Source organism: Mangifera indica, chromosome 6, assembly GCF_011075055.1.
Source record: "Mangifera indica cultivar Alphonso chromosome 6, CATAS_Mindica_2.1, whole genome shotgun sequence".
NCBI classification, from domain to species: domain Eukaryota; kingdom Viridiplantae; phylum Streptophyta; class Magnoliopsida; order Sapindales; family Anacardiaceae; genus Mangifera; species Mangifera indica.
This window is the reverse complement of record NC_058142.1, coordinates 16,039,059-16,141,094: the sequence shown is the minus strand read 5'-3', so window position 1 is coordinate 16,141,094 and position 102,036 is coordinate 16,039,059. Positions and strand designations below refer to the sequence as shown.

The 102,036-nt window shown below is 32.3% G+C and overlaps 6 protein-coding genes across 12 annotated transcripts; 1 reads left to right on the top strand and 5 right to left on the bottom strand.

The window, feature by feature from the left end:
* Positions 1–18,263: 18,263 nt before the first annotated feature.
* Positions 18,264–20,644, top strand: LOC123219126 (LOB domain-containing protein 4-like). Its single transcript, XM_044640877.1, has 2 exons — positions 18,264–18,689; positions 19,768–20,644. The coding sequence occupies exons 1-2, from the start codon at positions 18,513–18,515 to the stop codon at positions 20,119–20,121; spliced, it is 531 nt and encodes a 176-aa protein (XP_044496812.1). The 5' UTR covers positions 18,264–18,512; the 3' UTR covers positions 20,122–20,644.
* Positions 20,645–25,313: 4,669 nt separating this feature from the next.
* On the bottom strand, positions 25,314–30,090 carry LOC123219125 (photosystem I reaction center subunit III, chloroplastic-like). Its single transcript, XM_044640876.1, has 2 exons — positions 29,177–30,090; positions 25,314–25,558 (listed from the first exon to the last, which is right to left on the bottom strand). The coding sequence occupies exon 1, from the start codon at positions 29,857–29,859 to the stop codon at positions 29,194–29,196; it is 666 nt and encodes a 221-aa protein (XP_044496811.1). The 5' UTR covers positions 29,860–30,090; the 3' UTR covers positions 25,314–25,558; positions 29,177–29,193.
* Positions 30,091–33,283: 3,193 nt separating this feature from the next.
* LOC123218668 (cyclin-T1-5-like) lies at positions 33,284–50,788 on the bottom strand. 2 transcript variants are annotated; one of them, XM_044640197.1, is made up of 8 exons: positions 50,629–50,788; positions 49,417–49,718; positions 37,499–37,580; positions 35,941–36,078; positions 35,225–35,400; positions 34,991–35,142; positions 33,574–34,606; positions 33,284–33,470 (listed from the first exon to the last, which is right to left on the bottom strand). In XM_044640197.1, exons 2-8 carry the CDS (start codon positions 49,647–49,649, stop codon positions 33,458–33,460), a joined length of 1,827 nt encoding a protein of 608 aa, XP_044496132.1. In that variant the 5' UTR covers positions 49,650–49,718; positions 50,629–50,788; the 3' UTR covers positions 33,284–33,457. The 2 variants fall into 2 exon arrangements, with proteins under 2 accessions (XP_044496132.1, XP_044496133.1); XM_044640198.1 differs by lacking the exons at positions 37,499–37,580; positions 50,629–50,788 and having other exon boundaries at positions 49,417–49,697.
* Positions 50,789–53,829: 3,041 nt separating this feature from the next.
* On the bottom strand, positions 53,830–64,623 carry LOC123218781 (vacuolar sorting protein 3). Of its 5 annotated transcripts, XM_044640406.1 has the most exons (14): positions 63,402–64,616; positions 62,856–63,131; positions 62,412–62,608; positions 61,976–62,117; positions 60,910–61,182; positions 59,748–59,820; positions 59,112–59,160; positions 57,683–57,971; positions 57,387–57,442; positions 57,207–57,275; positions 56,964–57,075; positions 56,136–56,225; positions 54,643–54,813; positions 53,830–54,198 (listed from the first exon to the last, which is right to left on the bottom strand). In XM_044640406.1, the coding sequence occupies exons 1-14, from the start codon at positions 64,458–64,460 to the stop codon at positions 54,106–54,108; spliced, it is 2,949 nt and encodes a 982-aa protein (XP_044496341.1). In that variant the 5' UTR covers positions 64,461–64,616; the 3' UTR covers positions 53,830–54,105. The 5 variants fall into 5 exon arrangements, 3 of the variants coding, with proteins under 3 accessions (XP_044496341.1, XP_044496342.1, XP_044496343.1); XM_044640407.1 differs by lacking the exon at positions 53,830–54,198 and having other exon boundaries at positions 54,678–54,813; positions 56,136–56,212; positions 63,402–64,621; XR_006502739.1 differs by lacking the exons at positions 53,830–54,198; positions 54,643–54,813 and having other exon boundaries at positions 56,208–56,225; positions 57,203–57,275; positions 63,402–64,622.
* An 8,495-nt stretch (positions 64,624–73,118) lies between these two features.
* LOC123219093 (peroxisome biogenesis protein 1) lies at positions 73,119–83,838 on the bottom strand. Of its 2 annotated transcripts, XM_044640828.1 has the most exons (17): positions 83,551–83,838; positions 82,754–82,927; positions 82,467–82,566; positions 81,427–81,918; positions 80,102–80,842; positions 79,466–79,557; positions 78,790–78,863; positions 78,365–78,587; positions 77,791–77,884; positions 77,481–77,635; positions 76,484–76,714; positions 75,636–75,836; positions 74,573–74,698; positions 74,436–74,497; positions 74,121–74,238; positions 73,610–73,891; positions 73,119–73,477 (listed from the first exon to the last, which is right to left on the bottom strand). In XM_044640828.1, exons 1-17 carry the CDS (start codon positions 83,746–83,748, stop codon positions 73,436–73,438), a joined length of 3,405 nt encoding a protein of 1,134 aa, XP_044496763.1. In that variant the 5' UTR covers positions 83,749–83,838; the 3' UTR covers positions 73,119–73,435. The 2 variants fall into 2 exon arrangements, with proteins under 2 accessions (XP_044496763.1, XP_044496764.1); XM_044640829.1 differs by lacking the exon at positions 83,551–83,838 and having other exon boundaries at positions 82,471–82,566; positions 82,754–82,776.
* A 4,434-nt stretch (positions 83,839–88,272) lies between these two features.
* LOC123219715 (probable disease resistance protein At4g27220) lies at positions 88,273–91,971 on the bottom strand. Its single transcript, XM_044641703.1, has 3 exons — positions 89,254–91,971; positions 88,951–89,160; positions 88,273–88,869 (listed from the first exon to the last, which is right to left on the bottom strand). The coding sequence occupies exons 1-3, from the start codon at positions 91,969–91,971 to the stop codon at positions 88,273–88,275; spliced, it is 3,525 nt and encodes a 1,174-aa protein (XP_044497638.1).
* Between the last annotated feature and the right edge of the window lie 10,065 nt (positions 91,972–102,036).

Below are 102,036 nucleotides of genomic sequence, written 5' to 3'. Positions count from 1 at the left end.
ATTGGAAAGTCTAAAGTCACATAAATTTTACACCAAAAGTTCATATTTTTCGATTTGAGATCCAATTCCCATTTCTCACGCTTGGGATGGTACATATTGCTTTTACATTAACACGTGTTTTGGTTCAAATTTGAGATTTAAGAATTGCTCTAAATTGTGTACATGTTTCTTTTTTTTTTTTTGGTAAGTATGTGCACATTTTTCTTGCTTTGCTGGAAAGATTAGTCAATTGCTGGCATCCAATATCAGCTACAAGATAAGCTGTGAATGTTGCTGCTGAGAAAGAATCTTTTTCAGCCCATGCCATCTATGAAAAAAGGGGAAATTGCACTGGTCAAAGTTAGAAACCTGCTGAAGATGGGCTAAGTGGACCAAACTAGAGAGAGACTTATTGTTTCTTTCATGTGAAGGACATCAAATATACTCCACCTTCGGATGGATTCAATTAGAGCCAATCCAAGCCTGAGACCAGTTTGAACTTGGATCAAAACCCAAATATTTATTTCAAACTTTAATTTGATCTAATTTGAGTTGGTAAATAGTATCACCGGAGAGTCGTTGGCACGATAAACAATGTGATCAGCGGAATTAATAGTCACCAAATGAAAAAATAAGTCAATCTCAAACCAAATTGCTAAATTAGAGTTCCAACTCGAAAACAATTCGTTCAAGCCTAGCAATAGATTTGATCCGAGCAAGCCCTAGCTCTAGTTTTGTTTGGTGCATGGCTTGATGAAGTGAAATCTCATAATGGGCTCATGGGATCCTTTGGGGGACAAAATCAGAGGTGGTGATGAAGTCAATGACTTTGATCTTAATTTTCAGAGTCATATGCTGCACTCTTTCTTTTCTTCCCTACTTGTGACAAGGCCATGATTTTTATTTGTAGGCCATGCTTTCTTGTTTGTTTGTACCTACCAATTTCATGGCATAAAGCTTCATGAGGGCCCTCATGTTCTACAAAGACCTCCGAAGAGGTATCATGTTCTAGCACCTTTACACATTTTAATGATATTAACATTTTTCAAGATGTACATATCTTATTATTCATATATTTATCTATAAAATTTCATTTCTGACATACGAATGACGTGATATATCTTTCAGTGATTTGTGCAATGAAGAGTGCTAGCTTAGATTTTGATATATCTCATTTTATGCAAACTAGTGCTGTAATTAAGCCGAGCTAAATCAAATAGCATTTAGTTTAGGTTAAACTTGATCATATCAAGGCAAACTCGAGTTTGAACTTCATGAGTTAGGAAGTTTTAAGTTCAAGCTTAAGTTAAAGACAAAAATGGTTGATTCGAGTTCAGTTAAAAAAATTATATTTAAATCTTATAACTTAAATATTCATAAATTATCTCATATTTAATGTCAATAAATAATATTTTAGAGGTGTAAATACAAGATTTATAATTTTTAGAAGTTTATTGATATTTTACTCTAATCAAGTCATAAGTTTGTGAGCTTACTAAGCTGACCAACAATGAGCTTGAGTTTGTTGAGTTAGAAAGTTCTCAGCTTAAGCTCGAGTTGGAGACAGACACGATTAACTTAATTTTGGTTCAAAAAATTATATTAAAATTTCATAATTATAATATTTATCAATTACTCTCTAAGTAAAATTAAAGGGTGAGATTTTAAAGGTATAAATGAAAGATTTAAAATTTTTATAAGTTTATTGATATTTTATTCTAGTTAAATTGTAAATTAAAAACTTATTGAGCCAACCAACAATAAGCTCAAACTTGACGTGATAGCCAATCTGAGTTTCATAAACTCTAGTTTAAGCTTAAATTGACATAAGCCAAGCTATAGTTGTAGCTTGGCTGGAGTACACCTCAAATGCAAACTCATTTGTCTTTCTACCCAATAAAATTACACTTTTGACCAAGACAAAAGACAATACATGAAAGAAAGAGAGATAAAACAATCTATTTCTTCTACAAGAAAGAGTCCACCAAGCAATAGAAATCTCTCCAAAGTCAAACTCATCATGCCATTGTTAATTTAGTCCTTCCATGCCTTGTAACCTCCAAAGCAAGACCATAATTTTAAAGTCTTATTCATAAAGTATTATTAAGGCCCCTAAGAAATGATTAAAGATATCCCACCTTTAATTTTTTTTCTTCACCAAATATTCTTAGAATTGCACGTGCACCACGACGATCCATTACATTGACCATTTTACCCTCATAAATATCACGTATAAATCATTTTCATACAATTTTGACACGACATATGTACCACACGATCCACGACAATGACCATTTAACCTTGAAAAATGTTACGTACGAATTATTTTTTCTATTATAATAATTCTATGTGAATAGAGATTGAAAAAAAAAGGTTGACCAATGAGAAGATAATGTTTTTGAAGAATTTTATTGGGTTATTTTCAAATAAGGATTTGGTGTTATGTGATGGCAAAAACAAAGAGCTTGTCGACAATGAGTTAATAGGTAAGTCTACAAAAACATGCAGGAGAATCTTATCCAATCTTTATCAAGTTTAAGATTTATAACATAATGTCGGATTAAATAATAAAATAATTAAGCCCTTTGCTTTGCACATAATCACTTTTAATTAGTACATAATGGACAGTGGACCTACAAGATTTGCTTAAGTATCAAGGCAAGCACTTACTATCCCCCAAAGAAATGATGTTAACTTCCAATAAAATTTATTCCTAAACATTGGTTTTTTAGGCACTTCCACTAATCAAACTTTCAATTTTAAAAATAGCCTTAATTATAGAACAACACTATTAACGTATAATTTTAAATACCCAATTGAGTATTAAAATGATATTTTTTTATGTGATTGAATGTTATTCTATCATTAATTAAACGTCATTCAATTATATAATAACTTAATAATTAAGCACCCAATTGGTACTCAAAATTGGGTATACATAATTTTTTTTAAATTATGCAATCATTTTTTATTTTTACTATTTGCCATATGGGTTTTAGCTTTGGGTTATTATCTATTACCTCCCCTAATGTTTTAAGGAAATATGCAAGACCCTAGAACTATGAGAAATCATTTTCTACATCCTCTAAATTTTCATAAAATCATCACTTACCTTATCTAACCACGTTAATTTTGGAGGTTTTTATTTTACCCCATTGAGAGATGAAGAACTATTAAAATGTCCTAAGGTTTTGCAAAAGTGTTCAGATACCCCTTAAAAATGACTTGTCATCAAGCCACAATTTTTTCAAGTTGACAAAAATATAAGATTTTCAGAGTTTACACACACACACACACTCTTTTTTGTAAAACTTTTGAGGAGTTTGATATTTTCCTTTTTTTGAAGGGGTGAGTGAAACCACTTTAATTTTGATCATTAGATTTCACAGTTAAAGGAAGACAAGTGATGGTTGTACAAAATTTGAGGGAAGATATTGATGAAATTACGGTAGTTGAATTTCCTATTGTATTATGTATAAAAACCCTAATTTTTTGTATACTTAATTGTATTGTAGTATACGTTTTTTAATTAAAATAAAAATAAACTAATAAAATTTCAATTGCCATGTTATCATTGTAAAAATATTAAACACCCTTAAAGTTTAAATTTTTTTTAAAAACAGCCCTACTACATCATCACTAATTTAAAAAAGGTTTATCGGTTACTGATTAACACCAATACGTATTGTATTATATCAAATTTTGATATAATTAAAACATATTATTTTTTATCCGTATCATATCGTATTGATGATACATACAATCATAGATGAAATCTTATATCTTAGGGTATTGTTGATGTGTTTGAATTGAAGAGACGTAAAAGATATTTAACTCTTTATTAACATTTTATTTGAAGTCATTATCATCATATTATTATAACTTATTTTTCCATTTTTAATTTTTTTTTTAATCATGTCAATTGTCAAGATCTAGGCAGGATCTTGCAAATGTAACCAACAGAGAATCTTGATGACAATACTTCACCATTTTATAGTGAACAAAGATAATATAAGGGGATTGTGAATGGATTGCTTTTTTATTGTATTTTTGCATTTTTTAAATATATTTTTATTTATTTCCCCATGAATTGACCTTTCTTTTATGAATGCACCAAATTAAATTGACCAATTAATGTCTCTTGTATGTTGTTTTTTACTTATATGATTAACTTTTGGTAGATCTTTACTTGGATTTACTATCATCATTAGTGTTTAATTTGTTTTAATTAATTACATATTAAGTCAATTTCATTGTATCATGATAACCCAATTGCAAGTAGCAAATTTAACCAGTAAAAATTTGTTTAAGCACACATATATAGCAAAGATAACTGCCCAAATCTTCCATTTGACGTATGGTTGAACTACCTAGCAAAAAGGGGAGTATTGTATAATAATTTATTTGTCTTTCCCCTTTGGAGCAGAGCTCGACTTCCAAATTGATAAACTCTAGGGAGATTAATCCAACATTTTATCATTAGAGTTTCCACTCCTTTAGAATCAGACCCAAATATTTTAAACATGCCATTTAGCCCAAAAAAAGTTTGAAAACTCAGAAATTAGTCCTAAAATTTTTTTGGAAACCCTAGTTGCTAGTGTCATTTATTCACTACTACCACAACCTCATTGTTATTAGCCTCCAAATAGTCTCTTCCATAAAGATATGAGTTGTCGTTGACTACAACTTCAATCAATTGGGTCATTGATTACTCGATTGACTAAAAGCTAACATCAATGATAGTTGTGGAAATATTCTAATCGAGGAAGAAGATAAAGAGGTTGAAATAAAATGGAGCAGAGACATAAAGGAAGAATTGGAAAGGAGTGAAATCGTTAACGACTTGAAACTAGGAAGAGAGGAAGAGGTGAAGAGGTGAAGGTACAAGGAAAAAAAAGCGATTTATTATAAAATTTGCATATTTATTTATGTTAATTTGGGGTCATATAATAATTATGAAAAATAAACTAGTTAGATAAAATAGTAATTTCATTTTTTAATGTTGTTTTAAGTTTTGATTCATTAACAAATTTTGATTTTGGATAATAACGTGTCATTTGTCATATAATAATATAAAGTGTTTTTAAGTCAAATCTCAATAGAAATAATATATACAATAGAAGCCGTGCTAAAAAAGCTCATGATTTAGGCATAGATTCAAAAAAATAAAATTTTTGGTAATTCTAAACGTAATGGACTTTCAAAATTAAATTTCTTTCAAATCAAAATGGAAAGGGTTTTGTGTGAACATATAGATTTGATTTTTTTATATTTTCAAAATAAAGAAAGATAGAATCTAGATGATCAATTAAGTAGACATCATCTATCTTCTGTCTAATCAATAAATATTTATTTTTTAATTTTTTATAAATAAAGATAGATTCGAATAGAACTAATTTGAACATAAATAAGCTAAATTTGAGAGTTTATCAACAATCTATCTCTTTGACGTTATTATTTATGAATTCGAGTTCAAGTTATTACTGATTTAGACTTGATTTGAAGCTACCCTGCTCATAACTATCCTTTACTCAAAACCTCATAGTGAAAAGATTCAAGGTTTATAAACTTACTAAACTCATGTTCGTTTAACTGTGGAATGTGACATTGATGATTAGTTGAATACTTAAACACCTAAAAGAACGAAAAACAAAGGGAAATTAAATAGAGCTGAGTGGTACAGGAGTCGTTGAGAATTACGATAAATTAACATGATATGTTCATTTGAAAAAATAAAATAAAATAAAAATTAGGTCAAGAATCGGATAATTTAGAGGCCAAACTTTTTGACCTGAAATTTTCAATCGTTTAGTTCAAATAAACAACTACTTCTTCCAAGATTTCAAAGTTTGACACCATATGCCAATCTAATCTTTTTTTTCACACACACATATATATCATATGAAACTCACGTATAAAATAACAGCAGAATTTACATAAAAAGTCCAAAACGAAAAACACTATAGACAATACATGGAGAAATTTCATTAAAACTATGAGAAAATTACAAGATGAAAGTGAGAAAAAAAATTCTCTCTGAACTAAAAATTGCTGAAACCCTAGATTCCCAAAAAAAAAAAAAAACTACGATTTACCGGTTCACATCACAAATTTATGTTAATAAACAGTAACACACTATAACTAACAGTAATTGGGTTACATGATCAATGGTATACAGTACTAAAATGAATAGTAATCGATTGGCTTATTCAAAAAGGTCCATATATACCATGGGAGTTCGAGATCTATGACAGGCTACGAGATTCTAAATTTGGATAATCCTTGATAGAACATATATATATGTGTGTGTGTGTGTGTGTGTGTGTGTGTGTATGTATTGTGTTTTTTCGTATTAAGAGTTAATGATTCAATCTAGGAATTTCTTTTGAATATTTAAGTTGAATTAATTGTAACAATAGACTAATGATGTTGAAAGTTAAAGGACTTATAAAGATGAAAACATAATAAATGAGAAACCATATCAAAATCTATGCATGCGAAGAGTATATAATTGTCTAAGTCCAACCTTGTTGGAATATCATTTTTGTGACATAACATGGCTACTATAATAATTTTTCTTGCATTGATGGAGAGTTTTCACACTAAAATTTATCTGGCAATAATTTGGCTCGTATATTATGTTAGCTTGCAATAACAAGTAAGATTATTTGTATTAACAATCAGTACTAATTTGTATATTAATAATGACATGTTACCATATAATCGAGTGTTATTATATTTCTAACTTATTCAAAATTACTCAACCATATAATGACATGTTATCTTTACACAAATTAATTAGTGGTCATGCACATACTTTCATTGATAACAATTTGGGTTGAATCAAGATTTTATTGTCTTTTTTTTTTGTTTTTTTGAATATTTTCAGGTTCTATTCTAAGTCATTTAGCCTTTTAGAGTTTAACCATAAAAAGAAAAACTTACTTTTAGTTTAGATTTCTCATAGGTATATACCTTCTTATTGTGTAGATAATCAAAGCATTGGCATATACATTCTTATTACCTAGATAATTAAAGATTCTAGTCAGATTTTTTTTTTAAATAGCAATTTTTTTTTATAATGAGATAAATTTAGATGAACAAACAAATTTGTAAGATCATCGCACTTATTGTAGAAAACTAATTTAAATAAATTTAGGGTTATCAAAATATCTAATATGTTATTTTTACTAAAATTATAGAGTTCTTGAAATTTGTTTGAATGTGACAATTAAGCGTATTCCCCTTAAAATTTATTTAGTAATAACTTTTAATAAATAAAATTATTGCATTAGGTTTTAGAAGAGATCTTAGTCAATATATAATAGGTTTTTTGAACCTCCCATCAGAGGTTCAAGCAACCATAATGCCTACAATGGATTTTCCACTTTAATCATAAAACCTAGGAAGCGTATTAGACAAAATCACATTAATCTCTTCCGTAAATTTTTATTGGATTATTCAATTATCCATTTTTATTGAATCAAATCATTATTAATGTTAGTTTACATAAGATAATTTTCTAACGTATTAAAAATAATTATAAACTTATAATTTTTTTCCGCTAGTTACGCAAGATTTGACATTATTTTATATCATTCATTTGAAAAAAAAAAAGTTTCAAAATACTATGATACAACCTAATTTGTTTCACACCATAACTTTAAACCCATGAAAACATGCCAAAACTTGTATCATCATTGGGTATGAAGGACTTTTTTACAATCTTATATTAGAACTTTTTTCTTAAAAAAAAAAAAAAGTCTTGAATCCTCTTCACTCATGCTACCATATTGAGGAGGGTCAGAGTCTAAACATAACACCCAATATTTTATAAATAATTAGTCTTAGAGGAAGGTGTCTTTGGGACAAAAAGTTGCAGAAATTCCACCTTGTTGGGTCCCTTTGGTTTGAATTTTTATGCCTTGTGTATAGTTTCAATTAATTTGAAATTCTTGTTGCATCCCACCTTTTCTTTTCTTTTTCTTTTTTACCAACCGAAAGAGATTCATTTCCTTTTCTCTCCAACCGCCTAAAAGTATTCATATTCATATATAATCTATGGTGGAAAGAAAAAGTCATGGCATTATCAATCTATCATGTCAATAGTTGATGATCCACAAACTATATATTAACCTTTTTTTTTTTAAGGAGTTATTCGAATTAAAAAAATGCTTGATTCAATAGGTGAATTTTAAAATAGAACCGTGGTGGTACTGGAGTTAATCTTGTATCTCTATTCACTCATAGTGAAATTTTCTTCGCTATTTATTCATGGTTATTTCCCTGTATTGGGTTGTCCATGTAAATATTTGTGTTCCTGTATTAAGCATTTATGTATTTCACTGTTTATTTTTCTTGGATTTCATTTATGATTTTTTTCTCATTTTTCATTATAATCGACTTATTTTACTATTTTAAGATTCTTTTTTTTTTTATATATATTATTAAACGATCATATAAATGATGCAAAAACGTCTATAACTTGAAATTTCTTATCAGAATCTTGGCATCACCAAAAAAGCTAAGTGGGAAATTTCTGCTCATGAAAATTATTTGGTTTTGACTATAAATACCTAATTAAGTTACCCCTAATTAATGTAAAGGTGGATTTGATTCAAACTCAAAATGATTTCATAATACCTAGTTCAAGCTAGTATATAATGTCATTACAGGATTGTTCATAAGGTATAAAGTGACATTGCATGGATGAATAGTGTAATCAACAAAATATATGTCACTGAATAGATAAATAGAGCCAATCTCATGTTGAGTTATTAGGCTAGAGTTCTAGTTCGAGATCAATTTGTTCAAATCGGATGATAGATTTCAGCTCGAATCAAATCCACCCATAGGTTTATTTGAAAATATATAATGATTGTTTCACCTAATTTTCCTGCCTATTAGATTCTTGTTGGTTTCTTTATGGGCAGCAAAAAATGTAGTTTCATTTACCCGCTTAACTCATTGTGTTCTTGATTGTTGGTGAAGTCAAATTTTTACATGTGGCTTTGAAATTTTGAAGATAATTCTAAATAAATAAAAATATTCTCTCTCTCTCCTTTTTTTTTTTTTAATTTATAATGTGTGATTGTGTTCTCAATCATAATTTTGTTAGATTCTTATTGACTTTAGGTTGCATATGCAGGAACTCGGTAGCTTATATATATTCACAAAAAGCAATGTTATGTATATCCAATTTTGAATATCTAATTAAATATCCAAGTGATATGTTATTAGGTGATTGAACTCCATCAAATAAGGTATTTCCTTGTAAAAAATGCATCGATGGAAATAGTAGAATTGATGGGAAGACTTGCAGCAAAAAAATTCAACTGGTAGTTAAATTATCTTAGCATAAAGTGGAGCTCTAATCAATGTTGTTGAAACACATTCATTGACAAACTGCAGTAGACCCCATACTTGACTGAAATTATAATAATTGGTTCCATTATCTCTAACACCCTCATCTTCCCAATTTCTAAAACCTCATTATGAATTAGTTTTGCCATTGGGGCCATATTAATTAGCTCTTTTTTTTTTTTTGTTCCAATTAATTTTCTTCTTTTATTTTTCTTCCACTTCATCCTTACTTTTGATGTTTTGGAAGATGAAGGAAAAAAGATTATCAGAAAATTACTTTAACTGACTTGATATCCAAGAGGCATGAATATGAAAGACCAAATAAAGATGAGAGGTTAGAATTAATGGAACAAGAATAAGTTTCAATTTTTTGGTTCATTTTAAACACACCAGAGAATAAGTAAAATTAATAAAACAAACAGTAAAAAGAAAAAATGTGCGTGATTTATCTATTAATCCTTGTTCATCCCAAATAAAGTTATCTCCATATAAGATAATATTATTTTAATATCTCCTCACATTTCTTGTCAGAATAAATATATTTATTAATGAATTATTAAATCACTCATACAAAAGAATAATGTATTTATATACAAAGGCTTTTATCCTTGACAGAAACATTATTAGGATTCTTAATCTTAAAAAAAACTCTACTTGTATTGTTATTCTTAAAAGAAATCTTAAAATAGATTTTTATAAGTTAAACGTAAACCGCTTACAAAACCAAGGGTCCAACCCTCCATCCACTCACCAACGAGTGAGACCCTTGCTTATTGCTCGAGTGATGAAAACCCCATATACGTCACCCCTTATAGTCAAAGTTATTGTCAATTCTAACATATTTCCAAGCTTAACATGTTTACAAAGTTGTAAGAATTATTTCAACCCTTTCAATTAACTTTGCATAATTATAATGCTAAACTTTTGAAAAACATGTCTATAACGTTGGCATCTTTGAATTTTAAAATTTTAAAAATGTGTTAAGAAAAAGTTTTTCGCTTATTTGTATTTTAACTAAATTTTGTAAGGGAGGTCAATGGAATTAATTTTTATCTAAATGATCAATTTTCAATTAGATATTGACGAGGTAATTAAATTTTTTGTCATACATTAAATTCTTTGTAAGAAAATTACTTCTATTATAAATCCCTGGTAGCTATTTCTTCTCTTTAAAAAAAAAAAGTCTGAATTTAAGAATTTAATAATATATATGCATGAGCAATATTTCCTACAAATTAATATTCTGATCAAGAAAAAAAAAAAACACACCTTAATATATAAATTTGGTCATACAAATGATGTTCTAAATGGGGTATATTCGAATTGAGTTAACTAGAACTTGATTACTAGTTTGGTTTGTTTGAGCTAAAAAAAACAGATATGGGTTGAACTTGAGTTTAAGTTATCATTTATGTGATGTTATAGAGTTTGAACTTAAGGCATAGAGGTGTTTGGCTTGACAGGGTTGCAAGCTCACAACTCTCGCCAGATATGCTCCTGAAGCTGAGCTTGAACCTTACTCTACTCACAATTTCTTTAGCCAAGTCGAGCTCCAGCAGGTCAAAACTTGAAACTTGACTAGCCTCAGATCTACTCCTAGTTCTAAAGCATGTGTTTCATCCAAATAAATTTCAAAGAACAAACCACGTTCTACAAGACATGAAGATAAGAATTGACTATGACTATAAAAGGTCACATGCTCTTGTACAAATAACAGTGTCTATTCCAAAATGTAACATGTTACAAACAAGGAAAACGTTAGGGACACGACAATGAGTTGTCTTACATGAATCGAATCTATAAACAAAACAAAATTCGAATGTCATAAAAGGTGCAATTCAATCCCATCATTCCTACGCAGAAAAAATTTGGTCTTCGGCTTATAACTTACCAAGGTAGTAGACAGGGATAAGACAACTACTAAGGGCTCAGTTTAGAGGTGAATCCGATCCAAATTAGTTCAAATTGAATCTACAGCTCGATTCAAAAGAGTTGATTTCGAACTGAAGTCTTAATTTTATAGTTTAGCTTAACCTCAGTTTGTTTATCCATCCAATAATATTGATTACCACTCTAATGATACTATTTACATCATCAACAGCCCTCTAAAAATATTGTTTGCCAGTTTAATCTCAAGTCAACCATTATATTTTCAATCCAACCTCAAACTCTCCCACCCCTAGCTTAGTAGAGGCGCATGCCCAAGTTGAACAAGAAAATTTTGTTAATCCCCTTGTAAACTTATTTGAAAAATCTAAAAACCCTTTATTTTATTTCATGAGAGCAGTCAAACTCGTTACAAACGCCCATTTTTTAAATGTTTTCTCTTTATTATTCTCCCAAACGCACGTTATATTTTAACTTCACTCTTCTATTTCATGATCAAATATAGAGGACATTAGCAAAACAACAAATATAATTTATAATCTTTCAATATTCTTTATTTTTTCCCATTGAAACAAAATTCTCACTCTGTCGGTGGTGACAAAAAACATAAGACTAGCAGATGAATCATTTACATAATTTGACATTATAATTCATGGAAAATTACTGTGGTAAAATTATGTGTATTCAGTTTTGAATACTCAGATCATATGTCATAATGTGATTGAATAATTTGAATTAAAAATAAAATAACATTTAATTTTATGATGATACATTTTTTAAATACTTAATTAAATGCTTAAAACGGAAATATATAACATCTCCAAATTTTTGTGTGAACAAGTTAGTTATAATAGTTGAAGAAATTATTATAGCTATGAGCGTTGTCGATGGAGATATTATAAAGAGAAGCACCGTAATGAGTGAAGAAAATATTCATTGAATTAGGTTCAGCTTTCTTAATCTGCCTGACTGTTTGCTCAATATATGATCACTACATATATATATATATATATATATATATATATATATATATATATATATATAATGTTGACAAATTAATGATATATATAATATAAATATATAATGTTCCTGATGCTGACATTTGCACGTTCTTCTTATTCTTCTTCTTGCTTAGTCCCACAAATCTTTAGGCCGTGGGCATGCATGTTTGTTTGTCATCTAATTCAAATCGACATGTTTTCATTTGTAATGAAATATTTTGCTTTACTCATCTTTAATTATTTATTTGTTAGCCTATCCTTTTCTTTAATTATTTGTTCATCTTTAAAAATTGTTTACGGTTATCACCTTTTATTTTAAGGTCATTTATAATCATGCCCTAGTGGTTTATTACAATATATATATATATATATATATATATATATATATATATATATATATATATATATATATATATATATATATAAAAGCCTTATTTTTATGATGGTCAAATTATTTTCTTTTTCAAATTATATATAGTAATTTTAAACTAGACTTGGCCCAAGTTCATATACAAAATTTTGTATTTTTCTACCGACTTGAATTAGAAAAGAGACAATATTTTAAGAAGTGATCTTATCAATTTTGCTTTCATATATATATATATATATACAGGCCAAAAAACTTATTCTCACCCAAGGTTTATTAAAAGTCCAAACTGGTATCCACTAAGTACGAAAAATTCTAACTCCCACCTATAAACGGTTAAAATTAATAGATTAAATTAACTCTTAAGGTAAAATCGTTATTTAATTATAATATATTAAAATAATGAAACTTTTTTCTCATTTTTTCCTTTGATTTATAAAACTAATAATTTTTCTTATAATTAAACTTTAAAAAATCACATTTTGGCCTCTTAGGTTTTCATTTTCAACCAAAATTCTCCAACACTAGAATCCGACCGCCATCTCTTTTTTTTTAACTGCCGACTGTCATCCTTCCGATAGAATCTCTCTCTCTCTTCCAACATCACAATGAAAACATTGTCTTCGTCATCAATGACGACATGTCGATGATGAAGACTTGTGAATAATCGATACATTATAAATTCCTTAATTATCTCAAGCATTGAAAATATTAATCTAACGGTTTATAACAATGAATACTAATTTCGGTATAATTTAATTAAAATTTTGTGTTTTAATTATTAGATAACCCTAGCTTACTCCATATCTTATAAAAATCAGGATGTCTGCATAATTATATATGTGTGGATTACAGAAGAAGACTTGTGAAGAATCCCACTTCCCAGCCATGAAAAGGATATTACTAAAATCTAACAAAATCATTAAAAACTAATCATATGTTAACACTTATTTCAAATCCATCTTTCAGGTATATGATTATAGTAATGATTTTGGTTAATGCAATCATAATTTAATATCATGTTCTTCCATAGAACGAGAGAATTCAAACAGATTATTTTTTATATTGGCAAAAAGTCAATGAAATCAAACACTATATATTTCCATTGCAAAACCCATAATATTAATTATTTTTCCAATAATATTTCACATATAATGGGTACAAATGAATTAACTTGTTATTTATAATTGAATAATTTTAAATTATAAATAAAATAAAAAATTTGATCATCTAATCACATGATAATATATCAGTTTGTTTGTGTTCATTTTTATCTATAAATTTATTGACAAATTAAAGATTTGAAGGACATGTTTGAGTTGAAGTCATGATATGGATGACATCTATACTGGAATTGATTTTGTCTGTTGATGATTATGGTGGTTAATGGGTCCAAATTAAACCACTTACTTTTCTTTATTATTTATTAATTAAATTAATTAATAAAAATTCTAAAGAGGGTTATAAAGAAATAGTAAATTGAGAAGTTGCTAAGTATTATTGTTGATGGGGTTAATGGGTTACTCACTGAGCATACATAATATTGTAGCTTAGAAGTCAAGGCAGGAACAATATGAAGAAGAGGATGGCCATAGAATTATTAAGTAATTGCATGAGGGTTGAGGCCTTTTTATTTTTTCATATTTTTGGTTGACCTTCACATTGTGACACCCCCTGTATATATATTTTATTGAGAGCAATGTCATGTATACCTAGTTTGGATTACTCAATTAAATATTTAGATAATATGTTATCATATGATCAAATATTAAACATGATGACATTTCATCCAAATACATAATTAAATATTCAAAATTTGGTGCACATACTTTTATTATTTTATCAATGAGTCTAAGTCTCCATTAATTTATAAGTCTTAATTCCCTTCAATTAATTAATAAATGTCTAAGTGAAATCAATCTCAACCTTTTACATTACCATGTAGGCACCATTTGGTCTTGCTATATATACTGATGTCTCTATGACACATACATATTTATGGTTTATGTAGTTGTTAACTTCGTATGAGCTTTTAAGTTTATCTCTAATTTTACGACACTCTCTCTTTCTTTACATTCACTTTAACATAACTTTTATATGCAAACCCTAGTTGATAGATACTTGACACTTGTATTTGTTAATCGTATGTCCACAACAAGATTCGTATCCGTATTACAATAGGTTGCTTCAATCCATAGATTTTATATGTTCTTTGACTAGACAAACAAGCGGGGCAAAGTCTTTACCGCTACATTTACTCAAATATATTCGGAAAGGTTTATACATTAGCTTAATCCCTCCACTGCCACCACAATTCTCTTTGAATATTTATCTTTCAAATCTACACTTCCTAAACTTAGATAATTCCTTACAAAATTTGAGTCACCACCGTACAACACTTTTGTTTTGTTTTTATTTTTTTTAAATAATAATTTCGGTTGTGTCTAGTTTTGACCTTAAAAGACCATCAAACACATAGTTAATCATACATGACTGGTCAAAATTATATATCACAAAGGCCAAACGACTATTTCCCACCCAAACTATGCTGAATTCTCAAAGTTCCCCCCATTAACTATGAAAATACCGTTTACCCACCCATGACAGGTTAAATTTAACGGAACTCTAACCTCTGAAAATTTAATCTCATTTCTCCCCCCAAAAGTTTAAAAACTAACTTTTCTCTCCTAAGCCAAGTTTGAAAAGATCACATTCCCCCCCTAGGGTTTAGTTTCCAAACCCCTTCACTTTCTCCGACGCCATCGTCGGCCGTCTCTCCCTCCTGACCGTTTCTCTTCCACCGATGACCCTCCTCAACTCCACCCCAACCCATCCGGAGTCGAGAGATGTCGTCTGGGAAGAGAAATCGTCTTCCCAGATGACGAAGACGAGATTGATCGATCTCATCTTCGTTGTCTGGGAAGACGATCGTCTTCCTAGATGAAGACGAGATCGATCGATCTCATCTTCGTCATCTGGGAAGAGAAATCGTCTTCCCAGATGACGAAGACGAGATTGATCGATCTCATCTTCGTTGTCTGGAAAGACGATTTCTCTTCCCATACGACTTCTCTCGACGCCGAATAGGTTGGGGTGGAGTTGAGAAGGGTCGTCGGTGGAAGAGAAACGATCGGGAGGGAGAGACGGCTGACGATGGCGTCAGAGAAAGTGAAGGGGTTTGAAAACTAAACCCTAGGGGGGGAATGTGATCTTTTCAAACTTGGCTTAGGAGAGAAAAGTTAGTTTTTAAACTTTTGGGGGGGGAAATGAAATCATATTTAAGTTTATTTTTAATATTAAATATAAAATAACGATTTTACCCTCACTACCGTTAATTTTAACTGCTGATGGGTGGATAAACAGTATTTCCATAGTTAATGGAGGGAACTTTGAGAATTTAGCATAATTTATGTGGGAAATAGTCATTTGGCCTATCACAAACTCTCTTAAATTTCAAAACTCCACTTTAAAAGGTCGTGTTAACGAGATTCTCAATTCTTAACATCTATATAACTCTCAATTCTCAAATTCAATTGATTTCCATGAGTAAATGCTGACAATAATGATACATGCACTTGGTTTTGAGTACTAAGCATCATGTGATTAAAGTTACTTTATCCTCGTAGCAATGTTATGTGTACATATTTTTTAATACACAAATAAATACACACGATATGTTATCATGTGATTGAATATTACTTGAGTAATTTTGAATTAATGATATAATAATATTCAATTACATAATAACACATCATATGTATACTCATTTTTGTACTCTAAAGTATATACATATAGTTTTATTGTTATCGTTAATTCAAAATTACTTAATTACATAATGATACATTATCTAAATACTTAATTAAATATTTAAAATTAAATGCACATAGATTCATTGAAACGCTAAAGTAAAATATTCAATATCCACTTAATTGCATGTACACCTTAGTGTCATTCATAACCACTACTTTTGCAAATATTTCCAACCAAATTTCTAAAAGTACTCATCTATACCTCTAACTTTCTATCAAAGACTGCATGCAATTTACTTTTATCTCTTTATCTTTTAGCTTTAGCTTTAAAGTCCTCAAATTCTAGTAATGTATATTCCCAATTTCAGTTTTTTATTTGTCCATACATTCACACCAATTTTGATATGGAATCCAAAATTCGTGCACCACATGAAGAACCAATAGATTCAATTCTTCCAAGAGCGTGGAGCACAACAAATGGGAGACTTTTTGTACACACATTAAATCCATAATTTCTCTAATTCCAACAATTGGGTAAATATCATCTAGATCCTAAAATTTATCTTTTCTATATACATCCTCCCTGACTATTTTAAAATTTTGATTACTTCTATAAACTCAACCAAAAGATTGAACAAAATTGTAGGCCTTTCTGTTATAAAACCCAAAGAAAAACAAACAACAAAGTGCATAAATATTTAACATAGGAACCTAAGTATTACTTGGAAATCCAATACAGGAAAAAGCATGGGCAGACACAGAAAAAAAAATTCACTATCGGCCTAATCCTTCAGTCATCACCACAAATCTTTTTAAAATTTCATCTTTTGAAATCAATTCTTCCTGAATTAGAGTAAGGCCTTACAGGATTCGAGTCACTACTATATAACACCTTAAAAGTGTTATCAGTCTTTAACATTTGATATATACTGACATTATTCTAAATAAATTTTTCCCTTGTTCTATTAAATTAAACAATGAAACCCTGAAACAAAACTAAAAACAAAGGTAAATTGTTATTTCCCTTTATTCGAGTGGGCACAATGTTAAATTGTGATCTTGGGTGGGGATGGGGAAATTAGTACTCTGACGAAGTTACTAGATGAAGTAGTTATGTGTTAATTCATGCTTCATATCCTTGCATGCATCATATTTTATAACACCATTCAGGTAGTAATGGACCCACCAAATGAAACATCATGAACCTTCTTTAATTGACATAACCCAACAAAATCATGCCTTTATATTATGTGTATTATACTATATAATGGCATGCATTCATCCACATGTATATTATATTAATAATCACTTAGAAATAGAATAAATTATCCACAGCTCCAAAAAAAATAAAATAAATAATCAACCCAAATGTGTGTATTTTGACAAGAATCGTATATTGGAATTGACAACTATTTCATCTATAAGATAGTATGTATACAATTGTTTGATTATCTGATCATTAGAAGGGAACTCCGCTTTTTGGTGAGGGGGGAGGAGGAGGGCACAGTGCTCTTAGGTTCATAAATAATTTAGGTTTAATCCTTGAGGTTTTGTTTTAGGATTTCTCTTAGGTAAGATTTTTATTAAAGACAAAAATTATAATATATAAATATATTATTCTCTTGTATAAGTAAGATAATAATTTATTAGTAAATATATTCATTATAATAATTAAGGTGATAAGATATTAAAATAATATTGACTCTATTATATATACTTATATTTTAGATAAATTAAGATAAATCACACATTCTTTTTTTAACTATTTATATTTTCTTGAGTGTAAATATTTGTTTTATTGATTCCGCATGTCTCAAAATTTAAAAAACCTGATTTCATTGGTGGGATCCACCTCAAAATTACTCTTTTCCTTATAAAATCAACTCCACCTCTCGCCTTCAACCCCTCCATCTTCTCATGTGATTTCCTTATCAGTTTTTCTCTCTATAGCAATACTTTATCATTTCTTGCTTCCTCTTTCTTCCCCTCTTCTCTAGCTCTCTCTTTTTGATTTTTTGTCTTTGAGCTATAATAACCTTTTGTCCTTTTTAACCAAGTGCCCTACAAATTAAGGGCAAGTTGTATGTTCACGACTGGGGTTTTGGGGTTACTGTGTTTCTGTTTGTATCTTTGTGCCCTAAAGTTACACAATCGGAAGCAAAGAGCATGAAGGAGAGTGGAAGAAAGCAAGGAGCACCTTCACCATGTGCAGCATGCAAGCTGTTAAGGAGAAGGTGTGCTCAAAATTGTCTTTTCGCTCCTTATTTTCCTGCAGATGAGCCCCAGAAATTTGCCAATGTGCACAAGGTTTTTGGTGCCAGCAATGTCAACAAGATGCTCCAGGTTCATTCCTATTCAACTTGCATTTTTCTTAATTATTCTCAAAGTTCTCTTCCAGTGCTTCCCTTCTTCATGTTATAGGTAAATTCTGAGTCAAATTGACGGATCCAAATCAACTTATTCATGTGATTTTGTGTATGAATTCATCCATATTTCTGGGTCTATATGAACAAAAAAAACAATGTGTAAAGAGAAAGACAGAGAGAGGGAGAGAGTTGACTTGACAAAATTATGAAGAGGCACACAAGTAACCTAGCTTTTGTTTTTACCCCTACTGATTATTTGTGCTTCTAAAGTCTTATTATTAATTCCTAAAAATTGGTTGTGTTATAAGAGCAATGTTATGTATATCCAATTTTCAATATCTAATTAGGTAGACAGATAATATATTATTATATGAGTAAATGTTATTTTATTTTTAGTTTAAAATCACTTAATCATATGATAATATATAATCTAAATACTCAATTAAAAACTAAAAAATAGATACATATAATTTTATTAATGTTAGAATATAGGTAAATGGGATGCCTAGGAAGAGAGTTAACTAGAATTTTGTACCGTTAATAAGTGAAATTACCTTAATAGCCCTAAATTTCATACAAATAATGCTAGTAAAACACAGTTTGCTGTGAAAGGAAAAGGGATGGACATGGGATTACTCAACGAAAGGGACATTAATGGTCTAAACCTAATGAAAGCATCAAAAACAATTATGTAAACGGAAAGCATAGAATATTTAACAAATAGAGCCACAATGATGGAGACATACATGGACCAAAGAAAAATCCAAATTAGAAGTTGGGTAACATGTGGACCTTAAAAAGCAAAAGTAAAACAAGATTTAGATTGTTGAGTCACGTAAAGATGTTATATGAATCCAATATTAAGTATCAAATTGAGTATTTAAATGATGTATTATCATATAATTATATGTTATTTTATATTTATTTAATAAAATTAGTCAATCAAATAATGACATTTTGTCTGAATATTTAATTGAGTATTCAAACCTAAATATATATAATTTTATTATGAATCAAAACCTTTTTTTATGTTCTTTTTTATCGTGAAACTTCAGGAATTGCCTGAGCATCAAAGGGGAGATGCAGTGAGTAGCATGGTGTATGAAGCAAATGCAAGAGTGAGAGATCCGGTATATGGATGCGTTGGGGCAATTTCATCACTTCAACAGCAAATTGATGCACTTCAAACCCAACTGGCGCTGGCTCAAGCTGAGGTGGTTCACCTCCGAGTTAGGCAAAATGTATCCTTTTCAAACCATGGCTACGACCCGGCTAGCCCTAGCAACAGCACTGGCTCGCCCTCCTCCAAGCTCATGTCTTCTCACCACCACCATCAACCCAAGCCTCTCTATGACATGGATATGGTGGTGGGACAATCTCATTATGATGAGTCAATGTGGACATGCTAGCTCAACATGCCACTGCTACTATATATTATTAATTATATATACCAATATATATCCATTTTCTGATGTGAACTTTTGTGCTTTTATTATTATAATGAAAGTACAGACGTCAGGATATGAGAAAAATTATATATTTAGGTAAATTTTGAGTAATGTTTAAGTTTCCTTCTATATTTCTAAGTCTTATTATTATGTGTAATGTTATGTGTGCTCAGTTTTAAGTATTCAATTGGGTAATTAGATAATGTATCACCATGTGATTAGGTATTATTTTATCTTTAACTCAAAATCATCAAATCACATGTTAACATGTCATCTAAATGCCCAATTATATATTCAAAACTGAATACACATAATTTTACTAGATCATCATACATCGGTAGAGCTAGCTAGTTGTGGCGTAGTAACTTCGCAGTTGTGTTGGTGAAAAGCTTTTAGCTACTTTGGTTTGGAGAAAGATCTTCTCAGTAACTATACTATGTAAATTATAACTTCATATTTATATATAGTGAGTTATGTTGTTATATTACTGATTTGGCAATGTTACCACCAAAAGCAATTGCATAAAATTGGTTTCAATTAGAATTGCAACCAAGTTAAATTGGATAGGGTTGGGTTTGAGCTCAACTCAACTAAGTATATTCCAAGCTCAAGATGACTCAAGTTTGGTTCGTACTCGACTCAAAAATTACAATTAAACCTTGTAACTTGTATATTTATTAATTATCTTAATATTCAAAGTAACAAAATAAAATTTTAAGGTAGATGCAAGATTTAAACTTTTAAAGATTTATTGATATTATAATCAAATTGAGCCACAAGAGCAAAGTAATATACTCAAGCTTCTAGTGGCTTGGCTCGTTTACTACCCTAGTTTCAATCAATCTTTTGGACTACAGATTGGCATGGAATTTATGACTTGGTATACCAAACATATAAAAGTTGTCAAATATTCTTGATCAATAAAATTATCTATACCTATTTTAAGTACATAAATAGATACACACTTTATATTTGTTATCATGTGATTAAATGATTTTAATTTAAAAATAAAATAATAACCAATCACGAGATGACATGTATAAGTATGTACCTATTTGTATATTCAAAATAGGTACGCATAGTAGTACTCATTTTCTATTTTGTTTATTTTTTATAGTAAAAATACATTTAAAAGAAAAAATTCGGTGAAATGACTCACGTTAAAATCATCGTGATAAAGATGCTTGTAGGAGAAAATGGCTTTACTAACAAGAACACTACATCAACCAACATCTAAATTAGATTTTCTTTGATTTACTCATAATTTTTCCAATCCCTTTAGTGGGTAAGCCTTGTTTTCTTCTAATGAGTCAAAATATGGAAATTCTACATGTTATAAATATTCAACAAATACATAAAATATGTTCAAATTCTTGAAGGTGAAAGGGGTGAAATTGAAATTAATTAGAATAAATTATATTAAGGGGTGTTGCAAAGTCATGCTCAAACTTTGACAAGAAAAAAAAGGTTTTTCTCATGCTCTCGTTATCCAAGTTAGCCTTTGTTGAACATTTTGCAGAGGGAATGTTTTAAAATAATAATCAATTATGGACCATTAATTCTTAATTAATGATTATTTATTTGTTAATAAAATCGACTTCAATAGATGATCAATGTGCTGATTAAGATGAACATGAGATGAGCCGTAAAAACGTGTCGAGTGAATCACGTTTTCCCTTCCAAGGTTTGGTCTTGGAACACTTTTCCATTTTTAATTAGCATAAATAAAAATTTATGACTTAATATCAAATTTGGTTTAAAAAAGTAATGGTGTAAAGGAAAATATTAATTTCACCATCAATTAATTTAAAAATAGAAATAAAAAACACATATCTTACATATCAGAATCAAACATTTTAAGTATAACAATTTAATCCTTATAAAGTTTAAAAACTTCAAAAAAATCTATAGAATTTTAAATTCTTATATATTTTGAAAGTACAATTTGGAGGCAATATTTAGTAATTTGACATTTAAACCTCTAAATTGTTGCATTATGTTCAATATTTTACGGGTGTAACCATCATTTTTAAAACTATTGAGGGGCATATCAAAATTTTAAAATTTTCAATAACACCTCAAAAGTTTTAATGAATTTCCAAAAAACCCTAAAAATTTTAATAACACCCCTAATATTTTAAAATTTTAAATGTACCTCAAATATATAATCATACATTATTGACATCCATTTCAATAAAAATAAATTAGGAAGAAGATGATGAAGATAAAAGGTAATGAAAATGCGCAGACTCTTATATAATTTGAAAATAAGTGAGTTCTTAAATAAATCAACCTTTGAAATATTTTCAAACCCCCATGTATTTTGAAAATACTATTAAGAACCAATAGTTTGTAATATGACATTTATACTACTTATTTATTGCATTCTATCTAATTTTTGAACATATTAAAATTTCAAAAACACCAAACTTTTTTCAAATTTCCAAAACCTCCTAAAAATGTTCATTAACACCTTTTATATTTTCAAATATTATAGTATGTCCTCAAATATACGATTATAAATTATTGACACCCCTATCTATTGGAAGAGAAGAAGAATGACAGAGGGTAAAAGGATATGGAAATAAGTGAGATCTTATATCATTTGGATATTTAAAGGGTTATTTTTAATTTTGTTAATTTGGGGCTATATGATGATTTTGAAAAATGCAATAGTAGGGATACATGCAAATTTCACTACCAACTAAGGATGGAAAAGTGTTTTAAGACCAAACCTTATGTGACAAAATGTAATTCACTCAAACATGTCAAATTATCTAAATTTGCCATTTATCTTGTTGAAATCGAAATCAGGAACCTCTCAATTGAAAATTAATGTATTAGTTCTCGAATGGATATAAGTGGGGGTCTATTTGATTTTGGTTGAGCTTGAATTGGGCCAATTCTATCTACCAAAAAATTAGTTTGAGATCGATGAGTTGAGGCTTTAACTCAACTCAAAAACAATATTACTTTGGATTTGATTTAAACTGACATGAACTTATATGTTTGGATCAGCTCAAACTCGGTTTGTTTTCTAAAAACAAATCCAATCTTTGACTTAAACTTGACTTATGTGGTCTAAGTTTAAATTTGAACTCGAATAACTCAAATCGTATCTACTCTTAAGGTTAAATTCTTAATTTATCTGATGTAATGGTTGTGGATTAGTCACTAAACCTAGGGTTTTACTTGTTTGGTGTGAATTATTCAACTTCAAAGAAACAATTCAATTCAAGTAAGGTTTTCTCGTCGCTAAAAAAAAAAATTGATAAATGATAGAGATGGAAAATAATCTCAAGGATGATATGTTAAGGAATTCGCAGAACGTCTAAACTACCAAAAGTTGTTCTTGTTGTTTCTAGGTAAAAGGACTTTTACCCACATGTAGAGTCTGGCCAACATATAGGAGATAGATCTAGTCAATGATCACATGGTTAGTCCCTATTTTAGTGTTGCTCGTGCATTTGAAGGCCAAGTTTGACCACACAACCAATAGAAAGCTATTGTAAAAATTAATTATATGCATTATTCATTTCGATTTAATTTATTTTTTTTAAGGCTTACAGGTGGGCAAACTTTAATTAGGTAATGACTTACATTTTAATCAAAAAGTTTTACGGCAAATGTTAAATCATCATGAAAAGATAGATTGTTACTAATACTTGAAATGAACACACGTGGGAGACCGTAATTTACCTAATGACAAAGAATGGAAAAAGAAAAAGGAAAAATGATGAACTTGTCTGAACTCAAAGATTTGCAAATTTGATTTTTTTCAAGAATTTCATCCTTAATTTTAGGGTTTGCATATGCCAATTAACCTATCTGGGCAAGTCTGAAACATTTCGAATGATTAAAATTTAATGTAAAATAATACTATACTTACTAACTTCTCTTACTAATTTATCTATATAAATTAATATGTTTCAATATATATTTTTGTAATCATTAGAGCTTATGAGAGTTAGGTCAAATTTTGGTTTAAAAGTTGGAGAATGGGTGCATGGGATTCTAAATGTAAAGTCCACCTTTATAAAAATTAACCTATCACCATAAAATATAAGTCCACAATTTAGACTTGTTTGCTCAAGAATTTTTTATTAATGGTTTACACTTACCCCACATGGTATGGTAGGACTAAAACCCTAACAACCCAATGAATCAATAATAGCTCGTTGTTTTCTCATTTCAACCAATAGATCTAATTATTTGAACCGAAATGGTCCCAAATTAATCAAATCAATAGTATTGAGTTGTGCTTTAACTAATAGGTCACATGGATTCAATATTATGTTGACATTACGATAATGTTATATGATTTAAACTTATTTTAACATTTTAATTGTATCATATTAGTATTACCGGTTGGGCCCATCAACTCACGAACTAACCCTTTAATTGAGTTTACATCCAATCTCGTGTATGAAATCATTGATTGATTTAATGTTACTCATTCGATTTAATTGTGACACATTGAGAAATTTACATTGAGAGAGAGACAGACTCCTTTGCATTTTTGCCGCCTCTCTTCCTTGTCTGTCTTTCAGTGCTATTAACAAACAGATGATGACAGCAGCTCAGATGGAGAGAGGTGACTGGAGACGAAGGGAAGAAGGGCAATAGACGGCTACTATATAGGGAGGGGGGGGGGGGGGGGGGGGGGGGGGGGGTTGGTGGGGGTGTGTTGGAGGAGAGGGGGATATGAAAGTTTCAAAAAGTTAGGAGGGCAACTGCAAAAGAGAAACTTGAAAAATATGAAACCCTAAGGAAGGGGGAAGAGCCTTTTCTCAAATTTGAAAAACATGAGACTAGGGGGCGAATCGTCAATAAAGCTAAGACAGAAAAAATGAATGAAATTTTAATTATTTTATTAAATGATAATTTTACCTTTCTAACTAATAATAGATGCTAATAAAAATTAAATAATAGATAGATATTTAGATTTTTTAAATTTAATAAGTAAAAATTTTGGATTATGCTAAATCTTGGGTGGAAATAAGTCCTTTGGCCTATCCTTTTTCTATGACCAAAGTTATGTTTTAGATGGGTATTTAGAAATTAGGCAAGTAACTGTGAAAGTGACACAAACTTGGGACTTCATCGAGCCTAGGGTCGAAAAATGTAATTTACTCTTAACCATAGAGTTGAACTTAAATGCTAAAATAGATCTAGGATTGCCGATTGATTATGTTCATATTTCACATATAAAAATTGGATGGTAAAGAGGATGCTTCTGATTTTGAAGACCAGCATTACATGCATGCATACATACATACATACATATATTCATACATACACACATACAACTAAGTTTACAAAATAAATACTGAAAATTTAGCACTAATCAATCAAATTCATTTTCTAATCTCCTCCTTTTCATATTCTCCATCACTATCTGCATGCCAAAAACAAAACATTATTGGATTAAATTCAATCAACATTTTAATCAAATTTGACAGCGCATTAATAATAATTGCAAAGAATAATAATAATATATTTAGGTATTATTTTATCTCAAAATCGAAATAATTCAATCACATGATAAAATAATATTGATAAAATAAACGTAATATAGTGAAATCCATCAGGGTCATTCAAGATTAAAATAGAAAAAAAATGATTTTATAATTTATTTTATCTCTACTTCAAAATTACTCAATTATATAATAACATTTCAAAATTATTTAATCACATAATGATATGTTAATTTGCTTACACCCGTTAATTATATAAGACCAAGCTCAACCCGAGACAAGAACAATTAACTTGAACTTTACTAAAAAAATTCTTTTAATCCATGTAACTTCCAAAAATATACACCCTTAAACCCTTCAATTTTTATATTTATCAATTATATTGTATTTAAAAGTAAGACTCGGTTGTATGAATGTAAGATTTGTAACTTTTAAAAGTTTATTAATATTTTATTCAAGAGCTTACCGAATCATCCAAGAACAAACTCGAGTTTAAACTCAATCCAATAATAATCAAGTTAAACTTGTCTTAACACGAATTGATACACAGTGCAGCCAAACTCGATTAAACTGCTACTTAGTGGTACTCAACCTTTTGTACATGAATAATTATTAAATTCTAAAACATAGACACATATGTTGGCTATGTAATTTACTGAGGTCATGAGCCTGAGCTTTGTCCATAAATATTCCATTTTAGAAGTAACCCCTCATTTTTATAGTAATTAAAAACACTTATAAGAAAGCGTTTAATTTAGGTAATGTTTTATTACTAAAATTAAAAGATTAATTTGATAATAAATTACTTATTGGATATAAATAATTACTATATTTGGTTAAAGGTAATAAAAGAATACTAATAAATTAATTTACTTAAATTCTCCTAGGTATAATTATTCTAAAATATTTTTATATTATTTGTTATATTAATTGAAAGACCAAAGAACTGTTTCACCCCCAAGTTTAAGTGTTATCCCAAAGTCACATTAATGAAGTTTAAGAAACCCAAAATCTCACTCATCAGTTAAAAATCACAGTTATGATTAAGGGCAAAATAGTCATTCAATAAAAAACTTTAAAAATCTAAGGTTTTGTTACGTTTTCCCCCTTTAGCTTGAAAATCTCATAATTCAGCCCCCACTTAAAGTTTGAAAAATCAAAATTTTCCCCCTAAGGTTTGCAAATCATGGTCGGAGTTGTCGGAGATGATCGTCTCCGGTGGTGTTGGCTCTCCATCCGAGGTCAACTCTCTCTGCCTATCACTTCCCAGCCACTGGCGTAGGCTATTTCCTCCGACGAAAACGAAATCGTCTTTGTCAGAGTGTCTTTGTTTGGGACAAAGAAGATTTTGTCTTCGTCGGAGACAAAGATGACTGTCAGTGGTCTCAGAGGGCCATATCGTCTTCATCTAAGATCTCTAACAGTCGTCTTTGTTTCCAATGAAGACGAAATCGTCTTCGTCCAAGACGAAGATAATCCAACGAAGACGATTTTCGTCGAAGGATATAGCTTATATCAGTGGCTAGAAAGTAATCAATAGGGAGAGTTGAGTCCTAAAGACACCACCAAAGACAACCATCTCTGACGACTCTGACCATGATTTGCAAACCCTAGGAGGAAAATTTTGATTTTTCAAACTTCAAATAGGAGGGAATTATGAGATTTTCAAGCTGAGGGGGACCAAAGTAATAAAACTTTAGTTTTTTGTTAAAAAACGGTTTTACCCTTAACCTTAACTGAGATTTTTAATGGATATGAAGGATTTTAAGTTTTTCAAACCTCATAAGCGTGTCTTTGCGATAACACTTAAACTTGGGTGGGAAATAGTCTTTTGGCTTAATTAAAAATAAGATTTTGTGGGAAAAGGACTATTTCCCACCCAAATTTTAGCCCAATTTCAAAGTTACACCCACAGAAGATGAAAAACTCAAACTCTCACTTATAACCAAACTACCATTAAAATTTTCAATTAGAGACAGGGGTAAAATCGTTATTTTACCTATAAACTTTAAAACTTCAAAATTTTATCATTTCCCCCTTCCAGATTTTAAAAACTAACATTTCAATCTATCGTCAAAATTTGAAAAGTTTAGATTTCACCCCTAGGGTTTGCTTCCTTCTCTAGCCACCACCGACGGTCGATGTTTTCCACCGATCTCTCTTCTCCAACTACAAAGAACAACGAAGGACGAACCTTCGTCACCCAGATTTGGACAATGAAATGTCGTCCAAATCTGGAAGAATAGATGAAGGACGACGTTTTGTCTTCCTTCGTCATCGTGTCTGGACGACGCTTTGGGTTGTGCGACGAAAAGAAATCTCTTTGTTGCACCGTCGTCGTCGCACCGAGAAAAGGAAGAGGTCGGAGACGACACCGGGAGATGAAGTTGAAGAATGGGAGTGAAACTGTCCTTTTTGAAAGTTTTGGGAGGCGATTGAGTTTTAAAAAATATGGAAACCCTAGGTTTGGAGGTAAAAATGTTACTTTTCAAAGTTTAAAAACTTTGATGATATATTAGTTTCTAAAACGTTGGGGGAGGAAAAATTAATGAACTTTATAACTTTTCATATAAACAGTAAAATGACTATTTTACCCCTCCCTTTAATAGAAAAAATTAACAAAAGTTTGGTCATGGGTAGGAGTTTAGGCTATTCATCTTCCATGGGTATGACTTTGAAATTGGCTAAAATTTGGATGGGAAATAGTACTTTTCCCTATTTTTGTCTTTAAAAATTTATAAATAAAAATATAATTATAATAAAATCAAAATTAACTTGGTGATCTTTTAATACCTAAGGTGAAAGTGATAATCCGATTACCACCAACATTACCTGTCACATCAATATTAGTAATAAAAAATATTATAATCTTTTATTATTGACAAACTAAACAAGATACTCTAAGTAATAAAATATAGATTACTAATATAATCTTTATAGAATGGAACCAAACGATCTCTAATAGTACATAAGCCATCACTGGCAAGCACCCTTGGCACTTAGGGTTGGATCTAAACTGAACTGATTTGGGCTCAAAAGTCAATTTAGTTCGATTTGACTCTATTCGAACTCATTTAATTCAAATTTGAACTAAGTTCAAGTTAAGAGGTTCAGCTCATTTTGAAACTGAGTTCAAGTTAGGAGGTTCAACGCTTTTTGAAATCGAACTGAAATTGAGCTAAAGTGAGTTTCATTTGGTTTGACTCACAAGCTGAATAAAATCTTCGATTTTGTTCAAATTTGACTTGTGATTTAATTCGAATTATATTAAGTAATAGTTCAATAATATCATTTTGTCAATGAGTCATGAATTCGAACAAAAAAACTAAGTCATATATCAAAACCATGAATTGAAACTAAAAATATGCGTCAAACTCAAACTAAACCATTTTAATTTGAACTGAACTCAAACCACCTTTATTGTTAGTTCGATGAACTCGAACCAAACTCAAATCGAATTATTATTTATTCGAATTGAATTTAAACAAAAAAGTGGTCGAACTCAGCTAGATTTTGTACCCACCCCTACTGGCACTAACCTGAAGAGGCGATTGGATTAGACGTCCTTGACAACAAGGTCACCATTAACGAGCTCTCTCCAAGCAGCAACCGGCCAAATGAAACCTCTGAAGAGCAACCGAGAAGCCAACGGAACGTCGATAATAATCTCCTTCATCGCCGGCTTCTTCTCATCCCTGATGGCAATCAAGTAGCTTCGTCCAACCCACCCGATCCAGCCGGCAATGTACAGGAACAAAATCCCCGGTGTAATGAACTCGCCCCAGTGTCTCTGATCGCCGCTCACAATCAAATGGGGCAAACCATCCGACCCGCAAAGCAACCCCTGTTTGCCGTAGTTATCGAATCTCCGCTTCGTCTTCTCCACCGTCGCTTTGATGGCCAAAGCTGGCGCACTGTCTGGTGCATAGAGTTTCAACGAGGATTCAAGCTTCTTTATCTGTTGCTTCTCACGTTTCGCAAACTGTTTCGACTCCTTGCACGGGGTAAGCCCGGAAATGTCAGCGACAGCCGGGAGCGGGGCGGAAAGGAGGATGGAGGAGAGCGCCAACGCGGCAGAGAAGGCCTGAAGCGGCGGAGGAGAGGGTTTCTGATCAGGAGTTGGAGCGGCAGAGCATGAGATCATGGGTTTTAAACATTTTTGACAATTAAGCCTCGGTTTCAACAAGGGTTTGGAGAGATTTGTGGGAATGGTGAGAGACATTTTCTGGAGGTTTTTTTAAATTAATTTCTGGGTTATTTCAAAGGGAGAATTTCGAAGAAGAAGATACGGGTTTAGAGATTGAGAGGGACTGTGTGGAGGGAAGGTTATTAGATTCTGAGAACGGGAGATTAGTGGTGGGAGGATGGATAAGGTGAGAAAGAAAGAAGATGATGAGGTGGCAAGAGGTGATTGGATGAGAGAGTGTTTGGTTGTGGGTGAGAGATTTTCTCTCTATCTTGTCAGGGGAAAATTTTGGATAAGAGATGTAATTACTTGGGCCAATGTGATCGATTTTGATATCTTCTGTGATGTGTTGGGGACCTCCATGTGTCAAATTTGGTAGGTTTTCTCAATGTTTTCAAACATGAACCAAGTGTTAGTGATAGGACTAAATCCGAACTAAGCGGACTTAGGGTTGTAAATTTATTCGGTTTGAATTTATTTAGATTTAATTTGAATTAAAAAAGTTAACTTACTTTTAAAATTAAGTCAAACTTAAGTTAGAAAAAGTTTGGTTTGATCTGGGTTAAGTAAATAGCTCAAATAGATTCAAATTTCACTTATGGTTTGATTCGAATCTTGTAAAACAATTATTAAAATAAATTGTTTTGTTTATTATTGGATACAATAATATTATTTTATTAATGAACCACAGACTCAATCTAAGTTATAAATTCGAATTGAGTTTTAAATTTCAAACTTAAAAATTGGATCAAACTCTAACCATTATTAATTTTGACATTTTTTATTCGAATTAAACTTGACTTAGAAAATATTTTAGCTTGGCTCGGTTCATGTCAAAGCTTAGTGATTCATACACTCACTCATAATTAATATAAAAAAATAAAAAATGAATATAATTCATGAAAAATATTAAATTGTGCTTATCTTCTTTGATTGCTAAATTAAAAAATAAATAATTAAGTGTGTAATTATTTCATGTTTATATATAAAAATAAATAATTTGTTATCATTTGATTAAGTAATTTAAATTTTGCTCAAACACATCAACTTTTATGAATAAATTAATTATAAAAAGTGCAAAAAACTTATTCCCACCCAAGGTTTGATGTTTTTTTTAATTCCAACCATGTAACTATTAAAAACTTAAAGGCGTGCCCATCAAAGGTTAACTCCCACCTTTTTTGTTAGTAAAAAGGGCATTTTAGTAAAATTTGTTCTTTTTAACCTTTGCAACAAATATGGTCACTATGCAAAAAACCATCCAAGCAAAGAGAAGTCCAAGTCAGTCCACAAGACTTTCAACAAATTATACGACCCAACCCGGAACTAGAAGGTCATGATGTTGAGTCCCTTTATTCGAAAATGGATGAGCAAACGTTAAGAACGACCTTCATTATCAACAGATTTTCGGATAGGTCATAATCTGATAAAGACTCAGAATCCTACTTTAAACCAAAATACTCGGATGTCTTGATAGAAATTCAATCGTTATTTAATTTCATTCAAATCAACGGTTATGGATCAACTGAGATAGTTTCAGTTACTCCATTGTTGCCTCAAACATTCGCCATATTTCAAGGTCTTTCCTTCTCGTTCTTTTATCTTTTTTTTTTTTTGTTTCATCAACAACCTAATTGTAGGATATAAACCATTTTGTGGTTTTTTTTCTTTTTTAAGTTCTATTGCTTGTTTGGTTTTGATGTGTAACAAAGAAGAAGCTTTAGTTGAATTTTTTTATGTTCTCTTGTTTGTTTGGTTTAGAGCAATTATAATAAAATAAAATCTTTATTGGATTTGTTTGTTTTTAGTTGTAATGAAGAAGAAGAAACTTTCTTTGATTTGTTTGACTTTGCGTTAAATAAATAAAGAAGTTTTGTTAGCATTGTTTGGTTTTGAGCCATAATAAAGAAGAAGCCTGAGTTGGATCTGTCTAAAATCTATTACATGCTTGGTTTTGAGCTGTTACAAAGAAGAGACTTGGTTGGATTTTTTTTCTTGTTGCCTACAAAGTCCACAAAGTGTTTGATAAGATAGGGCTGCTTAATTGTCAATCCAATCATCAATTAAGGATTCTCAAGAAAAATAAAATATTTTATTAAAATCATTTTGTTAAATAGTATTTTGATATTTTATTGGATATAGGGTAAAATAATTATTTCAATCATAGACTAATAAAAAAATATTAAAAATAATTATTAATAAAATTTTATAATAATTAATAAGTAAGAATTTAGAAAATATGAAAGCTTTCAGTGGGAATAAGTCCTTTGCCCTTAAATATTTTTGGGTTGATATTTTATATTTGTCTTTGACTTTTTATTCCAATATTTTTCATTATTAAAAATAAAAGTTATACGGTGTATATTAATTTGTAATTAGGGATGGATGCAACTTGAATTGAATCAGAATCTTTAATGGAGCTCACCTCACCAATAAAGCTTAGTAACGACATCATTGTACCAAAGTTCATCTCATCAAAAAGTCTTAATCTTCATTTTTAATGATTCTTTTGAATTCAAACGATTCTTTTTTATTTATAATGATTCTTCTTTATCGGAAATTTTTCTTTTTTTTTTAACGATATTATTAATCAATCAAATGAGTCAAATTCAATCTTGAATTGATTGTTATAGACTCAAACCAATCTCAAATAGAGTCTTAATTTGGATTAACTCGATTTGAATCCACACTAATTATAGTTAAACATCAGTCCCCCGTATATCAATTCATTAGACAATTTAATCACAATAATATGAGTCCACCAAATAGCTCCCTAACTCTCTAGGTTCCATGTACAATAAAATTATATACACTTTATAATGAATACCAATTTGAAATTAATGACGTGTAATCATTCAATTCATTATTATTTTATACTTAATTTAAAATCATCCAATTATATAATAATACACTATCATTAACTCTCAAATTAATAGTCATTATAATTATACATAACATCAATCTTTTATATTAAAGGCATGATTATACTTGTGGAGATTATATGAATTAATCGATACACTCATATATGTGAGTTAGGGTACAGAGTATATCCACAATTAACATCATAAACATTCGAGTGATTTGATACGAAATTGAGAAATACTTAATATACTAATAATAATACAAACATGGAAAAAACACCCATCACATAAGCAATCTCATATTTGTTAGATGGAGAAACCCAAAACACAATTATCAAAACCATTACACTGTACCGAAAAAGTTAAAGTTTTATAAACATAATAGAGACTCGAACCTAGATTTTCAATATGAAAATTCTAATATTTTACAAGTTTTACTAACCCTGGGTCAAAAAAGATGTTGTTATATATATAACACTTGGTTCATTTACAATTAATATTCAACATACTTGAACTAAAATCCATCAACAAGCCTATTTTCCAACACATACAAAATATAGCATATGATTAAATAGAATATGGTTCTGGGTTTCACTGAATTAAAAAAATAGATCTACTTTCTCAGGGCTCTTTCATTATAAGAGAGATTGAAGCATCCTCATTTCTCAACATGTTTTACAATAGAACTATGAGCCATTACAGGCAATCCCAAAATCAAACTAATTGTAATACAATCAGCAAAAGTTTCAGTATCCAAAGATCAGACTGACCGCTTAATTTATCGCACTGTTCAAAGATATAGATCATAGTATGGTCAGTCATCATTATCAGAAGAATATAATGGCCATGATGTAAAAGCTAATTCCAGATATCATTTTTTGAATTTTACCTCAAATGATTCTCTTGCGGATACTTTCTGTATTCTCTATCTGCATAATTAGAGCGGCTCATCTTGTGTCCATCCTCTACATTATTGTGGTTGTAGCTTGACGTGTACTCATAGCGCTTCTTTCCTTCTGATGACCTATCTACTGGGCTCCCGGCTTTTCTCTTTCGAACATTCAACATTGGGGAAGTATCATCAATCATTTCCCCTTCTTCAGCATTCTCAGTTTCAGACCCCCTTGATGACTGTCCTTTTGAGCCAAAATTAGTGTCAACTCCAGTTTCCACAGGCTCCTTACCATGATCTGAATTTTCATGTGATTTTGACCAGCTTTGCCTATGCTCCCGCTTGATTTTCTCATCCTCAACTGCCAATTCAACACCATCTTCCAGCTCCCTCTCGATAAGATCATCCTCATCCATAAAATCTTTTTTTCTTGTTGTTTCACTGCGAGACTTTCTTCTTTTTTCTAGTGCTGCCTTCACCTTATCTTTGTCAATCATCTTAATAGCTTCTTTGGGAGATTGGCTCACAGGACCTTCCTGAATATCCACATTTCGACCAACAACACTGCTAGATTTACATGATGCACCATCATCTCTCCACTCCCCTGCATCTGCAACATCATTCCTTCCAACAGTCCATCCTTGGTCTTCACCTATGCGTTCAGTCCCAGATTTAGATTTGGTTTGAACTTCTCTCGTGTTATCCTTGTGAGAAAATTCCTCAGGATGCTGATTATCTTTAGTTTCTGCATCCACCTTATGGTCAGTAATAACACTACCCATCTCCCCACTTCCATCATCGTTATTTTGGTTACTTTGAGATGTTCTTGGTGCCACTCCATGGTTTTCTAGATGCAAGTGTTCACTAACAGGACGGGTTGACAGTTGCTTTGAAGCCTGCTCCTCACTTAGTGCTGTAGTTTTTGGGGCCCGATGAGTTGACCCTGGGCCAGCACTTCCTTCCACTTCACTACCCTGAGATTGAGGCACTCTGTTTTGCTCATACAGTTCCAGCATTTGATTGCTAACCTCTGCAAATTGTGATAATTCAAAACATTATCCAAACTGGCATAAAGTTAAGGACACAAAAGGGCAGCCCAGACATAACAGTCAGCATCCATGGCACATCATTAAGCATAAAAAACTGTGGCTGATAAAACTTTTGATGGACAATTGTATTATATACATTATCATAGTCTATTTCACAGAAATAATCTCCTTACCTAGTTTTTGACAAGTTATGGATAAAGAAGGATAACTACAAACATATAACTGGGATAAACTTTAAAATCTCATGGGGTCAAATGCTGAAAGCGAATAACCATAAGCAGCATTAGTGCCATGAAGCTGTTTGATGTCTGCCCCATTGAGTCATTAATATTTACTATATAAAAAAATTAAAGGCGGAAACCAACCCTCCAATTGGCGTGGGGTGACATCAAATTCTTGCCACCAGACCTTCTCGCCATCAGATGGAAGCTTCACTTTGAGGAACTTGGCAGCAAGGAAAATGGCACCTGCTGCAATATGATGAGGCTTAAATTGCAGGCAGAGCGAGGTCCTCAGCCTGCAAGCCGCTTTCCAGTTTGTGAAAACAAGAAAAGGAAGCTAAATACTAAAAACTAAAGAAAACAGCTTTTTAAGCATACCCATCATTTACAAAGTTCCATGCAACTTGCGCAAGAGCATTCTGTGCGACCTTGAATTTCTTTATTGCTTCAACCAGGGGTTTATATGGATGATGAACATTAAGGTCAAAACCCAGAGTGGCAAGTACCACTCTCTCACCAAGTAAAATAAGCTCTTTTTGTTGCTCATATACTTCCTGTAAATTGAATGTGAATAAATGAATATGCTACAAGAATTATAATTACACATTAAACTAACAAGAAAGAAAACCAAGAAATCAAACTATATAAACAAAAGTAAGAGGGAGATGATTTACCAATGATACCACTGTTGGTGATAAAAAAGTGGATTCTCAGCAAGAATATGTAATCATGAGGAAGATGAAAAACTTCTTATAAAAATAAAGACACTTGCCATAACACTCAATAGAGTATAGTTTCTGCGAAGTTCGTAAGACCCTCAAGAGCACACTCAAAGGTTTAAGATACTTTTTAATAAAAAGGAAAAGAAAAGCAGAAAAATTCATTGTACATGCAGACAGCCACTAAGGGGTACCAACTAATGGTGGCTAGATATCAAAGCCTTGAATTATGTTCTGTTTGGGACAAGTGAAGAAGCCAAAGGGAATTTGGTGTACAGGAGAGAGAAGACAATGAGGCAAATGACAGCAATACTCATAATAAACATCAGAATAGGAAAATAAAGATATGTAGGTGAAAGCAGCATGGTAGAACACCTTCTGTTGTCTAATCCTCTGAGGTGCAGTGGAGTCCTTTTTGTGTATAATCTCATAAGAAACAATAATAACATCCTTAAGCGGACGAGGAGTCTCCTCAACTTTTCCAGCAAGAAACATACACACAGTTGCAATGGTCTGCATGATAGATAAATGAAGTTAGGCCCTAGAATTGATCAACATCAAAATTAATCCAATCCAAACTTATCTGTATTCAACCACTACACTATTTTTCTGTCTCTGAAATGAAAACTAGAACTATTTCAAAATACGTCCTTTGGGCACTCTACCAAGCATAATTAAATCTCCATATCGTTTAATTGACTTAAACATCAAATATTTATTAGAGATGTGCTCACAAAAACCACTTCCACACTCATTTGAGATACTCAGGCCATATAAGCAATACATGTCTCCTTTTTAGCATGTGTGAGCGGGAAGAACTGAAAAAATAAAGGATAAATAAGTAAAGGCTACCAAACTTAATACTTTATCTTAACTTAGCCCTGCACTCCAGTCATTTTACAACATTACAGTAGTCAAAACCCAGTCATATCCACATCAAAAACTGTTTGTGTTCCAATAATTTTTAAAGCAACTCAAACGAAGCCAAAAAATAAGATCATTTCATTGACCAAAAGGTTGGTGTTGAAAATCCTAAGGTCAATTTTTTAAAATATTGATAGTCTAAAGCTTATCTCATCATAGTGGCTCTTTCTACATCATATATAACTGCTGAAATCTTTTCTCTAAAATAAATTACCCATCAGGTTTTTACAATAACCACCATATGTAGAGGCAAAGGAAAGAGATATGGTTAATATTAGTTTGAGATGAAAATCTCAATAAAACAACAAAGATAATCAAGTTCACCTGGTTTTAAAGTGAAAACAGATCACGAAAATTTAAAAAAAAAAAAAATTAGAGCTTTAAAGCATCCCAACACACCATTAAAACGGCAATGAGTAAACAATTATGCTCCAAAACAGTTGTTAATGAAACATGCTTATGTCCACAAATCATAAATGAGACATTAGGTGATAGTATATAAACCAAGGGCAAAAATAATAATTTAGCCACTATAGTGCAACACAACCTTCGGACTACACATACAAAAGTGCAATTCTGAACAAATACATCACATGTAGTATTAAATTACAAGTAAAATAATTGAACATGTTAACCAAGTATTTTGAGAAATTTAGAATAACATGTAATTACTTGAAAACAATTACTTAAAAAAAAGCATATTCATACAACTTTCAACAATGTGCATGCTATTATAAATCTTGCCAACAAGCAAATCCCAAACCCAGATGAATATGGAAAGTATTATACAATTTTTTCTTGCACTCTTATTTGGCTTAAACTTCTCATACCCTAAATTCTACACTAACCTCAAACGAATACAATACTTCTAAAGGCATTATCAACAACTCATACAAAACTACAATTATATAATATTGAACAATAACTATTGCCGAACAAATTAAGAATTCAGATCTGGTAAAAGACAAGGCACTATGGATTAAAAAAAAAAAAAAAGAGCATATCTCACCCTTCTATCATTCTTTGAATGCGACTGACGAATGAAGAATCGGTGACAAAAGATTATTGCTGTAGCTATAGTTACCTGGGGACTGCAACAATTACTAATTCAGTCAATCATTTTAAATTTATTCAAATCTAAAGTCATTCCATTCCAAGCTTCAAACGAGAGAAATTAACAAAACTTTACTAGTGAGCAAATATGTATATACATGTATTTTTGTGTGCATTGCAATATTTCTCCTATAAGTTTAAAATGAAATGTCAAAGGAGAAAAAAGTTTCAGTATACCACAATTTTTTTTGTAAGACAAATTGGTAGTGCACTGGTAAGGATGAGAAAGTGAATAAAATCTATAGAAACGAAATCAAATATAAAATGTAGTGCTGTTCCTCATGTTTGCAGATTACTGATAGTTCACAGCAAGTAATCTACAACTTTGTGACTCATTCAATTAAGGATCAAAATTGGAGTAAAAAATTGTGATTAAAAGATAGGGCTCCTGAAATACATGAATAAGTCTCCCATTACAGTGTCTTGGAAAAATGTCAGAATTGACACCTATGATTTTTTACCTCTAGAACAATCTAACAGCACACAATTAAGAAAGAGAAATGGTCTTCTAATTTAATAAGAAATGATAGCACACACTGGATACCCAACGTGCAACAAAACAATCTATTGTTTGTAAAACATGCAGCAAGATAACATGCAACTAGTAAGACAGCATAACCTACAACACGACAAGCATCAAGTAAGCTTCTCTCACAATATGCTCACGCAAAGGATCACCCCCACTACCAAAGCAATTTTTAACAGCACCACCATTGTTGTTGGTGATGCTCCCACCTTCATTGCCAAACCCCACCAAAACACCATTGGACCCATCTAGACAACATCGGAACAGCTTGCAAACAATTTCCAGTGAAAGCCACTACCTCATCATACTTGTTCGGTTACCACAAGTAACAAAACAATGGGCTTCCTGCAGCAGCCCATACTTACTGCACACCATATAGGTTAAGTATCTACACATTATACACATCATATCTCACCAGACACCCACTCTTGCTTTCATTGCAACATCAAATGCAACAAGTGTGGACAACTGTGCAATGGCCTACTTTGCTATACATACTACAACTGTAGGCTGCTGTCTGCTATGACTTGCACTCGATATTCTTCAAAGATTCTTCCAGTGATGCTTGGGTAGGCAGTATTCTGATGGGACCAGTGTCCTCTCGTTTTTCTCATCCTTGTTTTTCCTTATCTTTCAAGTATCTCATGTCATGTGTCAATTAAAAAATTCAATAGTTCAGATAAATTTTAAAAAGTTATAATTTATACACTTTTTGACTCTTAAAAAAAATTTTCTACTAAAATCACTTTCAATCTAAATAACTTGTGCATGGTAAGAGTAAACAAATTTAAGTGTAAATAAAATGGTTGTATAAGTTTATATTTTTCAAAATTTAATTTGAACTATTTGATCTTTTATTTGACACATGTCATGCAATGCTTGAAAGGAAAAAAGAAACAAGGATCAAAAAACCAAGAGAATCCTTATCCATTCTGATGGAGTTCAACAATGGTGACAAATACAACATCATTAGCAACAATGGCGATGCCAACAAAAGTAGTGATTCTAATGGTGACTCTTGTCTGTAGTAAGGATATTTTGATAAAAGACGTTAGTCCTATCCTGGTACAAGATGTGCAGGTTATTAGGGGTCAGCAAGCTATCTGTATGGAACCGGAACCATTAGATACTTGGTTGTTAATTCCAGTTGCAAACTGGAACCAGCCAACCCCTGAGTAGGTTTCGGTCTCTATTTCTCCTAGAACTCCTTAAGCTACTGGAAGAAAAGTGGAGAATTCCGCACAAGGAAAAAAACAAGGTAGTTCCAAAAAATAAAACCCAACAAAGAAAAGAAGATGGTGGAAGAGAAACTAAGCCTCTCTAGAACAGAGTCTGACCCATCTAGAATGCAAGATATACAACCCCTTGTATGAAAGATTCTCTCAACAATTTGACATGTGTTACTAAAATAAACTTTGGTAAAGTTTACATCAAGAAATGAATCGTTATGGTCCACTCTTTTGTGATAAAAGCTGAATTCAATAAAGGCTCATTGTACCTGTACCAATAACAGTACCCTTACCATTACTGCTACTTGGACTTTTGTATGCAGATAACACATTCACAGAATGAGATTTTGACACTTGAACAATCAATGTGAAAACTACATTCCTGGTAGTGATCTTGTTAGGTCCCAAATATATGTCTTTTGCAAGAAGAAAGCCCAAAGGAATGAAACACTTGGCAGCAGCAAAATTGACACACATGGCGGCTTGGGACTGGAACAAATGGCAGACTCACAATTGCCAAGACCACCAAAAGTGACAAGGAAATGTGGCACAACAGATAGCAGCAGCAAGCTTGTTGTGGAGGATAAAAAGGAGAGGACAGCAGCAGAAGGGAGCATGAAAATTTCAGCAGAAAGTGAGGGGGTTTGAGGGAGAGTGCAGGCCTCTAGAAAGCTTGCATATTTGCTATCTTTTCTAGTTTATGTAATAGGAATTTTGTGAGACATTTTCAATTTCCAGAAACACAATCCAACTTGTATTGAAACTGATATTGTTTGTTTACATAGATAATCAATACAAGATTATAGTTACGGAATCTTTCCTTATTCTCTAAACTACCCTATTGACTTTGGATTGCATTGGTCGTTGTGAGACTGTTAGTTGTTGCTGTTGAAATATTTGCTTGGCTGGAGATTGTACTGTTGTTACTGGACTGCTGAGAAACTGCAGGTGGAGGGTGCTTGATTGGCAGAAGAAGCCAAGAGAGATCTTGCTATGAGAAGTGTAGTCCAGGCACCTATCAGATCGCAAGTGGTGCCTTCGAGCTTGTCCATGTGAGTGACACCGTAGCCACAAAAGATAACATCAGTTCCATCTTTGGCTCAGAGACTGGAGGTGAAATGAAAGTTTGAAGAAGCAGAAAAGAACAGAGGATTCAAAAGCTCTGTTGGAGCGGCTGTGAATAACATATTGTTGTTGTGTTAGTGTTGTGTTTGTGTTTTGTTTGTTTTTGGTTGTTTTTTAAGAGATAGAATGATAGAAAGAGGAAAAAAATGATTCGAAGTAAAGGAAATGGTGATATATGGTGATAGGAAGGGAAAATAATAGACGTGGCTTAAGATGGGGTGGGCTAATAATAGGACACGTGGACAACAAAGATTGACAGGTTCAGATGGGCGTATGGTCAGTTAGAGGTTGTGATCTAGAAAGTTGAGAAAATTGTGATTCAAATTGATATATTTGTTTAATTAAGAGATGGCACCAAGAAAGTGAGTACCCAGAACGGGAATCAACAGGGGAGGTTCCAAGTAAGAACCTATCTATACAAGTTTGGGTTTCAGTTCTTACTTTTTCAGTAAGGTACCCACACTTGCTCACCCTTAGCTTATGTGGTCCATCTAGTTGCACAATAGGTGTTGCTACACACTAGGCAACCAGTGGGGGATATTTGTTGCACGCTAGGCAGATTTGTTTGACGCACCCGAGACAGCCTATACGGGTTGTTTTGTTGCACACTTTGCATATGTCTTGTTGCATTTAAGCATTAAAACATTCGAAATCATCTTTAAAAACAGCTATATACTACCAGAAATGACATTCTAAATCATACAGATAATTATACAAGGCAAATCAGCCTCAAATGAGGCATGACAGGAATTTACCATGCAAACCAATTAAGAATACAACTCAACTATTAATATTCTCATAGATTCATAAATGATAATGCATTGCTTATATGAGTTTATAAGGGGAAAATGAAACCTAATTAACTTTATGGAGAGCCAACATCTACTCTTTGTTAGTTCTTAAAAGAAAAATGTTTGTGTTAGGAACCAGAAACTCTAAGCTCTCAAACAACCCAACTTAAACAAATGAAATGGATATGAAATCTTTGTATTAAAAGATATCAAAAATTACAAAGAACATAAAACTGAAAACACTATCCTACTGGATTTTGAGATGCTTCCTTTCTGATTTTCCTAGCTGCCTCCTTCCTTCCACAACTCCTTTTTATAATTGTCTATTGCATAACTAGTCTCGCATGTCTTCCATGCTTCCCCATTTTTCTTCTCCCTTCCCCACTCTTTTCTTGCCCATGTCATCATAACTGCTGCCCACTTCCTCAAACACCCTTATCCCATATTTTTCTCAACCACCTAGTCCATGACGCCATGCCCATCATGTGCCCACTGGACTCTCCCTTTCTTGCTGGAAACATAAACCTTATCTCTAACAGTACGCTTGTTGGTCCAAACGTAATCTTTACCAAAATACTGTTCTTTCTTTTAATAAATTTCTAGTACCAACTAGGCTGCCCAAAAAAATTCCAAACAATAGAACATGCAAACACCAGTCATAATATCATTGTTTGGATAACAATGAATAATTCAAAAGCACAAACATGACACAAACCATGGAATAGGTTCTACATAAGAAATATATAAATAAATCAAGAACAACACATTAATTCATAAATCAGCATGTACTTCACAATAGCTCAATTAAAATCTACTGGGTTGACTATAACAAAATAAATGCCATATGGCTCTCTCCAGAGATACATACTTCATTCAGATTAAAGGCACCGAAATTCCCTCACTATCTAAAATCTTACTCGTTTCAGATATATTTGTGATATTTTTAATACATAAATCAGAAGCTCATTGTTTCTCTCAAAATTTCATAGAGCAGAGACATCAGTACATTCCCTATTTACACATAAATGGCCTGGTCCAGATAAAAAGAATAAACAGATCAACTTTAACAGAAAACCAACCCATTATTAGTTTCTGTCCACAAGAAGTATTGATTCTAAATCAAGGAAGGCAATAAGGAAAGAAAAGCCACGTATTCTGATTTGACCAGTTTGTTGCTAAGAGATAACAAGTGTTGAAAAAGGGAAAAACAGATACTACTAGTTTGGCATTCTTATAGGAACTGTGCCATAAAGATTTTACATTCACAAAATCCTTTTTCTTTTTTATCTGAATTGGTAAAAACCTGGAGTTCTGCATCCTAGAAACTCGTTAAAAAATTGTGAACTGGTGTTTCATAAAACTAATTGCATTCCAGAAGCTAAGAGCTGCACAGTTCAGCCATTCAAGAAGTACAGCAACATTGTAGCTTTTATTTATTTCTTCTACTTGTGAGAAATTCACACAAAGAACACTGACAGCTTTATGGGCTTAAGACAAATGATTTCAGATCTAAAAAATAAGAAATAAGAAGCTGATTGGGTCAGACATCACATTATTGGTTCCCCACATTGCATTCAGAAGAGGACTAGTTAGTTTGAGTTGAAAACAGGGCCAGATTTTGTTGGTTCCTTTCTAAGGATCATACTCTAATTACTGTTCAGAACATGAAATAAAAGTATTTTCCCTTATTATTATTATTTTACTTTAAGCTCCTTTTTTTAGTAACAAAATATAAACATCACATGAGATGACAAGAAGACAAAGTTTTGGAACAGATGCCCACAAGCAAACAAAAACCATGGGAAAACCATTCTTTACAACTGCAGCAAGTAGTTGTTCCTCCCCTGAACCAAAAGATGAGATAAAAATAAACCACAAACTATGCAAAAAGCTAAACCAAAACTCCTTCCCACAGAAATGAAAAAGAGTAATTAGAACTTTAGCCAGTAGATTTAAACCATCGGCCTGGTACTTTGTAGATCTTGAGATTTTTCTAATGTGCAATATACTTGTCAAGAATAGGCCAGCCATCTTAATTGTCTCTACACTTATCAAATTCTACTCTAGGCTACAACAGAAATGCATGACTTCATCTTGTATAATTCCACAGTCCTTAGTTTAAAGTTCAACTGCCCAGTAATGAGTACTACAAGCATAGTTGTTTTGGCACCTTAGTAATGCTATTTTGTGGAATAATTCTAGGATTTTGTTACCTGAGTTCAAATTTGGTGTGATCTCACTTATTTTGTTTCCTTTTCTTTAGGTGATTTATTTTAGTTAGCATATATTTTAAATATATTAGAATATATTTCAAATATATTATTTCCTATATTTACAATATATTCTAAATATATGTTTTCCTATAGTGTAATATAGTATATTAATTATTTTAATTTTTGTTACTTTATTTAGGATTTAGAACATATATAAATTATGTACCACTGAGATAATTGTAAATAAGAGAGAAATATAATTCTATTCGTAATTCTTTTTCATGGTATTAGAGTCAAATATCTGAAAAACCGATCCAATGGCTACCATCACCCAACCTTCTTCCTCCAATATCACTCTTGTTCTTGAAACTACCACTCTCTCGAACCCTAGTAGTTTTGATGTCTCTGTTCCTCCCATCACTGGTCACAAACTTTTGGGCCCAAACTATGTTCAATGGTTTTAATCAGTTTTGATGTATGTGCAAGGGAAAAGGAAAGAAAACTACATCACTAGAGTTACAATCACACTGCCAAAGAAGGACCCCAAATTCAAAGCCTAGAATGCTGAGAACAACATGGTGGTGTCATGGTTAATCAATTCCATGACGGTGTAAATTGGCGAAAATTTTATGTTCTACAACACGACTAAAAAGATTTGGGATGCAACCAAGGAAACTTTTATCGACAAAGAAAATATGACGGAATTACTTGGGATAGAAAGCAACCTCAATGATCTTTGTCAAAAAGACCTCAATGTCACCCAATACTTCAACCTGCTTTATCGTCAATGACAACAACTAGATCAGTTTAAGGTTATGACTCGGAAAGTCCTAATGATAGCCTAAATTACAAGAGTATCATCAAGAAGAAATAAGTATTCAAGTTTCCAATGGGGTTAAATCCAATCCTCGATGAAGTTCGTAGTCGTATACTGGGGACAAAGCCTCTGTCATCACTCTGAGAAGCCTTTTCTAATGTTCGTCATGAAGAGAGTAAGAGGAAGCTAATGCTTGGAGGGCAAACAAGCGAGTCTTTAGTCATGGTAGCCCAAGGAAATGCAACAAATTCCAATGAAAACCAACCCCAAAAAAGGAGACCTAGGTGTGACCACTGCTAAAAGTTAGGGCACACAAAAGACATGTTGGAGATTGAACGAGAAGCCGCCATATTATAAACCACGTGGACAGAAGGATTATCAAAGCAGTGGAAAAACTACCTCTGTCCCTACAGATGAAGATTCTTCATCTACTAAGCCTAGCCCCTTCAGTAAGGAACAACTTGATGCCCTCCAAAAGTTGCTGACTCAAACCATCCAATCTCATTCCCAAAAACTATTAGACACTATTATTGGAACATGTTCAATTGCCCAGAAAAACAACTTTACAATTACCTCGAAAGTTTATAAAACTATACCAGAATTTTGGATTGTTGACTCAAATGCATCAAATCATATAATTGGGAATGCAAGATTGTTGAAAGATTTTATTTCATATACTTACAATTATTTCGTAAAGATTGTTGATAGTTCTCTTTCAAAAATGATAGGATTTGGTTCAGTCTCTCTCTCAAAGGACATGACACTAAAATCAGTGTTATTGGTCCCAAATCTAGACTGTAATTTGTTGTTTATCAGCCAACTTACCAATGACTTGAATTGCATCACTAAATTTACTTCTCAAAATTGTGTGTTTCAAGACTTGGATTCAAGGAAGACGATTTGCAATGCTAAGATGTCTACAGGTCTCTACCTCCCGAAAGGTGAAGGACATTTGAAGGGGCAACATCAATCTACCAAGCGTGTATCAAAAAGTCTTGTGTCATCTTCAATGTCTTCTCGAAATAAAGGTAGTGTAATTATGTTATGGAACTATCAATTAGGTTATCCAAGCTTTCAATATCTTGCAAAATTGTTCCCATCTTTATTTTTGAAAAAAAATCTCAATTTCTTTCATTGTGAGATTTGTCAATTGCCAAAACATGTTCGAAATTCATATCAAAATATTCCAGACAAATCATCTCGTCTTTTTACACTTATTCATAGTGACGTGTCGGGTCCCTCTAAAATAAAAAATATCACAGGTTCTAGGTGGTTTGTTCTTTTTATTGATGATCATACTCGAGTCAGATGGCTATTTCTTATGAGGGAGAAATCCGAAGTGGGAAAATTTTTTCAAAATTTCAACAACATGGTCAATATCCAATTTAATAACAAAATTCAAATCTTTCAAACTAATAATACCAAAGAATATTTTTCTTGTCACCTAGAAAAATATCTCCTTGATCAAGGAATTGTTCATCAAAATTCTTATATTGAAACCCCACAGCAAAATGGAGTCTCAGAAAGGAAAAACAGACACCTGTTGGAAGTAGTTAGATCTCTTATGTTCACCTCCAATATTCCAAAATATTTTTGGGGGAAGTCGTCCTTACATCTACATATCTCACCTCATCTCCACCATTCCCTTGAAGGTATTCGGTTGTTCAACCTTTGTTCACATAAATCAACCCCACCAAAGCAAATTAGACCCAAAATCCAAAAAATGTATCTTCCTTGGGTATTCTCCTACACAAAAAGGGTATAAGTGTAATTCTCTTCAAAAACGTCGACTTTTTGTTTCAATGAATGTTACCTTCATAGAAAATCAACCATTTTACCCAAAATCTAATATTCAAGGGGAGAGTGAGTCAATTGAAGAATATCATATTTAAGATAAAAATGACTTCACCACATTTGAATTTGATCCCTACACAAGTTCCTTAGTCCCTTCAACACCTTCTTCTCCTTCTCCTATTGTTGCACCAGAAAATGTACCTCCAATTTCAAATTCTCCAACTTCTTAGGATAAGTCAGAGACAGGTACAAATCCTTTGTAAAACCTTGACTCAGAACCGAACCTCGAAGCTCATGAAATACTAGGTAACTATGATGTTATTTTTGACCAAAGTATTATTGAGTTACTAGATGATCTTGGGTGGCCTATTGCTTTTCGAAAGGGTGTTCACTCATGCACCCATCACCCTATTTCACGTTTTGTCTCCTATGAAGGCTTGTCTCCAGCATTTAAGGCATTCACACTCGCGCTTGTCTCCACTGAGATATCCAATAATATCCATGAAGCTTTGAAACAACTAAAAGTGGAAAGTAGCAGTGGAAGAGGAAATTAGAGCACTTGAGAAAAATGGGACTAAGGAAGTGACTACCTTACCAAACAAGGAAACTGTGGGGTGCAAATGGATTTTCACCATTAAGCAAATGTTGACAGCAGTATAGAGAGATACAAGGCTAGATTAGTTGCTCAAGATTTTACTTAGTCCTATGGGATTGATTATCAAGAGACTTTTGCCGCTGTTGCAAAGCTCAACACAATCAGAACTCTTCTTTCTGTGGTTGTTAATCTCAATTGGCCTTGTACCAATTAGATGTCAAGAATGCATTCCTCAACGGTGATCATGAGGAAAAGGTCTAAATGGACACGCCCCTTAGACTTGAAAGGTCAGGAAAAGTACGTAAGCTCAAGAAGTCACTCTATGGACTAAAGCAATCTCTTAGAGCATGGTTTGATAGATTTTCAAAAGTCATGAAGAAGTTCAGATACACTCAATGACAGACAGATCATACTTTGTTTCTTAAAGAATCCTATGAAGGTAAAAAGGCTATTTTGATTATGTACGTTGATAACACTATTATGACAAGTAACTATCAGGAAGAAATTATCAAACTGAAGGAAATATTGGCTATGGAATTTGAGATAAAGTACTTGGGATTTCTCAAATATTTTCTAGGAATGGAAGTTGTTAGGTCAAGTAAAGGTATTTGTGTTTCTCAACATAAATACATTTTAGACTTGTTGAAGGATATAGGAATGTTTGGTTGCAAACCTAATGAGACACCTACGGACTCTACGAAGAAATTGGGAGTTAGTGAAGATAGTCCTCCAGTTGATAAAGGAAGATATCAACAACTTGTGAGAAAATTGATCTATTTTTCTCACAATCGACTAGATATAGTTTTCTCTGTTAATGTTGTGAGTCATATTATGAACAATCTGAGAGAAGATCATCTTAAAGTAGTGTATTGCATACTCAGATATCTCAAGATGACACCAAGAAAGAGACTTTTCGTTAAGAAGTCAGAGAGCAAAGAAATTAGTATATACATCAACGCTGATTCGGTTAGATCTCCCATTGATAAAAGGTCAACAAGTGGATATTGCCCCTATGTTTGGGGTAACTTAATGACTTGGTGAAGTAAGAAGCAATCGGTAGTAGCAAGGAGTAGTGCATAAGCTAAATTTAGAGCTATGACACTAAGCATTTGTGAGGTTAGGTGGCTAAATTGGTTACTCTCAGAATTGAAACTATCGTGTGGAAACTCCATGAGTGTTCTTTACGATAACCAAGCAGCATTAAACATTGCTAGCAATCTTGTACATCATGATCATACCAAACATATCGAGATAGACCGTCATTTCATCAAGGAGAAGATTGAGTCAAATTTGATCACTTTGTCCTACACACCGACACGCCATCAGATTGTTAACATCATGACAAAGCCACTGTCCTGTATCAACTTCAAAGAATTAAGTTCCAAGTTGGGTTTAAACAACATCTATAACCCAACTTAAGGGGCAGTGTGGAATAATTCCAGGATTCTGTTATCTAGAGTTCAAATTTGGTGTGATCTCACTTATTTTGTTTCCTTTTCTTGAGGTGATTTATTTTAGTTAGCATATATTTTCAAATATATTTGAATATATTTCAAATATATTATTTCCTATGTTAGAATATATTCTAAATATATGTTTTCCTATTGTGTAATATTGCCTATTAATTATTTTGATTTTTGTTACTTTATTTAGGATTTAAAACATGTATAAATTATGTACCATTGAAATAATTGTAAATAAGAGAGAAATACAATTCTATTCATAAATTTTTTCATATTTCAAGTAGTTTTCACAAAGAATTTTTCGATTGGCTACCTATATTTTAGAAAGCAAACAGCCAACACAAAGTTCCTTAGAAATTACAAACGGCACAGCACCTTTGAAGAAACTTATAAAAGGATTTAAAGATACTACTCAATGTACTAAAGACACTTCATTATATACAAAATTCTCAATTTGAATCAAATAAATAACTTCATATAGTAATTCCACATTTAGAACACAACATTTCTAGTATTTAACTAATGAATCAAAATATTAAATGGTGATATTTTCATAAAAATAATCCATATTTCCAGTTGTCCCAACTTAGTGAACCACTAGTTTCTCCCAACACCAAACAATAGTATCTTAAATGTGTGATACACAAAACAACCAACAAAACTAATAACTAAACATCTTTTGGCATCAAATAAGACCTAAACTTGAATATTTCTAACACCAGGAATGGTCAAAGCAATTCTGTTGATCAGCATAGTTAACACACTAAAATCTTGTTACAAAATAAAAAATAAAATAGAGCACCAAATATGCCAAACACTCAATAACTTTACTGTTTTGAGAGAGAATCCACATAGAACAAAACCTCTATATTCTAAGTGACGAAGCTGCTAATGACCACAAAAAGAGCTATATTAAAGAACCAAATCAGCAGCAGGAAAACACTACTCATGAAAATGTACACAAATAATAAAAGCAAAAAGTTCATTAAAACTACAATTCCATAATGCAACCACATCAAGTTCTGACCTAGGATATAACATATGATATCTAGCAATTGAAACTAACATGTAATGCTTGATCATCACATAAACACATATAGGTACATAAAAATAAAAAAAATACAACCCACAAATTCAACCAGTTGTGACCACTGTAATTGAGTAGATGGTAATAACAAAGACAGCTAACTAAATTCAATGCAACCAATGAAAAATTGCACAAGAATAACCAAAAAAAATGATTTTTTAGTCGTGAACTTACACTCTCAGCCTCATGCCCAAATCCTGCAAAAATGTACAATATGATTTGCGTAGATAGGTCTCCTTCTTCAAATCAATTCCATCTCTTCTTGATGGAGAACTTTCTTCTATTTCCTTCCTCAAAAAATACCAATGAGCCCCACTTTCTTCTGGCTTTTCTTGAGAATTTCTACTCGATGGACCACTCTCAGATGTTCCATGATGTGAAGACTCCCCAGGTAACATCCCTGCCATATGTATCTACCAAAACCAAAGATAGCCCAATCCTGTATCAGGTCATCACCAGCACAGGGTGGTATTACGCTGCTCAAAAATACAATCAACAAAAAAATTCAGCCTCGTACAAGAAATAACTAACAAGAATCTATATCAACAACTGAACAGATCATTTAAACGGTGTAATTCAAAAAAAGACATTTATAAGGACAGAATAATCAAGCTGAAAGTTTAGCTTAAAGTAACATTGTCCGTGCAACTATTTATGAGAATTTGTAACAAAAACATTTTTGCAGCAAAATACAGCCAACAACTACTCATTCTTACCATTCTCACATTGTTAACTAATCTAATATTGTAACACAGTAAGACCCAGAATTCATATACCCAACCCAAGAGAAAATAATTAATACATAAGCCACTAGTGACAAAAGGTCCATACAATTAAAACCCAACATTAACATTTCCCCATAAATCTTAAACATAAAACACCTTTCTTCTCCTATATTACCAAGCTTAAAAGTTCATTGGTAGGCAGTATAAATAGCAGCCATCACAATCCTTCAAATTTCCCTAAGGCAACCGTTTTAAAACTCCAAATTAACTTTGCCAAGCCAACCGTGCCCTAATTTCCCTCCCCGAGTTCAAAACACAAATCCATCAAATTCACCCTCTTTTATTCAACCAGAAATTAACACTTTTAATTTAAAAACTCCGAAACAAGCTTACTAACACTTACTCAAAATCACTCAAACACTACCCCAAAAAAAATAGTATTTTTAAATATATTCACAAGAACAATTAATAAATAATTAATAAACTGTCAAAATTAATAAATAAAAGCGAAGTAAGTTCATTCAAAGCTTACATCTAGAAGTTGTGAAGAGGACATAGCCGAAAATTGAGAGGAATTTTAATGATTTTACGAGCGCGATCGGAAAAACAAAACTGCGAAAAGAGCAAGAAAATCGTTTAGAGAGAGGGACTAGTGACGTACCTTCGAAGCGGCGGCGGCGGTGACGGCGAGTAGGATCTCTGAAGACTGAAGACTGCAGAAAGCGCTTCAGGGCTTCTCACGAAGAGAGAGAGATGGATCGCTGCTCGAGATTCAAGAGGGAGAGAAAAAGAGAGAAAGATCGTCCGCGGAAATGTTAACCTTGCTAAGAAACGGTGTCGTTTCAGTGTGCAAGTGAGATTTTTTTTTAATTTTATTTATTATTTTTTTCAATTTTGCTTTTCTATTTTAAAAAATGCCAATCACTATTTCCCACCTAAGGTTTAGTCTATACTCAAAATATATTCATAATATTTTAAAAATCTAAATAACTATTTATAAACTAACTTTTGTTAAAAATAAAAGAAAAATTATGATTTTACCATTAAACTTTAAAATCTAAAATATTTATATTACTTTCCCTTCTTAATTTAGAAAACTAATAATTCTCCTATGATTAAATTTTGAAACATTGCATTTCTCTTATTAAAGTTTTTTCTTCTATCTCCAGCTACTAGATGTCATTTACGCTATTGACTGACCTTCCCACCATTTTATTCTCTCATCGTCGATGTTCCCACTAGACTAATTTCGTTGAACAAAGACAAACCTTCTTTGTCAAATGAAAATGATCTAGTGGAAAAATCGATAATGAGAGAAAAAATGATAAAAAGACCAGTTGATGGCAAAAAACGACATTCAATCGTCAAAGATGAAAAAAAAAAAACCTAGGGAAAAATGCAACTTTTTAAAGTTTTATTATTAAAAAAAATTTGTTAGTTTTCTAAAATGAGAGGAGAAAATGATATAAATTTTTAGGGTTTAGTGATAAAATAATAATTTTACTTTTATCTCTAATAAAAATTAGCTTATTGGTGAATATTTGGAAATAAAATAATAATCAAAATATTATTTTATTCTCTCATCGTCGATGTTTCCACTAGACTAATTTCGTTGAACAAAGACAAACCTTCTTTGTCAAATGAAATTGATTTGGTGGGAAAATCGATGATGAGAGAAGAAGATGATGAAAAGACTAGTTGATGGCAAAAAACGACATTCAATCGTTGAAAATGAAAAAAAAACCTAGGAGAAAATGTAACTTTTTAAAGTTTTATTATTAAAAAAAATTTGTTAGTTTTCTAAAATGAGAGGAGAAAATGATATAAATTTTTAGGGTTTAGTGATAAAATAATAATTTTACCTTTATCTCTAATAGAAATTAACTTATAGGTGAATATTTGAGTTTTTGAAAAGTCATGGGTGTGTTTAAATAGTTGGCTAAAACTTAGGTGGGAAATAGTGCTTTGGCCTTTAGAAAATTAATTAAAATGACAAAATTAACCAACCGTTTTCGATTTTATATACATTTTTTTTCAAATTTTTTGTTCTCACGCCATCACTCCAATTTCAACATCATTATTTCGAAATTAAGGTAAAAAATTTGTAATATTTAGGTATGTATACAAATTTCAACTGAAATTTTGGTTACATTAAGGTATTTATGTATTTAATTATGAAATTTTTAGTTAATTTAGTCACAAAATCATATATTACAATTTTCGGAGTAATCAAAATATTCGATTTTATTATTGTATTGATTTGGTATAGAAGACAATAGATATAGATAGATGATAATAGGATTAAATATGTTAGAGCTAAAGAGAAAATGATAAAATACATTACGAACACAATGTTCGAAGGATTTATTTAATTAATGAGCAAATATCTCTATCTTGATCATATGCAAAACTATATTGAGATAAACAAAGAATAAAAATATAAAAATATTTTATGTAATCAATCTAGATTCATAGTCTAATACCCATCGATATAACGTCTGATTTAATAGATGTTACATCAATATATTATCATGTTTTAAATAAATTATTTTTTTTTTCGTATTTTACACTTTACACCCAAATTATATTAACTCGAAAACTTAATTACAAATTTAAAATGTCATAATTCAAATATCAAAGCATCACTAAATTCTTTAAATATAACTCTATTTCTTACGTCCATCTATAAAACATCTTTAAAACGGTCAATTTTTAAGTTAATACAATTTGAATGCAAAGTGTTAAAAAATTAATTAATTAATAATTTGTGTATAATGTAACAATATATTGATGTGACATCTATCATATCAATGGATACTGGATTATATATCCAAACTGGATATATATAATATTTTAAATAAAAAAATATCAATAGTAAAAAGCTAATCAAGATTATAGATAATAAAAATATTAATTATCTTATTAGCCTTTTCTTAAAAGTGAAAAGAATACATCCCAAATGATACGACAGTACCTTGCCCCAAGCATTTATATCTTGGAAGGCCAAAGGACTATTTCCCACCTAAGGTATGCTACAATCTCAAGTTTTTACTCTTTATCTTTGATAATATCAAATACCTACCCATAAATAGTTAAAATTAACAGTGGTAAAAGTAAAATCATTATTTTATCTATAATATTAAAAATAAAATAAAATATAATCTCTTTTTACCCCTCTAAATTTTAAAAACTAAAAGTTTTTTATAACCTAAGTTTTAAAAAATGACAGTTTCACCCTAGGGTTTCATTTTAAAATCTCCGGCGTCATCTTCGACGATCTCTCCCTCTTGAAGCATCTTCTCCTTCTGACGGTCTCTTTCCTCCCATTTGGATACCTGATTGACGTTGACGAAGTTCTTCATCTTCCACGGTTTCTCCGACGTCAATCGAGCGTCCAAATGAGAGAAAAGAGACCGCCCAAAGAAGAGGATACTTCGAGAGAGAAAAACCGTCGACAATGAAACCGAAGATGTCATCGGAGATTTCAAAACAAAACCCTAGAGTGAAACTACCATTTTTTAAAATTTAGATTAAGAGAAATTTTTAGTTTTTAAAGTTTAAGAAGACAAAAAGAGATAAAATTTCAAGGGATAAAATTCTGTTAATTTTAATTACTCATGGATGAATATTTGGTATTACCAAAGATAAAGGGTAGAAACTTAAGTTTACGGCAAACCTTGGGTGGGAAATAGTCCTTTGGCCATCTTGGAACCTCCAATATTGACATTCAACATCTATAAAAGGTCGGTGATAGTGGGTGTATTGTTTTTCTGTTTAATCCCTGAAATGGCGTTAAAAATAATTAAAGCAATTATTTGCCTTTGTATACCCCAAAACTTTAATTAATTACAGAAACACCTCATTTCTTAAACAATTTATTTGGGAACCCATGCTTATACATTGTGTACATCAAACCGTTTCACTGTAATTTTATCCTTCTATTGGCTACTGAATAGAGAGTACCTGGAGGTGTAAGCATTGAACAGAACTAAAATACACACAACATTTAAACATTTGCAACTTCAATTTGCTGAAATCCTTCTCCAATCTGTGACGGTTGAGACCGCAGCTTGAAACTAAGGATCCATGGACAGGAAATGTTGCCTTTTATCTGTAAGTTTTGAGTTTTTCCTCTACATCATCGTGTCACAAGCCAACCGGGTTTGATTAAAACATCTTGCTTAAAGTCGCGACCAGTGACAGAAGTTGATTCACCTTGTCGCCGGAAACACTGCATAGAGTTGCAACCCAGTTTCAAATAATCAAGAATTCAACAAAACTATATCCTTTTTTTTTTTTTCCAGTTTTCTGCTATGAATAATCTTGACTACCAGGCCTTCAGCTAAAAGATTGTTGCCAAGGTGACTCGTGACATTCCGGAAAGCAGCAAAACTGGTTTAAAGACCTTGCCACTCCAGAGTTCATAAAACAATTAATTTTTATTCTCATAATCAGTAAAACCTCATACAGTTGTTACCGTGCAATGCTTCAAAGCAAGAATATCAGAATCTTGCAGCTATTGCAGTTTCAATATAAAAATTTAAGATCTGAAAAATATATATTTTCTCCATGCCCTATGAGTGACTTGTCAGAAACAACCTAAGCTTTTCCTACTAACACAAACTTGGTAACAACGAGATTCAAAAGAAAAAGATATTGGAACAGAACTGCCAACCTTATAACACACGATAGTATCGTCGGGATACATTGCAAATAGTTTAGTTCCAAGGCGGGCATGACAAGAATCACAAAGGCTCTCATCATTGATTTGAACATGCCGTGATCTTTCCTCTAATCTTGCTAACCTTGCATCAATGTCCACAGCTCGGGATAGATTATGCACAATCTGGAAAAAGTAATCAAAATGTAGTTCATTTTATAGGCACTACAACAGGGAAAAGTCACATAATTTGGTAAAGGCTGCAACTTGATGAAGTAGAAGATATTGCTTTGGCATCAAATAAAACCTACACATGTGCCACTAAAACAAACCCCTTAAAAAAATGCAAAATCATCAAAACAAAGGGCTTATGGATTTTAGGGTGTGTTATTTTATGTTTTTTAATAATGAAAATAAAAAAATGAAAATGCATTCAGCATATTCGTATGAAAACAACTTTTAAAACCATGAAAGATGTAAACACATTAGACATGTTTGTCTAAAGACATTGTATTTTTAAAATAAACAATCATTTAAATATATTACAAGACAAAAAAACAAAAAATGAACAAAAATTTTTGTACATTACGAAATAACAAAAAGCGAAAACAAAATATATGGCTGTAATTTTTCTTACTATCAAATAATAAGAAGAAAATGCAATTTTTCTTTCAAACTTTGAACTGAAATTTCTCTCTTGTAGTTTCTTCATTTAATTACCATCTCAGATTCAACTCACAATTAAATTAAATTCTATCTTCATTTTTTTTCGTAAAAACTTCAAAAAATTAAATTAAGGGGTTTTATCTCAACCCTACAAGGTTTCATCAAATACTAAATCTCCCCTTGATAATTTGGAATTAAAATCAATCCCCCTACCGTTAGTGGCCATTACTGTGTAGTTAGAATTTAAAATATCATGATTTAATGAATATTATCTAATGGCCTCTCTGTCGTTTATTTAAAACTAAAAACTTAATGGTGGAGGGATTTATGTTATTACTGTAATACAATAAATTTTTGTTATTTAATTATTAATTGTTTTGAATTGATATTTTATCTTAAAAGTATATTTTTCCCAAATAAGCACGCTGAACATGTTTTCATTTTATGTGCTTTTAAATATTGTTTTCTGACTAACACGATGAAGGGTTTCTTATTTCTTGCAATTTCCAATCCTTTTCAATATTTTCACAAAAAAAAAAAAAACCTGAAAACAAGAACATGAAATTCATTAAAGAGCACTCTTTTATCATGTGCCCTTTTTTATGTGAGCAGAGAATACAAAAATGTAAAATAAAATGATCCAGCACAGTTGAGATCACAAGAGACAAAAGGTTTAATCCATATTACAACAGGAAATTTTATATTTCAAGATGTAAAACAAGAACTAAGCAGGGCGCAATTTCTAGCAAGAAAAACCTTTAATTTAGAGGGGAACAGAAGATGCATCAGTGAAGAAGTTTGCTTCAGAAGGTTCGCTCTTATTTAAGGTAAGAAACACTTACTTGTCCTTGCCGATGATGGTGAAGTCGAGCCCTCAACATTCTCAGTATTGTATCTGATGCAAGTTGAAGGGGCATATCTGGGGACAATGTCTGCAACATAAAATCTCAGATAACCTAGGAAAAATACAGGAGGAAACAAAAGCAGAATAATGCAGAAAAAAAATCAACTCCCCATCCCTGCAGAAAACAGGGTCGTGGCCATTCAAATATTAGAATTTTGACATTGTATCTGTCTGAAGAATATCTCCTAAGAATAAAACTACATGTACAAACATTTCTTATTGATCCATACAAGTTGGCATTACAATATGTAAATGAAAAATGAGTGATATGATTGTTTATTTTTACTTTTTCTATTACTTCAAAACCACCCAATTACACGCTACTAGGTCAATTGTACGGATAAGTTAGTTAAAAATATTTGTAAATGTAGTTTTGCTCATCTCTTAAAGTTCTCATTTCTATAAAATTATGACCCATAATATTAAAAATTATGTTATAATACCCTATATCACAGATGTCAAAAATATTATCTTCTATGAAAATATGAAGACGCTAGGAGATTCAGTCCACTATATTTTACCAAAATAAAAGTATTAATGTAAATCATGATAAGCTGTCAATAGATTATTTCCAAAAATTTATTATAAGAATTTCATAATTCACTTCACTTTTAAAGAAAGGAGATGCACAAGTTTTAAGATCAATTCGAAAATATTTAATGTATGCCTCTACCAGTCAAAGATAGAAAACTATTTAAATATTATTTTATTGTTATCATTACATCTTGCCCACTAACATCAGAGGAGGATGTGGGGTAATATATACCTCTAAAACTTGCAAAGGATCCAGTGATTCTCCATGATTGTGCAATAGGCGAACAGCAGCCTTGAACATAGGCTCCTTACCATCTTGTGGATCTAAATACATATCAAGTAGCCTGAGATTATAAAAACATGATATGTCAAAGCCTGAGAGTAGAGGTATATTAAAAAGCATCACATTAACGGGTAAAAAAATAAGGGAGCAATGAAAAGAAAGATGAAGCAAAGAGAGAATGCAGAAACCAACTGCATATAGGCATCTGGTCTTCCAATCTCTGCACAATATTGTTCTGCAGCTTCACTGTCCTCCAACTTCCTGAAAATCCATAGGATCATTTGTAAATATTAAAAATAAAAGCTGTCCCTTAGCTATTACAGCGCTGACCACTTTCTACCTTTAGTATTCTACAAATGACAAGAAGCTTACAGGGCCAAAATTTGGAGGACCAACGTCTCTTGACCTAGTTTTCTGTACAAAATAGCCTGTAAAACAAAGTCCAGAAATTTAATCAGCAGTGAGTTAAATGTGAAAACTATCTATTGAGAATAAATGTTACTAGAATCGACAACAGAGACAAAGTAAATTCATTCCCATCCATCTTGGGCCTTGGGAATAAGTACACAGTCAACATATTTATCTAACCATACTCAAATGGGCAAAAAATCCAAGACAGTACGAGGAAAAAAATTCATGGATCTTTATTCCACTGATAAGAGAAAAACCTTTTCCAGCCATAACTCTGATCCTTCAATTAATTCAAGAACCTCTTCAGGATCATACAAGTCTGAAGACTGTAAAAATATTTGCAATCTTTCTCGTACAGGGTTTTGAAAGATGGAATCCCTCCCAAAATCAGAACATTTTGCTTCTTCCAGCCTTGCAGTTGCACGGTTTTCTAAGCTAATTTCTGCTTCAAATGTTTCAATAGCTGACTTTGCAAGTGACAGAGCATATAGTGTATGGAAATGAGTATCATTAGAGTCTTGATCTTCAATCAACCATTGCAGATACCTGCACAAACAAGGAATCTAAGTGCAAGATCCACGTGGTGGCATAATCTGAGGAGAAAATACACACACACATACATAACAAAAGCATAAAGAACTAACACAAACAAAGAAAGGCACTACATGAAAGAAGAGAAAAGATATTACAAATCTTATGATAACAATTCTAGTTCCCTATCGAAAGATAACAAATTAGGCAAAAAATTTTCACAGTAAGCTACATATGTAGTGGCTCAGTTTACAACCCAATATCTAAGCAATATATATACACATATCTCAGACAAAAAGTTTACCCATGTGAATAACTAAAACCATGAAAATTAAACAATAACCGTCAGACTATTAATGAAATAGTTTAAGAGGAGACTCCTTTGCCTCTTAATTGATACCCAATAATTGAAGAAGTAGGGAAGTACAACACCAAAACTAATTGTAAAAATGAACTTTCAATTGTTTATATAGTACAGAAAAAACAGACATGAAACAAAACCGAAGATCCAGATACATTAAATGGGGAAACAACATAAACCGATCAGTCAGCCACCTGTGATATGTGTCTAATTTTGCATAAGAAAAAGAAACTTCATTGGAGAGAAGGAAGAATTACAAGGGAGTGGACTGGCAACTCCAACAAAGAAAATAAAGTCTTAAATTTATCATATGCATGAAGAAAATATGTAAGCATGCACATTATAATGGCTCTCAATAAGCCCTATAAAATCCACTACTTTTTAAGTGAAGAGGCCCAAGCTTCCACACCAGCTCTATTCTTCAGGCTGGCAATGTGAATGCATGACAAGAGTTAAAATTGCAATTTAAAAGTTTCTCAACACAAAATCATTCCTATCTCTTTCTAAGTTTATATCCAACAGATGCTGAGAATAATATTTGAAAAGGAAGAAGCCAAAGGATTTATAAACTCTAAAAAGTTGACTCTGAATTTTGACCTGAAGTCTGCAGATGGCAGTTCGCTAAATCAACAAAACAGTTCTGATTGCATCCGTAAAGGCTAGCTAAAGAATGTAAAGAACTCCATGGAGACATTCGTGTACAAATTCCCTTGTTTTTCCAATTAAAGGAAAAGTCTATGACTTCATTGAAGGACATTGCTACTTTTATGCATATAAAACTTCATTGTACATACCTTTGTAGGATTTCAACCTTCTTCGAATCAATTGCAGCAATCACTTCATCTGCAGTAAGAAGCTAAAGAATAAATTTGTGATCACCATGTGAGCACAATGCACAGAAAATAAAATTCACACATGACATAAGTACTAGCCTCAGTGTCATGTAAATACGAACAAAACCATGTTATTTCAAAAGTTATGGGTTCTTAACATACAAATTAAAAGATAGAAAGTAATCTTCAGCTTTGAAACTGGTTCAATAAGATTCAATGACACAATGAAAATTATTTTATGCAAAAATGTGTCCAGGTCATTGAAATTTCTATTTTAACTAAAACAACTCCTCATATCAATAATGTGATCAAAATTTTAAATCAGAATCTGCAGTCCCCATTGATGCTTAATTTTACACATCATGTCACAAATTGGCATATAAAAGGTTTTTTCACTTTGCTAAAAGAAACATTTTTTAAGTCACTTGAAAAACTAATAAAAAAGGATAAAAATGTTATGTCACAGGCAATATAGTGTGCTACACCATATAAAACAGAAACCCAGAAGTAATCCAATGTGTCACAAAACTAAAGTAAATAGGAAAACAAATGCAAAGAGTCCATAAGACCGGGCATTCTATATGAGATGAGACCTACCAGGAGAAAGTTGAGTCGCTCTTTTCTCTGATGTCAAAACTTTAACAGCCAGAACCGGGTTTATATCTGCAATCTAGTAGATATCACCAATGTATTAATAACCAAACCGTTAATATCTAATCCCTCCTTCCCAGAGTGTTTATTTACCTTTCCATTTTAAGCTTTCCCAAAATATTGTGAGGTAGGAAGAATAGGCTATGTTTATTGTAGTAGTTTCTTCAACTTACATTAGGGAATTGATTTGTCAATGTTATCTTACAGTTTAATTTTGTCTTGAATTTCTTTAGATTTATATAATACTAGATTAGACAAAGATTTCTACTTCATAAGCCTATAAATGAAGGCTTCTATTATTATTTCACATGGTTTTTGATTGTTTATTAGATGAGTATTGGTTTTCTCTTTACAGGCTATCTTATTTTCTTAGTTCTTCTAAGCCTTCTTAATTTATCCCCTTTCCTGCTTCTCATTGATTCCATACTTCTCTCAATGTCTCTATTTCCTATCTCTTTTCTATATCTACTCTGATAAAGAAACAGAAGAAGAAAAAAAGAAAAAAGATAAGCAATATAGAAATAAAGAAAATATAGAAAATTGAGAGAATAAAGAAGGGTATAATCAAAGGACAACAACCAAGAAAGGGTTTAAATCAAGAAGGATTGAAAAAGGGAAAAACTAAGAGAGAAATAAATATTCCATAAGGACCAAATTAATACTTAAATATTAAATGATCTAGTTTGTCCACACTAACAATAGAAGTCTACGTTTTGGGGCTTATGAAATGGAATTCTAATAGTGATTAGATACATGATAAAATCTGAAACAACTCTAAGATAACTTTAGAAATAAATCCCGAAGATAAAAAAGAAACTACTAAAATAACCTTAAACATATCCTATTCTTTCTACATCAATTTGTATGCATAAAACATATTTATTAACCTCAAAAATTTTCTCTCTAATTTTTGTTCTTTTTCCTTTTTTAGCCAGCTTGATATATAAGGGAAGAAATGGAACTCAGGCATTCAAAGTCTACATCAATAGAATATATAAGTTCACACAAAATGTGAGAATCCCAAAGGTGGAACAAAAATTTGAAATTAAGAAAGTAATATCTAAAAATTCTATTTGAAAGAAAATTTTCAACAAGAACTAGCACATACCCAACCAAGATGTTGCAAAATTAAATCCTCATCAGATGACTCCTCAAGGATCTTTGTAGCCTCCGTTGCAGCAATCTCCCTACCAGATATTACATCTGTACTTCCATTAGGCAAGTCATTCTCAACAGCAGGGTCCTTCCATAAGCCAGATGAATAATTTCTAGCTAAGATGCGCCAAATAGCAAGAGCCTTTGAGCTAACCCCTTTACTTGCATAGAGGAAGGCAAGAGTGCGAAGATGCCCAGAGTCATCCAACAAAGTTTCTAACTCCTCCTGCACCGCCCATGCAAGTTCTACTGTCATCCTTCAAGCAAGCCCCTGAGAATGGCCTCTCTAGTTTCAATGCATTGGAATACTAAGATTCCACATTTTACCACATTCACACATATTGCATTGACTTGAGGCCTATAAAACAATTTGATAATGATTTTACAACAAACAAAGTATGCTGAGTTTTCAAACCCAAAAGAGCTGGATGCCTACACTTGCCTGACAATAGCCAATATTTTTTATTAATGATGTCACGGCGTATTCACTCATGAAATATTTTATGTTCAATGCAGCTCGATATTATTAAGTGATTGAACTGCCAAATTGAATCGTAAAACTCCAACTTGAAAGAAGAATTCAATTAATTTTGTTTAAACTCTAAAATCAATATTTTTTCCTCCGAATTCTTTTACTGGAAGGCAAACCTTTACTCAAAGATAAGCCGACAAAAATAATCTAGCAGAATATCAGAAATTGTTTGATTATGAGTTGCTACTTTGGATCTTATCCTAAGTATGCAGCAAGCAAGAACTTCTTCATTAACAAATTTGCATTTGTATTCCCTTTATGCAAATAAATTATGTAGCTCCACATACTTCTTCTCATTTAACTTACTCAAACCTTTATATCATTATCCAGAATCTTATATTAATAATTTTTCATCCATCAGTCATTAATGGCATTGATCAAGAACCCTCATATAATCACTACTAATTGAGGTTGAAAATTCGTCAAAAACATGTCACAGAATAAATGTATAATATCTCATACAAGCATACAGGAAAGTTGCACATACCACAATACAATTGTTTTCTGAAGATGCTAACTTCTCCATGTCATGCACACGATTTAAGGCTCTATAGAGATACATTAACAGTGTGTCAACTCCTTCCTTCACCAAATTGGTCAACTCCTTCTCACGAGAAATTTCAAGATACCTGTAGAAAGAAGAGAGAGAGAGAGAGAGACAGAGGTTTGAGGCACATTACGAGTCCTAAGCCATCACCACACATATACTGCCTAAAACAGTAAATATGCAATACTTAAGATATGGATCACTTAAAATAAAAATTGATAGAACGCCACAGAGCTGCAACATTAAGGAACTAAAATTTTCCATTATTTCATAGATATGATCACCTCCCACCCAAAAGAAGAAAAAACATAAGAGACAATAGGAAACCATAATAAAAAGCTACCAAACAGATAAACATGAGGAATATTATGGATACCTGATGATGTTTTTGATTGCTTGTTCTAGTAAATGAGCTCTGCTTGGAGGATTTGATAGAAAATCATCGTCTACTGCAGTTTCTACACCTGCTTTTTTAAGGAAAATAGCTCTTTGGATAGCAGCAAGCCCACTGTCCACAACATCCTCAAGAGGTGCAGGAGGAGGATGCAAGCCCCAATAGCGATTTCTAGGAACCTGCAAATGCGAGGTCAAATGCTATAACTACATATTATCAGATGCAACTGACCACTCTTGGAATGCTTCTTCCTCATTAAGCCCAACTAAATTATGGGCCAGTTGAGACCTAAAATGTTATACTTTCCAAACTAAATGAATTGGTTATGTTTAACCTAGCCACATGGCTTGATGTTAACACAAATCCAAAATAATGCATTTACCAGATTCATAAGGTCCACAAGGAAATGAGCATATAAGAGCATACCAGCAATGACCAGCGGTTTGGGTCTCGCATTATAAATGGAAATACTTCAGAAGGCTGCATAGTTTCTGACTGCAAAAAATGATCTACCGCTTCCTCAAAATGCAGATCAAAAAGCAAGAGGAATCCCACTTGAGCATGAACAAAGGACAGCATTTCCTTTGATATTTCACCTTCACACTCAAGCTCCTCCACCAAGGAGATGGCTTCCTTGAAATCCTTCTTTCTCAATAAATCTTTAATTTGTTCTTCAGCAGGTACTTTTCGGTAACAAATAACCTGAAAAATCAAACATACACCCAGAAATAATAATAAAAAATCGTTGTAACTTAAAGTTGGAATGCAGGCGGTGATCACAACCAAGTCATAAGTCCACCAAGCTTTTACTTTATCAATCTGTAGAGTATTGAAGAAAAGCCAGAAGAAACAGTTTCCAAACTTCTTTTCTTAAGCTAAGTTTAAATAATTCATAAAACACTCTAAACCTATGTATACTTAATACTCAGTAAAGCTTTACTAGCATAACTCAATTAACATTTGTGCACATACCTTGGTGGGCACTGCAACAACAACAACGTTCCCTCCCCCGAATTCCCCATCTGTTGCAATGCACGGGATAACACCTTCCCCGGCAAGTGTAACCGTTTGAATACAGACACTTGATTTCTTATGATACAGCTCCATCTTCCCATCCCCCACAACCACCGCATACATTGATAACTCCCCAATAGAATCCGGACTCCTCCTAAATACCAAACTCCCACCAACCGGCTGCCCATGCACATCCACAACTACCCCCACATTGTCTACCAATAACAGTACCCTCCTCTCCTTTAACATCAACTTAAGCAATGGAAAACTCGATACATCAGGTAACGAAAAAATCACACCACTCTGACCTGTAACACACGAAACCAAACTATACCCATTGACAGTACCTACAATTATCGAATCATTAAGCCACACCATAGTCTTAACCCCATCTATACACTGAATTTCCTTCAAAATCAAGACATTACCATTGACAAACTCTATCAAAATCAATCTTTTACCAACAATAACAGCAAAAACATCGCTACCCTTCCGAGTCTGCTCCTGTTCTTTAACTTTGACCCCATTACTCTTAATCCCACCCCCCAATTTCTGCAGCAAACGCTGACTAGTACTCGCACTCGAACTGTTTGGCAAAATGCCGGAACCAGTTTCCAACAAATTAGTACACTCCGATTCACTCGTCTTCACTCTCTTAGTAATAACACTAACCCCTTTCAAAAACCCAACTTTCTTCACAGGCTGAACCAACAAATCATCCACCAAAAACAAACACTCATCGCATAGAATCAAAACCCTGTTGAGTTCACTTAAAACAAGAATAGATTCCACGGGAGATTCACCCACCACAACGCTTTTCAAAAACGACAGCGTGTTTGGAGAAGACGGCTCGAAGGAGAGGAGAATGAGGCGGCCAGATTGAGTGCCGAGATAGAGAAGGGATTGGGAAATGGAGAGGGATTTGATTGGGGAAGAGAGAGAGTGGGGAGAGAGATCGAAGTGGAAGAGCGATTCGACCACGTTTCGAGCTTTGGGTTTCAATTGGGGTTTAGCCATTGGAGGATTTGAAGAAAAAGAAGAAGAAGAGCATGTAATTAGAATCTGAAGACTTGGGAGGAAGACGAAGAAGGAAGGGATCTGGAATTTTCAACTACCAGTAAACAAAGTCGAGAATTTTCATAGCAGCTTAGCTCGCTTACGATACAATCAACGGCATGTATGGGTTGATAGGTATGTTAGATGAAAACAAAGGGTTAACATTTTATTTTGTAAAATTTATGGGGAATTCGGTAAACAAAACGTATAATCAAAACCAAATTAATTATTAATTAACATATAAATAGGCATTTTAATTTATTCTTTTAAACAATGTTTTCTACCGACTACCGATTAGGCCAATTAAATTATAAAGATTTTGTGTAAAAAACCATTAATCAAAACTAAATTAATTATTAATCAATGTTTCCTTGACAGGACAGGACAGGAGAGAACAAAAAAAAGGTCCAATCCAATGGAGTGATAATTAAATTAATTAATTGTTTAAAAATAATATATAAAATATTTTTATATAATTTATTATTAAATATTTATAATTTGATTATACTGATATCAAAATAAATTTAGTTCGATGATATATTTATTTAAAATTGACAAATTAAAACTTGTGTTTAAAACTCAATAATAAATTTAAAAGTTACTTTTTTATATTGGCTAGATTTAATGTAAATCTCCTAGTTTAATTTGTTTTACAAAATTAAAACTAATGATAGTTCTTTGAAAATTTCACTGATAATTCTTCATTTATGATAGAGGAAGACCATGGTCATCCTTTTTTATTCATAATTTTCATAAATAATGTAGTAAGTTTCTCTCTTTTAGATAATTAGTTTGTATCAAGATTTATTTTTTTTAACTATATCTTATTAGCTTACTCAATATTTGATCTAGAACAGTTGTCAATTATGCATTTTGTTAACATTAACATTGAAAAACTCACGTGTGTGACATCAGATAGTATCACTTCTCGTTTTTGTTTTATCTGTTAATCCATATTTTGTTTAATGTTTAACGAATTAGTTTTTATCTTGCTTTTATAGTTTTGTTAATTTTTTTTCTTTAGAATACTTTTTTTTTTAAGTAAATTTATATAAGAAAAATGACATGCTACCTAAGCAGGCACAAGAGAATGATTGAGATGAATTCACTTTTGTAAACACGAATGGGTAGGAATGAGTGTAGTGTAAACACTATAAGAGAGATTTTGTAGAAATAAGTAAGAGTATAATCATATCTATAATTCTCATATTTTATTACAAAAATACTCTGGTCATAGAAATCTAAATAAAATACTGTAATACCCAATTACATAATAACATATTATCTGTATATCTAAATTGTATACCAAAAATATGTGCATATAACATTGCTCAAGTTATTATCATAGAACAATGTTACACGATACAAATTCATAAACTTTATTTCTTATTTTAACACTTAACAAAAAAATTGTTGTCCTAACAAGGAAAAAACTAATCTATGATTTAAACACTATATTAGTGTAGACTTACTCTAATACTGGAAACCTTCTCCATAACGTTTCATAGACTACTCTTTAAGATTTTCTTAGGAACACCTTTGTATTCTCTAAAAATAACAATAACAGATCTTTTAAAGAATCAATAAAAACTATATATATACATTCGTGAGTTTATACTGATGATATATCATTATATGATTAATTAATTTTGAATTAAAGATAAATATAATATATTATTTGTGTACTAAATTATGTTCATATAACATTGCTAAAGAATTATTTAAGAGATTGAATTCTTAAGTCAATGAAAACTCTAAGCTATCCTAAAATTAAATCATTCGAAAATATTATCTTTTTTCTTCTTACGAACAAATAGATACTTTAAAAGAAAATTAATGTTTTCTCACAATTTTTTATATTTAAACCCACTTTTTTTTATACATGAAATCATATAATGTCTTCTCATCCCATCCCATGAGGTAAAGGTTGTAGTTACAATAAAATGTGCCGAACGAGTTACTATTATTAGTTGGTTAGGAGTGATGAAAATTCTTTGGTACACTAGAAGTAATTGCTCAATAAAGTAATTTCATTAAGGTTAAACCAATTCATATTCTCCTAAACTAAAGTATAATTTATATATATAATTTTATACATAAATAATAATATATTATTATATAATTAGATATTTATTTATTCATAATTTAAAATTATTTAATTATATAATAATATATTATTATTTGTATATAAAATTAAGAAAATTATAAAAAATAGGTAAAAGTAAGGGGGTTTAAGCAAAATTGTCCAAAAAATTCAGATTAAAGCAAAAATATCTAACTTTTGTGAAATATTGAAACTGCCCATATATAAACACAGTAAATTCCCCTTGTCCCCACTGTAAGTTTATTGTTCATAGACAGGGGAAAATTCGAAATTTTCCTCTGCCCCACTGTCGGTTTGATTTCTAGCGATTTTCGTCGTTTTCGACAATCGAAAATGGCACAGAATGTTAGCATATCTTCCGTCATCTTGTTTGAATCAAGTTATTGTTCATATTATTGAGATTTGAGTGAGATTTTGCGGTTTGAAATTTTAGGGTTTCGATTTTGAACAATGCTTAAAATGTTTTGATTCTTGGTTGATTTCGTTGAATTGGTTGAGTGGTTTTGTGTTATAGCTTATGTAGATTTGATTTTGTGTTAAAATTGGAGGTCGAAACGACGAATTTTGATCGAAAATCTCTTCCAAAACGTTCGACAGTCCGACAGCGGGAACAGTGTTTCCCACTGTCGGACGATTTCTCCCACTGTTGACAGTGGGTTAGGGGGCTTAATTAGTGTTTTCAAAATATTAGGGAGTAGTGTTAGAGTCCTCATTCCACTGTGGACGTTTTTGAAATTTGCCGTGGGATGGGGGAAATTTAACGTTTTCAAAATTTTAAAGGGAGGCGGAACAGGGGGAAATCTACAGGGGTCCATATGAAATTTTACACTAAACAGTGGGCAGGCCTTGACTTTTTTAAAACTATAGGGTTTATATAAAACAGACTTTGAACGACTATAACTTTTGATCCGGGAGGAGTTACAGAGCCTGTAATATATCAACGCAAAGCTTGTTTCGAGCTCTATAATGACAACTAGCTTTGGTGGTTGCACCAAATTTGGAGGCTAAAATAAAACTGTTTCAATGTGTATTATGTAGTTTTATTATTTTATCAAATTTAAGATTTTCGGTTTTTATGATTTTGAGTTTGTTTGTGACTGGACCAGACTTTTTTCATATGACATTTTCAAATTTAATATTTGTAATTATAATATGCTTTTTTAGACACGTTTTAAGATATAATTACGAAATTTTTGATCGATTTTTTGGTTTTTTTGTTCATAAGCTATTTGAACGTGTAGTTTTATAAATTTAGATCTGTTTTTTAGATTTTTGAGTAATTTTTTTATTATTAACATTCTAAAGTATTTTAATATATCTATTTATTCATAACATGTTATTTTTAATATAGTTTTCACAAATTGATTTTTTCGATTCGAATTCAGAAATATGAATTTCTTCTTTCCGAATAAACCCGTAGTAATTAATATTAAATAAAAATGAGAGTGAAAGTAAGTATTTAAGTGATATAAAAAATGTATGTAATGAGAGTGAGAGTGAGGGGGTGATGTACTTTATGTGCGAATGTGTATGATGCACTTTATTTGATTTTATTTTTTATTGTTTTCTATTTCTTTACTATCAAAAGTTAGATGAAATAAAAAAAATACTCAAACAACTCATTCTAACAAATATAAAATGAAGAAATAATTTGTACTAAAGTTATTATATCACATATCAATACAATTACAAATTTGAAACAATAATAAAAATACATTGGTTACATGTAACTGAAGTACAATAATGATGAATCATATAACTAGCAAAACTGATTCTATCAAATGTCAAGATCTTGTCCCTTTGCCTTTTTTAGATGAACGTTGCGGGGTGGAGGTCAGCATGTGTGTTGGGCTTTTACATTGGGTTTGTACGTGTCCTGGTTCATAGCAATGACTACAAATCCTCGGTGTCATATTTTCTCTCTGCGAAGGACGTCGATTTTTATTGGAGGAACGACCCGAACGACGACTATTGAGGAGAGGGGTAGAATAACCATTCCTTCTGGTGAGTGCAACCAATCAGATTGATTTCCAAGAGGATTGACAGGTTCCTGATAAATTACACGATAGATATCGGTCTGAAAGAATGGATGAACCCATGCATTGACATTCGTGAGCCTCATATGTCGTGCTAATTGATCTTAAATAAAAATGAGAGTGAGAGTGAGTGTTTGAGTGATATGAGAAATATGTGTAATAAAAATAAGTGAGGAGGGTTTATATAGATGAGGGGAAGGGTAATTTTGGTATTTTAGAAAAAGTTATAAAATAAAGAAATATCAAAACGTCCTTACAATGTTTAATATCAAAATATCCTCCTAATTTTAATAAAATTTTATTTAACCCCTCTTAGTGAGTGAGGAGGGTTTATATAAATGAAGGGAAGAGTAATTTTGATATTTTAGAAAAAATCATGGGTATTTTTGCTTAAAAATAGTAAATTTGAGTATTTTTGCTTGAAAATAATGACTTTAGGCATTTTTGCTTAGTGGGAGGGTATTTTGGCCATTTTTTATAATTTCCCATAAAATTATGTATATGGATTGTGTATAAAATTTTTCTCAAACTAAATGTTTTTATTTGGTTTTTTTAAAAAAAATGTTATTAGTGTGATTTTTTTTATATAATTACATAAATAATAGTATGTGATTATGTATTATTTTATTTTTAATTTAAAATTATTTAATTATATAAAAATATATCAATTATTAATATATCCAAATTATCGTGAATATACCCAAATTATCGTGATATTGACTCGATTGAAGAGATAAAATGTGGCAAAGCACGAGGAACAAAAAGCGCAAGGAAGAAGAGTTAAGTAAAGAGCAAAACAGTAAGGGGAAAAAAGTCAAAAAGCAAACAGTAAATGACAGAAAAAGTAGTGTGACAATGTTACGTATAAGATATTACGTAAGATTGTCACCGATGTATTTTATACTGTAAGATGTATATATATATATATTAAGATCTCTTTTATACGGTCTGAACTCTCTTTATCTCTTAAATTTCAAAATAAGTTCCTATGTTTACATTAGTATATTTTTTTCTTATATAAAAAACTTTGTTGTCCATACAAAAGACACAAATATAATCATTTGAATCTCATTAATAATGGATATTTTATATCGGTTTAAGCTCTTCTTTCTCTCACTAGTCAATCAAATCTTCCTAATCCTGCCCAGAGCTCGCCCCACACCACCACCACCACCTCCTGCCACTCTTGTTGAAGTAGGAGTAGGTGATCAGAACCACCGTGAACCGGCTGCTCCTGCTGATCAGTATAACTTAGACTGGGCGATGTTAATGATAGGTTTCTGCTTGCCCTCAGCCGTTGACATAGCTGTCCAATCCTTGCAAACTCAGTCCCAGTTATCTCCCATGTTTCATTTTCTTTCTCTTGCAATCATATTTTCCTTCAGTCTTCTTTTCGTTAGCAAATTCATGAGAAGAAATTTTCCTATAATTGCTCAGGTGCTCGAGGGAGTTGGTGTTCTGTTTGCGGTGACAGCGATTTTTGTTGCCATCACAATTCCATTCCCTCTTTGGCTCAAATGCATCACATGGGCTCTCTATGCCATTTCCTTCATCACCATCATGGTTTGTGTAATTTGTAATCGTTACTACTGAACTAAAATTTGTGGCGGATTCGAGCTAGAATATATGCTCAAATTTAAGAACTTATGTTTTCCTTGAACTTGCAATGCTTGTGCTCATTTTGAAAGTTGAAACTGAAAAATAAAAGCAAAGACCAAACCTGAAACAAGCAGTTAATATATAAAATTTCCAGTCACATTTCCATAAAAGAAATTCATCTACTCACCAATAAACAAACAAACAAACAAACAAACAAACAAAAAAAGAAGCAAATTCAGAACAACGTGCAGAAGGGGCAGACCGAGGGGCGGTCAAGAATTATGTAGAAATTGTTTGAGATTGAAAATGAATGAAGAAAACGTAGAAAGAGTGAAGAATTATGTTTTTGATTTGGTTTGGTGAGTGGGGGCAGAGGGTTTATATAGGAATTTTCTTTTTGTTTTTTGTATGGCAACGATCTTTACAGGTGTAGAAATTGTTTTGCATCCTTAAAATGATAACTTTTTTTTTGTAAATTTTTTTTATTTATTTTTTATATTTACATTTCGCTTGACCTTACAATAGGAAAGCAGAAATCAATTCAAACTTAAGCTTAATAAAACTATTCATAGTATTATAAAACAATCATTAGAGAAATTAACAATAATGTAATGGTGATGAACAATGTCATTAGAATGATAAACAATATAAGTATAATGATAAATAAACCGAACTATTAAACTAAAACTCTAATTCAAGTTTAATTTATTTAAGTTAAATATAGATTTAAACTTGAACCAATTCAATTTGATCCACTCATAGTTACACTACATAATTTTGTATAAAAATTATATATATACTTAACAATATTATTTATTTAATAGTGAATATATTAAAACCATATATCGTTCTTTACATATAAATTAAAATGATCATTGATCAAAACCTATGATAGTTTTGCAAATTCTGAAATTCCAAATCTTGTATTTTAATAAATGATAATAGATATTATTGCCTTGTAGTTCGTATGAAATGAAATTATTAAATACAAGTTTCATTTATTCTTGTGTTTTAGGTTAAATCAAAGTTACTATAATTTGAAATATACACAAATACTCATGAGTAACCCACTATTATAATAAATTGTGCCAAACCTGTAGATCATCCAGGGACCTTGAGATCAGACCCATGGGCCAATCCACAAAAAATTATTAAAAAATAAAAAATAAAAAATAAAAAAATATTAATTTAAAATTAAAATATTATATAAAATATATAATTCAATAAACCAACCGAAAAAGCATGCAAACACATAGACCTGGCCACGGGCCGGTTTGGCCCATGAATCGGACCGAAACCGGCCCGTATAAAACCGGAACCGGAACCGGAACCGGCAGACCCGGAACCGGAATGAACAGGGACCGAAACCGTGGTTCTACGGTTCGGTTCCGGTTCACATAAATTGGAATCGTGAAACCGCAGGTTCACATCGGTTTATGAACCGACGGTTTACTATACTGAACCGCAAAAAATTTGAATTTTTTTTAAATTTTTTTAAAAAAGCCAACGGTTCCCTGCGCAGGGAACTGTTGGCTTGAAGGGAAAATTACAGGGGACCACCCCTGCAATTTTGGTTCCCTATAATTTCTCTGAATCTCAATTCACCTCCCCCTATTTTTAATTTTTTTAAAGTTTTTTCAGAGAACCGTTGGCTTGAAGGGAAAATTGCAGGGGACCACCCCTGCAATTTTGGTCCCCTGTAATTTCTCTGAATCTCAATTCACCTCCCCCTATTTTTAATTTTTTTAAAGTTTTTTCCTGTATATACCCCTTTAAATTTCATTCTTTCAAATTTCAATCTCTTCACTCTCTCACTCAATCCTTCAAACTCTCATTCTCATTCTTTAAACTCTTAATACTCTCTCAATCTTTCAATTCAATCAAATTTTTTTAAATTTAATTAAATTCTTTCTTAATTTTTTATTAATTTCAATTTCAATTTTTTTTTATACAATTCATAATTAATTATAGAATTTATTTCTATAATTAATTTTATTTATTATTTATTTATTATCTTTTATAATTAATCATATAATTTATTTATATAATTAATTTTATTTATTGTAATTAAGTCCAAGCCTTTCTTTTAATTTTCAATTATTGTAATTAATAATTTCAAAATTAAATCAAGATAATGTATTAGAATTGACTGTTCAATATCGGTTTCGAACCGAAACTGTCGGTTCCGAACCGGGGCCATGAACCGGAACCGACGGTTCCGAACCGTGGACGAACCGTCCTGTTACGGTTTCGGTTCAGGGTCCTTATGTTTTCGAACCGTGAACCGGCGGTTCCGAACCGAAACCGACGGTTCATGAACCATGGCCAGGTCTACAAACACATGTTGAGAGGTCCTAGATTGTGTCGTATACCAACCTAACCAAACCTGCAAAACCCACATTTGAGTGGAGCTTGACCCAACATGATCTTCTACTACTATCACCTCTACTTAAGAGTATTAATAATTTGAGTTAATTTATCTTTTATTACTTTCATTATTTAATATGATTTGTCACAAAAAGATTTATGTAATTTTTTATTACTAAAATAACGTGATAAATAATACAAAGATAATCTAATTATCATCTCTATTATCAAAATTTTAAAATAAAATGGCACTTATATTTAATTAAAATAACAAATAACTCTAAAATGGAAACCCCTATCATAATAATTTCACCTAAGACAAAAATACCCTTATTATAAATTAAAATAAACTTCCACCACTCCCACCACCCCACTACCAGATATTGACACCATCACCACATTACCACCATTAACAAAAATTGCATCAGCCACACTGCAACCACCATTATTAAGACTAGACTGATAATATTATTGATTCGATAACACTTTACTAAAAATAAACGACAAAGACAATTTCAAAACTATCAGCTCATATGAAGTATTATATCATCATTGTCTTCGTTATAATTAATTATTTTATTGTCATTTATTCATACAATTGATATACAGTCACTCGGACAGACACCTAAGAGCTAACATTTCACCTGTTTTGAATTGCAGGAGACCAAATTTTACAGCTCTGCAATTCCTCGTGTATTTCGATACTTCAATCTTACGCCAAAACTTGTGTTAAATTGAAATGAATAAAACTAAATCTAGCGAAAATATGATACGCAGAAAAGCGAATAGCTTGTTTCACCTCTACGAAATCGGTGACAATATGTCGAAGTTTATGCCAGAGTTGCCTTCTTTTTGCCTTTTGTATCTCTAGGCTGCAGAATATTATTTTGGCACTTATAAGCAGCAATGTAAGAAAACATTTTCTTTGACAAATAAAATTTACAAAGGGAAAAAAACAAAACTATAAGAGATGAAGCTGTGATTGACGGGAGAGAGAGAGATACCTGCGCGGAAGATTTTTTCGAATGAAGAAACTGGCTGTAAATGCTATATAGTCTGTCCTTCTCAGCTTCAGAAACTGATGGTCTTGCCTTGGCAGCGATGGACTTCAGAAGAGCATCAGTTATGACTGGTTTTTTTCCAGGACTAATGCTATCTCTGTTATCTAGAAGTTCATGAACCACGGCAAGCTGCGCATCTGAGAGAAGGGCTTGGAGGTCTGCTCCACTAAATCCTTCTGTCATGTGAGCTATGGCATCTAAATCGACATCATTGGCCAATGGTAGCTGCATAAATTTATTGACAAAAATATATACTTTTTATCTAAACCATGAGAAAAAATCAATGCGATTATCTTCTAAGCTTGTGCACCTAGATTTCCTCATTTAGAAGGATTTTATATTCATTCTGAGGATATTATCAGAAAAGATATATAAGTGTGCAGGTCAATGAAACAAGAATGAAAATAAGTAAATAAATATATAAACATGCAGCAAGTATAAATACATCACTAACCTTTCTAGAAAGAACTTTAAGAATATCCAACCTCTCTTGTGGAGATGGAAAATCACAGAAAAGAAGACGATCAAGCCTACCGGGCCTCAACAGTGCAGCATCAAGTAGATCCGGTCTACTGCTTGACAAGGAAACTAACAGAGTCAATTTTAAGTCAAAAATATGTAAGTAGTTAAAAACCGAAAAAACAAAATGCAACATGAACTACAATAATGAAATAGCTGAAAGGTTAACTTTGTATTTATATTTATAACAGCAGTTCAGCATAAAAGTAAGCAACTGAAAATTATACTGTAAACTCCAAAGAGTACTGACCTAGTTGCGGCAAACACAAATACACCAGTCAAAACTTCAACGCCATCTAATTCAGTCAGAAACTGTTCAAACAGAATAACTCTGAGAAAATCAATGAGAAGTCAATATAAGATGGGACAAGCAGAAACTAAACTAACCTGATTAACAACACGATCAGTTACTCCAGTATTGTCATGCCCTCTCTTCGGGGCAATAGAATCAAATTCATCAAAAAAGAGGAGACATGGCGCTGCAGCAGCTGCTTTTGAGAATATATCCCTGACCTGAAAACAGTAATTAGGAATCAGTGGTCTGACCTTTCACTATATTAGTTCCTTAAAAAATAAAAAATTAAAGAGGTGTGAAGGGCCTTTCCTTGTGGGGGAAACAGCTGACGATTATAGAAATAGAAAGTTATTTTTTGTAACTATTGAGGTGACTCAGAACTTGTATGAGATGTAACTAGCGTATAACATTTTAAACGCAGGTTAGCTCATGATAACAGATGGTTTCAACAATGTCAGCTATTAAGCTTGATCTACATCAAAATGGACTTCTTGGTTTGTGTCTTAATAGATCCATGGGGAAATTTAATAAAAAAAAATATAAACCTTATATTAAGTAGGGCTAGAAAAAATACACAAAAAACAAGTCCAGTAATCAAGTAGTAGGAATGCCACTGAGGAAAATTTTAGTCTAACTGAGCGACTCAGAATAATTTAAACATAAAATTTGTAAATCTTCATTTTGCGTCAGTGATTGCAGTAGACTTGAACAAATCAAGTTTGGAAGTGACTTTCACAAGTAAACAAAGAACCTAATCACATAATATAGAAGAAAACAATAAAACTATATGCACTCATAATGAGTAGCAATTTGTGTATTAATGATTATGTCTCACTATGTGATTGGGTAATTCTGAGTTAAGGATAAATTAATTCCACATTACATGGTGACACATCATCATGAAAACCCATATTGCTACTCATTATTAGTATGCATAATTTTACTCATAAGAGAGAATAACACAATAAAAGACTTTCATATCTACTCTAAAAACAATAGTGCAGAACAAAGGATATGGAATGTCATAATAACAGAGCATCACAGCATACAAATCAGGCACCATATCAGTTACTAAATATCAAGAACAATATATGATATGACCAAAAAGGATTTAATGGAATATGGATAAAAAGAAAAGGCTGAATGCCATCTTACAGCTTGCTCAGAAGCACCAATGTATTTGTTCAACAGCTCAGGCCCTTTCACTGATATAAAACGTAAAGAACAAGCAGCAGCAGCAGCACCAACAATGTGAGTTTTACCGCAACCAGGAGGACCATATAAGAGAACATTTGATCTCAAACGTAAAGGAGCTTTGGCAAAGATATTAGGAAACTTTGAAGGCAATTCAATCATCTGCCAAAGAAATATAGAATTAGCAACCGATATATGACACAAGTAGAAAAATGAATTTTTTTTTCTTTTTATTTATTAATAATACAAAAATCCCTAAGCACGAAAACCAAGTTCAGAACTCGAACTAGTTGTTAAAAAGCTGTTGGATATATAATATCCAAATATGTGGTCCAAGAGGATTTAAACCTGTGAAATCTTGTAGATCAAACATAGGACAGTTTGTAAATTACCAAATCTTTTCTCCATAGTTGCTCATTCACCTTGGAAGCTACTAGCATCTGGCTCTTGACATTTTGTAAATTGCATGACTACCAAATTTAACTCCAAAACCAGGAACCTTATAAGTTTAATCATCAAATGTTAGAAGAGATTGAAAAGTGTTTATCATCGAAGATCCTTCAATGAGTATTCAGTTTTATGATCTGATATTTCAAGCTTGAAATCTAAAAACCATATGTACACTCACATAAGGTTCATAATTTAAAAAAGGTCCAATTAACACATATGCACACTCACATAGGGTTCAGAATTTAAAAGGTCCAATGAGCCAGAAACTCACGGACGGCAATAAAATATCGAATGTTCTAAGTTCAAAGGAGTTCTATTAGCCTTGCATTTCTAAGAAGACAGAATAACAGAGATAATACCTCTTTGATCGCATTCCGAATGTCGATAAAACCACCAACATCATCCCATCCAGAGCGACCACCTTCAGGAGAAGGTTTACTAATGTCTCGCATAGCAACCGGAAGGAAATCATGCATTGCTAGAGTAAAGTCATCCCTAACTAATATGGGATTTGTGTTCTTTTCACCACCAGAATTGGAAGGCAGAAAACGACCAACAGCAGCATGAACAGCTCTATCAACCAATATGTCCTGAAATATTGCCAATCCTTTATTTCAAAAGTGCAGTACAAAACAATGGTCTGGAAATTCATTACCGAAAAGGCAATAGTGACATGTAATCTCTTTAACTTTGAAGATGATAACAACAAATATAAACAATCAAAGACATATCATCCTGGAAGATTAAAAGCAGCAACACTGAAGATAGTTACATCACTAGAACAAAGTGACCATGCAAGAAGAAGAAATATGTAGTGAAAAATATTTCCACGGCAATAACTGATATGGAAACATAACCTAATACAAGCAAATCAATGACTATGATAACTAAGAAGTCCAAAATACTATGCAGGCAAATAAAAAGAAGTAGTATCCCATTCTAGGATAAATAAGTCAAACACATGAATATTTTAGTGTGTATTGCATTGGACTCAACCAATATTAAGAAGATCAAGCACAAGAATATTAGTTTCCCTAAGCAAGCACATTCAAATGACTCAATAAATAATTTCAGAAGCATCTTTTATCTTCCTACAAATAGTGGAGGACTTCAAAAATTATTAGCTTTGTCTTCTGTATAAAGAGTACTCCATGTCCCCAAATTATGATAAGACTGATATGCATGTTTGAATGTCCTCACTTATACAAGCATCATCTACTGAGGAAGAAAAACAACATGAAGATGAACTAAAGATGAAAGCCAGACACTGACAAAACAATTACTGATGCTGGCATCAAAACACATCTTTTCAACTATCAAACTAATTTAAAATAATCAATAAAAAATAGAGAGTACCAGGTCATAGGCATCATATCCATCACATTTGGAAGCCACATCTAGCAAAATTTCATCAGAACATTGTAAGCATCGCCTCTGAATTTCATGCTCTAAAATAGCCTTACGTTCCGAGGCAGCAGGAGTAGGAAGTTGCACATGGAAGTCAAACCTTCCTAATCAAATCATAAATGCAAAATGAAGAATATGAGGGGAACAGAGTTACAGAAACAAGGAAAAAAAGGATAAAAGGTGAACCCTGAATCTCAATTTCTTTCAATCTTAATGAAAACTAAGCAAAATTTAATCCTTGATGCAATGCAAGGCAAACCTGATGAGGTCAAGGACTGTGGAATATTCTCTAGAGACTGAGAAGACGCAACAAAAGCAATAGGACCAATTCCACATGAGCTATTCCTCTTCTCCTATTCAAAGCACCAATGAAACTGATTAGCCGATTAGAAGTTTTACCAACACCTATTAGACAGAAATTAAAAATTAAAAAGATGTTCACGAAAATGGCATCGCCAACAACAGGTACCAAATGGTAGCTAAGGTTGTTAAGAACAGGTACCAATAAAAAAACTAGGACTAGGGTTGTATATGGAGAAAAATGATTCAAAACCAGCAACAATTTTGGGATAGCAAAACTCCATCGTCTCCTATATATTTTTTATCCCCCAAAGAACAACCCAGTCAGGGCTGAATCTAACACCAAAATGAAAATCATATCAAAATCCTAAATTTTCATCTTGTTTTCCTACACCGATCTCAATGCAAAATGGATCTTTTTCTATGATACATAAATTAAGTGATACACATAAAAAGACAATCAAACCAAGAAGTACTAACAACAGCTACAGTATGACCATTGTAGCAAATGATAATCATGCCCAAGCTATTACCCCATATTCATCCATAATGTCTGCAAGAAATTTTGTAAGTGCAATAACAGAGGTTGAAGATTGAGATCCATCTGAGTTGGACGAGGATGATATAATGCTATCGAGATCATCAAAGATGACGACAGAAGGTGCATGATCCAAGGCTTCAGATATGAAATCAGAAAGTGCTTGATGAATGGCCGAGCCCTTTTCTAAAGCAAGTTTAGAACAGCATATAAAAACTCTGCACACAAAGACCATAGTCAGAGTAATATATACATTTTTAAATCTAAGCACCGTCATAATAACTATCAAATAAAATCAGTAGCAATAAAGATGAGTTCAGAGAGTGTATAATAATTCAGAGTTTCCATATTAATATTAGCATTCCACAATATCAATAAGAAATTAAGAAAAGCAGAAGATAGCACATTAAATTTACATACATGTGTGCTAAGAAGCCTTCATGTTCTTCAAGTGATTTAGCAACAGTGCTTGCCAATATTGTCTTTCCTGAGCCCTATTGACAGAAATATAATAACTTTTCTAGTTAACCAATATGCTATCAGCCAAAGGAACGTAAATAAAAATATACTAAAGCACTAACAAAATCAGAAACAATGATTCTGAATATCTCAGGAAAACAACAAACAAATTGAACACTTCATCTTGAAGATATGATAGGGAAAAAATGTATGAAATATTTTGTTCTTGAAGGGGATGTGTGATTGGAATTATATTTTTAAAGGATGTAAAAAGTATCTGACTAAATCAGGCACTAAATTATGTAAACATTCCACATCAACATTATTGAGAAGGAACTAAACCAAAGATGCCTGTGTTAATAGCATGTATGGAATAAGGAAAAAGTAAACAAATAAATAATTTCAAAGAAAGCTAAACTGCAATGGTTGTCTTATCATGGTACATGCACTAAAGTAGGGAAAATCCCATTACAAATAAGCAAGAATTGCAAAATCCTAACATCCATTCTACAAAATAACTGCATAAAAGTGTAACAATCTTTTCTCAATGCTATGATGTTCAAAATTAAAGATATAATAACTGGGTCCTTTACAAATCAAACAACAACTCCAAATGAGAAAATAGAAATGAACTCACAGGAGGTCCATATATGAGAACATGTCCAGGAAGAGGAAGATGGTGGGTACTAAACCACATACCAGAAGTGGGGGATAATAACACCTGAATTCCTGCATGAAAGCAGTTTTTACATCATGTGAACCAGCTTTTCTCAGAAAGGGAAGAAGAAGTAACAAATTGGTAAATTAGTGAATACACAGAAAATAGCTGATAGACAAATAATAATTTTTAATCAGGGCCAGTTGAAGAGTCAATGAGATGCACGTTTGATATTGCAATTTAGTGCAGAAAAATCAATATTTTCAGCAATTATTCATTTCAGGAGTGTTTGTTAATGGGTGAATAACAAAATGCTGAAATAGTTTATTTTGAGATATTTATTTAACATATGAGAAACTGAGATATGCTAATCATTGTAAGACTGCAAACTAGCTGATTACAACCTCCGACCTCGCTTCAGCTGCTCTCATCATAGTCTACACTAAATTTTATGCACATGGCAAGTGTGTGAGCATGTATGGGCACAAAAGTCAAAAAAGTCAGGACTAAAATTGCTATGATCTCTACTCATAATGTGAGGAAGTTTCAAATAAAATGAGTTATCTGAACACCAAAGCATTGAGGTGTAAAGAACTATTTGGGGAAAGTACCTACTATTAATAACATCTGAAACAGCTGTTCCCATCCAGCTCAAAGAAGATAAATTTGAATTTAACCCTTGGATAGAGGTTTTCTCTTTCAAAGAATAGAAAGATACAGGGTCACCAAAGTTCAGCTTTCCAAACAACCGACCAACACTTTCAAAATTATTGTATCGCTTGTCTCTTTCATCAACAGTAAGCTCATATGCATTAACTTTTCCAGTATGAAAACATTCATCGGTGATAGTCAGTACAAAAAACATTTCCACTTGCAGATCTCTAGTCTTATTTCTGTTCTCTAGGGATCCATTACATGATGCCTGTAACTTTTCCTGAGTCCCGGATTTATATCGTTTAACTTCAAAGTGAAGCACAGTTTCATTTGAGAAAACCAATGAATTAACTTCTGAATCTGCATTTGAAGCAATACAATCAAGTTGTGCAAGCAACCAAGTAAATAAAAGACATTCTAAGCCCCTCTTATGATCAGACTGATAAACACTCTTTTCGTCTTCTCTAGGAGATGATTCAGAAGAAAGAGCAGCAACAACTTCATCTTGAGCCAAAAAATCGGTAACATCCTTGTTGGCACCTGAGCTAGTTCTCTCAAATATGTCCTTTTTCTTATGATTTTTACGGCTATCAAAGATATCAAGAGCTTTATCCTTCCTCAACATCTTAAAGTGGCAAGGAGAAAGTGAAAGAGCAGGAATTTCTTTCTTTAAATTAACAACACCTCCCTTTAAATAGACCCCTACAATGAAAAACATTTGAAAAACTGAATTTGGCACATGAAATAGTGTAATAGACCATTGAACCAGTAAAAGTTTAAATAATAGGATATAATGTATCAAAAATCAGTCCTCTCCTAACAAAAGCAGCAACCTTAATATGACAATTTCAGCTCAGTTAAAAAGAGACAGAAAATGAAGCCACAGAAGGGCAGGTACTATCCAGATGCTACTGCTAATTACGTCAAAATTAACAGAGATTAAAATTTCAAATAAATTTACAGAGTCAAGAAATCTAAAATACAGAATTACCACAAGATCTTAAATATTTTGATTGTGAACCAGCATTGAAAAAGAACATGAAATTTTTAAAACAAAATGAGCATGACAACATTTCACAATTGGAAGCAATACAAAATGTGCTCAAATTGCTAAATGCAGAAACCAATAGAGCAACGCACAGCAGAAAACACATAATGTTCTGTAATGAAGAACTTTCATGAAGAATCATAATAAAAAAAGTTAGTCAATGTTGAAGGAAAAAAAGAGTTCAAAGCAAGGAATTTGAGTATAATGATAAATTAGATGAGTGGAAGAATCAACATACATGACTGCAACCCTGCATTTAAATAAAGGCAAAGAGATCGAGCAATCATTACGTGTCCTTTAGCCACTGAATTTGAAACTAGAAGACGAACGATTGCTTGACGATCCCCTTTCTTCTCAGTTAAACTTCCACCCTTAACTTCCTTTGAAGTTGAATTGTTTTTAATTTGTGGGGCACTGCTTTCTGGATTTTTCATGCTCTCTTTCGATGACAATCTAGGCACTATAGTAACCAGCTGAAGAGAATCTAAAGAAACACTTTTAGCTGTTTCTGGATTAACAAACGCAACTGAAGTGAGTGCTACTCCAAGCTCAATATCTTTAACACAACAGCTATGGAACAATCTTTGATCTGAATCTTGAAGACGCAAAAGTGCTTTTGTGACATTATTTCTGTTTTTAGAAGATTCCATGTATGAGTCTTCAAGTTTCTTCAAACTGCTCTTCCGTCTCTTTGGAGCAACTGCAACTTCAGTTCCTGGTACAAGTTGCACTGCAAACAATCTCATAAGTTAAGACATAATTCCAGTATTCAGACATTAAAATCCAAGATTCATATGGAATATTTCCTAAAACGCAATAAGAGGCATTGCTAATTAGTCTTTCCAAAAATAATTGAGAAAACTATTTAAAAGTGGCATAAAGAACCAGAGAAAATGAGAACTTCACCTCTTTACCAAGCCTAACTCTGTAGCTTAAACATCTTGAATGTAATTCATCCTAATTACTACCCTATTACCTCTCCTTGTTTTTCTAGTCCACTGTAATTATAACAGTGCAAAGCAAAGCTTCATTCTTCATCAATTGACAAAGTATAACTTCATTCTAAAAGCTAAAAGGCAAAGAGAGAGAGAGAGAGAAGATATAGAACTATTACAGACCACTCGAGAAAAGAGCAAGATATCAAAATATTAAAGGAAGAGTAGGATCACGGGAAGCAATACTTCAATTAAGTATAAGCATGGTTCATTAAAGAGCATGGGAAATTTGAGTAGATTATAATAATGAATTACAACAAAGAAATAGTCCATATCAACTTACCCACCGGTTTGTTGGGAAAAGTTGAAACGACAAGAAACGTTATAATAGTGCGGCCATGCAGCCACAGAGGAAACCTCATAGCTTCATGAACAATCCTGACCTGTATCCGGTATTAACAGGTTTCACAATTTCAGTAATGAGCCTTATTGAGCACTCTTGTGCATTAGTATTAAAAGAGTACAAAAATTTTCTAATCCAATTAAATTGATAGCTAAGAACTGATGATTTCATTATCGAATTCCAAAGTGTTAAACAAGCACTTAGAAAGAGTAACACTAAATGACTACCTGATTCAAAATAGCAGCTTCAGCATGCTCTGAGTTAAGCTCTAAAACTTCCCAGTCATCCTCAGTAAGAGGTTCAATTGTAACTAAAGTAGCCTTTGGAACATCAGATACCACTCGCACTTGAACAATTGTATGATCTGCCAACAATATGCACTCCGCAAATTGTTTTGCAACCTACATAGCACAATTACTAACAGTTACTTGGAATAATGAGAAATTTAGGGGTGCATCTCGAAGCTCCAAAAGCACTTCAGTATTTAATTAATAATTTTAGATAAACAGAAATTCTAAAGCAGAATTTGTAGAAAGCACGTTTTGGAGAAGCATTCGTCAACAATCTTTTAACAAGCATTCTGAATAAGAAAAAGCCCCATACCAAAATTCTGCTTATTAAGTGAATAAGCAAAAAGCCACTTCCCCTCGAAAGCACTTGGAAAAGCATACAAACATAAAACAAATTGGAGCTCTGCCGCACTTCCGTATCAAAATGAGCGTCCTTCAAGAAAGCTATTCTGAATATGCAGAAACCGATTTCAAGAGTTCTTTTTTTTTGTTTTTTTTCAAAAGAAATGAAGTGCTTTTTCCAGAAGTGCTTTCCACCAAAAGCTCTCAAACAAATAACAATTGAACAAATAAATTACAAAGGCGTTCTTCGAGCAATCTGAAATCTCTCTCACATCACAGAAGGTAATTTCAAGTCCTTTCCTCAGGAAAAGTGCTTTCCACAAACGCAGTTCAAACAAATAATAACAATCAATAATAATAATAATTAATGATTATAACACGGAAAAAAATACCTCTATGGATGAAGAAGAAGAGGTAGCGCCTGACCAAGCAACGACCCAGTAAGCATTATCACTGCGTGAGCGAAGCTCCAGAGAGAGGACTTGAGGGAGAAGACCGGAACGCGTGGACTGGAGCGTGTCGATTAAGCTAAGCGGCAATGAAACGAAGCAATTGTCGATGCCTCCCACCACTCTCACCTCCAACTCCATTGACTATTCAGATCCTAAGATCGACCACAACTCAATTCTGAAGAGGAAGAAATAAAAGAAGAAGATAGAATTTGTTAAAAGCCGCTGAAACTCTGTCGTTTTGAGTCTCCGGAGGTGCCCCAATCATTTTTTGGATTTTGGAAACTTAAATATTCTAAAACATGCCAAAAACACCCCTAAGAACTGAGAGGGGTGATTATGATAAGTTTTTAAGTGCTTTGGGTTTTAAATTAACTAAATAAATTTTGAGGTGTCAGACTATTTCAATTTTGCATTTTACATTGGCCGAAGGACTATTTCCCACCCAAGTTATGCTTTTTATGCAAATTTTCACTCGTTAACTTTGAAAAACCCATTTACTTATTTATGGGGTATTAAAAAAAATGTCAGATTGACAAATTCAAGGGTAAAATCATCATTTTATCTATAATATTAAAAATAAACTTAAATTTAATTTATTTTTTACCCATAAACTCTAACAATTAATAATTTTCCCTCAACCCAAGTTTTCAAAAACTACATTTTCTCCCTTTGGGTTTCCAAACTTTTGGATTGAATTTTTCGGTAACAATCGACGATCTCTAGGTGACGTCTCTTCCTCCCTGACGTCTCATCTTTTTGACTGTATGATGTCTTCTTTTCCTAGGCGTTGTCATTGACGAAGACGATTTGTCTTCGTTGTCTTCGTCGAGATGAAGACGATTCGACGAGGACAAATCGTCTTTGTCGACGACGATGCCAAAGTACGTCGGAAGTGTACGATCAGAAAGAGAGGCCGTCGGAGAGGAAAAGTAGGTGTTTAGAAATTGTTGGTTGTTGTCAGAAAAATTAGATCTGAAGTTTGGAAACCTTAGGGTGGAAACTATAGTTTTTGAAAACTTGAGTTGGGGGGAAAGTATTAGTTTTTAGGATTTGAGGGGAAAAATAATATGACCAACCGACTCAGTTAAATTTAACGACCTATGAATGGGTAAATGAGATTTTCAAAGTTAACGAGGAAAACTTTGAGAATTCAACATAGTTTGGGTAGGAAATAGTCCTTTGGGCTTTTACATTTACCTCCACGAGCTCTAGCGTGATTCATTTTCGCCCCTATGAGAATTCATGAAAAAAAGGTTGTTTTTGTCTTTCATCAAAAAAGGTTGTTTTTGTCTTTTTATCAAAATTAGTCACTCCTGGGTTGTAACACCCATTTTTCATGCTTTAAAATAAAAAAGTACAAATAAAAGATATAAATTATTATAAAAGTTTGTGATTGTTGACACTAAAACTAAATTTACATATTATTTTAATATTTATTAATCTGACTAACAATCAAATTAAATAGAAAATCAAAATCTAATGGTAAAAAAGATTAAATCCGCGTAATATTTGATAAAATAATAAATTATCATATTTTAAATTTTAAAAAGCCAATTTTTTATCTATCATCTATTTTTATTAATAAGTTTTATTAAATAAAAGGATAAAAAAATTATTTTACATAAATAGTTTTATTTTCTATTTTACTCTTATTCTTTATATCTTTATTTTTCCTTTATTTTTTTAATTTTTCCTCTTGTATTTTTATTTCTCTTTTGAAAAGTTTGAGAATAAGCTAAAATTTTTAAAATGTTAAGGGGGTTAATAAAAAGTTTTAAAGGATTTTGAAAATTAATATATGTCTTATTAATTTTAAAAATAATAATAATTGCATGTTTAAAAAAATAATTCAAAAGTAATAAAATTTTAAATTAATAAGAATATATTAATAATTTTAATATTAAGGTAAAAAGGTCATTTTAAGAAAACTAATAAATAAATAAATGCAAATAAACGATATCCCTAATAAGTTCTATACAATAAACAAGACATTTCCTGGCCAAATAACGAAAGGCCAAAACTGTTATTTTCATTTGATTAATAACGAGGCCCAAATAAAAAAAGAAACAGAGATGAAGAAAAAGACTCCTTTTCTTTTCAATCCACAATTTCTGATCACAGTCTGCAGGACTTCTTGTTATTGTGGCCGTGACGATCCCCTTGTGTAAGGTTGAGAATTTGAGATCTCGACAGCATCGTCACCATTGTTGGTGTTTCATAGCTCGTGGTTTCATCTCGTCTGCCGCTGCTCATGGTGAACGTCTGTGTTGTGTCTCCTCTGGTTGTGGCTCTCTGCCATGAGTGAGAGCTCAATCCTGAGAGGATATACGCCCTGCCTGTTCGTTCATACAGTTCCATGTTCGCCATTCTCTGCTGGATTTCGCTCAGCTCAGCCTCCAGCCTGTTGCAGAGACTATCTCCTGCCTGGGCTGATGCTGAATCCAACAGAATTGATCTTCTTTAGTCAGTAGAGCTTGAGCTCCTTCTAGCTCCCCATTTTCCGCCATTCTTTGCGCATCTGCAATTGTTTCGGCCACTAGCAGGCGTATTCTCTGTCTGTCAACCTTCAGACTCGCCTCCTTGTCTGCAGTTGACAAAACCTCCGGTCTTCGAATCTCAATTCTCTCACCTTTCACTTCAACTATCTCCATTGAAGCTGAGTCTTTGTTAGTACACAAAACGTCCAATAATGATGTGAACTCTAAAGTTGACTCTGGAATGGAGATAGACACAGGAATTCCTTCTCCTCGTCTGCATATAACTCTCCAATGTCCATCATAGCTTGCTTCCCATTCATCTTTATCTCACTCTTGTATTTACCAGAGGGCACTGATTCAATTCTCACCCCGGGTGAAACTGAGCTGATTTTAAGCTGAACATCCTGAGCCACAACGCTAAGGAGACCACCAATGCACCTGGCAAAGGCGTCTTGTAAAATGCTAATGGTTTCAATGAAGGAAAATGTGCCACCTGATGCATCAGCTATGGCATGCATTACAGTGGAATCATGCCCCAAGCCGAACCCAAATGTATGAACTGGGATGGTTGGTTGTTGAAGTTCACCTCTCGGTTCCGAGTTCTGAGGACAAACCAAAGAGGGCAATAGCTTCATATATTCCTCTTCATAGCTCGTTGTGTCATTCCGTACACAACCATTATGCCGGTGGACATTGTATGTGTCTTGACCGTCGGATAGGAGGATAATACTTGCAACTGGGTTGCGCTCACGGCGGTCCTCAAGAACTTCTTGTATCAATTAAACATGAAGTTAATAAAATAGTTTGTACATAGTAGTTTGAATTAAAGATAAAATTTAGTAAAAATTTATAAATATAAATAATTATTATATTTGGCTAGAGTTAATAAAAATATACTAAGATATAATTTTACTTAAATATTCTTGAACATAATTATTCTAAAATATTTTTTATGTTACTTGTTGTATCAATTAAACATGAAGTTATTTTTGTTATAAAAAATTAATAAATAAGAAATTTAATTATAATAAAATTAACATTATCTAGTAATATTTTAATATATAAGATAGGGGTAGTAAGAATTACCTCTTTTATTATCTGTTACATCACCATTAATAATAAAAAATTATTTATAAACTAAACAAAATAACGTAAGTAATAAAAGATAGATCATTAAAGTAATATTTAATACCAATAAATGTCTTTTGGGTACCACATATATATGCTGATACTAATAAATGCAACATCTCTATCTCGATGCTTATCTTCCAGAAGAGGTTATCTGACTCTACATCATGTTCCTAATGACATCTCGGATGATGGAACTTTAACTCCGAACCGTTTCAAAAAGAGTTAGGATCCTTTTGTCTCTTGGATGCAGCCTACGTAATTTGGGTATGCTGAAGACTCCTCTGCAAAATTTCTGCAAACTTCGACAATCAGTAAGAGTTACTTCTTCCAAACATGGGAATCTGAAGGCAACATTAGCGGAGCAGAAGTATGACAAGCTTGGCAAACTGTGCAGCTCCAAAATTTTCAGTCGGCTGAAAACAATGTCTTCTTCTGTTTCTGCTACTTCATTGTCTGATACTATTACCTCCATGAAAGCACTGCACTCTCTTATTCTCATTATGGTGAGGTTCACTAAGCTTCTAGCTGTTGAGCAGGTTGAAATCTTTGCCAATCTGCAACATTTCCATACATCCAAACTTGCTATTTATTTGAAAGATCCTGAGGATGGCATCAAGGATGGCAAATGACCACATGACCATACTTCCAAAACCTTAAGCTTTGGAAGCAACAGCTTCCCCTGGGAACTCGTCCATATGTGTTGCAGATGAGGAAGAGAATCCAGTTTCAAGATTGTTACTGCAAGGGTTTCACTTTCACACTGTGCTTATTCTCATCGAGTTCTTCACTGGGAAACAGCTCAGTGAAATTACTTCTGGCTACAACTAGTGTTCTCAGCTTGTGAAACCTTCCAAGAAAATGTAGGGGAAAGATAGGTGATTCATCATGAAAGCAGGCCACCTGAAGATGTTCAAGTTTGTGAAACATATTTGCAGAAAAATGGTGGCCGCCTGACCTTATCAATTTGATATCATCGTTGTTTAAAGATAATTTATCCAAGTTCAGATTGGATATCACCTGCAAATCCCAGATGGGCATTAAATAATGTTCTTTTTCATATTCCGCAAACAAAGCAAAGAAAAGCAATAAAATCTCTAAAATCAAAATTGCATACCTTTCCAGGGGAAAACAAGGGATGTTGAGTTAGGTTTTCGGATTGGGTATGAAGCTCAGGACAATCATAAACCACCAAGCATTTTAGCAATGGCGACTCTGTTGTGTGTGACCCCGGATAGAAACTTTTGAGTTTTCGTAAATCCACAAGTTCCAAGGAATTCAATTGTGGAAACGCAAACTTTGGGGCAGCTTCTACTTCCTCCATGGAGACAATTTCCTCCAACCCAGATGAGATTATCTCAATCTCTTTAAGTTTCCAGAGACCTACAGCTATAGAGACTGGAACGAGGTTTTTCATACTCTGACATTTTGTAACCCTTACAATTTCGAGATTTTGAAAGGTTTGAAGTCTTTGTGGATTGTTAGATAATCTTGTGAGAGCATCAGGAGGAACAAAACTGGTTAATTTTCCACAGAATTCAACTCTCAATACCTTTAGTTTGCAAAAAGAACCAACGTGGAGATTATTGTGCCATATAAACTGGATGCTATCCAAGTGTAAGAGTATCATCTTCTCCAAGCTTGGACAATGAACCTGTACAGCATGAAGCAGAAGATTAATAAGATCAATGTCCATATATTGTGTTAAGGTGAACTTCTGTGAAAAAAAATTTACCTTTTCATCAAAGAGGGGATGCAAAACTGTAGTGTCATTCTCTGAGTTCATTTCTTCATCTTCTTTCCTGGAGAAGAATGTCTTCAAACTTTGACAACCCTCAATGTGAATTGCATTCAAGGAGGGGAATTCAACAACAGTAGATGGAAACATAAATTTCAAAGCATGACATTCTTTCACGGTCAACCTTAAAAGTTTTGGCAACACAATCTGCAGACACAATCTTGTTTCCGTTAAAACGAACTTCAAAATGTATCAAAACATCTGAAAAGTAAAAAGAAACAGTAAAACAAAAAAAAAAACCTTTTGATCATCATGGTCTGTAGATTCTTCAATTTCTTTATCACCGAAAATCTCTCTTAGCTTCTTGCAGTCAGTGACTTCAAGTTCCCGGAGATGTGAAAGGTTTTTTGCCATGGAGATGGAGAAAACATGCTCTAACTCATGACATCGTTTAATTATTATGGTGCTCAATTTGGAAAAAGAATCTGCATAGAGTCGGCCTTCACATATCTTCTTCAATTTCATCAGTCTATGGAGAAAAAGTGACTCCAACACAGGAAAGGCAGTGTGACAATGCGCCTTCTCTGTGTTGAAAATATAAAAAAGATCTCTACTATTCCTAACAGAAAGATACTTCAACTCTGGGAAACCTTTCTCTGAATGGAGAGCATCAACTATGTCTTCAACCCCGCTCAGTTGATCCAAGTTAAGATCTTCAACTTTGTCAAACAAAATGTCAATCCCAGAAGTCCCTAAGAAACTATGACCATTGCTGAGTTTCAATGTTCTTGCTGTTGTACACTTGCCATACCATTCCCATTTTTCTCCAATAAGTATCTTGTACCTTTCCAGCTTTTCAGGGTCAAACAAATTCCTTGGCATAATCTTAGCATTGGGAATATGTATGTATAAGCCATACAGGAGAGGCAATTTCTTCAACTCAGCAAGACTAGCATTACTTCCTTGTTGATTACAGTCTCCTTCACCCTGCCATTGATTAAAGCTGTTTGCCACAAACAGTTCTTCCAATCGGGTTAGCCTTGATATGACATTTGGTTTAATTTGCTTGAGTTTTGGACAGTTACTCAAATCCAGGGACTTCAGCTTGCTCAAATCTCCTATTTCTCCTGGTAAAACTTCAAAATCACAGTATGAAAATTTCAGAATCATCAGTTCCTTCAGCTCCCCGATTATTCCTATATCATTCAGCCTGCATCTCTTCAAACACAACGTTCGGAGTTTCTTCAGGCAAGAAAGAAGTGAAGGCTCTGATGGAATGTTGACGCCACCCAGATACAAAACTTTTAGTGCTTTAGTCTCATGAAAGAAATTGTTGGGTATATTTAGAAAACCATCTTTATTTTCATCTTCATCTTTATCTTTCGATAAGAGCAAAAGCAGCTTCAGACTTGGACATTCTAATCTTTCAGGAAGCTCATTGATATCTCCATTAATCAGTGACAGATAAGTTAAATCTTCAGACATTTTACTTTCCAGGACCTCTTTCGAATTAGCCCCTTTAGGAATACTAACATTGATCTTACCCTTTGCCTCAGCAATGGACACAGCAACACTGTGCATCGTGTGGCTCATTTTAACATATCTGTCATCAACTCCAGTATCTAACAACAAACAGGCAGCTCTAAGATTATCAATCAATGAAAGCACAGTATTCCTTGCTCTTTTCAATGTAAAAGCATCTCGAAACAAACCCAATCCCGTGCCAATTTTGAACAAGTAGTCGGTAGAGATTTTATCTCCTGCGCTAGTACACACAGCACAAAGCAGAAACAAGGATTTGGCATCCTCATTGCCCACAAATTCATAACTCCGCTTCAAAATATGCTGCACTTCGTTATCCACCCCTTTGAAATTCTTCAAATCTTCCAATATGTTTTGCCAGAATGAAATGTTCTTGTTTTGTTTGACCGCATTTCCAATTGCTTTGATTGCCAATGGCAATCCTGCACATCTTTTAACAATCTCACCAGCCAAATCTGATATTGTCAAGTCTCCTACTATGGACTCAAATAAATTCTTGGATTCTGGGAAACTCAAAGCTTGAACTGGGAAATTGTTTTCAGGGTCTGCATAATTTCCAACCACTTCTTTACTTCTTGAAATGAGCAATATTTTCAATCGCCCACTTTCATTTACTGCTTTTGCTTCAAAGCCCAAAGGAATGCCGATGACATTCAAGTTTGTTGTTACCCAAACATGATCCAATATAACCAGAATTCTTCTCGTCTGTCTCTTCAAACTATCAAGCAATCTGGCAGCCCTTTCTTTCACGTCCGTCTCTGTCAATTGCCATCCGAGTTGCCTGGCAATTTCTTCTTGAATTCTTTCGACGTTCTTCAGAGACTTTGTTACCTCCACCATAACCGCCGCATCAAATAGCTTATCTTCCATGGCCACCGACGCCACTTTCTCCACCAGCGTTGTTTTGCCCACGCCGGCAATCCCATGGACCCCAATCACGTAGACATTACCATCCTTTAACGCCTTTATAATCTTCTCTTCAACAGACTTTCTTGAATCAAACGCTTTGTAGTTTGTATCATGTAACGATCGGCTCATATCCAAATCACGACGCTGCAAGTAAAGATGTTCGAAATTCACCTTTTGTTGGACGAGATGTTCTCCAGCCAATTTTGCCGTCTCAGCTTCCTTACTCACCTTGTTACATCTCAGCAGATTACGAAAGAAGCCTATGAAACATCCTTTCTCAGCTTCGTCTTTGACGGATTTCTCTTCTTTTTCTATGAAAGCATTTGCTTCCGAAATCCATGTCCCCACATGTTTTTTTCTCTCCAGATACCCAAATTTTTCTTCCCCTTCTTTGACAGAACTCTCTACGTCTTCTTTCTCCTTCTTCAGCTTCGCAAGTTCTTCTTCCAGCCCCTTCACCCTTTTCCTATACTGGACAGCATGACGAATCTCCTCCACAACCGGTTCCAGCACCGGTTCCAAGAGTTTTGATGCACAGGAGATGGCTTCGTCTTCTACTTTCTGCATTTTTCACCCTTGTGTTTTTGAGTTCAGAGCAAGTGCACCTCTGAGAGCTTGACAATGGGTTACACTTGAATGAATGGCGAACCAAGAAGGAGGAGCTTATGTTAAGTCCAAGCCATGCTGGGGGCGCACGTCGTTGACCTCCTCTCCAAAATTGTAGATGAAAGAGATGAGCGAGTTATTTCTTTGGGAAATTTTAAAAATTAGGCAAAATTAAAGGGGTCTAAGCGAAATTGCCCAAAAAATTCAGGTTTAAGCAAAAATGCCCAGGTTTTGTGAAATGACGAAAATGCCCCCATATATAAACACAGCAAATTTTTACTGTACAATTCAAAGAAAATTCAAATTTTTAACGCATCCCACGGCAATCCCACGGCGAACGTCATTTTCGTCGATTTGCTTGCTTTCCGGCAACCGAAAATGGAAAATAATGTTATCACATCTCTCGTAATCTTGTTTGGATCAAGTTATTGCTCGTATTGTTGAGATTTGATTGAGAATTTTCGGTTTGAAATTTTAGGGTTTACGGTTTGAACAATGCTTAAAATGTTTTGATTCTTGGTTGTTTTTGTTGAATTAATTGAGGGGTTTTGTGTTATACAACGTGTAGATTCGATTTATGTAAAAATCGGTGGCTAAAACGACCAAAATTTGGCCGAAAATGATGCCGAAGAGATCGACAGTCCGACTGTGAACAGTGTCTCCCACGTCAAAATCAATAATCCCACGTTCAGCCTAATTTAGGGGGGTAATTTAGCTTTTTAAAACAATTGGGGTGATGTGGGAAATCCCTAGCCCACGTGGGGTTTTTTCGAAATTTAACAAGTCAACGCGAGTTTTGCGAAATTACGAAAATGTCCATATATATAACACAGGAAAAAATTACTATTTCCCACGTTAATATTAGCGAATTTACTGTGCATTTCTCTAAAATTTCAAAACATTTTTCACGTCCCACGTTCATCCCACGGGAGATCTGATTTCCGTCGATTTCCGTCAATTTTCTTGATTTCCGGCACCCACAAATGGGAAAGAAGGTTAGTATATCTCCCTTAATCTTGTTTGGATCAAATTATTGCTCATATTATTGAGATTTGAATGAGAATTTTCGGTTTGAAATTTTAGGGTTTACGGTTTGAATAATGCTTAAAATGTTTTGATTCTTGGTTGTTTTTGTTGAATTGATTGAGGGGTTTTGTGTTAGACAACGTGCATATTTGATTTATGTGAAAATCGGAGGCTGAAACGACCAAAATTTGGCCGAAAATGACTGCCGAAGAGATCGGCAGTCCGACGTGGGAACAGTGTTTCCCACGTCAAAATCGTGCATCCCACGGGAGATCTGATTAGCTGTTTTTGGGGGGGAAAAGTAGTTTTTTTAAAATATTGGGAAGCTGGAGAAATTCCGTAGAACACAGTGGACCTTTAAGAATTTCAGTTTTCATGAGGGGGTAAATTGAGATTTTTCTTATCTAGGGTTTTTGATTGTGTACTTTTCGAATTTTATATCCGTTTTTTCTGTTATAGGGTTTTTCAACTTTTAGAATTCGAATTTCAATTCCGTTTTTTCGAATTTCATCGTTTTACGAGATATGGACTCGTATTTTTCAGATTTTCGAAGGATTTTTCGATTGTTCTCATTCTAGGGTTTTTCAACGTTTAGAATTCGAATTTCAATTCCGTTTTTTCGGATTTCATCGTTTTACGAGATATGGACTCGTATTTTTCAGATTTCCGAAGGATTTTTCGATTGTTCCCATTCCAGGGTTTTTCAACTTTTAGAATTCGAATTTTAATTCCGTTTTTTCGAATTTCATCGTTTTACGAGATATGGACTCGTATTTTTCAGATTTTCGAAGGATTTTTCGATTGTTCCCATTCTAGGGTTTTTCAACTTTTAGAATTCGAATTTCAATTCTGTTTTTTCGAATTTCATCGTTTTACGAGATATGGACGCGTATTTTTCAGATTTCCGAAGGATTTTTCGATTGTTCCCATTCTAGGGTTTTTCAACTTTTAGAATTCGAATTTCAATTCTGTTTTTTCGAATTTCATCGTTTTACGAGATATAGACTCGTATTTTTCAGATTTCCGAAGGATTTTTTGATTGTTCCCATTCTAGGGTTTTTCAACTTTTAGAATTCGAATTTCAATTCCGTTTTTTCGAATTTCATCGTTTTACGAGATATAGACTCGTATTTTTCAGATTTCCGAAGGATTTTTTGATTGTTCCCATTCTAGGGTTTTTCAACTTTTAGAATTCGAATTTCAATTCTGTTTTTTCGAATTTCATCATTTTACGAGATATAGACTCGTATTTTTCAGATTTCTGAAGGATTTTTCCATTGTTCACATTCTAGGTTTTTCAACTTTTAAAACGGTGAAATCTGAAAAAACAGAACTGAAATTCAAATTCTAAAAGTTGAAAAACCCTAGAATGACAACAGTCGGAAAATCCTTCGGAAATCTGAAAAATACGAGTCGATATCTCGTCAAACGGTGAAATTTGAAAAAACTGAATTAAAATTCAAATTCTAAAAGTTGAAAAACCCTAGAATGGCAACAATCGAAAAATCCTTAAGAAATCTGAAATATACGGGTCGATATCTCGTAAAACGGTGAAATCCGAAAAAATGAAACTGAAATTCAAATTCTAAAAGTTGAAAAACCCTAGAATGGCAACAAACAGAAAATCCTTCGGAAATCTGAAAAATACGAATCGATATCTCGTCAAACGGTAAAATTCGAAAAAACTGAATTAAAATTCGAATTCTAAAAGTTGAAAAACCCTAGAATGACAACAATCGAAAAATCCTTCAGAAATTTGAAATATACGGGTCGATATCTCATAAAATGGTGAAATCCGAAAAAACGAAACTAAAATTCAAATTCTAAAAGTTGAAAAACCCTAGAATGGCAACAAACAGAAAATCCTTCGAAAATCTGAAAAATACGAATCGATATCTCGTCAAACGGTGAAATTCGAAAAAACTGAATTAAAATTCGAATTCTAAAAGTTGAAAAACCCTAGAATGGCAACAATCGAAAAATCTTTCAGAAATCTGAAAAATACGGGTCGATATCTCGTAAAACGGTGAAATTTGAAAAAACGAAACTGAAATTCAAATTCTAAAAGTTGAAAAACCCTAGAATAGCAACAAACAGAAAATCCTTCGGAAATCTAAAAAATACGAGTTGATATCTCGTCAAACGGTGAAATTCAAAAAAACTGAATTAAAATTCGAATTCTAAAAGTTGAAAAACCCTAGAATGGCAACAATCGAAAAATCCTTCAGAAATCTGAAAAATACGAGTCGATATCTCGTAAAACGGTGAAATTTGAAAAAACGGAACTGAAATTCAAATTCTAAAAGTTGAAAAACCCTATAATGGCAACAAACAGAAAATCCTTCGGAAATCTGAAAAATACGAGTCGATATCTCGTCAAACGGTGAAATTCAAAAAAATTTAACTAAAATTCGAATTCTAAAAGTTGAAAAACCCTAGAATGGCAACAATCGAAAAATCCTTTAGAAATCTGAAAAAAACGAGTCGATATTTCGTAAAACGGTGAAATCCGAAAAAATGAAACTGAAATTCGAATTCTAAAAGTTGAAAAACCCTAGAACGGCAACAAACAAAAAATCCTTTGGAAATCTGAAAAATATGAGTCGATATCTCGTAAAACGATGAAATCCGAAAAAACGGAACTGAAATTCGAATTGTAAAAGTTGAAAAACCCTAGAATGACAACAAACAGAAAATCCTTCAGAAATCTGAAAAATACGAATCGATATATCGTAAAACGGTGAAATTCGAAAAGACGGAACTGAAATTCGAATTCTAAAAGTTGAAAAATGAAAATGCCTTTACAATGTAAAATATCCAAAAACCCCTCATATTTATCTAAAATTATTTTAACCCCCATAATGAGTGAGGGGAGTTATATAAATGAAGGGAAGGGTAATTTTGACATTTTAAAAAAAGTTTGAAATAAATAAATAAATATCAAAATGCCTTTATAATATAAAATATCCAAAAACCTCTCATATTTATCTAAAATGACATTAAAACCCCATAGTAAGTGGGAGAGTTATATAAATATGAGGGGAAGGGTAGTTTTGATATTAAAAAAAAGTCATAGGCATTTTTTTTTTGGAACAGTGATTTTGCGCATTTTGGCTTGAAAATAGTGATTTTGGCTATTTTTGCTTAATGGGAGGGCATTTTGGCCATTTTTTAAAATTTCCCTATTTCTTTTTGGCCCAAGTAGTAAAAAAAAAAAATTAAAGCTTTCAGACATTGGGTGCTAGGCGAATAATCCGAGTCATTTTAATATTAACATAAACTTAGTTGGCGGTACACCATTTAAAATTGATAACGATGCCTTCAAAATTTATTTTAAATTAATTTGATATTATTTAAAATAAAATTAAATAGTATTAGAGTTTATACGATAATAATTTAATATGATTCAAATTAATTTAAATATTATAAAAATTATAATATTATAAAAATATTAAAGAATAATATTAACCGCAATTAAAATTTTTATAAATTCATATAATTGTATATTTTTATCATTATAATTATTGTTTATTTTTATTTAAATTATTTAAATTATTATTAAATAATAAAAATTTGATTTGGTTATTTAGATTATAAATGTGTTTTAAAAGTTTTACTCATATTATAATTATATGTTATATCTTTAGAGTAAAAATTTAAAATTTTTACATATTACATATAGTTGTATCTTTTTAATAATTATAGTTTTTTATATTATTTTTTATTTTTATTTAAATATTTTATTTGATTATTAAAGAGTAAGAATTTAATTTAGTTAGTCAGTTTATTGACGTATTTTAAAAGTCGTAGGTTGTAAATTTTTAGTTGGTTTGTTGATAAGACAAAATATTATATTTTGTGTTTTATTAACAGTAAGTTATGATAATTTGGTGAAAAAATTAAAATGATAAAAATATTTTTGAAGAGTAAAAATAATAGATAAGTTTGGGTCGGATCGGATCAATTCAAATATTGAAAGGTTAAGTTAAAATTAAAAAATTTCGATATTGAGATTGAGATTGAGATTGAGATTGAGATGCTCTCCGGAGTCAAGATTCAAATCTCATACATGTTAAGATTTAAATTTTGAATTACCTGATAAAGTTATCATGTGATATTCGACAATTCTTCCATGTGTAAATTGATTCAATTGCTTTGGCAATATAAATATGTTGGAAATCTCATCTTTTCGTGACACAGCTTCACATGCATTTACGGAACTTACATGGTTTGGACGCCTCGATTTTCCCAAATTTGGGATCTTGAGCCGATAAAAAATGGCTTATACTTCCACCGGGCTGGGCTCCTTTCACGGTGCCAGCCTGCCGGCACGACTGAAGATGATATTATATTATATCTTGTCATGCAAGCAGCTCAAATCTACAGTATCATTCATTAATACTGATTGAGATCCGCGAGACGACGCACATGAATATGCTGGAAATACAGGCAACAATTGTAGGAAAATTATGTTGACTTAAGTCAGATTTTCCCTAAATTCAGAGATTTTGTCCCCAAATTAAGGGATTTCTTATCCCTAACCTATTTTAGTTCCGACTTTGTAAGATTGATCCCTAGTTTGAGCTCCTTATCTCTTATTTCAAATATAATATCAAGGTTTTGGGAATCTGATTTTGGATATAGATAGTTTTGATTATTGATCTTGATCGAATTAATTGGCTCATTTTCACTTGTTGATTCAATTGAAGTTTTAATTTTGTATAAAAATCTAAAAAAAATTATGTTTGATTATATGTGATTTATACACTAGATTTTATTATATGTATAATTTTCAATTTAAAACTAGCAAAACACGTGTTTAAATACTATTACGAGTGATTTACACGGATTTTATTCTATACATAATTTTTAATTAAAACCGTACAAAACACGTGTTAAAATACTATTACAAATTAATTATATAACATAATTATTACAGCACAAATTAAAACAATAATCAAACCTATTACATTAAACAAAATACATGAACAGATTAAAGTTTAAGCAAAACACAAACTCAATATATGCATTCAACATAACATTACGAATGGAGTAGAGATGCATACAATTACAAATCCGTAACAACAACAATAACAAATATTGATGCATGTTGTCGTCACCCATGCCAAGTGTTTGCTTCATAAAAATTACCCAATCATGATATAGTGATAAAATTACAAATCCGTAACAATAATATTAATCAACCATGTCAATAGTTTGATTCATAAAAATGAAAATTACAATAACAGTAATAGCCTGAACTTGCAAATTCGTTGTTGCTCTTAAAGAAGAAAAATTGGTGACAAAAGGCTTTTTGTAATTCATCAGCGTCAATCGTCGTTTGAACCTATGAATTCGTTGACAACCATCATTGTCAATTGTTGAAAATTAGCCGCACTTAAACTTGCACAACGTTAGCAACAATCGTCTATTTGTAATTCATTATCATCAATTGTCGTCCAATGTCATCGAGCACCATCCTCACACGTCGTCGCCAATTGGCGAACCAAGTCTTCAAACAACTTTGGCAATTAGGCACAGTAGCCTAACAATTGCATTAATAAAACAATAATTAACTAATACATTTATAATTATTCTCGGCGTGCTTTCATCGTTTGAAAGTATTGCATAATGACTTCATTATCAATACTATTAAATACATCTTTCTCTATATATACAACTAAGCTATAATTTAACCATTGATCACTCATTCTATTTCGCAAACAAGTCTTCACAAGATTCATTGCTAAAAAGCTGTGACAACAAGTAAAATCAATATTAATTTCACCAACAAATAAACTAGTGGAAACACTTTATCCTTCTCAGTTTTAACCATCAATCTTGCAAGATCTCCAATCCCATTCAATCCAAAAAAATTGACATCAGAACGCATATCCAAAATATAAACATCAAGTTGAGAATCAAGTGTCATGAATTATAAGTCAGAAAAATCTTATGGATAAAGTTCAACAAGACGCATCAATTTTTTTTTATCAAAGGCAACAAAATTCCCATTTGGACATAAGCATGCCAAACAAATAAGCAATTTCATGTTTACTTCATTGAAACGATTATTCAACTCCTAAAGTTGCATATCAAACACACTATAAAATACTTCAATGCGGTAATAGTGCACGTTTGTGATATCTTAAGTCTTGCATTGTGATTGCCCTTGAATAAAATATTTATCATCCATATTTGGAACATCAATGTCATGGTTCATACAAAAAGAACAAACTTTGTATAGTAAACTCTCTCATCCAGTATCCTTCATCACTTGCAAAGCTTGATTACACGCTTCAACCAAATCTATAGTATTTACAATATCTTGATATTTTCTTTGTAGTGCTTGAAAAAGTTCATTTGTAAAGCCAAGTACATCCTTCATCAGAAAAAGAATAAATATAAAGTCAAATGATTGCATCTATTTCAATATATTTTTTGCATGAAATCTTTGCTCAGAGTTTATCTCATCCTTTGCCACAATTTCAAGAACATCAATAATGGATGAAAACAACAAGATTATGCTCATCAATGAACCACAGTGCGAGCCCTAACGTGTATCACCAACACGTTTCAAATTTGACTCTTGCTTAAGACCTTTTTCACTTGAAAGTTCACCATTAGAAAGAGTCTCAATAACTTTACAAGTTTGCTTATCTCTAAGAATATCATAACATTTTGATGAAACACCGATAATATTAACTATAATCGCCATAATATTAAAGAGGTCATTAACATCATCTTAGTTTTTTGCTAAAGCCACAAGAGCTAATTGAAGTCGATGGGCAAAATTATGAATATAATAAGCATATTTATTCTTTTTTAAAATAAATGTCTTCAAACCATTAAATTCTCCTTGCATATAAGTAGCCCCATTATAACCTCGTCCTAGTACTATAGAAAAACTAAACCTATGCCTAAAAAAAATTTGTCAAGTGATGTCTTAAGTGAGTGAGTTGTAGAACTAGTAACATGTTTAGCACCCATAAAACGCTCTAAAACAAGTCCATTCTTGTTAACATAACGCAAGACAATAGTCATTTGTTCCTTTGTAGAGATATCATGAGACTCATTAATCAGTTTAGAGAATAAAAAATCCTCTAAATCTTGAATGATAACACTTACAATTTCATGTGAAACAACACGTACAATATCTTTATGAATCTTAGGTGATGTTAATTTGAGATTATCAATAGCATTTTTGAAAGCAACATCATAGACATCTTTATATTAGCAGGAAATCGTAGAATCTCAAGAAAAATTCCCTTGATTGTTTGAATTATAAGATTCATCGTGACCACAAAATGCTAGTCCTTATCTTAGAAGAAAATGGACACAGTCAACTGTAGCATTTAAACAAGTGTGATACTCAATGCATGCTTTAGAAGAATGTTTATAAAAAAATGTTTAAATATGTTGCTCTTGATTCAATAATGATTCACACATTCTTCGAGCTTACTTATGAGCACTATTAGCACTTTCAAAATGAATATTCAATTTTTCTTTCTTTTTCCAATTTGAAAACTCCTGACCAACAAGGCGATCATCACTATCTTTATCACCAACACCTGGCCTTTTGGTTAGCTCGATAGATTTTTTTTAAAAATTTTTTATACAAAACGATGTCGTTTTGATCAATATATATTAAAAACGATATCGTTTTGATAACGAAAAATGAGTCGAGCCGAACTCGAGCCCAAAATGAGTCAGTCTTAACCGAGCTCGAGTCGAGCTCAAGCCGAACTCGAGCCACTCATATATGAACCGAGCTGAGCTCAAACTGGCTACAAGCCGAGCTTGGCTCGGTTCGAATCCAGTCCTAAGGGGGCATTATACATTACACTGCCTGCAGTAGGGCACGTCAGCAATAGAACACGTCCGTAGTAGGACATAAACCCCTAGTAGGGTCTGCTCGTAGTAGAGCTCAATTCAGATCTAAAAATGGTTTGGTGTAGTGAGAGAAAAGAAGAGAGTTTAAGCTTAGAAAAATGTCAAATCCCTATAGTTAGCTTCTAGAAAGTATGAAATAGACACCAAATGGGACAAAGTATGACCTAAATAGTAAAGAATGAACTAGATTATCCTTTTGATTTCTTATGAAGGTTATGATGTGGGGTTGAGTCTCGAAAGTGAGTTAAAATAGGAAATAAGATAGTTTATTTAATTCTTTCCTTTTACTAAGTGTTCTTATCTCTCACTTTCTTTCCTTTCATGATTACAGGTACTGGTGATTGAGGTAGTTGCAAGGCAGGGTCAGGTAAGCGAAGATAGACCTAGGCTGGGGCTGGTTACCTATGGTTTTGTTACATAGATATAATACTGTTGATTTTTGACCCTATTCAAATAGTTGTATAGTTGTATCTAGGGGCATGTATATGATTACTCCATGATCTTAGATGTTTAAGATGAGTTTTTATATTGGATATATATATCTTTTGTTCGCTTCCAGATTTTCAGTTTTCTTAGACTAATTTCTAAATACTTTTAGTGATGCGTTTAGTTTAAATTATTTAAAAAAAAATAATAATAAACGCTTCAGATATTAATTCGTAACATTTCTCCTTTGGTAGATAATACTTTTAGGGAGGGATGTTACATGTTGTTTGTTATGTGATCAGATTCGACTTCTATGTTAAAGCCATACCTAGACAATTAGTTTGGTTCATTCTCCATAATCCACTTATGAGCATTTTCATCTACTTGCCTCACTTCAGATAAGGCATCCAAGAAGTCAATTTTATTTGTTGCTTTACAAAATGTCCATCATAGATTTTTTAGGTGTATCTTAGGAATTTTTTTTCTAAAATTAGCATTAACATGCCAAGCACAAAACCTACTCGTAGCACTAGACCACTAACTTTATAATGCATTTGTTATCCCTTTTTGTCTATCACTCATGAAAGTGATAGACTCAATATCCCCAAGAAAATCATGTAATAATTTGATGAAGAAGCCCAAGTGTCCTTGTTTTCAACTTCACATATGCAAATTACCAAA

Bases quoted from the DNA above. Each gene is read 5' to 3' on its own strand.
- LOC123218781 (XM_044640406.1), bottom strand. From the start codon at position 64,460: ATGGCTAAACCCCAATTGAAACCCAAAGCTCGAAACGTGGTCGAATCG. The intron at 62,118-62,411 runs GTATCCATAATA...TTCTTTCTACAG, and splicing joins GCAATCAAAAACATCATCAG to GTATCTTGAAATTTCTCGTG. The intron at 59,821-60,909 runs GTATGTGCTAGT...GATATCTACTAG, and splicing joins TTTTGCAACATCTTGGTTGG to ATTGCAGATATAAACCCGGT.
- LOC123219715 (XM_044641703.1), bottom strand. From the start codon at position 91,971: ATGCAGAAAGTAGAAGACGAAGCCATCTCCTGTGCATCAAAACTCTTG. The intron at 89,161-89,253 runs GTTTTTTTTTTT...TTGTGTCTGCAG, and splicing joins CAGACCATGATGATCAAAAG to ATTGTGTTGCCAAAACTTTT. The intron at 88,870-88,950 runs GTAAATTTTTTT...CATGCTGTACAG, and splicing joins ATCCCCTCTTTGATGAAAAG to GTTCATTGTCCAAGCTTGGA.
- LOC123219093 (XM_044640828.1), bottom strand. From the start codon at position 83,748: ATGGAGTTGGAGGTGAGAGTGGTGGGAGGCATCGACAATTGCTTCGTT. The intron at 79,558-80,101 runs GTAGGTACTTTC...GCTTTCATGCAG, and splicing joins TGTTTCAGATGTTATTAATA to GAATTCAGGTGTTATTATCC. The intron at 74,498-74,572 runs GTTAGTTTAGTT...CTGTTTGAACAG, and splicing joins CTGATCGTGTTGTTAATCAG to TTTCTGACTGAATTAGATGG.
- LOC123218668 (XM_044640197.1), bottom strand. From the start codon at position 49,649: ATGGCAGGGATGTTACCTGGGGAGTCTTCACATCATGGAACATCTGAG. The intron at 36,079-37,498 runs GTGAGATATGCT...TCTATCATGCAG, and splicing joins ATTCAAAGAATGATAGAAGG to ACCATTGCAACTGTGTGTAT. The intron at 35,143-35,224 runs GTATGCTTAAAA...AGCGGCTTGCAG, and splicing joins TGGAACTTTGTAAATGATGG to GCTGAGGACCTCGCTCTGCC.
- LOC123219125 (XM_044640876.1), bottom strand. From the start codon at position 29,859: ATGTCTCTCACCATTCCCACAAATCTCTCCAAACCCTTGTTGAAACCG.
- LOC123219126 (XM_044640877.1), top strand. From the start codon at position 18,513: ATGAAGGAGAGTGGAAGAAAGCAAGGAGCACCTTCACCATGTGCAGCA. The intron at 18,690-19,767 runs GTTCATTCCTAT...GTGAAACTTCAG, and splicing joins ATGTCAACAAGATGCTCCAG to GAATTGCCTGAGCATCAAAG.